Source organism: Chelon labrosus (assembly GCF_963514085.1).
Source record: "Chelon labrosus genome assembly, chromosome: 17".
Classification (NCBI taxonomy): domain Eukaryota; kingdom Metazoa; phylum Chordata; class Actinopteri; order Mugiliformes; family Mugilidae; genus Chelon; species Chelon labrosus.
This window is the reverse complement of record NC_140350.1, coordinates 24,822,541-24,966,719: the sequence shown is the minus strand read 5'-3', so window position 1 is coordinate 24,966,719 and position 144,179 is coordinate 24,822,541. Positions and strand designations below refer to the sequence as shown.

Below are 144,179 nucleotides of genomic sequence, written 5' to 3'. Positions count from 1 at the left end.
ATCCCAAACTGATCAAGTATCTGTGGGATGATCAGAGGCCCCTCCCCTCAAAGGGTTAGGCAAGGGAGGGTAGAGTTTATATAACAGAGCCATTTAAGGGATTAAGGAACAGGTGTACACGGATGCGGACAGAACAAGCACTTTCTGTCTTTCTTGCTCTAAAATCTCTGCAAGGATTCTTCTTCTACTTCTATTCTGGATTTCACTGCAAAACATCACGAATGATTTCATGTTTACACTTCATTTCAAGTAATCTGCCGTGTTAGCTTGATGTCACTGAACTGGCTAATGTTAGTCCGTGCATTAAACAGTAATCTAGTTCTTTCTTTGGTCTGATGTAGCCAAGCATGTTCCCGGACTGTGAGAGGCAACACCCTGGGCTCCTTATTAGGAATGCCAAGCCATAAGCAGCAAGTGGGGCGTCCCATCAGTCCCATAACTGAGTGGAGTCTCCCTGTATTTAAACTGCACTGGAATCTATTTGCTGTCCAGGCTGCTGCTGCCCCTGCCCCTGTATACAGTCCACAGATAGGCTACTGAAAGATGCAAGGATGTCTGTGTGGAGATTAAAAGCCAACAATCTGCAGACTGTGAGGTCAAAGTGAGCTAACAGCCCGATATCAGGAATATGATGTGTCAGGCCCCGAGGGCCCGGTGTTGGCGTTCAGGTCAGTCCGGGGCAGGCTCAGGTCTCATCAGTGAGACACATTTTATTCTGTAGAGGTCAAGACTAAAAAAAGGTGAGTGACCCTAATTGGTGGAGAAGCTGCAGAACAAAGTGCTACAGCTTCTAATCAAACATGCCACATCCAATCACCTCAGGCTCACGGCAGCAGCGGGACGATTTGTTTTACTTGACTGGCTCTGATTGATGCCCTACCACGCACACGCACACTCCCGCTACCCTTCGTGCTTGAATACGCATTCATCCAATGAACACACTGAGACGTTGAGTCAGTCACCACCTGCAGTAAAAGCGTACCGTTAAAAGTTTAAGAAAGAAAAAAGAAATCAAACTAACTTCTCTCAGTCATTTTTATTGTAAAACTCAGTGTTCTGGATAATTTAACAGTATTATAGCCTGTGCACATAACTTATTCCACCTTGGTTTCCAATACATTTCTAAGACTCTACAACACCCATGAGCTCTGAGCTGCTGGTGATTTAATCATCATAGCTGCTGGCGTTATCTGAGATTATCCCAGCATGTGAACTGATGTGAACTGCTGAAATGTTTTATCAGGTTTCTACAAACTGTATTCTTTATGTTTTTCCTGCTGTTACTGGCACATTAAACCGGATCTGAGCTCAGTGAGTGCATGCATCAACTTAGCTCTTTAATGTAATAGTAATATTTCAAATATCTTCACATTCTCGCTGCCTGTTAGATGAGAAATTGGATACTACTCCCATGTCTTAAAGGTAAATATGATGTTGGGGACACTCAAACAATTCTTCTAAGGTGTGTTTAAGACTGTATTTTACATTCCTTGCCTCTATTTAGTAACTTATAAGATGGGATTTAAGTTAGCTTGATTAAGATAAGGCAAAAATTCAGTAACAAAGTCTGTACCTATATATGTTTATTTTCTTCTACTGTGATTATAAGATGCTTTGCTGCTCTATTTCTGGCACATTGTCTTTCCCATGTTGTCAAAATCACTTCTAAATATCAAAATTACTACTCTCTTCAAATGATATATTGGAGTCTCTGCGTCAAATAATCCATAGTCCCTGTTCCTTAAACTGTAAATAGTAAATAAGCCCGTCTGTTTCTAGGCCGCCTGTAGTGCAACTAAGGTCTCGATCAGCCTCCTACTCCACCACCTGCACCCTCTCGTCTCCGTCTCTTCATAATGGGACCACAGTGCATGATGCTGCATAGTCCATACAAGTCTTTGTGAAAAATAAATAAAACGAAACTAAAGAAAAGAATTTAAAAAAAAAAAAGAAAAAAGAAAAAAGGAATTTCAGAATTCCCAATTTGTACCAAGTTTCAGTTTGTAAAAATAAAGCATTGCAGGATTTAGTGCGTCATTTCGGTTATGAAACACGAGTTCTGGTTAGAGTCCCATTCAAAGCCTTGTAAAAGCAGGGTAAAAAAGAGATTGGTAAACTGTGATGGCATGGTTAATGAGCTGTCTGTAGTGTCCCAGTAATAGGAAGGAGCTGCCTGTAGCTGCAGTGGAAAGTCATCAGGTACAACAGCTGCTCCAGGCTCCTGATCAAATTACAAATGATCTGACCTGGCGGCTGCTGCTTTGACTTTTTGGCGGCGCTCGAGGAAACAACCTTAAATTCATGGAAAATGATTTGTGCACAGAAAATCATTATCAGGGAGGGAAATCACAACCAAGCAGACAGCAGCAATTATTAGATGCTGGCTGCTAATGTTAGCTTGCGTCGCTAACATTTTCTAAATTATAGTTCCGTCTCTTCTGCTGACCGTCTGCGAGGCCAGTACGTTCCAAATAATTAGTCTAATAATAAAAGGCTTTCATTTTTCCTTTCATTGCTCAGTCTGCTCCTGTGCTGATTTTGTTTTCCCTCTTTTGAGCGGTTGCCACGCATTCAATTTTAACCCTGCCGATATCAACCAAAAGGCGTTTCAAGGTGTTTACAGAAACCACAGAGCTGGAAACAGCCAGAGCCGAGACGTGAGGTGTCAGTTGCAAAGAAAAACACATTTTATATGTCTTTTCATTTCACGTAAAACATTTGTGAAGCAAACTGCCACGAACTTATACAGAAAGGTGTACTGCCCTTATGCATGCCCACATGGCACTCTTCACTCTTTTATCGCATCTCATTTCAGGACAACTTCTGGGCTAACAACCAATTGCCACATTTATATGAACACTAGTATTCCACTAATGATGTCAGAACAGACTGGCAGAAGGAATCTGTCATGGATTTTTCAGCACTTCCAAACACTGGACACTATACGATGAAGCAAGAGTAGGCAGAAACTGAATTTAATCGAACAAAAGGAAACACAAAGTGCAGCTGAGACGGCAGGAAAACCAAAACTTTCAAAAAGACAAAAACGTAACATGACAAAGCTAGCGATTGAAAACACAGGGAACACAGAGAAACAGTAGAAAACAGTACAACATGACAGAGGACAAAGGGAGAGGCAGGACTATATATACACAGACAAGGGCAGAGGAGACACAGGTGAAAACAATCAGGGCGGGGCAGACACTTACACAGGTGGGAAAAATCACAGGACAGGAAGGTGACGAGAAACAGGTGAAACTAATAAAGATGGGGAAGACAATCACAAAGGCGGGAAGAGACAGGAAGGGACACAAGACAGGAAACCAAGAACTTAACAAAATAAAACAGGAAACTGAAAAAAATTAAACATGAACGAAACTCAAAACATGAACACAGGAATCAAAACACAGAATCAGACTGATGGGGGTGATGAAGACCTTTGATAAACTGTGAAGGAGGAGAGTATCAGCTCCTAATAACCATGGCAACACTTGATCTGATTGAATAAATCCATTCTTTCTGAAGACAAACGACCAGCTGTTCAAATGTGATGAGCAAAGCTGGGATCAACGTGGACGGTAAGCGTCCTCGTCTTCTATTGAATCAAATCAGTGTTGGGGGAAAAATTATATTTTTCTGTCATATTTCCATCAGATCTGATGCTTCACTGCATGCAAAACCACTTTGTTAATAAAGTTCTGTAGTGATTAAGACCACCTGATCAGGTAGCGTCCATGAAAAATGATCAAGTTGCAGCAACATGTCATGCTGGAGTCAGGAATCACGGCTACTTCGATTCAGATTTGTTGATCTGATTGATAATAGAATAAAAAGCTCCTTATTCTGTCTTTCCCTACTAACCATTATATAACCATTGCAGGTTAAAGAAAAACGTATGATTGATCGTTACACCTTGTAGTTTGAAAACTACTTTCAGGTTCAGTGATCAGACAGATGTCGCATGCCCAAATGTTTCCCTCCCTTCCAGCAGCGACGCTGATTCCGCTCTGAGGTGAGCCGTGAGTCTAGCTGCCGATACAACTCATTTAATAGCACACTCTTTGCTTTCACGGCCCCCATTTAGATGATTGATTCTGGGCATCTCAACCAGCTCAGCTATGCATTAGTGATGAATGCCACCGTGATTTAATGTTCTCTTGTGGAGGCACTTGGCAATCAGCGACTTCTGTAAACAGCACAACACCTGTATTCTAGTCCCGTGTCTGTCAAGGGAGCGGGACGCTAAACGTCAGAATAAACTCAGTTCTGCAGATGAATTTGACTATTGTCTGCTCGTGAATACTCCAAATTTTTGTTGTTGGCTCCAGTCTGGCCTTGTTCAGGAGAATGTTATGTAATGTACAAATGTATCTTCCTTGTCATACTTGGAGATTTGCACCATGGCTCGCTGCCACAAGAACTATCAGTAATAAAGTGTCTCTTCATGTCGGGTATTTGTGGGTTAAATGGTTGTTTGCTTGAAGGCGATTCCTCTAATCTCCCTTTTTTGATACAAATGTGAAGCGGGATGAACGAGAACTCCCTGAGGGTACAATGACATAAATCCTCCGCCGCCTCAGCCCCACTCCACGGCTGTGTGATCGCAGTTAAACCATCACGGAGGTCATTGTGTTGCGTTGACTGACAACATTATTATTTTAAATCAAAACACGTCATTCCTAAGCGTAAAGGACAAAAGAATTGTTTCCTCAGCCTCCCGCGTAGGCAGATAGATGCATGAAAAGCCTCGGAGCGGAAACTGGAGTCTGGCACCGGCGTCGAGAGCTTAACGCGGCCTTTGAAACGAACCGCTGTGCCAAGATCTCCCACTTTGAAGTGAATGCAGCGAGCCTGGCAGGTAATCGAGAAAAAATATTAAATAAATAAAAAACAGAACCATTTGCTCTCACATATTTCTTAATAGCATTTAACGACACGCTGAGTGCTCCTTCACTACAGACTAGAAATGTTGGTCAGTATTTAGTGGCACAGTCAGACAATTAATGTGCACTAATGATTATTAGAACCAAATGTGCCGTAGCCCTGTGATAGACTGGAGACCTGTCATGTCCTGTTTTGTGATTAGTTTTCCTGGGTTTCTGTTTCTTGTATTTTAAGTTCTTGTTTTTTTACAGTCATGGTTTGGTGTTAAGATTTTCTGTTCCTTGTCTTTTTCCCTTTTTGATTAGGTCATTGGTTTCTCCTTGTGCTCTGTCTTGATTAGTGTCACCTGTGTCTCATCATCCCTCTCTCCTCTCTGTATATATAACCCTGCCTTCCCCTTTGTTCACTCTTAGGTCGTACTTGTCTCTAGTCTTGTTTTCATGCCATGATTCTTGTTACTCGTTTTTCATGTCTCATTGTAGTTTTTGTCTTATCATGTGTAGCTCACTTTTTCAATGGATTATGTTTCACTGAAGTTTTTGTTTCTTCACATTTTGAACACCTGCCGTCTCAGGAGCGTTTTCTGTTTTGGTCTTGTTTTGTTTAATTAAATACCTTTTCGCTAACTCCTGCCTCAGCCTTCTCAGTCCTGCATTTGGGTCCTAACTCCTTTACCTCGCAACCCGTCCTGACCGTCTCCAGTCCTCTAACAGAACTAACCGAACTTTGTCTTGTAAAAACTAGATTTTTATTTATTTTTTTCTTAGAGACGCAGAACTTTATTTAATACATCTTATTTATGCTTTTCTCAAGTGAATGCAACACACTTCTGTAAATGTAAAATGAGACTTTACACTCCTCCAAGGTTAAAACAATTGATAATTAAGGCAGACATAGAAATAGAACTATTGATTCTGATTCAGCATTTCTTTTTAAACTCGATTCCTGGCAACGTTGACGGCGTCTGTGCTGTCACCTTAAAATTTAGACCAACACATTCTGTCTCAACTCCGTAAACGATTGATGAAACCAGTGGCTTGGACTGATCCAGCATAGTTTACTTCAACATTATCATTTACACACCAGAATGTCAACAAGTTTATTTACTTCACATTTTTATGGTGAACCTTTCCATTTTGTAAAGTTTAGCTGATTGCCTCATTCAACAGTTGCTGTGTTGTCCTGTCTGCACCACGTTGCCTAATCATAAACTTCTACATGTTTTTCTCTGTAACCTCAGGCTGTCACCTCTGATTGAATGAATCACATACTCTCAACCATATCACTCGGCATTAATGGAACAATTTGCATTATGCTGATCCTGTAATACCTGAGCTGATACAGACTCAGAAAACATACTGAGATTACTGATCCTTGAAAGACAAAGACAGGGAGCAAGGTCATTATCAAAGTAATGCGCTGGATTTATTGCAGGTAATTAATGTGACTTTTGAAGCAATCTTTGGCAAGAGCACACAAGGCTCAGTCTATTATCCCGGGGCATTCTGGGAATATATCAGCATATTAAGTGGGTGACATTACAATTTATTATCAGCACTGATTAGTGGCTTGCATCTCCTGATATATGTGAAAGTCGAGAGAGAGTCATTTAACTACAATTTGAATAGAAAGAAAGCATTCAATAATAACATCTCCCTCTCCGAGCAAATTACCTCTTACCTTTGTTTTTTCTTTTCCTGAAAGCCTCGTTAGTAACACTTGAAGTTCTAACGAAGGCTTTTAGCTCCCTGTGTAGATTTAGATATGACCCTCGTGCTTCTGCGATACCTGCAGGCCCAGCTCCATTTACCTGGGAGAGTACTGTAGGTTATAACAAAGCTATGTTTCTGAATAATTAGTTTGATGCTTCTGAGGAAAATGTATAAACTGATGATAAAGACCATAGAGTGCAAATAAATATGGAGGCGGAACAGCTCCTCAAAAGTGAAGCCAAATCAAGTAGAGCTCCCCCTGGTGTCTGGCTGCAGTATAGGTCATAAGCTCCACCCCCTCCATGTTAGTGGGCGGGACTTGGGCCAAACTAAAACACTAAAATATACGTCCATTTTTTTTTTTTAAATGATGGTTTTTGTCATTTTAAGTTGTTAAAATTATACTGATCCATACTCGAGTCAATTTTTCTGTTAAGTTTTGTTTTAGTTCATTATTTGACGCTTTAGAAACAGGATGTAACATCATAGTGACCACAGGTTTCCATCCTCAACGCCTCATTGCCAATTTTACACCCAAATCTATATATTGTATATAATGTTCAGTTATTTGCACTACTCATCACCAGGTTTGTGTTTTCATTTATAGTGTATAATCCAACATCTCTTTGTAATTGGTGGGAAAATGGCATCAGTTTGGCTATTTCAAGGAATTGGGAACGCATTGTCCATATTTATATACAGTCTATGGTGAAGACCAGTTTGATATTGTAAAACATCTTGGACAACAGTAAGAACATTAAAGATAAAATTAGCGGTATGCTTAAAGCTGAAATATGTCATGTTTTTTACACAAACTATAACTTAACTATATCCAGAAGTGGTTTGGTAGTTACCTGTTGAGTAGTGTGCAGGTTAGAGGGAAGATAATAAAACATCAGACTGCAGTTTTCCTCAGTGTGACATTGCATTTGAGTCACACCGTGTGGCAAATTTACTGTTGCTCATTATTCTGGACCCAACATGTGTACAATTTCCAGGTGAGACATGGACTTGGAGCGGGTGTGAAAATAAATTTTCACGTGGGACAGAAAATAACCTCAAACTCTTAAGTCATTTTAGTAAATCTCCTCAATAACGAAGTGACAACATATTTATTTGTAGCCAAGGATCAAGATGTTAGTGACTGGTGTCGATGGGTCAATTAGATGGAAGCCCAGTGTTAACCACAACCAGGATTTCTCTATGAAGAATTATTAATTGTGACTATGATAATGAGGGCTCCCTAACCTTATGGTTTTCACTAAAAAACAAGCTGAAATCGGGGCAACAGGACTTGCAGGGTTTCTTGAAGGTTCAAGTAGCTTCTTCAGTTCTAAAAGACCAGTGGGGAGTCGGGAGACAATGGTTGAAGGTTTGAAAGAGAAGTTAAAGAAGCCTTCTCTGGAAAACCTTTTCCTGAACAGGGGAGGAGGACTCTCTTTCACCCTCGTTCACATCTTGAGACTCAACATTCACTGGGGAAGGATCTGGTGAATATCTAGTGGTTAACAGGTCCTAGTCGTGAGATTTTCTGAAGGACAACACCCACTGATGTTCCTATTAAGGCAGCACCTACCTGCCAGTTACTTAGAATGGAAGAATCTTGTCATGGTATGGACCTTTGAATGTTTGAATGTTTTTATTTTGTAAGCTTCTAACCTGTTGTTTCTTGTCCTGCTTTACTTCCTAGTCACTAGTCCATCTCACGGGCTGCAGTCTACAGTTATAATATATTTGATAAATGAAACACTGACCTCAATTTCTGTTTTGGAAATAAACACATTTCATAGTCAGCTGTTTTCACTGGAGCACAGAGTGGAGCATAGATCATTGAGGGTAAGTAGTAAAGATGTGCTCACTAGACTCTTAACAAGAGTGTGGACACTTTGGGATAAACAACGTCAGAAAAATCCCTCTAACATGTTTTTTATGTGACAGAAGCGTTACAGATGATATAGCTACTGACAAGAAGGCAGAATTTTGTTCTGTCAGAGCCTTGAAGAGCATCGATGTGCAGCAAATGGGCTTATAGCACTATAACAAGAAGGAGAAGTAAACACATGAAAGCTACAAGAGATATAATGAGGGGAAGAAGGAGCATTAGAGCGAGCATAGTACACACTGGGAATGTCATTATGGTGAAGAAGAAGAAAGAAGTTTGCTTTGTCGCATCCTGAAAATAAATGGACCTTTGAATGTCGGCACGGCCGAGGACACTGTTTACACAATTTGCTTATGTGAGGCTAACGCGATAAAGCTCAGCAGATATGGAGCCGGAATGAACTCGATCATTTCTCACACATGGAGAATTTTCTGAGATTAGGGTCCCTTTCCAGTAACAAAAGGCTTTAAATTGTACCGAATCAATAAGTCGCGAGACGTGCGCTGATTTAGTTGCCTTTTTCATCTAAATTATCAGCTGAGTTCGCCATCTGTGTTTCATTAGGCTTTATGAAACCACTTTGATTGCAATATGCAAAAGATGAAAGAAAGTTAAATCAACACGTGGTCATGTGATGTGTAAAATGGGAAGCAGATATTTTCGCTGTGTTCGCGGGGGCGTGGAAATTGATTTGATCTGCCTTGCAGCGTGTTGCAGAAACAAAGCTGCCAGTTGCTCAGGGACATACTGTTTGTTCTAACATCAATCAGAGCCATGCACGCAGATGTGCTTTGATCTGGTGGACTCCAGCAAAGACAACGTATAGCTCCTCACAAAGAGGTGAATGTAATGAATATGTGCAGCCGGAAGGAGTCCTCACATGACCTGCACCCTACATTAAGTATAATCAAAGCACAGTTTGGAAGCTTGGTTTTGCTGGAGATTGATGGTATGGAGAGTGTTACCACCTGGCTCTAAGGTGGCAACAAGGAGGGAGGCGACACACAGATAAAGCACGAAAAGTAGTTTTATTTTTAACATAGCCGAATCAACTTATTTACAAATGAATGTGGTATGTAGGTAAGAAAGGAGTCAGTCATGTCAGCAGTGTGTGGATGTGTGGACAATATGGTGAGAGGTGTGTTGTATAGTGCGACAAACCAAACAAAAGAAGAAACAAATGGTGGGTCTGGAGCCTGCTGAGAGAGAGTGAGGCTATGCAGAAGGCTGTCTTTTATGCCCTCTGGAAAGGCCAGCCCACATGGGCAGGTATAATCACGACCCTCCCACTCTACCCCTTAACCACTCCCCGTACCTGCAACAAAAAGCGGAGGTGAACAGATAGGTAGAGGGGAGGGGTCGTCACAAGAGACATACAGATCAGTGGGTTATCAATCCCTCATGTAACATGCATCAGCTACGGGTTCTGCTCAAGGTTTCTTCCTGTTAAAAGGGAGTTTTTCTAGTCAAACAGCTCAGCTACAGCAGCCCTTCACATCTACTTTCATGACATGGAGCAAAAAACCTCGGAGTCTGTGCCCCTGCTTTATGAGCCCCTCAACTCTATGAGCCATCTCTGTTCAATGCACTTTAGCATGCAGAATAAATGGTAATGAAGTTACGCTTTTGAAAGCATCTTCACTTGTGCTGCAGAGACTTCCCTTAGTATTCTGGGACGTCTGTGCTGGAAGGATTCTCTCCCATTCGACAACAAGAGCACAGAGAGGCCAGACTCGCAGCATGGGATCCCAGTTCATCCTAAAAAATGACTGATGAGGTCGAGGTACAGCACTGAACGGGCCAGTCCATTTCGTCCACATCAAATTGTCACAGCTTGTGACAGAAGTGGTGAAACGAGGACCCAAGTGCAAACCGACCAGACGGACAGTTTTTGGTGGTTTATTATAAAGTGAAGGCTTAGATGCTGTTTGGCAGGTTGATGATGGACAGCAGGAAGGAAGGTGTGTTAGAAAAACTGACAAAGACAGTTCAGATTCAAAGTCAGACGATAAACTTGTTACTTACTGCAAAAGTTAGTTCAAACATATCAGATCGTAAGTCACCCTCCAGTAAGTGCATCATTAACCGTCTCTTCTGATTTATTTTGACTCTACTGCTACAAATGAACATGAAATGAGAAGGAGAGGGTTAATTAATAATAATAATAATAAAACATTAGAGAGCGGCATTCACAGACGGCTGGCTATATTAAAAGGCTTAATGGTGTTGGTAAATGTCGTCTGCAACCGCATTTATAAACGCTGGTTGGATTAAAATGTCAAGAAAAAAAAATAGTGATCACAGTGAATTAAATTCCAGATGAAAGGTAGAGTCATTAACATGGCACCAGGCTAACTTTCAAAGTGACGCCTGCAACATCCCCCTTTAGAAAAATCTTAGTTCACCTGCTGTAAAAAATAAAAACACTTTGAAAGTCATTTTTAACAGCTTCTCTCACTCAGTCAAAGTCACAGCTCACATCTCTGCTCACTCAGTTTTTCACTACTACTTTCTTCCCCCTTCTGTCTCCCACATGAACTGTCTGTCTGTCTGTCTGTCTGTCTGTCGACCTGAAAGCAGCAGCAGCATCGCGAGCTCCGGCTCCATCCAAACCCATTGTGAAGGAGCGCTTCATCATCCCACGAGCGCTAATGGAGGGAAAGAGGACGAGCCAGACGGGGACCAATTAGCATCTCTGAGCCAGACTAAAACCCCAGAGATTCTCGGGTTGTCTCAGGTTTGTCATTATGCAGAAGATCTTGCTCTTTTCACAAAACTTGCTTGAATGAAATAACTTCAAAACTTTGTCAAAGGAAAAAAAAATCTAAATCTATTAATACAACTTTTCTTTTCCAGGAGATTGACAGGCTAGAAAAAACCTAAGCTGTCAGTCACTAATAAGTGCCTGTACAGCAATAGCACAAGTTTCATATTTGTAATTATTGGCAGCATGGACGCATACGGTTTAATCAGGGTTCATGCCGTCATGTCTGGAGATGTGGTCACTTTCAAACATACACACAAACATTATAGCAACCTCCTGAGAGCAATAAGAGCTCCTTTGATTATAAAGACTGAACAACATCAAAAGAAAAAGAAAAGAGTGTGTGCAACCTTTAAAAACAGAAAAATAATAAGAGGACAAATGAACTGGATCACAGTCTGCACATTAAGTCTTATTTTTCTGCCCTAATTCTTTGTTGGTATGTTTTTAATTTTTGGAGCTGCACAGGGACAAAGGATCCGTGTGAATGTTCATGAGCTTTAATGTCACACACGCTCACATGGACCTTTGTCGACACCCAGACCAATAATTGGCCTTTAATTGTGCCGCCTTACGTCAACACTATTACCAAACCAAAGTAGCCGTGGGCTTTTTATGTGACATTCAAATGCAAAATTCATTTACTATCCAATCTTCTATGAACTCTGAATCAATTCTGTTCCTCTCAGCTTAACAGTGTCCATAAATTTATTTATTTAGTTTTTGACAATGGACGTTGTAAAGAAGAGCAGTTGGGTAAAAACAAATTCAGTAAGTCTAGTAACAGAGGGAGCAGCTGTGTAGTAGATTAATAAAGGTAAAGACACCAATGATTACTGAAGACATACGTAACTTAACCCCACGCTGCTTCAGGCAGAATCACGCAAAGTATATTTATATAGAATATTTTAAAAGGCTCTCATTAATTATGAAAGTTCAACGGTTTTCAGGCGATTAATTTATACCAGTGGTTGTGTTTTGTTTTTTTTGTTTGTTTTTTTTTTTTCTGAATGAATGAGTTAAACTCCTCTTCCACAGATCAGCCCTGTTGAGTAGGTGGTCTTTAATGTGACCCAGGACTCACTGTATGTCCACACCATAAACTGTATAAAGACAGAGCTCCCCCCGGTGTCTGGCTGCAGTATAGGTCATAAGCTCCACCCCCTCCATGTTAGTGGGCGGGACTTGGGCCAAACTAAAACACTAAAATACACGTCAAAATTTTTTTGCAATGTTAGGTCCTATTTTTTTTTGGATAAGTTTCGTTTTAGTTATTTTTTTTGACGCTATAGAAACAGGATGTGACATAATGGCGACCACCAGTTGTCATGCCAACTGCTCCATAAAATGTCCCGTTGGACAGTGAGAGTTGTCCAGTGTATAATCCAACATTTCCTTGTAACTGGTGGAGGTAGAGCAGAGCGTAGTATTAATTAAACTAAAACTAGAGTGAGTCTGGAGGAAGTGTGGGCGGGGCATCAGTATCACGGCTCCACGTGGCTCCACCCTTGGAGGGTATTCATCAGACTCACAAAATGGTGCAGCCCATATCCCCGGGAAAATAGCATCAGTTTGGCCAATGAGAGGAAGTGGAGGCGTGTCTATGTTCATACTACTAAAGGAACGAGGTCAAAAGTTACTGCTCCACCACTGTCACATCAATAGGAAATTAGATTTTTCAAAATTGTTCAAGAAAATTGCAGCATTGTGGAAAACATACTCTAAAAAGTAATGGAATGTAATCAGCCCCTGTCTGTACACAGATTATTGTTAATGTTGTTCAGTACATCATCAATTAACTCCTGCTCTCCATCGAGGTTGCTCTATACGTGGGAGATGTGAGATTTTAAAGACTTTAAAGCAAGATCCAAATACTAATTATGCTTTTAAACGATGTCCCTGTTTGCACGCTCGTCTTCAAGGTTCAAATTTCTGCTAATTATCCAGTGAAATTGATTTGTAAGAGACAAACGGCTGCCTGGAACATTTTCTGTGAAAACAAAAGTGTAAAAACTGACAAAAACTCAATGGCAGCCTCAGAAATTTAAATGGATTTCTGCTTCGAAAGCAAAAGGATTATTCAGCCACTGACAAAAACTGAAAAGTTAATTGTTAATGAAAACACGAGCTCCACTGTGAAAACATGTGCCGTCCTGACACCTACGCATGTCTGGAGATAGTTTTCGTATGATGGCAGAGAATAATGTCATAATGTAAAAAATAGAATGCACTGCAGATAAACCAGCTGAGCCACAGCTGCCGATGCTGTTCAGACAGAATCGTTGAAAAGGTTAGATGGTTGTTTATCACACACCCACAGGGACTGGAAAAAAATAACCCTCAGTCTGTCTCTTGGTGGTGGAAGAAAACAAATGATCATGTACGGAAATAAATCGGTTGCCACACAGCTAAACTTTTTAGTAGTTTGGTAAGTCAACCTGGTTCATTAAGAAAGTCCTTCTAAAGAACCATACTGTGGAATATATTTCCAACTCTTTGTTGTACTCTGTGGGAACAGTGATGCTTTGGACTGAAGGAGGGTTGGCAGGGCAGGAGGAAGTCTGGTGATAGCTGTTGGTCATTCTGGTTCTCAGTCTGCTTGTCTGTAATCCCCATGTAAGTAATCGTTTGATCTCTCATCACATGCAGTCGATGAGTCTTCAGTTCAGACATGCTAACGTTGTTGAATGTCTGTCTTTTGTTTCCAGGAACATTAATCCTGGGACTCTTTTATGAAGTCACCATCTGAGAAAGGCTTTACTGTGTCTGGTAATGACTCGAGGACCTCAGATCTGGCTAATGTGACAGCTCTGATGTTTGGTTTTATTGTGTCGTCGTATATTCTTCTCTTCCATTACAGCAGCTCTTTCATTTCATATCAAACAGACTCACTTCCTCGTTTTCTGTGAACAAATATTCATTTTACCAACAAATCACTCGGCATGTTTGGTCGCTTGTGGCTAAAGTTTTCATTGATTAATCTTGTACGGTGGAGAAGCCGCAGCGTTCAAGATGTCAGCGCCACCTACTGTTAAATTAAATAGTACAATACAGTCAGGTTTGTGTCTATTCACGGGGAACAAATATTTTTTGCCATTTAAACCATCCCTGCTGCAGTTTTGTGACTTGAAATAATTGATGATTGCATGCCATTTCCTTGAGGAGGGATCAAGTGGGTGAAGAAAATTGTGGAGATGGAGATGCAGCCGGAAATACTAAAGCAGAAACATGCTACTACCAAGTGGACCAATCACAGCTCTTGGGGTCTGTGTCACTGTTAGAGTGACAGTGTCATAGAATTGAATCTCAGACGATGAATGAACACAAGGACAGGACCCTCTGGAGTCTAGACGGTGGCGTTGGTAGAGGAGACCTCTGATGCGGACTTTTTGGGAAGACTGTAGAGAGGTGGAGATGGAGAGGACAGAATGACGGGGACGGTGACAGCACAGGGAAGAAGGAATGATTGGCTGAGAGGTGGAAAGTAGTGACGCAGAACTTGAGGACAAACTGATTTCGACAGCGACACTTCACTGTAGGGGAAGAGATCATAAGAAGACAGATCCTCGTTATTGAATTCACGCCATCAAGCAATGACAAAGACCATATTATGTTCAATTAGACTGAACACATTCAGCACGTTGCTTCAGTGTTCATTTGAACCTGAATGCTGAGTGTGAAAGGCAGGACTGAGTGTGTATGCAGAGAAGAAGCAGAAATTCCAACAGGTTTGATTCATGCTCAGTCTTCTGCCTGCAAACAACTGACAGACGGCGTCGGTAACGAGATCCAACATCCGTCAGAAAAGTAACACCACAGCGGCTGTAAACAAGGCCCCGAAAATATGTCATTACCCTCTGATTTTGTTTCTAGTTGTGAAAAGACATGAGAAGGCATCGAAAAAACCCCATAAACTGCATCCTGAGAGCTAAAAATGGAGCGTGATTGACAGACAAGAGCATACAGTAAGTCACGATTCACAATGAAGTCAGTCTGAATGATCAAAATGTTCTCAGCAGCTGAGCAGCTCCGTCTTTACTTTTAGAAAGCTTCCCTTCCTCTTGGTGTTCTGTCCCATCTGTCCTCTTCTTCTATCCCACCCGTTTCCTTCTTCTTTCATCACTTTCCATTCCTTTTTCTCTCCATCCTCCTCTTCACGCTCATAATCACTCCATTTGATTTTTGTGAGAAATATTGCTTTCGAATTTTTGTATGCATGCAAATTTTACCCTTGTATCCTTTGTGATTTTGGTTCTTTGCCTCGAATGACCAGCTGATGCCGTCAGACCCAGGGAGAAAATGAAAATTATGATGCTCTGCAGCTACTGTTTTTTCCTTCAGAAGAGAATGGAATCTTTTTTTGGACATATTGGTAGAAACAGTCTTCAGGCCTCTGGGTGGACAGTTCTCACGCTGGTTGACTGACATTTGAAAGGTGGTGTTGCTAGGAAACCGCGGCTAACTTCGGCGGTGCCTTTCATACTGTCATCGATTTGGTTCTTTGCTCCTCCATCACTGTGTGGTTCGGATCTGCGACCACACGGGAAAAAGAACACGCTTTGACAGGATGTTTAGTATGTCTAAAGGAGTCCAACACCTCCAGGGTCAGGAAGCTAGCAGGTAGAGTCATCACTGTAGCCCGTCTCCGGAGGGAACCTCAGATCTCTGAGAGCCAGAACCACAGGACATAGAAACGGTGCCATGCTACAGGCTGCTTCCATTATGAAATGTTAAAAGAATCTTGAACCTGAGTGGAAGACACAGTTTGTTGCTTCATATTTGTCAGCAGGCCCAGACTGAGACGAGCCTGGTGGAGTCCTGCAGCCAATCAGAGCCAGTTTGTTGTAAACACATTCAACTCTGTATAAACTCCATTGAAACGATTTTTCATTTGCTTGGCCTATCTTTGCTGGAGCACAATCAGTTCCCAACAGAGAGACTCCAGACCAACGTGGGGCTGGTTTCGTTTACAAAGCTCAACATCTGCGCGCTCTTTCACCTTTTGACTATGCTGGTTGTATTGCAAAGTTTCTACTTCCTAACTAGGCTCTATTTAGTAAGAATCATAAACCTGTTTGATATGTTTTATGTAAAAGAAGTCTAGAAATTCACAGTACTGCAAATATGAGTAGAAATTAAGTCTAATTAACTTTTTCGTTTTAGACTACAGAGCAAAACAAAGGTGTCTTTTTTGTTTTTAAAAATAACAGCTTTTCAGGTTTTTGTTTCTGGTTTTAAAAGCACCCTTGAAATACTAATAAATGTGCGGCCCATGCATAAGATGCTGCAGCATATTGATTTAAAACTGACCAGCCCACCTATACCGATGTCTTTTACTTGTCAGCTTGAAATTATTGCAAACATTATTATTGGGTTACTGGTTATAATCCTGCAAAGATCTTCCAGGCCAATCAAAACAGAAGGACAGCATTTATGTGGTAATGGACAGAAGAGCAACCGCAACGTAGCCATACATGTCATCTGAGCGCCGTGGAGTTTAATTTGTTTACAACAAATGGCTCTGATTGGTTGGAGGACTATCTAGCTGCATGCAGAGTTCTTTTTTGAACAATGAAGTTCAAATGTTGTTACAGGACTCATATTCTGAATAGACTTATGTTTGACTACAGCAGATGAGGTATAAGCTGCAGGATATTCAAGATTTCTTAGTTTTATTATTTTTAATCATATAAAATGACTTTTGTGTTTCTAAAACCTTGGTTTTAAAATGTAATTCAGTATTACTGTTACTAATATTCCCATTTTAAGGACGTTGCACATTAAGTGTTGTGTTTGTACAACGTTGATGGAGTCTCTGTTTTCCATGGGTTCCTGTTGCAGTGACGCCAAATGACCTGACTGCAATTTTTTAAATTTAATTTCAGTTTGAGAACAATTTGTGTCTTGAATCAGCCGAAACAAAAGCAACAGCTCCATCTCTTCCATGCACAATACCGTCCTGAGATCAGAGTATAATTTATCATGTCACTGAAATATTTATGAGTCGAGGGTGAACCATCCATTTTGCGCTTTTGGACTATTTTTGTGGCTGCATTTCTTCTCCAGCGCCAGATTTTCTTCTCTTATAGCTTTTCTCAGACTTTGGTTTTAGAAGAGAAGCGTTTAAGTTTGCTGCAAGAAGAAAACAATCAGCCACGACAACTGAGGCCAGACACTGCGTAAATTGCGCAGTGTCCACACCTTCCAGCTGCTCCCAGACGTTTGGTTTTAAATCTGTTGTCAGGACTGAAAACTTCCTCCTGATAACTCGGTTGGAACCACCTTCATGCATGGTGATGAGGATTTCAAGAAGGATTTTGCTCGTTGGGATTCTCCATCTCGCTGAAGCCTATTCTCTTGAGAACAGCTCTGTTATTTTTATATGCATGAAGACTCAAAGGTGGCCGTGAAGGTCACTCTGTATTTCCACGGTAGACGACTTCTTTTTCTCACTTCTCCTTCAAACCTCATGCTATCTCTAAAAAAAGATGCAGAGCCAGGAAGACGAGGGGCCACGTAAAGGATGTCCTATAAGCCGACTCTTTCACCTGTTGACTGTGGTGATTTGTATTTTCCTCAAAGTGAACGTACTTTGTGAACACAGACCCCTCCCCCCTCCTCCTCCTTCCTCTCCGTGAGTGTGATGCATGCTGGATATGCTCCAGTGCCCTCTATTTCACTTCTTTCCACCCCCGATCCTCCTCTTTCACTCTCCCTCTCCCTGCCCCCACACCCCCCCTCTCCATCTGTTAGTCCGATGAAAAATTGGAGAAACATTGTTCTCACCATTTCCATAACCCAAAATAGACCTGGCCTACTAAAACGGCCCCACCTTCTCATCGGAAGCATGCCAAGAATATCTCCTTGGGAAGAAAGAGAAACTGATTCTCTCCGGTTTATGACTTTTACTTACTGGAAAAAAAAAAAAAATGTCAAACTGTTTTTTAACTGTTAAACTCTCAGTAAAAAAACCCTGTAATAACCCTTCATTCGTCAGCCTTCTGGATGGATAGTCACTCCATCCAGCACGTCAATAATCAGAATGGAAATCCAATGTCCCTGCGCTCAAATTGAATTCCCATATTATTATGAAACAGCACATTTTCTATGGAGGCCTAACCTGTTATTTAGTCTGCTCTTTGCTGTATGATTAGGTTTTTCCACTGGATACAATCCTTTTTTTTTTTTTTTTTTTTTAACAATACAATTTCTATCCATCTCCTTGCACCGAGGAGGATACTCACCCTATTTAACAGAAAGACATGCACCTATCAGCCACAACATTAAGACCACTGACAGGAGAAGTGAATAACATTGACCATCTTGTGACAGATCAATGTTCTGCTGGGAAACTTCTGGACCTGGCATTCATTGGTGTGGATGTTACTTAGACATGTAGCACCCACCTAGACCAGACCAGGCCCCCCCACCCCATAGCAATGACACTCCTTGATGGCAGCAGCCATCCCCAGCAGGATGCAGCCTGACACAGACACACACAAAAACACTTTAGGAACAACTAAAAAAAAAAAACATGAAGAACAGCACAAGGTGTTGACCTGGCCTCCAAATTCACTAGATCCCAAACGTATCACCTCAAGCCCCCCCAACTAACAACACTGTGTCGCCAGACACCACAGGACACCCTCAGAAGGCCCATGTCCATTCTCTGATGAGTCACGACTGGTTTGGGTGCATGAGGGAGACCCAACATATTCTTGTTGAGCGGATGAATTAAATTTTGCCTGGTTTGAGATAAATTAGGCATTTTTTCTAATAACATTTTAATGCTGATTTAAAGAACTAATGAATCAGATGTGCGTGGATGAGCATCTAGAAGCTGAGTAGTTGTGGTGGTTTGCTGCTGCAGTTCGTTGCTGGATGATTTCTAAGCTTCGACTGCATTGTTTTTTATGACAGGCTACACTAGTGCAAGCAGTCCAGGTGGTTATAGTACTAAACAAATATCAGTCGAATATCTTAGGTGGTTTTCTGTGTGTTCTGGTGTTTTTTGAAAAAGGTTTTGGGCTGGAAAACATCAGCTGTGACTGGCGACACTGATAAAGTCAACTTACTCCAAATGAAACCAGGATGAAAAACAACTCAAGAAGAAAACCAAACCATTTGAGTTTGAGATCGATTATACTGATAACAGTGCGTGAACATCAGACTTATGTAGTTCATTGTTCAGACTTGACAAGTTAAACTCCCTCTGTATAGACGGGAGCATCCAGCAGGACAACATTTTGGGACACCTTTCCCCCCCAAGTCCACACGAGTCACCCCCTGATGCATCCACAATAAAGTGGCCACGGCAAGAACACGTCCAGTCATTTGGTTTGTACTTGGTCATATGTTTGATGGACGCGAGTGACGATGCCCAGGTTCTCAATAAACCTCGATCATGATATTTATCCAACTTATATGAGGCACCTATTGTACCGTTGTTCGTTCAGAAATTCTCAAAAGCCAACAAAGAGAAAGGAACAACACGAGAAAAATAATGTTAACACCACAAGACCTACAGCTAACAACATGTCAGCTACATGCTGGCTGAAGATAAAATGATTTTGCAAAAGTTCAACCCATGTGCCATTTAACTTTTCAATAAATACTCAGGATGCAAAAAGGAAGCCCTGTTATTAAAACTAAATCCCCCCTCACTGACACACATACATGCTCACTCTGGCATACACTCATACATATTCACCACCTGCAGCCTTTGTATAGATGCAACAGACCTAATCTCTGCCGCACACTGTTGCGCGTTACACGGCATGAAAGATGCATGCACGACATTTAGGAGCGAGGTTACGCCCCACACGGAAAAGACTCCTGTTCTGTTTTGTTCAGACTGATCATCGTTCTTCTGTTTTTTGTTTTTTTTTAAGCCTCTCTGCAGGGCTGTAGAGTTTTAATGTGAAGTGAAGGTCATCCCGTTGGTCCAGAACTGAGCCTTGTAGCCTTTTTAAAAGAACTGAGTTCTATCGGTGGAGCTCAGATGGGTTTTACTGTAGAGGGCAGGTTTGCTGAGTAATGAAGGTCATTCCGTATCTTCTCAGAGAAAAGGCACAGGGTTTTATCTCGGAATTGCAAATGTGAAAGACTGTGGAATTAAGGTCAGCCTGTGGGGCCGCAATAATGTGCGAGTGAATTTAGTGTTTTTCCAAGGAGCAGGACCTGTTTGGGAGTTAAATCGAATCCACTGATGTGATTAGTTCGAACAGAAGTGGTTTCTATATATTTTGTGGTACATATATACTGAATATATTAATCTTCTAATGTCAGCAGCTGGCAGAAAGTAAATATGAGACCAAGCAGATTCTGGCTTTGGGATTTTTCACTAGGTTTTAGATTAGTAGGTATCTAGACCATAAAAAACCTATCATGGGAATTACATATTTATTTTATCTTTACTTCAGTGATTAAGTTGTCATATTAAACGTATTAATCTGGACAAGTTACAACAGGAAGCCTTGGGATTTTTAAAAGTCTCATCAGAAATTGTGATTTTTAATCTCTCACAGTTCTACTGATGCGTATTAAATAATAACTTGAGTCATTTTTTTAAAGTGTTTACAACAACATATCTGTTTTAACTGCTATAAATAAAAATTATTTTTATTTTTATTATTTTTTATTTTTTGTTAATAAAGATTTAAAGATAACAACAGTCAGTTGTCAATTTTCAAATTTTGTGAACATTTAGTAAAAAACAGACCATTGTTATTAAAATGCAATAAGGTCTGTGCCAAGAGGGCGTCAGGGTTGATGGATGGGTCAGTAAAACATTGTTGTGTTTTTTTTTCCTCTACAGTCAGTGTAATTTTGTTGTATTCGCCATGGTAACAATGGCTATTGTCATAATCAAACATTTTATCCATTCTTACTGTTCAACCCGATTCAAGAAACCTAATTACGACATAGAGGCAGATAAACAAATGTTTCTAGTTGCCTTTTGAGAGCTTATATACGTTGCAGACAAATGACGAATCCAGCCACTGAATTAGCGCTGTGATTGGTCGACAATCCGTCCAAGATGTATGCTGCCTCTCATTCCACGCTTGGATGAGCTCCAATCCCCATGTGGCCCCTCTAAAGCGAATAAATGGATGGATTTGCAAGACTTAATCATTCAGAAGGCTAACAAACTGAAATCCAATGTACACACTGCGAAAAAATTTAATTAAAATACAGTTGTGGAACAAAAATCTACCAATCAGAGGTGAAAGCGTAGCAGGAAATGAGGAAACTGAACACTCAGCGGAACATTGCTTTTGTGTCCATCAGTTTAATGAACCTTTTTACATGGCAGCTAACATCAGACAGAAAATAGCAGCCACTTAAACAATGCAATCTGAGGACTCTAAAAAGATATGTCCATTCCATTACAGCAATGACCAGTGTGCGTACACGCCCACTCATACATCTCTCTATGATGGCCCAATTAAAGTAATGCTTTCTGGCGGGATGTGCTGCCCTCGCTATATTGCAAAATGAAACAATAAAACTAAAATAATGTTTTCTGTGTCTGACAAACAAATCTTTTGCTTGGCTTTGAACCTCCACGGCTCAGCCAAGTACTTGTTGACTGCCAGCGAATCAGTGGCTTGGAGGCCAATACAAACATAAAACTTGAAAAACCGAACCCACCGGCTTGTAACACTTATGAGCAAGTATTTTGGCTCCAAAGTAAAATTAATGAATAATAAATGATTGCACAGATGTAGTGTTTGCTTGCCAAAGTCACATACTTTTGCTGCAAGTCTGCAGAACTACTGCTACATTCAAGATTAGCAAACTCTTAAGCCTGGGATCTTAGGAGAAGGATGAGGAAATGTAAATGTCATAGAGGAGATGAGCTAACAGACAGAGCTCAAAATTCAAGAACAAATTACAAATAATGGCAGCATGTCTGTGACACACAACCAAGAATGAATAACTTCAATGCCAGTGAGTTTCCAAGAGCACAATTATGTCCAGGATCAGAAAACAGAATAAAAAACGGAGCCCATTCAGAGGTTTACCGTCGTAGATAAATCATTACAGTTTTCTCTTTTCATATCGGCATCAAAATAAAGAAGAATCACGTCAAGTAAACCAATAAATCTGTCCCCTGCACCTCTTGACTCAATGTGTCACACGTATGGAAGCTTTTCATGTGCACCACAAAGGCGTGCATGGGCTTGAGAACAAGTATCCATAGCAACTGTCATCATATCCCCCATCAGGAGGGCACTAATGACCTGCCTATACCAGTCTATATCTGTTGGGAAAATGCTGGGTGAAAGCTCAAAAGAGGAAAAGCCTGTGATATGAATGTCACAGAACGTGGTTCAGAAAACTAAAGCGCATATGTTTAAATGTGCAACCTGTGGAATTTGGAATCTGATGACGTTGACGGCGCATGAGCGCGTCCTCTTGTCATGTCAGGAAGGAATAATCAAATCATGGGAGATCTCTTAGGACGTTCAGGACCATCACAGGATTTTAATGGCTACTGGAAAAAATCTGAACACACAAACATTTTGACAAATCAGGAAATTACTGTTAAAAACACACAAACCACACGCATTAAGTGAAAATCATTAAATAGAAACCATTACTCTCATGGCTGACACTGAAAGCTCATTGTGCTTGTAAAAACATGCTGCTCATTGTCGTCAATGCCGCATGTCGCTGCAAATATGTTACAGCAGTTATGTTGCAGGGAGCTCCAAACCTCGTTGGTGAGCAAGGATTAGAAAAGCACGACCAGTGTCCCTTCTTCTAACGGCATCTTAGTTACTTTCCAGCAAATCGTTCGCTGTATGCAAAGGAAATAGAGTCTTAGAACCTTCAAATAAGAGCCAAGTCTTATTTAAAGTCATCTTTAGTTCAATTCAATTCAGTTTTTTTTTTTAATATAGCATCAACAACAATACAAATTGTCTCAAGACGCTTTTATAAAACCCGGCCTGAAACTCCCAGAGCAAGCATGGAGGCGACAGTGGCAGGAAAAACTCCCTTTTAACAGGAAGAAACCTTGTTTCTTGGGGAATTGTTCATTCAGGTAGGAGTGGTGAACTGCAGGAAGACATGAAGACTGGGCAGGTTGATGAGAACACGACAACAGATGTAGTAGTATGAGCTCCACAGGAAACACACAACTCCAGGCCAGAGATACTCACAAGAAGATGGAGAAGAAGGGTGTGGGGGTTAACATGCAATACAGTAGTAGCACATAAGAAATTAGAGGACATGTGCTCAGTGCATCGTCCCCCAGCAGCCTAGGCCTATAGTACCATAAAAGAGATGGTTCAGTCCAGCTCTAACTATCAGCCTGATCAAAAAGAAAAAGTCTTAGTCCTGACCTTAAAAGTAGAGAGGGTGTCTGCCTCCTGAACCCAAACTGGGAGCTGGTTCCACAGGAGAGGAGCCTGATAGCTGAACTCAACTCACTTCAGTGTCTGGCTCTCAGGTCTTATTTTCAGTCCCTCACATCTTTACACTGATTTCTCTCACATCTTTCATTTCCACCGCCTCTGAAATCGACTTTATGTTTACTAGGATACAGCTTCCCTCTGGAAGGTTCGTAGTCTCCGTATTCTTTCGTATGGATGCCTGCGTGACTGAAACATGAAAAGAAGCATGGCCTCGGTTTGATCACAGACCTCCATGATGGCTTTATGCATACAGGATGTTCATCTACATGTCAAGCCACTGAATAAAATATATGGTTAATAATGAACATGCTGGACTGGCTAATTAGAAGACACTGGTTAATATTACCGCCACCACTACAGCTACTTCCAGAGGATGACTGCAGCATTTCATGAGATAGTAAATTGCAGTGGGATGTCTAAAAACACAAGTTGAGGACATATTCAGAGTTGGAAACTGTGGAGACCATTTTACATCTTTCCAGATGCTTAACCCTGCCGTTTAAATAGCTTCAGACTCTGTTTGCTCAGAGGGGTCATTCATGGTGCATTCAGAGACCTGTTTTTTTTTTTTTTTTTTATGTCAAAGCATATGCTATCAAAATTAATTCAAGGATATTGTGTTGAATCTTCTGCATGTTGCATCCTTAAATGTATCATATGAACATTTGCATAAACCCATGACTCTGGAGAGAAGCTTCTTATTTACAGCCTCCACATCAACGCATAATTACATAGTCACAATGCAGTTTTGCTGATGCAACGTCAACCCAATCTCTGTCTGTCCATTACCTCCACACGTTTATTTCTCTCTTTAGTGGTTGTAGGCAGCGATTCCTTCTCTTCTCTCACAGCCCTCTGGCTTCAGTCATTTATTCTCTAATCTTTCTGTCCAGGAGCAGCCTTGGTCTGGCTCCATATGGCAGAGAGCTGAGGTGGCAGCTGGCCTTTTATCACAGCACAGAAGCAGGGCCAGGCTACACAGTAACACGCATTAGGAAGCGCACACAAAGATACTGTACGGACAGCGGCAGCAGCAGCACCTGCACTGCTGCAGGCCCTGGCCAGATCACAACCCACTTGACAAACACATGCAGTATGAAATGTACAGTGCACGGGAGCTAGCATGCAGCGGTACAAAAACACAGGTTCAGAGCAAAGACAAACATTTTTGTGCACACTTGCGTTGTCAGAAATCTGGCACAAACACCAGAGGGAGAAGGTAGGAACGGGTACACAACACAGACAACAAGGAATTAGAAACAGCATACACGCTGAGTTTGGTGACAGATTTGGCAAAATGCATTAGTCAAAACAAAAGAGATCCGACTGTGATCAGCATTCAAGTCGATGTGAGAGAACATACATCGACAGACTCTGTATGTTCTGAGGATTAAAGCCAGATTTTATGCACAGTTCTAAAATTGCCTTTGTGTTATCCTGCAGTTCTGTCACTCTCCTCCTCCATTAAAGGTTTCTTTTAGGACTTTAGTGAAGAGGCTACAGCTGTGGAAGTAAAGTGCTTTCCAAGGTTGCCCCATCTGTCATTTTGAGTAGTTCCGCATTGTTCATTCAAAGTGATGCAGCTCTCTTTGTGTCTCAATTTGAGGTTGCTTCCTTTGTTCCCTCGCCGGCTGTTGGAAATCCTACACAAGGGAAGACAGATAAAAATTACAGCTGTCCCATGGTCATAGGACGGTTCTCTCCCCGCGTCTTCCATTTGAAGCTAACTAAATCCACTTCGGAACGTTTCTAAAGGTCGCCTGGCAGCCATCTGAGACTTCAGGAAGTTACTGATTATGTTAAGCTTGGGAAGAGAGCTGCGCCAAGCTAGCTGCTTCCTGGAGCCTGATATTCAAATGAAGACATGTTTATTTATTAAAATAGATTTACATTTAAAAAAGATGACAATTGACTTGGTTGATTTTTGTATTCTCTTGAAATATTTCACCTCTGTTAGTGTAATTTTATTAGCCTGGAAGCTGGTTGGAGTTCCCCCAGCCACAAAACTGCTCTGGAGTTGCTCCGTTATGCAAAGAACTGTTGGGCCGATCAAAAAGTTTGGGCTTGTTTATGTGGTGATGGAGAGATGTGTAACAGCAAAGTAGGGATACATAGCATCTGAGTGCAGTAGAGTTGAATTTGTTCATTATTAAAAAGCTTTGAGTGGTTATAGGACTATCCAGTTGTGTACAGATGTGTTTTTTTTAACTGTTACCACCATTTTCTTCTTTATTTTCGGTAGTTTTATAAGCTACTCTTGAATTTGCGTAGCCTTGAAAACGGCCTGAATTTCCTCTATCCACAACATCTTTGTGGGTTGAAGTTGCTCTGGAGTCTCTCCGTTGGGAACTCATTATGCTCCGACAAAGATCAGCCCGTGCCAATCAAACCGTTTGGGTCGTACCTGAGCACCATGGAGCTGCATGTGTTTTAAACAAAATGATTCTGATTGGTTGTAAGAATATCTAATTGCATGCAGAGGCATATTTTTCTAACATGCCCCTTACTGAAATCTAAGTAGTGTTACCAGACCAGATAGAGTCTGGCTGTAAACATTGGATTTAATTTTTTGTTTTGTTTTTATTGTATTCATATTATTTTGTGATTCTATCTGGAGTAGCAGAATAATAACACGCACATGTGTCGCAGGGCAGAAAAGTGTTTTAGCATGATTGTATTTTTTTTTACTTGGTTTTATGTTATTGAGATTTTACTTCTGCATGCTTTTACTTGTGTTGTGTTTTTAATTTTTTTATTATGAACGAGCCGAGGCAGCGGGTGTGCCAGCCGCAAAGAAGAGACCACGGAGCGTTACGATACGAAGTTCTCTCAGTGGCAGAGCATAGCGCTCTGCCTGGCGGGTAAGTTTCTCGCTATGGGCCGTAAGTAACGCTCTGGTGTGTGGTTGTGCGGCGGCACAGTAACTCGTGCGTTGTGTGGACACCCGTACTGGCCTTGTGTTTTTATTTTGCAGGTGACATCCAGGAAGCCCACTGCAAGGGGCAGAAGAGGCGCCTGCGGCACCTGGAGCGGTGGCAGGCCTCTGTCAACTTCCCTCTGAGCTGCCTCATCCCCGGTCTGGCGACCATGACAGACTTTTATTTTCTTTTAGTAATAGACTGTGTTCTTAACGTTTGTTTGCATTTTTAACTTTTGGTTTTAAAACCTTTTTAAGGTTTTAACGCTCTTGGGTTTTTTATTGTTTAAGTTCCGGACAATAAAACCATTGTTTTTAGTACGCCGGCATCGATTGGTTTTCCGCCTCTCTTTCCTCTGGTCGCTGTCAGCGTGCTCTCCCCCGATATTTCACTAGTACCTGTGCTCCCCCCCGTAATAACAATAACTTTTTCTTCATTCATCATTTTATTTCCACTTCTCATTTCCCCCCTCATTACACATGCTATGAGATTTTATCTTTATTCTTCATCCTTGAGTCTCCCAGCTCACACTTTGAACTGTCTCCTCATCCACATCCTTCCCTGTAAAACGTGTTCTACCGAGGCATTGGCACGTGTCTGCGATCAATCCACTGGTGAATCCAGCCCGGTCCAGTCCTGACACATTGGCTGCTCTGCATAATGGATGAGGCCAAAACTGAATCATCCAGCAGTCTAATTTATTATCAATTACTTGATTCCTGCCTGCTCGTGGTCAGATGCATTGATACAGTGTGGGCTGACAGTGAAAGCTCCATTGTCCAGGCTGTCAATACGGCTCAGATCGAGGCTAAACTGCCATGAGTCGGGACAGAGGACACACTGTGCAAGGGTAGCTCATTAATCAGGTCCAATAATCTACTGTATTATCAATAAGTTGATTGTGGGCTGGCCTGAGACAAATCTTTCCTTAGCGTAATGGACGGAGAGAGAGAGAGAGAGAGAGGGAAGAACAAGAATCCATAAGGGCTTCATTTGGCCTATAATACTGTTCTGGATTCAAGCTTAAAGGCAATAATATCATTTTCTACTTAACAGAAAAGAGTTTAAGCTCATTTAGAGCTGCATTATGGTTCCTTGGCCACTTAGGGGGCAAGCTGTAAGAGCAACATCAGGCAGAAGAGGAATCCCAGTACAGATAAAACCAAGAAGACCATGTAACCATCAATAGGGAGTGTATAGAGGTGGTTCAGACCTATAAGTCCCTGGGTCTACAGCTGGATCACGAACTGGACTGGTCGGCAAACACAGACTCGGTGTACAAAAAGGGTCACCACCCTCTACAGGACACAATAGTCAGACAGAGGAGCTGGTTCAGTGACAGGCTGCTGTCTTTCAGGACATAAGACTCTACAATGCCTCCTTGTAAGGAACCCACTGGACTTTGATCATTGCTGATACTACTGTATATCTACTTGATGAATCTTTGGGAGAGAAACTGTCAGATATGCCTCCACTCTTATGCCTCCAAAGAGCGTCTCGTCTTATTTTTCTTTTTTAACCTTCTCAGCATATTCAGCAGATCAGGGGTGTCCAAACTACGGCCCGCCAGCCAACTGTGACCAGGTGTAGTGGAGCACTGCTGGTTAGTACGGTAGTTAACCAGAGAGTTTGGAGTCTTGAAATTAATTTTGATAATGTGTAGGCATGTTTCTCTGAAACCACGATTCCCTGAAAACTCTTGGAAACTCTTGGATCTCTGCAGTGTTGACATATCTTGATGGGGAAAAGGGTCAGTGTCCCACATTAGCGAGTGGTGGTTTAAGAAGCAGCTTTTGAATGAGACTGTCCACAAGAAGGATCAAAGGAGGAAATGAAATAAAGAAAAAAAGAAACGATATCCCACCTATAATCATTGCATTAATCCCAGAGTCCAGTCATGAGCAATTAAACCAACTAACTGATGGAAGAACGATTTTCCTTTTCTCTTCCCTTAAATGTCACTGAACAGACGCAGCACTGAAGCAAGAAGCTCACTTTAATGTGAACACACTAATCTACATATCTAAATAGATGGACGTATATATAGATATTGCCAAAGCACAAACATGTGTACTCACGTATAAACATCGAAGGCATTGTGAAAAAGCTTCCAAGCGTGGTGTTTCCTGATGCTGCAGGGATCCGTGTGTCTGCTGCATGGATTGCATGAAGCCATTTCAGCCCGCTTCCGCATGCACACGAAAGCCGCTGGAATAAGTAGTTAAGGCAACGATCTGCAAATCGTTCTTTGTCAATCAATATGGAAACGATCGCTTCGCTCATCTTTCATGGAGGAAAAAGGCCCGAGGGAAATAAAGGCAAGAAAGATGAGAGAAGAAGGGGCGATGGGAGGATTCTGTTATTCATGAAATCATTATGACCACATCTCCCAGCGCCCGACTGCTTCATATGTCTGCTTGATGTGGCTTCACGCAGACGAGGATCTGAAGCTGTTAAATGCAAAAAGAAGCTGCGCAATGACGGATTCATTGTGTTTCAATCATGCATCAGAAAATCGATTTAATAAATAATGATTTTAAACTGATAGAAATTCAGTATGCCGTTTTAAATGCAGCAGTGGGAAAGGGTCGCCTTCAGTCAGACTGCTTATCTGAAGCATCAAGTTAATCACAGCTGAGTTTCTTATGTAGCCTACTTTCCAAACATGTCAGTTAACCTGAACTTGATCTGCCCAGGGAGGGGTCACATCACATACACACCCACCTGTCACTTTAAGGCTCTGCTGCCCTATGCCCCGGCTGGTTTCCAAAAAAAAATATTGACAGTCTGAGAGCAAACCACCTGCACTGCAAATTTAAAATCATTTTGGGATTTAAAGTGATGTTGGAAACTTGTGACTCTTATTAAAAACTTTTTAAATAGCAGAGACATGTGGGGTACAGGTCTATTACATACAACCCACAGTGATTTGACCAGGTTTCCTCACCTGCTCTGCACCTTCATGATCTGCTACTGGAGAAACTAACTAAAGGACGCTGTTGTTTTATTAATTGATTAACACTGAATTGAACTCATTTTCCTTATTTGACTGTGAACAACTGCACCCGCTCCTCCAGCTGATTAAAGGTCTTAAGGCTGTAACATACGCTACAAGAAGAGAGAAGTTTGTTCTCGCGGACCTCCTTTGGGAGTTCTCACAGCTTCTTCTCGACACATCAACCAGGAGTGCATGGGTGCATGTGGGTGCATGATGAATGAACGCTGTCATGCAACGGACACGGTCGTCAAAAATAAGAAATTTCCCACAATGCTTAGCGCTTGTGACATATGCTGCAGTGGGAGGGGCCTATGAGGACTTCCCCTGAGTTCGGCATTTGAGTTTCTCGTCAAGTATAAAACGACCTGACCAGAACAAACTTTGTTCTTGTTCTTGCAGCCCAAGGAGCAAGAACAAACTGAGGAAAAAATGCTGCAGATGGACTCTTCTCCACTATCTCAAATGAGCTAATGCCAGCCTGATCATCCTGGCAAGTGTTTTACAGTTTTACCAACCAGATCAAAGCTTGTAAAAAAAGCAGTAACTACAGATCAGATAACTTTTCGTTTTCTTTTTTTTTTTGCAGTAATACATTTGCAGCTTTTCTAACGCCAGATTTGAATTTGCCTTACAGATGGCTAGAAATATTTGACTCTGCAGACACTGCGTTGAGCGTTGGCCGAGGTCCTGCATTGTTTGACTTTAATGAATAATAGATGGAAGCTCGGGCTGAAAACACTCCATTCTGTCTGGCTTGAATATCTTGTATGTCTATTCAATTACAAAGACGAGGCACTTGTTGGAGGACTGGGCCCGAGAAGGCACTGAAGTGTGGCTGCATGATCTTACTCCTCATCCCTTTTTATTCCTCCAGTCTGCTCTGTCTGTCACAGTTAGACTTTATACGACTCTCACCACCCCCCACCCTCTTCCCCGCTCTCTTGACTGGTATTTGCATATTATAATGGAGGGAATACATTAATGTGTCTCAGGTTCCAAGTGAAACTCACTCCCTCGTCATGAGAAAACCCTTTGGACAGAATTAAAAATGACGCTAATCTTTGCAAACTAAACAGTAAGAAACAAAATAAATATTAAATTACCAACTCCTCACCAGTTTGGAGGATGAGCTTGTCTTTTTTCTCACAACCAAAGAGCAAATGTGTTATGTATGTAATGGATTCAACATCGTGCACATTTACTCTAATGAAAGCCCAAGGAGTTTCATCACTAACTGCGTCTTGTGAGGTTCATTTTACCAAACAAAAGAAATAATGATCAGCACATCTGCTGTATTGCACTTCCCCATTTGACAATCAAGGTTTAATCTTTAAAAAAGAAAAAACTGGACACTGTGAGTATAGAAGAGCTTAGCTTTGTGAAAAGACACATCATCTGCAAACATATGCTAGATTCTGGAGCAGGTTCTGCTCCAAGAAACCCGTTATCTGTGGCATTCATTGTCTTTGAAGGTCACCTCGTATAACTGCCTCCATCTCTCCATCTTAGGGAAATTCAGTCCTCAAGTAGATAAATTGGCAGCACCATCTGCCGCACTCATTAAGGCAGCTGTTTGTTTAGAAGCTGATGAAGGCATTAAGGCGGCAGTGGGGAAAAATAAGTTAGAAAATGAGAGGAAGTGGACGGTCTCGCTTTGTGTGCCGAAGGAGAAGCAGGCTTTGGCTGGCTGGATGTGATCAACGCTCAGTGGTTGATGAAGCATCGGGAAGAGACGCGCAGAGGTGGACAAACAGCGGCAGAGAGAGACACCGGCAAACAGAGGAAGATCAAAGTATTAGAGTAGCAGGGATGGAAATTCTGAGTGTTTTTGCAATTGTGAAAATGAGGATGAGAGGCTGGAGTCGGATTTCCATTTGAAGAATAAACAGCTGAGAGGAAGGAGAGCTGCGATGAAGAACCACGCTGCTGGATGCAGACTCTCACATTTTGTTCCTAATGGAGGAAGATAAAGTCACTCTTTTCAAACCCGAGGTCCACTGCTGTCAAAGGTGACACTTAGAAACCCGTGAGGCAGATTTACGGCCACAGCGGTGGCCGAGTTAAAAGCAGGAAAAGCTCTCAGTGTTGGAAAATGCAATTTCAAGGCTCTTTCAGTGAAGGCGGCATTGTTTGATGGTTGCAATGAAGCACTTATCTCCATTCCTATGCCTTACTCTGAACTTTGTCTGATCTGTTCTGTACCTCAAACACTGCCGGTGACTATGGCTTCTGATAAGCCTGTAGCTATGGAGGTTTTCAGGACCTTTATCTTCAGATAAATATTGCTGCTTAGGTTATTAAGTTCATCAGTCCCAAATCCTGAAACAATATCATTTCTTTGTGATAAATATTTTATCATTTTAAGGTGATGTAAGTTTTTACTATGGCAGACTCTTGACAGGTTTGGGAGAAAGAGGCAGCATCCCACAAGAGAACAGAAGAATCTCACTGAAACACAGACTCTGTGAACATGAACATGACTTCTTACCTGAGAAATGAAATGATTAAAGGTAGAAACCCTAAGGACCCGTAGAAATATAGCTGGCCACTAGTGGACGCTCTAACATCTGTTTTGCCCAGATGTTTCCTATCTCAAAGCTTTCGGTGCATGCCTCTGTGAGACATAGATGGCATAACCATCAGTCTGTAACAACACCACCCAAACACTAGTCAGCGCTGTGTCTTTTTTGTCATTCGGCTTAATTTTTGTTTCTACTTCCTGCTATGCTTTCAACAATGGAGACCCAAACTTTCGCCAAAATATCGCTGAAGACGAGTCGTACAAATGTTTGTATCTCTAAACCTCCTCAGTTAACCTTTCCTCCACGTGCTCCATCTTTATTGATCCAACGCAATCAATTCAGATATTGCAGAGATGGAGAAACAGCTGGAAACAAGCGGACCAATCACAGCTCTTGCGGTCGTAGTTACATTTCTGGGGAGGTGCACGCCAGGCTACGGCGTTAGGGTCTGTGTAGGGTCTGGGCCACGGCAGCAAGTTGATGCAAAAGTATAAACCGTGCATTGCATGAGCGATCAGGTTTTTACTTCTGTGCAGGAGTAGCCACTCCAAACACCAGGAAACAGGTTGGTTATGAGCTCATACACCCACCAGCTAAACACGCACTGCCATCCCTGAACAGGTGCACTCAGACGACCAAGAGACGCACCTCAGCCCGGAGGAGGGTTGTTTAATTAGTTGCCGCTGCCTTGTTTGAGGTTGTTTTCACTTTTCATTTCTGTCATCCTCTCATCACTTTTCCCACCACTCCCATTAAATCCCAGGAGGGGCTGTGAAAACACGGATGGGAGAACTGAAGGTGTACTTCTGAGAGACGCGGGAAGCCAAACAACACCGATGATTTCCGTACATGCATGCTGAGAGGAAAATAAGAAAGCTACCGTTTGTTCTGTTTCTCAACTTTAGCGCCGTCGTAATGTCGCAAATGCACGCCTGCCGTTGCCAGACTGAATTCTTGTCTGAATACAAGGGTGGATTTCATTGCGTTTTTCATCTCTATGTGCAACTGGATGCTTCTCCAAGCAATCAGAGCCATTTGACTGGCAACATATTCAAATCCATGGTGCTCAGATGTCACGTAGGACCGTGTTGCTGTTACTATCTATCACCACATAACATCCACCCAGATGATATAACAGGCCCAGCAGATCTTTTCAGGAGCATAATTTGTGCTGGCTTCCGGCCTGCACAAATGCAGGAGCAGTGTATAAAAGCTACGGTGACTTTTACGAGTAAATAAAGGAGAAAACATGTCAGTGAGAGAAAATAATGTCATGGTTTAGGATTATTTTTATGTTGTTTTGGTCAAAGATATGCAACAGAAAGACATGGTGAGCATTTGGTGCTCAGAAACCCTTGGCTTCTGTAACACACCAGCCAGAAATCAAACCACAAGGTTAGTAATCATGCATCACTGCAGAGAGAGAAGAACATTAAGTATGACCTGGGGGGTAATAGTGTCACAGCAGAGAGCAACAAAAAGCAAAAGAGGCGACAGAAGTATGAGAAGAGATGGAGCGTACATTGGGACGATGAGGCCAGTCTTTTGTCTCACAGCTGGAATTTTGTCCTTGAAAAGCCACTTGGCAACAGCTGAAGTTATTTCGGTGAAGGATGTGTATATGACCACCTGGCTGCACCTGTGATATTTTCTAAGGGAGGCACATATCTGCAGGCAGCGCTCTGCTTTCAGGCCAAATAAACAAAATACAGAAGAGAGTTAATGTTATGTGAGGGACGCGAGAACCGTGAGACCAGAGAAGACAGATTTACAGAGGGCACTCGTCCAGGGACGGCTCTGGGAACCTAACAACCTAATCTGCCGGTTACACCACAAGTCTGAGGGAACACTCGTGGTGCATAACTATTTTATACACACAGACAGCAGCATCCATTATTTTCAACACAGAAGGATCACTGCATGGGAAATGTTTGACTTGGCTTGCACACCCCACCAAACAGAGAGATACTGTTTTCATAAGAAAGTCCAGCTGGGAAACTTTTAGTGCAATAAATAAATGAATTAATGAGGGTTTCTTTTATTTATTTGTGGCATTATGTAATGTTGAAAGAGGCTTCATTATACTTTCCCTTAGCCTGTTTTGTCTAGTGATTTCCCGAATTTTCCCACACTGGCTCCTGACAGTTCTCAGAAATCCAAAGACATCATGTATTTTATATTCTATTCTATATATATCTGGTTTCAGTTTGAGAACATGTGGATTAGCCTTCTCCCTTATCACCTATAGCTCAGATACACACTGTACTTTCACACTAAACGGTGCATTTGAAGCACATCGAGGTTTTATGGCTTCCTCCGTGGGACGAATTTCCTCCCAAAACTCTCCCAAGCTCATGATAGATTGCTGCGCTGCACGGATTTAGCCAGAAAAGCGGAGCAATTATATAGAAAGCATCAGATGAGAATAGTCGAGTGGAACCATAAAACAATTCTGCTTCAGTTCCACTCTTGCACTCAGCACACCGGTCATGCCTGATATTATTTCGCTCAGTCTTGCCATGTGCACTGGTAATTTCTCTTGTGAATTACCACTTCTTGACCTTTCGTGGCATTAAGAAAGGGCACTTTCACACATAAATTGTGGATGCAGTGTTCCTCCGGTGTCTTTATCACTAGTAGAAAGAAAGCAAAGTCACAGAGGGAGTTTGATTATGGGTGGATCTTTCTAGCCGTGTAGGCAATATTAGTGTTTTTTTCTTTTTTCCACCAACGGTACAACATTTGGAAGAGTAGAGTATATGCTGCAGGACATACACAAATCTTTTTAAATATTAATCTGCAGCATGTCCAGCTGTACTTATGATTTATTAAAAACAAAAACACACTATGATTGCAAATTGTATTAAACATAGTGTCTGTAAATGGTGTTTGCCCGTTCTGCTTAAGTTTTGCTTCTGTTGTGTTTGTGTCGTCGAGGTCTGTGTCTTTCTGGTGGAGAGGACACTGTGTGGCTCGGGCGCTACATTTTTCTCATCACAGCCCAGAACATTTGGTAAAAACAGACCCAAATATGAGGAAGCTCAAGGTTTACTTCAGATCTTGCATTAACATCTGACCCGGGCGAGTGACCTGCTTTAGGTGTGATCAAACCTGACATTAAAATTAGTCTCCACATGCGCTGACAGCCAGCACTTGAGATCTGATCTCAATGACGTGTTCTGAATGCCAGTGTGTCACAACTAGGGGTTGAGTGGTGAAAGTCGAGTTGACGTCAACTGCTTTACAGCAATGAAATGTTCTTGATGGCTTTTCTGCAAGGTAATTGAAGCTTGAACACAGGCTACTGTCGCCTGTAGCCCACGTCAACGCTTTAAACACTGTCAGTCTGACACTTCTAATATGCGTCTCTCGCTCTGCAAACTCTCAGCTCGACCATAACTGCCTGTCTCTTGTGGTGCATTCACTGACATCAAGGACAAAAAACACACTTTACAACCACAGCAACAATATCACTTAATAGAACTCAACAGAACTGAACATAAACGCATGAGCTTATCAATACTGCTGATATGTTTAGCTTCTTTAAATCTGTACTGTCAGTAGCGTTTAATAGTGACATAATAAAATGTAGCTGTGATAAAAAAAAGAAAAATTACTATCTCCAATGTCTTCTCCGTGTCCTGCAGCTAAAGGTCTAATAACTTTATCAAATAGTTGATGTGCAGCCTCCTTCTCTCTGTTACCACAGGACGTTTGGTGAAGTTGTTAACTGACTGCTGTCCAGAGGATTTGGACCGTTCCTCTGCTAGCGTTAGCGTTAGCCTTTTCAGATGCATTGCAGTAGTGCTTTAGTTGTATTTCAGGACTGACATGTCACAGTAGTATGGGCTTCATCTTTAGTGAAGTATTTCCACACACTTGATGAACCAACGACCCTCTGGACTTCCTGCTTAAAGCGTCATGGTACAGCAGTGAAGTCGACTAGTCGGTACATCCCCTAATGAGCCATGAACAGCTGTTTGTTGTGTGAGCGTCATGACTTGGGGAGCTGATATTTCCCCAAGACATATTATTTTGGAACAAGCTGTGAAGTCTCTCTATTTATTTAATTATGTGCCCTGAGATGAAACCTAACTCCTTAAACATCAGCATGATCCCATCAATAATTAATCACATGCCAATAGGTTTTGTAGTGACAGAATCACACACAGTGTACTCATATTCAATAATTTAATTTGGTCATAACTGTTTAGATTTATTATTTAGATAGAATACCTTTTTTTTTTTTTTAAGGCTAAATGAACAGACATCATTTATGGTGCTTTTGTTTCCTTTTCAGGTGATCCGTTTTGTGGTTATTTATTTATTACTTTTTATTTGTTTTTGTGAATAAATGAGGCAAAACTCCACCTAGTTGATAGTCTTTAATGTGCCCCAGGACTCATTGTGCGTTCACAAAAGTCAAAGTTGACAAAAAAGTCAAACAAAACAAAGAACTAGAGTATGCACAACGTGGAACTGGTAAGAAGGGGATGCAAATGCACGACTCAGAACGCAGATGGGGGATAGAAGGTCTTTACTTCCAAAAGAAGGCGAAGACAAAGTCCAAAAATAACGAGGGCAAAAAGTTAGAAAGAAAAAGACTAGAACAATACTGACAAAGAGTACAAAGCACACTAGGAAACGACTAGAAAGACACTGACATGGGGCACAGAGATGAACTGACTAAATACAAAGGGAATAATGAGGCACAGGTGAGACACGTCAGGGCGGGGCTAACAATCAGGGACAGCAACCACACCGGGGAAGTGAAGACATCTGAAATGACAGAGAGTTAGGCTGCGTTCAGACTGCCAGCCAAAATCCAATTTTTAGCCCATTCAGATTTGAATCGGATCTCGATTTTGAAGTCTGAACAGTGACAGATCACATGAAATCCGATTTTTGCCAAACGGTTGCAAACCACATCCAGAGGTAGTTTCATATCGCATTCGTATCGGATATGGACAGATGCGTCTCAGTCTGAACAGCTCCCAACACTCAGATGGGTTTTGACTGTCCGTGACGTCACTTACGCGACGCCAGGCCAGAACCAATGCGCCAGACCGCGTGCCTATTTCCGTTGTGGAGGAGCCACGTTACGGCCACGGACAGTGATATTACAGCTATCACAATGGAGGAGGACTTTGAAAACAATTCGCCTTGGACAGAGGAAGAAACTGCATGCCTTATAAATCTTTACACTGACGTGACGTACATCCATCGTGTTGTTTGTTGTTGTTTTGCTTGTCGCTGTCGCAATTATATGACGTCTGACAAATACACGTGCTGAATGACGCTTCCGCTCGTTGCTACAGCAACCTATCAGACCGGTGAAGAATGTGGCCCAGTCTGAACAGAACCATATCCGATTTGGACACTTGCTAAAGGCAGTGTGAACAGTCAGCCCTAAAAATATATATAAAGATATGAGAAGGAATCAGATTTGAATCAGATCCGTCTGCAGTCTGAACGCAGCCTTAGAGACTTACAAAACAGAAACCCAGAAACAGTTAAACATGGTTCAGCAGGTTCCACAGAGCTGGACGTACGACTTAGCTTCACTGTTAAAGGCAAAGTGCTCTGAGACACTTTGACAGATTGTGGTGAACCACTTCTACGGTATAATCAGTGGAAACTAATACGGGGATTTGAAGCAGCTGAGTAGGAAGGAAGGCAGAGAACGGAAGAGAGAGTTCACCAGACAATGACCAGCTTTCATGTCCACCTAGATCCTTATCCTTTATATATGATGTCATTGTCTGCTGCCATTGTTCATTTCCTTAATGCACCGTTGTGTTCCTGCGCTTCCTCTGTGTTCTGTGGCGTACATAGAAAAACTACCTGTCGAGGAAGAAGAACGCCTCCTGAGGATGGATGACTTTATATGTTTTTTGTTTGTTTGTTTTTTCTTGCTTCATAGATGTTGTACAGCTTGTAAAGCGCCTTTGATGAAATCATTATCACATTAATTAGAATCTGGAAGACCGCCTACAGACATATGTAAACTGTGACAACAGGTGATGAGCAGGTGTTGCTATCTTATTATTATTTTTTTGTAAAGGTCAGGAAGTCTTACATAATTCATCAATCTATTTACCGCACTAAAAAAAAAAAAAAATCCTACTTGCTGCTCTGTTGCAAACAGCCGATAATGGCGTTTACAGGCCGGACAGCGAGATAGGAAAGCAGATGACTCATCACCTGAAGCAGCAGTTTTGGAGTCGCTGGTATCGATTAAGGCCCTTATCAAACCCTCACAGATAGCACACACACACACACACACGCCGCGGTCATTTTACTGTACGGTCCAGAGGGAGAGCATGAATCTTCCTTAATTCTTCCCTTGGTGGAAGAATTTCAGTTTCTCACTTACAGGAAGGTGAGATTGTAGTTTAGCTGAAGCTGCTGGAGCAGAAATAATTGCCCACATTTGTCTGTTTTTGTCTCCTGGAGAACGGCGCCGGCAGTGACACTCGGCTCAGAGCAAAAACAGCACTGTCACACTAAAAGAGGCAATATATGTACTTCCTACTCAATCACCTAACACATACTTTACATCCGTGCTATAAATAAACACTGATTAATGTCTAATTCACAAGGATAGTTTCTCTAATGGGTGGTACGGATTAAAGAAATATAAAATAAAAGATGAAAGGTGCAAGGTAAAGGAGCAGGAAACACGTTGTGACAGGTACTACGCACTTTAAACTAAACACCAGACATGGCTGTACTTCCTTAATATAAAAGAATGTGTTTCTTGTTACCTCATCCATTGTTGCAGTCAGTAAACAACATTAGACCACTACAGCATGGCCCATTTATTTAAATGGATTAAAAACCAGTCTGGTTCCGCCACTACTCAAAAGATGGGATTCATTTCTTTAGGGGAATTTAATATTAGCTGCACTTCTCTGTGATTTAAATCCAGTTCAGACCTCATGTGAGTTTTCCTATTAACTGTGATTTAAGGCTCACCCAGAGAAAAGTTCATGTGGTTTAAAGACATTTCTCCCCTCCTTTTGCTTTCTAACAGCTCTCATCTGGCTTTAGTGTGAAAAATGGAAGAAGTCGGAGACGTTGTTGCCGGTCTGATAGACAGAAACATGCTTAAATCAATATGTAGGCCATAAGCAATACGACAACTAGAGGACATTAAAGAGACAAGGCATCATTTAAGACATTTCATCTTTTCTCCAGTGCCTTGTTGTCTTCCTCTTCCTGGGGGATGAATCACGACTGAATCAAACCAGAACCGACGAGCGTGAGAAGTTAAACAATTTCCCTGCAGTAAGACTGTCACAGATCATGTTCTGTAATTTAGTGAAGTTTAAAATCAATGAGTTGAATCACCCGGGACTGCAGGGCGGATTTTATCCCCTGCTCTTCCCTTAACTTGTTCCAAAATGCGGCTTAATACTAAGATGTTGCCCGGCAGCAGTGCAAATGTGCTCTTTCAAGCAGGAACGACGGCCTGAATCTAGACAACCTTTTTATTCAGTCTGATTAGAGATTCCAACTTATCAGATGGTCTTATGGAAGAAGCAAATGCAAACCACAAGAGGAATGAAGCAGAATGTAATAAAATAAACAAATCTAAGTTTAGAAGTAGAACAGATGGTCCCAAAACTGAGAATGTCAAAGTTTGAACCTGGTTCTTAGTTTTTTCTTACCTTCACAAGTTAGATTCTGAAGTGAAGACTCTGGAACTGGAACAGCTGTGTAATAGATGATGTCTGTAAAATGCCTTTTTTTGGGATACCTGGTCGTACTAAAAATGATCTCCCAATGCATTTCATGCAAGAACACAAGTACAGACAGGAACACGTATTGATAAAAGCCCTAGAAATCAGGCAGGCATCCAAGAAAACAGGGAAGGAAGGGAACACAGCAGGCAGCAAGCAGCATGACATAATGGATGACTAGACTGGGGACAAGGGAAAAGACAGGACTGTACTGTAGATACAATAGGGGTGATGGGTTAGCAAGAAACAGGTGAGGACAGTAGCGCAGAAAAAAAGGTGAGACGAGACAGCAATCACAAAAGAGGAGAAAAGACAAAGACAGGAACAATGTCATAGTTCTGTGTTTTAATTCCTGTGTTCATGTTTTGAGTTTCGTTCATGTTTTTCCTGTTTTATTTTGTTAAGTTCTTGGTTTCCTGTCTTGTGTCCCTTCCTGTATCTTCCCGCCTTTGTGATTGTCTTCCCTGTCTTGATTGGTCTCTCCTGTTTCTCGTCACCTACCTGTCCTGTGATTTCCCGCCTGTGCAAGTGTCTGCCCCGCCCTGATTGTTTTCACCTGTCTCTTCTGCCCTTGTGTGCATATATAGTCCTGCCTCTCCCTTTTTCCTCTCGCCCCACCCAATTGATTGAGTGTGCATCTGGAAGTAACTTGTGTTGACTTGGCCAGGTCATCATAACGCACACCGCTGTTCCAGTTGCAGGATGAGCCTCCTGAACCTCAGAACCAAGCCTGTAATGTTGGAAATACCAAGAGTTTGTGTATTGGTAATGATAAATAGCCAAAAATTAAATATTTAAACGGGCACCACAGTGGTGTGGTGGTTAGCACTGATGCCTCACAGAGCAAGAAGGTTCTGAAGATGACTGATATTAACAGTGGGGACACGGATGTATTCACATGTGATGTCTCAGTCGAGTGAATGGTGGACACACAGTGTTTGACGTCCAGGTTAAACGCTCAAGTTTTGCTTTTCATGATGTTCAAGTTCCTAAATGTAATATTCACTCAGTCAGCTGCTTAGTCTGACTGTCACATAGAGTGACCTTCAACCCAAAACTACCCCATGATTCCTTATCCTGTCAAGTGGCAGCGGTTCCCCTCGTCACTTTAACCTCTGACACACACCATGAACAAGTGAAGCGTCTCTCTAAGCTCCTCTAACCCTCCCAAACTTGACAGGCATGTGCACACAGAGCAGAGCGAGGGTGAGGGTTAACTGGAGATTAGCCACGTTGTTTAACAGCGTGGACTCGAAACCAGGATGCGCTGGAGTCGCTCCCTCTGCTAATCTGGAGGCTCCGACAAGGAGGACAGCTCATTCCTCTCTCGTCCTCTCCATCTGCACCAGCCGGAGTTGTGACAATTCAATCTGTTCTGCGTCTTCCTGCATGAATTATGGATGAACCCTGCAACCTCTGAACGTGGTGGGGATTTAGGCTTTATAACCTCGCCTGCTCATGTCACGGTATCAATGTGGATTTGAAAGAGGATTGGGAAGAAAAAAGAAAAAATCAAGGTAATTCAGAGAGCATCAAAGCAGAGGAAATGCCTGTATTATTATCCTCTGATGGCAGACCACTGATTGACTCTTGCTTGCTGAAAGCCATTAGCAGAGCTCATTCAGGAAGGGCTGGGCCATGACTTCCCTGATAAGCAATTACTGAAGAGCCATTCGGTCCCAATGAACTGAGCTGTGAAATCTGCTCCTACGGGTCAAATAAACAGAGAGATTTCATCAAGAGCCTTTCCAAAGGAGCGACACAAACACAGACACATTTTGTAAGGCAAATTAGAATGTGTGGACGGAGGAAAAGGGTCCTTTTCTAAGCGTGCTCTGAACGCTATTTTCAGCGACTTTCAAAAAGCTCATTTGGAAATATTACTTTTATCTACAATGAGGAAGAAAGGAAACTGCACATGACTATTTTTTCTGCACAGTCGCCTGCAGGGCTGTTATCGCTCAGTGTTTGGACCATTTGTTTCCTACACCCGTGTAATGTATAGCTGCTGTTCCCTTCTGCAGCCAACATCTGCAATGACTCGCCAACGTCGTAGGGAACACCAGTGCAGAAATATGTCGGTCCTCAACTAAAACACCAACAGTTAGAACATTTATTAATCAGAGAAGCAGATGCTTGCCGTTGTTAACCGTTGTTAATAGTTTAATCCTGCAGAGGACAGTATTACGACTAGTAAATCAAAAGAAGAAGAAGACTAAGAAGAAGACGACTAAGAAGAAGAAAAAGAAGACGACAAAGAAGACTAAGAAGAAGAAGACGACTAAAAAGTTAGAGTTCTTGTTCCCTTTAAAGCCGTTGGTACCACAATGGCACAAACGAGACCTTCAGCTGCCGTTCAGCTGCACATCTAATTCAGATTATACACTGAATTATGAGAACAGGCTTTGTCAAGCTGAGCCACTGGGTTATCTCACCAACCTGTGTTTTTATAAACTGCATCAAGCTTGACTGAGAGGATCAGAAAACCGCAGGAAGATAGCTGGCACGGCCTTTCAAAACAAAATCAATCAATCCTGTAATGAGGACGTGTCCTTCTGTAAACGGAGTCAATGGAGCGACACTGGAGGAGTGAAGCGCTGAATCAAAAATCAGAGTGTAACAGCTGAATCCCTTGATGCCGACCCCTTTATGAAAATGTAATATTTAAAAACTTAAATAAGCAGAAATAAACAGGAAGACATTCAGTTGCACAGCGGCTCTAATAATGCAGAGGTGGAATGACTGGGAGCTTTGAAGAACAGTTGGTGCTTTCCAAATTGTAAGGTAGAGTTTTTCTTTGTGACTCCCTGCTGCGTAATACCACACTGTGCACAGAGAGCATGTTCACTCTGTATAATTTAATAAAATTACTCTGACCATTTAGGAATAATTGTGGAACAGCTTTAGGTTTAATAGGTACAGTTTAAAGCAGCTCTTTGTTGAGTCTTTTTGATTGTGCTGTTTCCGTGACGTCTACATGAATTCAGTTTCTTTTTTGTGCTAATAATTTGCATGAACTCTTTTAACACTCGACTGAGAATATAGTGTATATGACTACGGCTGCAGTGCCGCCTAATGGCTTTTGTGCCCTTTATAAAAATGATGTCCTTAAGGTGAACAAAGAGAACCCAAGCAACCAATGAAACTGAAATATTATACTTGTGCAATACGGAAGAAAGTAAAAAGTAAAAATAATCATTTGAACATATCATGTCCTCCTTGTCTCCAGTATCTGCTGTGACCTCCTTGTCACTAAATGTTTCTGGTAACTGCTGATCAGTGGTCTACAGCAGCTTGGAGGAATTTTAGCCCTTTCCTCAGAACAGAACCACTTCAGTTCTGAGATGTTGGTGGGTTTCCTCACATCAACTGCTTACTTCAGGTCCTTCCACAACATTTCTATTGGATTAAGGTCAGGACTTTGACTTGGCCGTTCCTAAACATTCATCTTGTTCTTCTTTAACCGTTCTTTTGTAGAACCACTTGTGTTCTTGGTTCTCGTTGTCTTGCTGCATGACCCAGTTTCTCTTCACATTCAGCTCATGGACAGATGTCCTGACATTTTCTTTTAGAGTTCACTGGTAGAATTCAGAATTCATTGGTCCATCAATGAGGACAAGCCGTCCTGGTCCAGACTGGATGAAGTTCTGATGCTGGGATGTAGTGTATGTTGACATCTCTCTCTCAAACAACACAACCCTTTAAAATGTATGGGATTGTCAGTTTTCCAGCTTTTAGTCTCTGCATATCTCATGATATAAATCTATATGATGGTGCATTGTTTCTTATTGTGAATTAACTTTGTGCGAAGAAATGTTTGTGCACGTTAAACACAGCCTATCTTAAACTTTGAGAGGGAAATCTAGACAGTAAACGGGATCACTTCTTTGATATTGATTGTTAATTATTAATGAATGAATCCTAATTTATTAATCCAAATTTTGCTGCTATTTTGCAAAGAACATGGTTTGTATTTGACTTCTTTCAGCTGTGGTTGAGGAAAGTCAAGACCCCTTCAGTGGCTTGTGCTTTTATTCTGAAAGTCACAGCCGGATGTTGCGTCAGTCGCGTGGCTGTGCGGAGCTTGAAAAGAGCCCGTGCCTCCCCACAGTCAGAGTGAAAGTTGTCTCCGCTCGTTAAAGCGGTGAGTCGGGACTCGCTCGTTTTCCAGCCGCCGCTGCTTTTCATCCGCTTCCTCCCGGAGAGATGAGGCGGAAAGAGAAGAGGCTGCTGCAGTTCGCTGGGCTGCTCATAGCGGCTCTTCTTTTCCTCCCCAACGTCGGACTGTGGTCTTTGTACCGGGACCGAGTGTTCGACAACTCGCCCGACGCTCTGGACGGTCCGGGCGGCATCCCTCCGGTACAGGTAAGTGGAGCTCGCTCATAATTCTCCTTTTTGTTGCTCTTTTTTCAAACTGAGCACCAGTGTTTCCCTGGTTCCCCCCTTCCTCCCTCCCTCCATGTCCCTGGCTGAGGTGCTTGCTCAAGGCACCTCAAGGAGCAAGTTGGGGGTTTGTCAGCCCCCTGCTCCGAGTGTACACACTACTGTATCAGACACAGAAAAATTATTTCCCCATGTGGGATCAATAAGGGAACAATATATTATTATTACTTAGTGTCCAGAAGGAGCCATCTCCCACAAGTTGTACAATCAGAACCACGGACAGCGACTCAGCTGCACAGGTTCAGAACCATGGACAGCGAATAGACTTCAGATCCCCCAGTGTCAGCAGAGATTAAAACTATTAACAGAGATTAAAACTATTAACAGCGATTAAAACTATTAACAGAGATTAAACTGCAGTGAAGAAACGTGATCATACAAAGCTGATTAATAATGTTTTGGTTTATTTATGGTAACTTTTTTTTCTTGATGTTCTGCATTTAAGTGTTTGTACATCAGATTTATGTAGCGTAAACAACTACAGACAGATTTATTTAATAAACACTTTGGTTTTAAATAACGTGGTCTGGGATCCTGAGCATCACTGATGTCAGGATTAACTGATCTGTTAGGACATGACACGTGAAGAACATCCAGTACAGGCTGCCGTGATCAGAAAATGAAGTCTTTAAACTACTTTTTGCTCCTTGCTGCCAGTCCTTTGGTAATAAAATGTATTTAGTTTTGAGTCTTGGTATGAAACCAGACAGAAACTATAGCAGGACACTTCTGTGTTATTTAGCAGATTTATAAAATGGTAAAGTTGAAAATATTAGAGCTACTCCTGTTGTGAATTAGTCAGTTGTGCTACATGTACAGGACACACAGAGGGTTGTGTTTCTAGCAGAGCAGAGTGGGAACCACAGATGTGTTTATATTCATATAAAAACTACAGAAAAAAGTGTGGACAAATAACACACAGGTCAGTTAGCAAAGTAGTGGTTTAATCCCAGTTGACAGTAATGTGTCATTCAGGAAAATAGATGCTCAGTGTTTGCACATTGAATAAAAAGGGGGGAGTTGTGGTTAGAGATGCAGCTTGAGACCAGAGGGTCCCAGGTTTATCTCCCCCCGTGATGTGCACATTAAGCAAACACCGTAAACACGGTGTGAACGACTGGATGGGTCAAATACAGAAAGGTATTTTTCCCTTGTGGGATCAGTACAGTACCAATTAATAATACTATTATTATTATTATTATTATTATGCAGATGTATTGTCAGTGAATGTGTATCTTATATAGCCACCTAATAACACAGACCCTCTGCTCAAAATAATAAAATACAAACAAACGTCACTTGAGTTTCTCTCCAAGGACTAAACAGGCTGAAGTAAAACTACCACCGCAACATCGTTTATGTGCAAATTCCCACATTACCAGCCTCCATTAATGCTCTACACGGTGCCTGTATGTTCAGTTAGGGATCTATCGGCGTCAGGGTCCTCATCATGACTTTCCTCTTATTGACGCCTGCATCGATTTCCCAGTTCCATTCCCACTGTTTCGACAGAGCAGACGAGAGAAGATGAGAGCGAGTGATTAGAATTGATCGCCTGCCGACTACCTGACTTACTGGCTGGTTTTGATTGTTTTTACGCAGCAGATGAGCGAAGATCTTCTCTTCTCTGTGCACCATTTGTTCTTTCTCTTCTATTGAAACGCAGTTGGAATTTGGAAATTTGGTTTATTTACAAGTTTGTGTTTCTTTTTATCCTTTATTTTAAAGAAATGCACGTAGCATATATTTTTTTTTCTTTTGCAGAGGATGTTTCAAGCTGCAAATTAGTAATATTATCAATACATTTTATTGTATTTGTATTCTGTGAGCTGCAGGGATCCCTTTTGTGATATGAATCAAATTCCACTTCATCCTGATAGAATGTTTTACAGTTGAACACTAAATGTGCTGCTGCTGCTGCTGCTGCTGCTGCTGCTGCTGCGTTCCCATCAGGAGGGACTAACGGTAGAAAACCTTGCAAAACGTAAACAATTTTTCAACCTTCGGAGGCTGAAAGATCGTAGGGGTGGTTGTGTGAATGCTAATAAACACTATGCATGGTCAGCGCAGTACAATATGATTCATTTAGCATTTAATTACCTTGTTTGTCAAATATTGTTTTCTTGCCTAGTGTAGCGGAACAGTCGGACTCACAGGACTGGAGTTAACTCCCACTTGACATTAAAGCACCGTTATTTTCTGGGTGACCATATGAACCGAGGGACAATTGAGGAAACACGCTGGTCGACAGTCTGTCGGCCTTTAACAACACAAAACCTCTCATTCACTGCTGGAGACTCGCTGTAAGCATTCTCTGCTTCTGTTAATTCCTTTTAAACTTTTAATGGGAAAAGACAAATGGAACAAAGGACAAATGAGGGAAGAGAAAGGAACGATAAGTGTGTTTGTGTTTGAGTGCTCCCCGTGGGCTGTTATGGCTTCACTGAAGTAGATAAAAAATCAATACCCTAATCCCATTCAAGCTTTTTCCACCACATAAGACTTGTTAGAGACATTTGTAGCTGATATTTTCTTCCCCTTGTTGGTTTCTGTCTGCTTCGCTCGTAGACGACACAGAGCTTAAACCATCAGAGGGAGATCAGAGCAGATTAAATACGAACAGGATGAGCCTCAGCCTCGTTCACACACAGTGGCTCCCGCTGAGGTATTAGATGAAACAGAATGTAAATGAACAACAGTTATATTGTTTTTTAAAGATTTATTTACCCTGACAGGAGGACGAGGAGGTTTGTTCTTTCAGCAGCAGCCTCGTTAGCGTTCATAGAGTCGGACTTATTCAACACCAGATCCTCACGCTTTCAGCCCTGGAGCATTTCACCTTAGGAAGGAATTTGTACTTTGAATACTTTCTCACTCAAAGAACGTCAGTCCGAGTCATGGCAACAGAAAGTAGAATCTTCTCAAAAGGCTCCAAACACTTCATCTCCACTATTTATCTTTCTGCTCTTTCTCCTGTCCCTGACTCTTCACCACACCGTGGACTGGGACGCCATTCAGTCTTTTATTGGGATGGAAAGAGCTGCATTCCTTCTCAGAGGACAACATTTCAAACCCTTCATAAACACGCTGGCGGCTTAAAACCAGCTGGGGTTGAATGTTTAGAACTGAAATGATCCATTTGTGGTGCGGTGTAGTGACTCGGGGAGAGAGCGTACACTATTCAAGGTAAACTGCAAACACCTACAGCCTGCACAATATTCCTCTGAAGGTATTAGGAGGAGATTTTGGCAACTGGACCAAAGTGTCTTGGCTGGAGTAGATATGCTGATACAGCTGACAGGGATCTAGTCAGCATGATGTGTTACACCTCAGCTGACTGGAGGTGGATTGAAGTGACTGTTGGGAGGGAACAGTCGGCTTGTTGGAGACTCAGTCACTCCCACAGTCAGGACAGTGGTTTTATGGTGGGAGGTTGTTCTGGAGTCTCTCCACTGGGAACTGATTCTGCCCCAGCAAAGATCTGCCGGACCAATCAAGTCATTTGGGCGGGGCTTCATGTGATGATGGACAGAAGAGTAGCAATGATGTAGTCATGTACTTCATCTGAGCTCTGTGGAGCTGACTTTAACACGCTGGCTCTGCGGCTACAGAAGAGGAAACTCTTTGTAGGACAAAACACAACACGGCTAGTTCCATCACCTCTGCACATACCTGCACCTTCTTTGTCCTTCTGTTTAGATACTTACTATATTTAAGTACCTCTGCAGCTCCAAATGTCGAGCTGAGTCTAATCCAATCTAATCTAAACACCAGGCCTGACGTACTCAGGACAGTAAAACTGCTGCTATACTTTTTCTCTAGGTGACAGTACCAGGTCCTAATGTGGCTCCCTGCCGCCCTCATTCCCGTCTCATCTCCAGTTTAACTGCTTCAAACGGGGATGCAGTGGAGAGATATGAGGCAGAGATTAGTTTGAATGTCCAATGAATGCTGCTCCGGGTCTGATTAGAAACCTAGTCACCGTTTTGGAGGAGTCAGCAGTAGTTTTACTGTCCCATCAGACCAAGCCAACCAGTAAACAGACTCAGAGGAGGTGTAGCCATCTGATAAAAGAGGCTCTTCTCTGCTGAGGATGTTATCTTCTTTGAGTTTCTGTTTTATCACTAGAATGAAAATGTTTGATTTTAAAAAGGGACGAGAAAAGGCCTCTTTTTTTTTCTCTGCACCTTATTTAAAAATAAAAATGGCCTCAGCGTGACACTCAGTGGTGTGGCTAAATGCCTTTCAGCAGCACATTGACGGCTCTGTTCTGTTAAACCGATTGATTTTGTCCTCCTAACCATACCGAGCATCGATCGCTGGAGTAGAGGTGAAGAGCGGCCGGTCTTCAACAAAAACGCAGCACGACTCAGACTCAGCGGGGCAGAGGGGAGTCTGCTTTAGATGGTGTAGATGAACAGGATGGACGCAGGCTGGGAGACTTGGACTTTAATCATCAGCAAGGGAAATTGCTTGGTCACAGTTGCTCAGTTGCACATAAAAAAACACTTGAGAACCACAAGTAAAAAGAAAGATAAAATAATAATAAAATAAAATAGTATAAGCAGAAAAATAATTAATAAGGTGCTATAATGAGCTTTAACTCGAATAATATGGTGTTATCTTGTTGTTGAACAGCTGGATAGAGTAGGGGATAAATGACGTCCTTTCACTGTCAGCACCGTTAGTGATGGGCAGTATGGCTCTTTTCTGAGACTCGACTCTTTTGCTGCGGGTCCCAAAGAAGAGCCAGCTCTCTGCTCCCGAATGGCTCTTTATTTAGCATCGTTCATAGCCTGATATTTCAATTCAGTGATTTCAAGGAAATTGTAGTGTTACAGCAGCAGTACTTCACATCATCATCACACGACACAATACCACATATCATACATAAGAATAAGTAGAAATAAATAAACATAAATACATTAGGGATAAAAGCTACTGAGCCCAACACAACCATACATATGGTTTGTTTGTGTGTTGATAAGCCCTTTTTTCATTTAATATTTTCATGAGAAGCCTAATAACTGTCTCATTCTGTTACACAAGCATTCTGACTTTTGTTTAATATTTCAATAAAACTTTAATTATGAAGATAAATGAACAAAACACTGCAATCAAATCCACACAAGCAGAAACACAACCAAGCTCAGTAAACAAACGGTAAATGTCCTTGTGCAGGTTTGTGGTGGAACCTGCTACAGTATTAACATTATCTTGATTTTGCAGTGAAGACACTCTGCTCCATCTTTACATTTCAGCCAGATGCTGCTTCATTTACGGGCGTCACTCACAACTACGTGCAGCCGTACATCTTCATTGCTGTCTGCTGTAACTCAGTCAGCCACAGCGTCTGTCCCCCTCTCTCGTGATTGGCCACATGGCGTGCCCATCAAAACGAAGTTCTACCCCGTCCTGACATGAGCAGAGATGAAAGAGCAAAAGGAAAAAAAATAATTGGGGGAGCTGGCTGTCACTGGATGGGAATCGACTCTTCTGATTCACTAAAAGAATCGGCTCTTAGAATCGGCTCTTTTGCACATAACACATGACTAGTCAGCGTTCACTGTGGGAGTGGAGCTGGATCAGTCTGTTGGAGATTGATATCCACTGTCCCTCTATAGTCTGGTGTAGTGGGTGTGACTGATTGTCTATGATGGAGAGCAGTTTGTCCAGTGTCCTCCTGTCCCTCACTGAGACAAACGTCTCCAACTCACTGCCAATGACATGTCCAGCCTTTCGGATCAATTTGTCGATCCTACTGATGTCCTTTTTGTCGTTGCTGCTCCCCCAACAAACCACAGCGAAACACAGGGCGCTCGCAACGACTAGAGTCTGGAGGATGAGGGGAGGATTATATGAGCCTAGGTGAGACACACGGGTCCTTTTAGCTAGTGGAGACATGTTGACAAAGGTAGACTCAAAAGCAGCAAGCAGAGAGAGAAGTCACGCATCTGTAGTCTGAGATCTGCTGACAGAGGGACGTTCACGCTGAGGGAGAGAGAAGACTGCAGGATGCTGCTGCTGCTGCTGCTGCTGCTGCTGCTGGGACAAAGAGATCTGAGAGTTTGACCTTTGTCACTGCAACTGTGCTTTTTACTCAAACAGCATTTAAGATTCTACGGTGTGTCCATGCGTCTAATTAAATTTAGATTTTGTGTAAAGGCGCTGCAACACTAGCCTGGCGTACCCAGCCTTAATTCTAATGAGAATATGAATCTCCATTTGGATTTCATTATGAGGCGTGTAATGAACCCACACGGAAAAGAAAAAAAAAAAAAACTAAGCAGGCTAAGTGGATGGTTCTACATCCAGAGCCATTTTGGTGAAAACTAATCACTGTTAGTCTTCTGTCCATCACTATAAACCAACTTCCAAGCCCACAAATCTGCAACAGAGAGATTTGGTCTGGAACCCGTCCGCTGGGAACTGATTCTGCCAATCAAATCTAACCACAGAAACACGGGCCTACGCGTCATGTGAGCGCTGTGGAGTTGAATTTGTTTACAACGTGCTGCTATTCTCTTCCCTTCCCTTCCCTTCTCTTCCCTTCCCTTCCCTTCCCTTCCCTGCCTGTCCCTCAGACATGATAATAAGGAGCTTATTTCAACAGCTCATGTGGGTTTGGATTGAAGCCAGTGAAGGCTGTGATCCCAGCAGTGCCAACACAGCTGTAAATTACCAGTAAACTCCCCAGAAACTCCATCACACCACGCTCAGATGTCAGAGTGTGGGTTTTGTTTTGCGTGATTTGCTTTGGCAGATTTTGGCTTCATGTGTGGAGGTTTACAGATATCCACCTCGCCAGTACGAAGGAGATAAAGCGAGTGTAGCGTGTCCCTGAAAATGTGAGCATTCATTTTTTGCTTCTTCTTCTTTTTATTATTACTGCCAAGGTTGTCTGAACACTGGGCGTGTGCACTTGCAAATCTGTGCAGATACGAATGCTGCGGGCTGAAAAGAGAGGTGGAGGTCTGCGGGGAGAGAGCGAAACATTTCTGTTGTTGTTGAACATCTAATTCTGAAGTCGAGGAATCATAAAAAGCCTCCACACTTCTGGTTCCAGGCCGTCCGCAGGATTTTAGAACCTGGCTGCGGGGATTTGTGTCCATCCAGCCAAAAAAAGTCAGTGAAGTTGGCGAACGATGACGGTTGATGAAAAAAAAGAGTCTGAACTTTATGGAAAGTCAAAAGTGTGGCAGAGTACAGAGTGAAGCAACTTTCTAAAAGAGCAGCTACTTCAGCGTCCACTAAATGTTTGCGATCATGAAGTCAGACAATATTCCCACCGAGCGGTCTGCATGCATCTCTATTTACATCCAGCTAAATGTTCCACCAGCAGTGTTCAAATGTGCAAACACATCCCTTCTTCTTTCATTCACAAGCTTCTGGGAAACACCAGCGTTGAGATACATGCTCAAAAACTTATCTAAGTATTCCCTTTATTTAAAAGTAGCTGTGTTTCTCCTTCTGACCAGGACTGTGTATCACTAACCATTGGATAGTTTGTGTTCAGACATGAAGAGGTGACCGGAAACTATCAGTGGCTGAGTGTCACTCTGCAGTGAATGTCTCACCTGGTATATCTTCCCCATGTGCTATATACTTGTCCAAATGATGCTCCTAAAATCAAATAATGCCGCATCCAAAGAATCCCTGATTCAGAGCATCCAGACACAATGTGTTGTTTACAAGACTCGTGGAATATCTGTGTGCATTTATAAAAGAACGACGACTAAATCTGCATGTGGACACACCTGTCAGCAGAATCCGTGCCTCGGTGTCTTCAACCTGGATCTTTACTCAGCAGTTAAAAATCAAAAAGGACCAAGAGGAGCATGAGCCTTTATCTAGATTTATATTCTTTGGTTGTCTCATGGAAACAGCAGGCAGTCCAAACATTTTGTAAGACCAGCGATGGTATCATAATCTGCCAATATCTGAGCAGACAGTCTGAGTCCGCAGGAGGCCGAGGGCTCCTCCATGAGTCGTGGCCTCTCTCTGGTCCTCTGCCTGCTCTCTCAGCAGGACTCTGGATAATGACTCCTTTTGGGAGATAATGGACTGTACAGTGGCCCCGCTGAGCTCGTCTATGAGGGGTGTTTGGAGTGCCTCTCTGCAGGGGCCTCTGCCTGGAGGTCCCCTGCCTCAAGCTCGTGTCTAGCTCCGACAAGACAGCGAGCAGATGCCAGGAGGGATTTGCATGTGTGTCGCAACAGGGTTGCTCAGCTTGCGGTAGAGTTTGTTAGGCTCTGTTTTGCAGCATCCCTGAAATAGTGGGAAGTTGAAACAGACCTTTTTTCTGAGCAGGAATAGGTCTTTCAGGACACGCAGAAGTTTTGTGTTCTCAGAAGAGGGTACAGGGGATTCTCAGCCTCCAGCACAGATTGACTTGTCTGTGAAGTGGCTAAAAAAAATCGAGGAGGAGGAGGAGGAGCAGAAGGTGAGGTGAAACAGGAAAGGCAGGTAATTGTGTCTCCGGGGGTCTGTGATCTGACAAAACAGGAAAGAAAAGAACAGAAAAGATTCCTATTCTCACTGCAGGATTCTGTCGGCTCTCTGCAGGAGGAGAGGAAACAGACAAGGGTGGTATTGACCCAACGCGGTCGGACTCGTCCTCCTGAGAGAATGAATGGCTGGCTCTGTTCTTATCAGACGTACAGCTCTGCTGGTAGTACTGGTTTTCCCTCCCTACTCAACAAAGAGTCAAATAGCGCTCATCCATCTTTCGTTGCTCACTCCTCCTTCCTCCTCTTTGTTTGCATCTGAAAACAGCAACGTCAGACAGTGAGACAGCTGTGCTACTGTTAAAGCTATTTTACTACTGTCACAAATATACAGGTGGATTCACGCTGTTTCTAAAATCAAAGGTTTAACCTCAGCTGGGAGCTGGTTCCACAGGAGAGGAGCCTGATAGCGGAAGGCTCTACCTCCCGTTCTACTTTTTAACTCTCTAGGAACCACAAGTAGGAAGTGATCTGTTGGGATGATCTGGTACAATGAGGACTTTAAGATATGATGGAGCTAGGCCTTTAAGGGCCTTGTATGTAAGGAGGAGGATTTTAAATTCTATTCTAGATTTTAAAGGGAGCCAGTGAAGAGAAGCTTCATAAACTGGAGTGATATGATCTCTCTTGTTAATTCCAGTCAATGCTCAAGCCAATCACAGCCATTTTATTGGCCCGGCAGATCTTAGTTTGAGCATAATCAGTCTCCAGACCAACTTTCCACTGCAAACATTTTGTGGGCGGGGCTATAAATGCACAGCAGATACGTACAGATTCCATGCTTCGCTGCGGGCATTAACTGTACTTCCTGTTTGTTGGTAAAGCTGCTCAGGTGGAAGCTTTTTCTCCACAGTTCTCTAGAGACAAAGCCGACGGTAGCTTTAGCTGTAAACAACAGCAGATGTGTCTGAGCTCTTTCACAAATGGAAACGCACGCTTTGTACACTGTTCCAATCCAGGTTTCGTTTTTGCCAAGACACACTCTCGTCATTAAGCTTAAATATTTGTTGTGAATTGTTGACAGCTTGGTTTTACACTTCCTCACTGCAGCGCAGCAGAAAACAACAACAACAACCTGGAATACGTAGTGATACTGTAATCGACATACTGAGAGCAATACAAACAAGACTTTAGTGGGATTTATTCAGAAAAAAATACTACCAGGCTGCTTTCAGAGAAGGTGCAGAGGATTTGGAGGCTGGAGCCATCACAGCGGATAAAAACCCTGACATCCTAACCTTCGCTGTGTCGCCTTTTATTTCTGGCGTTTTTCACAGTACTGTAGTAGAAAGTTTCAAAAGGGACGAGAGGGGAGTCGCTGGCATTTTCTCCTGACTTTGCCGTCACTTATTTCTTGGGAGAAAGGTTTCTCCCTCGTGCCATAATACTTCAATGGGAGAATAAAAAGGCGCCGCTACAAAGCATGAGGAGGAGAGAGGGGACAGCTCAGAGGTTAGCTTGGCATTTTCATTCATTGTGAGGTTGTTATTTTGGGGAGGGTTAAAGACGTCTTCAAATTCCAGTCATGTGCAGATAGTGGACACACTGAGAATAAGATCAACACAGTATGTGACATAGAAGGACGGACAGTTACCAGTAAGGTTGTGGTTAAGGTAAAGGTTATGTCACTGGGAACATCCTTTACGACGTGATAGCTGAGTCTAAAAACCCTCAGACGGCATCCAGTTTGTTGTAAACTCATTCGACGTCACTGTGCGCGGCTGGCGTTGGATGCAGTGGTGTAAAGCAGCCACCACTGGACTCTAGAGCAGTGGAGACGTGTTCTCTGGAGTGATGAATCACGCTTCTCCATCTGGTAATCTGATGGAGGAATCTGGGTTTGGTGGTTGCCAGGACAACGGTACTTGTCTGACTGCATTGAGCCAAGTGTGAAGTTTGGTGGAGGGGGGGGGGTTATGGTGTAGGGGTGTTCTTCAGGAGCTGGGCTTGGCCCCTTAGTTCCAGTGAAAGGAACTCTGAATGCTTCAGCAGACCAAGAGATTCTGGACAATTCCATGCTCCCAACTTTGTGGGAACAGTTTGCAAGGTCCATAAAGACATGGATGAGAGAGTTTGGTGTGGAAGATCTTGACTGGCCTGCACAGAGTCCTGACCTCAACCTGATAGAACACCTTTAGGATTAATTTGAGTGAAGACTGAGAGCCAGGCCTTCTAGTCCAACATCAGCGTCTGACTTCACAAATGCTCCCTCCTTTCTGGTCAAAACTCCCATCCTAAACCTTGTGGAAAGCCTTCCCAGAAGAGTTGAAGCTGTTCGAGCTGCAAAGGGTGGGCCCACGTCATGTTAAACCCTATGGATTAAGAATGGGACGTCACTTAAGTTCATATACGTGTATCACTCTTCAGCTGGCCAGACACTGGAAAGCCTTGCTATCAGACTGATCTCCACATGAAGTGAAGGAAGAACTTGAGTCAGTTCATGACTGCCAGTGTCTGTGTCTCACCCCGCTCCACATACAAAGGGAAGGGAAATTAAATGTTGTCGTACTACACCATCAAACTCCGTCTCCCTCCAATCAGTTGTGTTTTTGCAACATGACATTCCACACACAGAGAGAGTTCATAGTGGAGCAGTGTTTATCGTCACCCAGGCACAGATACATTGTAAGCAGCAAACATTAGATGAATAGACGTATTAGACCGTTAAAAGGCTCCGTGAGAGTTAATTAGTGATCACTCAGGTGAAACTGGCCTCTTCCATCTCTCCCTCTTCCGGACCCACGCTCCGTTGTAAGTCGAACACTTCACAGGATAAAACCTGAATTTCTACGGCGGCCCGTCACTTATCAGACACGGTGCTGTGTAATTAGTGATGGAGCGGTTGATAGATATAATACATGGGTTGCGGTGTAACTCCAGTGATTCCCTGCTTTATGCTGCACCTTGAATAATGATGTGCTGAGGAGATTTATCCTCGGCCTAGCCTCGTTTCTCTGAGGACCGCCATTAGAAGCGGCTGTAGCAGCAGCACACAGCGGGGAGCCAGAGAAAACACAAGGACCAGAATAAAGACGAATGACTTTATTTATTCATTTATTTATTTACAATGCTACTTATAGCGGCTTTTATCCTGTTAAACTCTCTTCCCTCTTCTTTTATGCTCGAGATTCACCTCTACTGTCAAACAAATACAATCACATCACATTAAAGTATTTAACTGCTGATCTTACATGTTGCTCCTGACCCAAATAGGATCACTATAGGATTACAATTTTAATTTTCAATCAAATTTTCAAATTCCATCTGCAATTCTGAGTAAAACTCTCCCTACCTCTGTCAAAGTACTGTCACTTTTAAATAAAAACACATGAATTGAGTCCCAGTGTCCACCACAGGGGACATCCACAAAAAGTAGAATGCAGAGCTCATTTTGCACATGTAACACAACAACCCTAGCATATATAGTTTTTTATATATCCACTAGAGACTCATGTCCTCTATAGAGGACAAAAATGAACTACCGGGTCCAAGGAAGATATAGTTTTTTCTGCCATTATAAATTATGCACGGTATCCTTAGAGCCTGTACATTGCTGCTGCAACTTTAACATTTCCGAGTTTGGGATAAATAAAGAATCTTTCTATCCGTTTAAAGGGAAATCATTTTATTCTAACATAATATGTTGTTTTTCAGCTGCTCGACCAGCTAAAAGCTGAAGTGGGGTTTTTCTGAGAAATGAAGCGCTAACACAAAAGTGCTAAAAACTGCAGTTCTACAAATATCCATTAGCAATGCCTCCAAAAGCAACGCCAACTTTCCAGCAGATATTTCCTCCATTCATAACAAGTGAACTGGGGACATTTTTGTAGAACTCACCTGTTTAAATTATACTGAGGCTTAAAGTTATGCACAATTAAGGGTGTGGCTGCTTTGAGTGACAGGTGGGTGTCCTAACAGGTCGCCGGCTCAGCTCCATTCATGCTCCACCTCTATGAGCCTTTGAGAGTTAGATGGGAGCTAGGTGGAGTCAGGCCCTGTGGCTCGAGAGACGACACCGAGCTTCAAAACCACACTTCACCAAACCACCTGGTCCACCCTTCACTGTCCAGATGTAGACAGATTTGTAACCTTCCTACAAAAAATAGTTCCTAAAAGAGCTCGTTAGAGTTAGAGAGAGTTTGTTTGTTGTGTCAGTGTCTTTAAACTGTAACCGTAGCATTTCCACTTATAAGACGGGCCACTCAAAATCTGCATGTTAAAGTAAATATAGAAAATAAAATAAAATCTGTAAATGATTTAGACTGACTGAAAAGGGGAGGCTGATCTCTGGTGCATCACGCCGCTGACGTGATGTGGAATGACAGTGAAGTCAAGCCGAGCCCGACCGAATTCAATAGAACTGGAATGAATTGAAGGAAAATGAGCGCGCCTCTGTGGTGGGAAGGAAATTGATGTTTCACTAGAACGCCGGGTTAATGTGGTGTCCAGTTCCATTTCCTGCATATTAGTGTTGAGTGATCACGACAGCTTTTCTGGGAGTTAAATTCCCTCGGCTGTTTGTTCCCTGCAAGGTCCTCCACTACATCTGCTGTGTGTGTGTGTGTGTGTGTGTGTGAGCTAGAGCCAGAAGAAAATTATTATTATTCTCTCATCTTCCCCATCCCCGTCCTTTTCTCTTGTGCTGCAGACTCACACATAAGAACATGCAACTTCTACTAAAGTAAAGTCACATCATAATATTCACTCAAACTGTAAAAGTTTCTCATTCTCCTTGTCTTGTTTTTCAAGGTCTTGTTAGAGCAGAAAGCCTCGGCGGAATATCGCCACGATATGCGCTGAAATTTTAATCAGAAGGAAATGGGCCAGCGCAGGCCTGCTTCCTTTTAGTTGGACACGCACAGACGGACTCCATGCATGATGTATTTCATCTTCTCGTCCCCAAGAGGAGGAATGTGTATATCTTTTATGTACATGAGGTTTCTGATCCAGAGTTATGCTTAAGTGAAATTATCCACTGTGATTATACTTGTTGCTCTCACTTGTCAGCGGCCTGACATGTGACAGCGCACGTGTAATATAATTACATGCAAGCGTTAAATTGTTAGGTATGGAACGCTGACACTGTGATTTATTGTCGTCTGCCATCCCGGCTGATCGGCTTGGCTGTCTCTGTAAAGCAGCAAAACTAAACAGAGAACAGCTGCTGTCTGCAGTTTACACATGAACACACACATGCTCCCAGTGCTCGTCACAGCGGCGTGTTCGACGGCGCTGCGGTATCAGCTAACAGCCTGGTTAATAGTACTGCATGCAGCCAGACGTGTCGCTCGTATTAACAACATTTGGCTAATTGCATCCTCCCACGGAGCTAATTAATTTACCATTGTGCTGTGATCCCGTAATATCTTGACTCACTGAAAGTCATTTCTAAAGCGGAGAGAATTTCATAAACGGCTGCTTTTGCATTTTAATGCTGAGTCGAGAATAATAGCTTATGGAGATGAGGCCGCGGCTGAATGTCATTTTCTTCATGTGGCACAAATAAATAAATAATAATAATAATAAAACAGTTTGGCTTTTTCTTTCCTTAGTGTAAACCCCCAGCTGTCAGCAACACACTTTAGGAGGAAAAAATAAAAATCATGCAGGCTGGCTGACAGCCAGGAGGCAGATTGAAGTGGAAATAAAATCTGTTTTCTTCTTCTAATGCATGTGTTTGTTGGAAAATTAGCTGCACCTTGCATTCAAGTGCTTTACTGGACCATATTCTTACAGTTTAATATAAAATATCTCCAGAAACTATACTGATTTAATCATCACGGAGGATAAAACTTATATCATAATTTGAGCCAGTTCTGTGGAGAGTGATTTGATCTTTGCAGCAGCTTGTGTGTGATCTTTTTTATAAACCTACGTTCAGACCAGTTTAAAAGATATATTTGTTTGTGTCCTGTTCCTCTGCAGGGCCTCAACCAGCTGCGTGAGGTCGCTCAGGTGGGACTGGACGGCGTGCGGCGGACGGACTGGCACGACTACGAGGCGATCAGGAGAGATGCCGCTCGCGTCGGTAGGTCCACGCTCTGTGCCGAGGCTGCTGATGAGTTTGGTTCGCAGGAAGAAAAACAGGGAAGGGAACATGTGCTCTGTCATTTTTCTTCTTCTCTTAATTCCCTCAAAGTGGATTTCTCTCTCAGAACCAGTGTGAATCAATGCTGTAAACTGTGTTCTGAGTTCATAATTAAACACAGTTAATCTTCTACAGAGGGCATTGATTCTGCCTCAGGCCCTGAGCGGGAAGCATAGATTTGTCTTATTGTTACAAATGCAGAACATTTACTCTGCCTTCACTCTACTGTATATGGAGGAAAATGAAAAGGGTCCATAAGAGGGGACAAAGTGGTTTAGACTCAGAAAGATTATAAAGTCATTGTGGACAAATCAGTAGTTTCAGGCTGTTTCAGGTAGCTCCTAGCCTGGAGGCCAGCACGACCTCCCTAGCCTTCCCTGGAGTCACTCCTTCTGGGAACTGGTCTGTCATAAATCTGAGCATTATGGTTATACTATTTGATTTGATTTATTACATTATTAGTAGTAGTAGTACTTTAACTATTTTACGCGTATTTTTTTACTAGTGGTTTTCAAGAGCGTTTTTTCTTTTTATATCTAAATCTAAAAAGGTAAAAACACCAGGCGACGAGAGCTTTTCTTGCAGAAGCTTCACCCTTCAACTCAGTGGCTTATTCAACAAACAGAATTTACTGGTTGTCGTTCCAGAAGTAAATTTAGACAGCAGGTCAGGTCAGATCAGATCAGATGGGAACCTACAAGCCTGTGTGCATAAGAGAGTTAGTCTGAAAGTCAGACTTTAGTGAAGTGAAGCTGTTCTGGAGTCTCTCCGTTGGGTCTGATTATGCTCTGCATAGGTCTGCAGGGGCCAATCAAATCATTTGGACGAGGCTTCATGTGGTGGTGGACAAAAGAGTAACAGTGACGTAGTCATAACCGTTGGGTTGAAGAAAATTCGCTCTGATTGGTTGTAGGACCGTCCAGTTGCTGGCAGAGGTGTTTTATTTTTCTCTGTATAGGCTGAAACTCGCCTGATAATAAAACCCAGATGACATGTTATCAGACTCGTATTGTGATGAGAATTCAGTTTGGTTCACCTTTTATTCTAGGTCAGGGGGGTCAAACTCATTTTAGTTCAGGGGACCACATACAGCCCAGTTTGATCTCAAGGGGGCCGGACCAGTAACACAGTAGCGTATTAACTTATAAATAATGACAACTCTAAATGATTCCCTTCGTTTTAGTGCAAAGAACTACAAGTACATTAATGATTTAATGATCAACTGTACATTTTCTTTATAGTTGTAGGTTTCAGTTTTGTGTTCTGTCCACAACTCTTACTAAAACTGTGTGAACCATAGGTATAGCAGCTACCTTTATTGGAAAAATTGCAGTTAACGTCTTCAGTGTAATTTGTGAACTTTGCAAATTCATCCTGCGGCCCACATTGGACACTTTGGTGGGCTGGTTTTGGCCCCTGCGCCGTATGTTTTACACCTGTATTCTAGGTGAACAAACACCAGCCACAGAGTTTAAATCCTTTGCTGGTAATGACGAGCAAAACCTGAGAGAAGTTCTAACACACGCTGAAGCTTGAATGTGGGAAATCCTTGCACATTTTGATCCCAGGTACGTTCTGATGTTTAATCTGTGCATGAAAAGCAAAACATGTGGGAGTGAGATCAGCGACTTGTTCTGAAAAGCACAGCATGGCATTACAAAGTGTGGGCGGTGTCACTGAGCCGGCTACCTTCACGGCTGCACAGAAAAATCTCTGCCAACATACTTCTACTGATTTATCAGAAAGAAAAGACCAGAGCTGCCTCACACTGAAGGAACGATGTGTCATTGCCACTGGGATTATTGTCATATTATGCAGTCACAAAGTCTAAAAGAGGACTTTGAAAATGTTCCTCACGGCGTTCAGATTTGCATTCATAATTTCTGTGACCTATGTAACAAGTCGGGAGTGCAGGGAAAAGTCAAGAGTTTATCTCTGAAATGAGCCATTAAAGTGAAGAGTTATTTTCTGCAGTTATTACCTTCAGGAATATAGACAGATCATTTCTGCCTAATGGGACAAGGCAGCTCAGTTTAATTTGATGCTCTCCTCTGACTATAGCGCCTCCATGCATGCATGTGTGTTTGTGTGGAGTGCACTGACGAGTGGCTAATGAAACATGCAGCACGGTGTAATTTGATGCTCTCCTGAAATGAGCTCAGGATGCACAGAGACGAGTTTACGTAGAGATAAGAGCTGTTAGAAAGCTTGTGTCCTTTATATGATGAGCTTGTGTCCCTTATGGCTTAGGGCTGATCTGGTGTGACACACTGACAGGAACTAGAGAAGAAGGGGGGTGGGGTGGGGGTCAAAGTCAGAGTGAAGTTGCCTCGCAGACGTGAACTGATGCTGAATAAATGTCTGCGATGTGCTCGGTCATTCAGTTCCGCTTGCAGGATGGTAGCGATAGTTCAGTAACCTCCACACACAGATCATCCATAAATGGCCGAGCCACGAACACCGTCAATCAGGATAATTAGCCGCCAATTATTTCAAAAAGAGGGGGCTAATTAAATTCAAACAACTCTGGACTATCAGCTTTGTGCATCAAATGTCGGTTCAGATCGTCTGTCTAACCACTGTCATCGCTAGGAGGACTCTACATGTGACTACATTTTCCCTCACGCTTGCCCCTCGTATGGGAGTTGACCTCATTTGGTCACAAAATGTGGTTTATGCAGAAGCCTGACGTCTAACTCATCTGTGTCCAGCTTTAATTGCACACTGTGTACACGTCACAGATGTATAATATAACAAAGAACATTATATTTTATAGAATGACCTTATAAAACATGCGTTAGGATACTTTATTAATCCCAAACTGGTCAATTTCACCGTTGCAGCAGCAATGCACAGGCACATAGCATACTATACATAATAGAGAACAAAAATAAATAAAATAAAAAAATTTGCAAGAATAATAAAATAATTGAATATTAGAAATGAAATTGCAATGAAAAATTAAATTAATTTCACAACCAACTGCCAAACAACCATGTGCATGATGATGTTTAACTTCTCAGAGTTAAAGGAGATGATTTAAGTCCTGGTCCTAAGATACATGAAAGATTTAAAGATGTTCTACTGTAGACCACAGAGCATCACTGAGGTTTTGTGTCTCAGTGTGAGATGTTTAATCAAGCTTTTTGTATAATCCCATTTTGAATATTGGAATTATCTCCACACTTGTTTTAGCAAATTAGCCCTGGATTAATTCCATACGGTCCAGAATGTGGCTGCACCTCAAAACACTTTACTTCCTGTGAAGAGCCAACGAGCTGGAGGATAACACTGACGCGAACGTCTGTAGCAACGTGTGTGTATGGGCTGTAGATTAACCTCAGCAGAAAATGTGGATGCTACCCTTTGCTTTTTACTGACCTGTGTTTGTTGTGTGTGTGTGTTTGCTAGGTAACGGTGAACAGGGGAAGCCGTTCCCTCTGACAGAAACCGACCGGGTCGACCAGGCCTACAGAGAAAACGGCTTCAACATTTACGTCAGCGACCGGATCTCGCTCAACCGCTCCCTCCCTGACATCCGCCATGAGAAGTGAGTCTGGTGTGTCTGTGTTTGTGCCTCCAGCTAAATGGATTCCACCCAGAGCCACAAACCTGCGCTCAGTTAACATGCAATGCTTGTGTAATTCTTTTCCCTCCACATTCAAATTACTTACGTCGTGTTGTATTCATCTTATTTTAAAACACAAATTAGGTTAAAAAAAAAAAAAAAAAAAAGAAGCAGCAACATTTTGTTCAACAGATTAAGATCAGAGTGTCCACAGGAATGAATGTGCAGTGAAGCTTAAAATACAACAAGGACCAGGAACAGCTTTAAAAATAACAGTGACAGTATCAGTGGTTGTCCTCATTCTTTCAGATGCCTTCAAGTCTAAAAAGGGCTTTGCAATTAATTATGTAATAATCACGTTCATGGCTGGGATTAGACATGACAGGTGTGATTTCAGAGCACAGCTTGCTCGAGCTGCTGCCTCACCAGAAGTCAGCACTGTGGCTTCATGTAAGGGTCACTAGAATATCAGGTCAGGAGGATTACTGAGATTTTCTCTTTATGAAACCAGAACTTGCCCAGACTCGTGTAAACTGTCCCTTCGGCCTTGGAGTGGCGTTGTGAAAGGCTTTTAAATCACAGCTTTTCTTTTGACAAGAACTTTCCTCTGACACTCGACCTTCCCTCCTCGTCCATGTGGAAAGCAGCTTCTTTTGTGCCAGTGCCCCAAAGAGCACGAGTCTTTTTTTTATCTGCGTTTATAAAAGCTTTCTTTCCTTGACCTAACGCATCTCTTGTTCTGACCCGTCTGCACAGACAGGTTAGCAGAATGAGTACAACTTCTGTAAATACTCAACTGGCAGACTCTTATTCTTATACAGGTCTGCGTTTTAGCTCTAAAGGACGTTTCTCTGGGTGGGCGGCGAGATGTGTACCCTGGTTTTGGGACAAACCTGTAGTGTCAAGGCTTTTCTGTAGCAATGCGTGGTGTGCATGCCGCGGTCTTATTTCTTTTTTACCCCCCAGGATTTATCCTGTTCAGACTCAGGGGAATGATTTAGAGTGCAGCCCAGACAGATGGCTAGTCTGCAGACACACTGACATCTATTCACACTTACGTCTTCCTACCTGACAGCGCTATGTTCCCGGTGTGCTCAGGTTGAGGACAACAAAAAGAAGCAGCATGTAAACATCAGGTGTTTACATGACAGCTGCTGTAATCAGAATCTGGCTTTAACGTGGCTGTAATTGAATTATTAGCATGTAAATGTTTTAAATGAAGGGATGCTGTTGAGGAACCATGTCGCCCTCCCCGGCTTCCATCACTCATCACTCTCCTGTGACCAATCACACGGACACACCTGCTCCCACCTCCCACCTCAACTCCCCCCCAGTCTGCCCTGCAGGCAGCATCTGCCTCTCAGTGATTGGCATGTTGTCGGTGCCTCCGCGGCAGCCAGTCCCAGACCCGCGGCTGACACATTCGATTTCTGCACGCTGATGAGATTTAATTGAAGCGCACTCTCTCTCACACACACACACCTTCATCCCCAGTGGAATTGGACAGGGTTTGTTAAGATTCAGCGGCCGGCCGCCTGTCCATCACCCAGCCCGCCTGTCTCCCAGTGTTCATATTTGAATGAATAACACGCAGGCTGATGTTCAACACAGACATTGATCGACTGACACAGTTCAGGACACACTTTCTCTCCCACCTCCGTCAGCGCAGGCACATAACTCTCCTCCCATGATTAGCGCCTCTGGGGGGGTCCAACCATTTGCGGCGATGATAAGTTTGGAGGTGATGGCTGCAGCTCGTCATCGGAGCACATGTTGGCAGCTGATAACTGCTGTATGCTGCAAAAAAGGAAATTAAGGCTGCTTCTGGAGCAGGGGGAACGTGTCAGCGGCATCGTTGGCATGAGTAATGAACTCTTGGTTGAACAGCATGTCTGAAGGTCTTTACCTTGTGAAAGGTCAGACTGTTGTTACCTTACACTTCATTTAATGGTTCTGTAATATTCATTCACACCTAAAAAAAAAAAAAAAAAAAAAGTGTGAAGAAAAAGAGTGTAATTTATTGGTCCAAGGACATGCTGGTTAGGTTCATTGGTGATTCTAAATTGGCCGTAGGTGTGAGTGTCTCTCTGTGTTAGCCCTGTGATAGACTGGAGACCTGTCCAGGGTGGACCCCCCCTCTAGACCAATGACAGCTGGGATAGGCTCCATTTTTTTAATTTTTTCTCTGTATCAGCTAAAACCCTGAAATAAAATCCCAAAGGAGTGTTACCAGACTCACATACTGCTGAGAATTTAGTCTGGCTACTCCAGGCTAGTATATGTATAATCAAGCATATGATTATCATCATTTATTATTATTATACTGAACGACATACAAGGGCACAGTCTGCACTAAAAATGTGAACGTGTGAAATGGAAACGAGTCCTTGAAATCCATTTTATTATTTCCCCCCTTTCACGAGAGCAAACATGCCAAATGAATGAAATGAAAATGAATTTAATGTTGGTTTCAGAGCAGATTGCACCTGGATTTCAGTGGACTGAATGTCCTGAACACATCCATTACAGCAGTGAATCTGTATCTCACTTTAATGACCTGAGATCTGTTGAAGAAGCGAGCGTGCAACAACAGAACATGAGGACAGAATTGTTAAAAAGGGAAAAAGAGAAAAAGAACACGTGCATCACATGCTGTTTCTGTCTTTACGTCATGTGTGTGTAGCTGTAAACAGAAGCTGTACTCAGAGAAGCTGCCCAACACCAGCATCATCATCCCGTTCCATAACGAGGGCTGGTCGTCGCTGCTGAGGACCGTTCACAGCGTCCTCAACCGCTCTCCTCCACAGCTCATTGCCGAGGTCATCCTGGTCGACGACTTCAGCGACAAAGGTAGGGTGAGACGTAAATGAAGAAAAGATTCATAAAGAACCCAGGTGACTGAATGAGCTTTTCTGCAAACTCAGTGTGTGGACACCTTCCCATTCTGTTGTTTATTGATTTCCTACACTGTAGATTAATGCTGAAGACATTAAATCATTGAAGGGACACATGGAATGATATAAGATACTCCTTTCATTTATCCCACAGTGGGGAACAGAAATACCAGAATATGTTTGAGACTTTAGCTTCTTCAAAGTAGCCACATTTTGCTTTGATGGCAGCTCTGCACACTCTTGGCATTCATGAGGTAGTCACCTGGAATGGTTTTCAATTTACAGGTACGTCTTGCTAGAGTGAATTTGTGGCTTCTCAATGTGTGTTTGACACCGTCGGTTGTGATGCGCAGAGGTGCTACTGCTGTTCTGATCCATATGTGTCGACTAAGTGAAGAGAAGTCCAGGGTTACTTTGAGAAATAAAAGTTGGTCTGGAAAATATCCAGAACCTTCAGGGTGTCCTCAAGTGCAGCAGCAAAAACCATCCAAAGCTGTGCTGAAACTCACCAGGAAAGGAAGCCCAAGAGTTCATTAGGGTTACCAGCCTCATTCACAGTTTATACCTATATGACACTGTAGCTGCAGCATTAGCCCAGACCCTACGCAAACCGTAGCCTGACGTGCACCTCCCCAGAAATGTAACTACGCATCACGGCGACACAGAAACCAAATAATTCTGTTTACTGCCATTACTTTTTTTCTACATATGCTATTAACATATTGCAGGTTCTGTTGTTATAACCTGGGTACAGATTAGTTTGGGGCAGCAGGAAGCACTGTGGAAAGCAAGCAGAATCTGAAGTGAGGGAGCACTAATGTGCCATGCAGAGACCTTATAATACAGTCTATGGCAGAACTAAAAGAGCTAAAGTCAGCAAGTCCAGATGGGTCTCTTGACAAGAGAGACCCAAGGCAGATCAAGGCAACATCCTCTGGTCGAATGTGGTCTGCAAGGTCCACCTCTGCATGAACACTGAGCATAACTGCTTTATCAGGTTCCATGAAGAAGAAGTGTCCTAATGTTGTCTAATGCTGACAAGTCCCTGAATCAGCACTGATGTTCTAATGGTCTAAATACATGTTTACATTTGTTTACCACTTAAGGCCAAGGAACCATGTATGGTAAATTCATTAATCTTGATTTTCTACATGGAAAATAAATTTTGAAAACATTTTTTAAATCCTTCAATAACACTCTAGGGTTGAAATTTCCCAGTATTTCAATGAGTGCCCTATGGATTAACTTTGGAAATAACACGATTAATCACAATTAAACATTGACTTCAATCTACTGACATCCCATAATTATCAAACAGTATGTTGGAGACTGGACAACAGAATGGGAAAAATAAAAGTCTTATTTCTATAACTTATAAAAGGCAACCAAACCACCAGTACGCTTCACCATAAAAAATAAAGAAGCTCTTCACTTCTCACCTTCTCAAGTGCGGCTGATTAAGGCAATCAAGTCCGTGCACGCCCACTGCAAGGTCAGTTTACAATTACAAGTTTTAATATCAGAGTATAATAATCCAATCTAAAGTTCCTGCACAGCGTACCAGTCTGCTCCACTCCGTCCAGCTCATTAGGGTTTTCTCGTTTCCTCAGCAGCAAACATGCTCGTTGCACGGCTTGGTGTGTACACACACATGTCTGGGTGATATTTTCTCTCCCCCCCCTCCCTTCATCAGACCTCTTAAAGTGTTTAACTCCTTGTTAATTAGTGCTTTCTGTCATGGTCCCTCGTCGAAGGATGTGTTTCTGCCTCTCGTCTCCACGGTAATGAGATGTTCCACGGCTTCGGGCTCGTTTAGAGGTTGCCACCCATCAGGGCTCCGGGGAGCGGAAACGGCCAGAATTAGAGCCATAGTCAACAGAAATTTAAAAGTAATTTACACTTAATTAAAAGTTTTGTGTGTTTGTTTAGAATATTTGTTCGGGTGATATACATGTTGAGTAGTTTGTAAAGCGTTTGAGGGAACATGGGATGAAACACAATCATTATAATTTGAAATTACTGTTATTCTTCATTTTAATCAGCATGAATAAAGTTGTTCTTTTATTCGCAGACTACATAAAAATGCCCCAACCCTTTATTACATGAATTATATTGTAAATAATAAAATAAATAATATGGGGCCATATACATAACAATGCATAGTCATGAAAAGTGACATAAAATCTCGTTTTCTTTCATTGTCTAAAAACATGTGCTTATTGAAAACAAGACTAAATCAAATCTATTCTTTTTATCATTTTAACTGTAGTTTATTATGCATGTCCATGATAACGTTTTAATAACTGTATATGGACCACAGATTACAGAGCTTTTGCCTCCTGTAAAATATCTACAACATGTTATCTTCTAGGTAGAATAAATAAATTCTTTTTAATTGTAATAAATACATGTAACCATGCAATCTCAGTTATAGTCCATTAGGTTGAATGCACATATTTCCCTTCACAAATAGAATCACACGTCACATGTTCATGGAAAAGAAGGACATCAGTACCTCACATTATCACTTACAAACTTCCAAATGCTTGGAAACAAACACCAGGAAACTTTCTGTCCTATCTCGTCCAGTCGTCAACCTCACACATCCCTACGGGAGGGAAGTAAAGAACAACTCAGTAATGTGAGAACAGCCTTGTTCCAGGGATGGGTCCAGGCCCCCGTCATCAGGATTGATGGGAAAACATTACACGGCCCCGGGGAAGGGGTTTAACCTCTGCAGACCGCCTGCTCCTCTCACGTCCCCTCTCACCACCACCACCACCACCGTCATCTGATAAGAAATTAATCTGGTTGTAATTAAGGCTTAAGAGACGCTGGGACAAAGTGAACTTCAGTCAGTCCTGGTCTCTGGTTCAGAAGCTGCTCTTACGACGTTGGAGAGAAAGTAATCCCGGACAGTTTCTGTGCAGAATACCACAAATCGATGCTCAGCTTTGAAAGCCTGCATAATAAATCAGGGAGTGGGTGCATTATGGAGGCGGAGAGAAAAAGTGATTTAGTGTGAAGTGCGGTTCAGACCTACGGGGTAGTGCTTAATTTCTGGTTCACACATTCATTTACCAAGCTGAGAAGTAATTTTCTGGAATAATATGGAAAAGAGGAGGCGGATGAATTGATGATAGAGTGTAGCGTGAGTTATTGTGCTTTCAAGTCAAAAAGTCTTGAAACAAGTGAGCAGAAACCTGTCCCGACAGAGCAGTACAGCCTTATTTAGGATAATTAGGTTTGTACACAGATTGTTTGACAGATTCATTGGCCCTGTTTGAGGAACGAATTACTCTTACAGTTAGCTCATAGCATCTGTTAACTACAGAGTTTTGCTTTGCTTTTAAATGACATGTAACTATGAGCACAAACTACTAATAATAATAATAATCAATTTTATTTGTATTGCACTTTTCATTTAAAGCAATCTCAAAGTGCTACAGGGCAAACAGTTTAAAAAATAATGTAAGTTAAAACAACCAGGGTCAAAAAAATTAAAATTAAGGTTAAAAAAAAAAAAATCATTTATTCCTTTTAGCTTATTAAATAGTATCTACGTGTAAAATGCTAAAATGATGTTTGAGGAGTTGTTATAATTAATAGGTGGATGAACACATGAAGGAGGAGTCAGTTCACCCATTAACTCTTTCTGCAGTATTTGCATTTCTGGGTCAGAGGTCAGTGCTCGATAATAAAATTACAAACTGAGCCTTAACGCTCTGGCGATTTATTGAGTGGGAACAAAGGATGCTGACCTGGTTCTCCAACTCCAAGGAGTAAAACGGTTCAACTCGGTCGAGTCGTCCAGAAAGTGCAAATGTTAAAAATGGAAACAGTGATAAATTAATTAACTGAAAATCCATTAAAGAAAAACAAAAATAAAACTGTTGCAGCTTTTTTCATTCTTATTCATCCAGCACAGTAAAACTAATCTGATCTAAAAGTTAAACGTAAACCATGACTATGCACACACACTTAAAGCTCCTGAAAGACCCTTATAATGTTACAGGAGAGCAGAAATGAAAGCTCTCACTCGAGCAGCTGGGATCTAATTCTCATTCACAACGCAGAATCAACCTGCAAGAGTCATTAACAGCCCAACGCACCGTGACAAAGGGCGTAACACCCACGCACACACTCACACACACACTCACACACACAGTGAGAGAGCCTGCCAGTCAGTTCTGCTGATGCTGAGTCGTTACGTCTCCACTTAACTTCGGCTGCAGAGTCTACAGTCGCCTGCAGCAGTTAGAAGACTCAGAGAGGCTTGTAACTGTGACTCTTGAGGTAAATTAAATTTCAGGGAGAATGCATCGTGAAGAGTACATGCTCAGATCAGCCATAACATTATGACCACCGAGAGGTGAAGTGAATAATGCCTGCTATCATGGCATACTATCACGTGTCCTCACAGCTGATACACAGCTAACACAGCTGTGTTAGAAGCAGGATAAATGGGCAAGTGGAAGTGGATTTAACGAGTGGAAAAATTGAAGAAGGTGACCTGGTCTTTGGGAGCACCTTGCACCAGGATGCACTACAGCAGGGATTCCCAAAATACCCCCGGGGGTGCGTGAGCTGCCTCTAGGGGGCCTCAATGGCGGAGAAGACGTTATCTTCTTCTATGCACTGTATGCGCACGTAGCTGAGCCACCTACGCTGCACCTGCAAATCCTCAGATGGATCTTCTTGTTTTTATCTGTTCCTGAGCATATGCTCTTTGTTATTTATGTTGTGGGTCGTGCGTCAAGCCAGTAGGGACATAGAAGGGTGTGCGCAGCCAAAAAAGTTTGGGAACCGCTGCATTGAATGTGCAAGCTGGTGGAGGCAGTGTGATGCTTTGGGCAGTGTGTTCTGTTGTTAGACCTTGGGCCCTGCCATTGTTGTTGTTGTTGCAGACCATGAACAACCCTATTCTCTGACGGCTGTAGCCTCTTTCAAGCATCACAATGCGTCTTGCCACAAAGCAGCAATGGTTCATGAATGGTCTAAGAAACACAACAACTAGTTCAAGATGTTTACTTGGCCTCCAAAGTCCCCACATCTCAGTCGGACTGAGCACCTGTGGCTTGGTTAAATAAGTCCGGTCCATAGAGGTCTCACCTTGCAACTATTTTTGAAAATGAATAAAGTAAATAAAAGATCTACTGTTGTTAGAATTAGTCTGTCAGAGTCGTCCAATTAACAGATTTAAAGAGGATAAAGTCAGACCTTCAGCTTCAGCTCCCATTTGTTCCACAGCAACCTGCAGATGACAAATACTCTTTGACGCTGATGTTAGAGAGGTACCATAGCAACAAAACCTGCTCTTTTATTCATCAAACCACTCATGTGTCTATTTACACCTGTGACACACACCTTCTTTTTTTATTTGTTTTGATGAACAGTGGAACAGTTGTCACATTCTAGTGCTTATTTTATTTCCTCATATGAAACACTGGCTTGAAAATGTGTAAATTAATGACCCAACCACATGGTTTGAGCAGTCTGGACAGAAGAGTAACAGTGATACGCTGTGGAGTTGAGTTTGTTTATAACAATGCCTCTGATTGGCTGGAGGACTAAATGGATACAGAGTTTGATTTTCTATTTATCTGATTAGAATTTTTTTTTATTTGGTGCAATCAAAACTGGAATGATGGACGACTGCTTTTTCAAAATGCTAAAATAACCCCGGTGCTGTCAGACCTCACAGACGACATTAAGAGCTGACACAGTCATTCTCTTAATATTCAAACTGTGGCAGCTTGTTTTTCCTTCAACATACATCCTCTAACTTCTCTCTGCTCTGACCCTTGTTATACAGTCCAGTTTTTGGTTTCTTCTCCTCAGTTTTCATTATTTTTTTCAGTTGTCAGTCGAGGCCAGCTCAGCATGTTGGTGAGATCCCTCAGCCTGTGCCTCTCGGTTTATCTCTCGTCCTGCTTTCTCTGACCAGCACTCAGCTCACTTTTACAGCCAGCAGCTCAACCGTGACACCGAGCTACAGACAGCGAGCATGTTTTGCGATCAGAGCCGACACAGGCGCTTTTATAGCGCCTCGTTTTGACACTAGCTTTCATCTCATCCCCCCCACTACCGCATACTGCATGGTGTTAAGCTTCACAAAAGTTATACATTTAAAGCCACAGAATTTCCATTGTGCTGCCAAATCAGACATAGCAGATGTCCTGTTCAGTTTGAACTGATTTGCAAAGCTCGTTAAACATATAATTAAATGTTGAATGCCCTCTTCAGACCTCAGAGAAGGCGCTTTCTCTTTTGAACATTTAGTTTTGTATGTACTGACCAGGGGCTACTATTTTTGGAGGTTAAATAGGCACATTTTATACCAGAATATGAGCATGCAACTTGGGTGGCCCTCCAACCAATCAGAGACATTTTGTTGTAAACAAATTCAACTCCACGGCGCTTAGATGGTGTATATAATTACGTCACTGTTACTCTTCTGTTCATCAGCACATAAATCCAACCCCAACCATTTGATTGGCCCAGATCTTTGCCGGAGCATAATCAGTCCCCAACGGAGCGACTCCAGACCAACTTTCCCCCCATAAACATTTTGTGTGCAAGCTAGGGTCATGCAGTCAGCAACTCTAACCCAGTCTAATCCTATTATCAACAGAGATACTTACTGATTGTCAGTGCAAGTGGTTATAGTAACCAAGAGATTCCCATAGTTTCCCTTCTGCCGTCTCAAGATGGTCACACTGAGTGAATGGTTGAATATTTCTCTTAGCTCAGCTTTCACAATGAGCATGAGCGCTGAATGCTGCTGCTGCAGAGCCCAAGTCATTTCATGGATTTATGGCCAGACAGGGCAGAGAAAGTTGTTGTAACAGAAAATAACAGAAAAGCTGCCTCCGTCTTCCCCACATCAGGGGAACATGGAAAAATCTGGGGGAGGCGAAGAGAGGGAATGCTGCATGTATGCTAAGCTGCATGCCAGTGTTAGAGTGTGAGCCCGTTGGAGTGTCATATGTTCCACCATGTCAGCCTTTACCGGGATCAGATCGACAAAGCTCCTAAGTCTGACTCTCACAGATCCGCCAGCATCACCTGTAGTCGCCACCGGAGCTCAGCGCTCACAATGTCAAACCTCACCTCTGCTTCTAATCCCCACTGCTGCTGACGTGCTGGTCACACGTAAAGGAATCTTACTTTTCAAAAGAATGTCTTAAGAATGTGGTTATATATACACACACGGGACAGGAGGGTGACGAGAAACGGGTGAAATCAATCAAGACGGGGAAGACAATCACAAAGGGGGAAGATACAGGAAAAGACACAAGACAGGAAACCAAGAACTTAACAAAATAAAACAGGAAACTGAAAAACATGAAACATGAACGAAACTCAAAACATGAACACAGGAATCAAAACACAGAACCACGACAGAAACTTGTTTTATGTCATAGTGACAAGCTGTATACAGTGTGTTATCGTAGTTTATAGTTAAACTGAGTCACCGTTGGAATCTACCGACATAATTTTCTTTATTCATCATCTTAATAAGGATTGATTTCTGATATCTCTCTGCAACAGGCTTTTAAATGAGCTCATAGAACTCAAACAGCATCTTAAAAAAAATAAAATAAAAATACGCACAGATGCAAAACCACGAGGATGAAGTGTACATTCAAAGCTCGCTGACCCGTGGAGCTGACATACAAAGATAATTAGGCACATCTGAACTAAATTAACTAACCTAGTAATTACAGAAGACAATGTATTTAATTTCACGCATCGATTCCTTCAGCGCTAAAGAGAAAACAAGAAAGGGCACGAGCACTAGTTTACCCTCAGCTGAACTGACCAATTAGTCTTAATGGAGTGCAGCCGGTGATAGCACAGTTCAATTCAATGATACTGGAGCTGGCCTTTTTAAGTCAGCCGGAGGAGGATTAATGGTTTTGGGTGAAGAGCAGGGGAATGTTGTTTTTCTGGCTAAATATTGTCAACATGACTCGAACCACAAGAATATAAAAAATATTCTAACCCTAATGCATCATTAGTGACATTTGGGCAATGTTTTCCTCTTCATCTTGGCTGTGTTACTGCACAAGTCTCTCTCTACACAAAATTTGAATTTCAAACTAAAAGATTTGAATAGTTCAACAGAACACTGAAAAAATATCCACTTCCAAAAAACTGCTTTAAAAACTGATTAATATTTTTTCTGATATTTTCTTTCTGCATAAATCTGCTAAACCATTTCAGCACTTTACAAAGCTACCAAAAATTCAATCATTTTGAGGATCTGAACCCTTTACATTCCAGTTTTATTATTTAAAGTCAAAATTTTCTTATGAAAAAAAAAATGTAATTTTCCATAAAACTAATGTTGGGGGGTTGGGGCATCAAATCAGTCTTGAATATGACCAACAATATCTAAAATATTGACTTGAAAGCATTATTAGTTTTTGTGCAGCATCCAATTTAAAATTTACTACAGTCTTTAGTCATTAGTGGACAAAAATGTCCCATTGACTCCCACTATTACCACATTTTTGAATCTCACAGTCATGACACAACATAATCATTCATTCTGCAATATTAGGATTTCATTTTTGAGAAAAATTGTCATTTTTAGTGTTCAGCACTAAAGTCAGCCATTTCCACTAAACATAAAATGTTTGTTATTTCATTAGTCTTTGTGCACGTGTTATTGAGCTTAGCAGGATATTTTAAGGTATGTGTGTTTGCGTACACAGCCATATAGGCTTCTAAGAAAATAACTGATTAAAATAAACAACATCCTTAGAAGGAGAATCTGTTATGGTCATCAGCCATAACATTATGACCATTGTGCAGGTGTCCTCTGTTTTTTATTGCCATACCACCCCTGACCCGTTGAGGTACCAACCCCACTAGACCTCTAAAGCTGTGCTGACCAGGCAGGCTACCTTCTTCCTTTTTGTCAAATGGTCCATATCTGCTGCTCACGTGCCCATTGCAGTAGAGAGTGGGGTTAGCATGGGCTAACCCTGGTCTGGGACTATGCAGCAAATTTGGATGCACTACTATGTGTTTCAATCGCCTTTCAATCAGAACCAGCATTAACTTTATCAGGAGCTACAGTAGCTCATCTGCCCGTGACCTTGTCGCCTTTTTATCACTTTTAATTCCTCTGATCACTGCAGATCAGGAACACCCTCTTAAAAGAAGAGTCGCAATATTGGAGTGTCAGATGACATGAGAAGTTTTTCCTGCTTGTAAGATCAACATTGAGGACAAAATGTTCACTTTCTGTATAATATATTCCAACAGCCGACAGGTGCTATGGTAACCAGATAATCAGTGTTATTCACTTCACCTGTAATTGTAATGTAATTGTTGTAATGTTATGGCTAATTGGTGTATTTTGTTGGCAGTTCAATGAGCTTTGTCACACATTAAAAATGCTCTTGGTGATTTTTAAGCTCATTAATAAAAACAAGCTGACAGAAAGCATTATTCACAGCCACAGCTGCAGGAGAGAACATATTCACACATTCACACCTGGCAGCAGGCCAGCCGGTCCACCAGCACATAAAGAGCAAGATGAGGCTGGAAACTTTGTTCAGGACTCTGACAAGATTTAATGATGCAGAGAAAAGGTATTATTCATTCATCTCCCTTGGCCATGTCACTGGAAGAGTTGAAAGGGGCGAGCTGAGTTGCAGAGTAGTTTCTTTGAAAACTATGGAGATGCAGTATGGAATATTCAGCATGAGCATCTCTGTGTTGAGTCCCTCACAGAATAACATCCTCACAGTATTGATAACAAACAGAGAACTGACCGGTCAGAATAATAATCTTTCATGTAAACACCCATTTTAAACTATGAATATTCTGTTCCTGTGCTGCGTGCATGCTCACCCACTGGAGCAAACATAACACGCTTCACCGTCAAGTAAATTCTCTCCACCAGCGCTTTGTCAGTCGTTTGCCCTCATACTTCTTGAGTGAAAACAAACTGGCAACTGCTTTGAGTAAACATTTTTAATGAATCTTATGCCGCCTTCAATACTGGGGTCGTGTTTACCAAGTTAATTTTAAAAACTCGATATGAACTCTTGTGGTCTTCACAACCTTGGAACTGGAGATTCTCTTTAAGGTCTGAGTTCACGAGTTGCAATATCATTATGACCACCTTCCTAATATTGTGGTGACTCATCAGAGAATGGACATGGGCCTTCTGAGGGTGTCCTGTGGTGTCTGATCAGTGTTGTTAGTGGGGGGGCCTTTGAGGGGAGGAGCCTCTGTGGATCATCCCACAGATACTTGATCAGTTTGGGATCTAGTGAATTTGGAGGCCAGGGGGGTATTCCAGAAAGCAGGTTTAACAAACACTGAGATAAAACTTAACCTCTGGGTTGTCTGAACCTGAGGCGACTAAACCCGAGCTGTCGGTTCCAAAACACCGGTTAGCAATCAGTTCAATCAACCCCGGATTGTTTAACCTAGAGTTGTGCGCGATCACGGCGAAGTTATAAAGGCATCATCTATTGAGAGTCGAAACCATGAGTAAAAATGGCAAAGCGCAGAGCAGCCTATTTTTCTGAAGCGGAGCAGCAAGTTCTGCTCGAGGCGTACGAGGAGGAAAGAGCGATAATCACGAAAAAAGCAATACTTGCGCGTCTGCCAAGGAACGAGATTTTGCTTGGCAGAGAATTGCCGACCGCGCAAATGCGTAAGTTTAGTAGGCTATAGCACACTAATGTGTCAGAAGCACAATAATTCAGTAGATATTAGGCTACATATTAACTGCTTTGTATGAGACTTTCTTATACTATAGAATACCTTGTCATATATTGTATTATTTTTAATTAGATGTAACCCGACCGCCCTCAAGAGAACGTGGCCGCAGGTCAAAACAAAATATAAAAACTTTGTCCAAGTTGGTAAGATATATCTGGGTGCATCATCTTAGACATCACTTATCCAGTATTATATTCTTGAATTGCCATATTGCAACAAGTTACGTTCATTTCAAAGCCAATAGGAAGAAAGCAGAGGAGAGGAAGACCGGTTCTGGGCCAGAGGTGCCCCCCCCCCTGTGGAGGAGTTGGCGATCAGTATCAATCGAGGGCGTCCGATGATGGAGGGGATTTCTGGGGGCACGTCATCGGAGCCCTCAACCTCCCAGGAGGAGCAACATGAACTAGTGCAATGTATTTACCCTAATAGGCCTACGCCTAAATCACTTATGTCTAATTTGTGTAGCCTTGCATGTTCGAAAATCACCAATTTATAGCCAATATTACCGTTCATATAAATAACAGGAGGATGAAGAGACATTATCAGCAGTCACGGAGGAATCAAATTAAAGATCGAGGTAAAGAAATGGGCTGTGCAGATACTAGAGCATAGTTGCTTCATGTTTTCTGTCAGTGCATGAGAACACTGGATCAGAACATTTGCTCTATAATGAAGTGTTTTCTCTTTTCAGGCCATGAAACACGCAATGGGCAAATAAATGTGTGAAACAGTCTTACGTGCATTTATTTTACTTTTTTTGGTTGAAGTGATTGTGACAGATTTCATCACGCATTCTTTGACCATCTCTGATGTCAAGTTGCTGAATGTGTTCCTATCTGCTCCTCAATAGCAGGAACTAATTCATTGCGCAACGTTGCAATGTTGTGCAATAGGTTATCGCACGCGCAACAATTACGATGAGCGAATCCACGATGCGTAACGTTCGAAATGTGGGGATGGAGAATGTTGTTTAAATAAATTAAAGATTCCGCAGAAAAACAGTAGCGCTCTGGCAAAAACTCATCAGGAAAAGAAAGGATATTAAGTCGTGGTCTTATCACCCTCTCACGGTGAATAGCCCGAATGATTTGTGCTTCAATGTCAATTGGATCTTCCTCAAAAGGAAACGTCATTGTGTGACAAGTGTGGAAACAGCGGTCTGGCTGAACGTGCACTTAAATACCCGAACATAACCTGAACAAAACCTACCCCTACCAGGTTAAGTTCAGAGCCTATGTTACCATAGTTACTTACATAGCCTGATCATTTTTGAGCGTTCTGGAACCGAAATCCCAGGTTTACCGCTAACTCTGGGTTTACATACCCAGAGTTAGCGGTAAACCTGCTTTCTGGAATACCCCCCAGGTCAACACCTTGTGCTGTTCTTCATGTTTTGTTTTTTTGTTGTTCCTAAAGTGTTTTTGTGTGTGTGTCTGTGTCAGGCTGCATCCTGCTGGGGATGGCTGCTGCTATCAAGGAGTGTCATTGCTATGGGGTGGGGGGGCCTGGTCTGGTCTAGGTGGGTGCTACATGTCTAAGTAACATCCACACCAATGAATGCCAGGTCCAAAAGTTTCCCAGTAGAACACTGACCTGTCACAAGATGGTCAATGTTATTTACTTCTCCTGTCAGTGGTCATAATGTTGTGGCTGACTGGTGTGTTTGCAGACACTTTCAGAAGTGTTGTAGGTGGATGCTAAGTTCACAGTTTAGTTTATCTTGTTCCTAATTATATCATCTTTTCGTTATGTCGGCTCCTAGAAACAAACCGTTGCGTAGCAGCAATGCTCTCACAACTTACAGCTGTACGACAACAGGGCTATAAATGTCTGTAACCAAGCGATTTAGGTTTTATTGCAGTGAAACACTATTCTGATTCACTAGTTATGAGTGCAACTTTTCACTTTTAGCATTTTGTTTACCCGATTTCCCGTTTTGTAACCACAAGCTCACAGCCTCCCACTGAAAGCAGCACTAGCGTGCTTTATTACTGCGGGGGTGATAAACTCTGATCAGAGCTCCTTCAATAGAAAACGCCGCAGAAAACCATTAACTGTGCCAAGTGTCCAATTCTAATTCATTGACGATGGTGGATTGTGTTTGGGTGGAACTGCTCGTTTGTGTTTGTCCGCTGCACAGCCTGGGACTAGGACTGCTTGTCCTGTCATTTTGTTCAGCTCTGTAAATACTTTTGCTGCGTTTGTCAATAACATTGATTTTTTATTCGGAATGAAGAAAAGACTTGTGTCCTGTAATCACAGCCAGAAACAAAGCCTGTATTTACTCAGTGGGACCGCACTGGCACACTGCACTATCAGCTACTCTGTGATGGAAGTCTGCCATCAGCAGATTGATCGTCCCATTACTTCCCCACTTTCTGCTCCCCGATGGGATCAGCTGAGCAAATGGCCGCAATACTTCATTTCAAAAAAGGAGCTGCATGTACGCTGCTCTTAAGCAGAGTGACTTCTGATGTATCTTCAGTCAGATGTCGAGGCGGTCTGCCAGTCGCACAGCAGGGCTCCCAGCAGGCGTTGGCACAGACTCTAACCTGGGGCCACCGGTGCAAGAGATTTACCTTGTACACTGCTCAAAAATATTAAAGGAACACTTTTAAATCAGAGTATAGCATCAAGTCAGTTGAACTTCTGGGATATTGATGTGGTCAGTAAAGTAGCAGTGGGGGGTGTTAATGAGTTTCAGCTGCTTTAGTGTCAATGAAATTAACAACAGTTGCATTAGTGGGGCAACAATTAGACGGCCCCCAAAACTGGAATGAGGTTTCACTAATTTTGCATTTGGCTAGGGTCAGTGTCACTACTGGTAGCATGAGGGGATACCTGGACCCTGCAGAGGTTGGACAGGCAGTCCCACTTCTCCAGGATGGCACATCAATACGTGTCGCTGTCAGAAGGTTTGCTGTGCACAGAGGAAATTCCAGGAGACAGGCAGTTACTCTAGGAGAGCTGGACAAGGAACAAAGAGGAACATGGTGAGCACTGCCAGAGCCCTAGAAAATGACCTTCAGCAGGCCACTGGTGTGAATGTCTCTGACCAAACAATCAGGAACAGATTTCATGAGAATGAACTGAAGGCCAGACGTCCTCGAGTGGGTCCTGTGCTCACTGCCTGGCACCATGTAGCTTGATTGTCATTTGTAATACAACACCAGAATTGGCAGGTCCACCACTGGCGCCCTGTGCTTTTCAGAGATGAGATCAGGTTCACCCTGAGCACATGTGACAGAAGTGAAAGTGTCAATGGAGAACGTTATGCTGCCCGTAACTTCGTTCATCATGACCGGTTTGGTAGTGTGTCAGTGATGGTCTGAGGAGGTATATCCATGGAGGGACGGCACAGATCTCTACTGGCTAGACAGCAGCATCCTGACTGCCATTAAATCCTTGGACCCATGGGTGCAGTGAGTCCTGGGCTCCTCTTGGTGCACGGCAATGCCCGGCCTCATGTGGCGAGAGTGTGTACGCTGGCCCCCAGGTTTGCCTGTCCTAAATCCAACAGAACACCCCTGGGATGTTATGTTTCCGTCCATCCGAAGCTGCCAGTTTGCACCTCAGACTGTCCAGGAGATGTCCTAGTCCAGATCTGGGAGGAGATGTCCTAGTCCAGATCTGGGAGGAGATACCCCCAGGACACCATTCGGCTTATCATTTGGAGGAAGCACGTGGAGGCCATACAAACTACTGAGGACCACTTTGAGTTGCTGCAATTAAATTTTTATGCAAATTTATTATTGAACATGTTCATTTCCGTCAACCAAAGTGGCATCCTCTCTTTCCTCACACATCATCCAGTCTACATCTGTATATTCAGCATCTCTTTTGCTATTGAGATCTGAAGTGTTTTCAAAGTGCTCCTTTCGTTTCTCTGAGCAGTGTTCTTTCATTGTATCCGGTGTGCATGGTCTGAATGAAACTACAAACATTTATCTGTCTGCTGGAATGGCCACATCACGAAGACTAGCTTTTTAAAGTGTTTACTTGTTTGTTTTCTTTCATCACACTATGAACCCAGCATGAGAGAAACAGAATGACACTAATGGAGTCTGAGTGCGGAGGTGTGCTCGTCAGATTCCTACCACTCCCCAGACAGTTCTTATTGTGAGAGCATCTATTTGTTTTTGGATTTCAGACGCTTCAAAATGTGTTTCTTGTGCTGCGACCGTGTGGACGTGGTTCAAAACTATAGGTCCTCTGTGAGCTCATTCTAGTCTAGTAGTGGTTTCATTCATGTTTTTGTCTGTTTGGATCTGAGTGTATTTGGAGGTCAATGTCTCTAACTAGACAGAATTCCACTACAAAAAATATTTTAGGTGGGCGGCACAGTGGTGCGGTGGTTAGCACTGATGCTTTACAGCCACCAGAAGGTTCTAGGTTCTAATCCAGGCCGCCTGGTTCCTTTCTGTGTGTTTGCATGTTCTCCCTGTGTCTGCGTGGGTTCTCTCCAGGTTCTCCAGCTTCCTCCCACCGTCCAAAGACATGCTGGTTAGGTTCATTGGTGATTCTAAATTGGCCGTAGGTGTGAGTGTCTCTCTGTGTTAGTCCTGTGATAGACTGGAGACCTGTCCAGGGTGGACCCCCCCTCTAGACCAATGACAGCTGGGCAAGTGGTTACAAAAGATGAATGAATTCAAAAAATACTTTAGGTATTACTTGACCCTTAGTTTGGCCAAAAAGGTTCATCCTCTGTACAGCAACATTGTGTTTAAACTGCCTTTGCCTTTTGGGTCAATGAGATATGTGAAAAGTTGGCAGCTTGACTGATCTTACTTATTTCAGTGTTTGCAGTGGAAAGTTGGTCTGTGTTGGTCTGATTATGCCCCAGCCAAAATGCCGCTGGGTCAGTCAAATCATCTGGGCGAGACAAGATGTAGAACTAGCTGATTGAGTTTTTTTCCCCCTTTGTGTCAAGATTGTGAAGACCCGAAAGTAGAGAGATGCCCTGGAGATCATGAATATCTACAGAAGCTTTTCCATCATACGTTGTTTAAGACAAAAATGATTAGAACATATTTTTGACCTGGTGGGACATGAATAGTCAGGGTGTTGTGCTCCTTCACAGTCTATTTCATAGTAATCTCACCACTAGCTGCTAGACCTGTTACTGTGGAGCGAGGTGTTTGTTGGCCTACTGACCCAACAATATCACTATATTCTGGCTACACCTGCAAGCAGGCAACATCTGGGGCATCAGAGAGAAGCCTGAGCAGAAATAAATATACAGAGCAGTGACTACACAAAGAGGCAACATTTTGGGGCGGTTTTACTGATGATTTAGTCGTTGCCTGAGAAAGCGGCTGTCAGCAGTGCGGAGTTACTTTTGAACGGTCTTATCTACGGCAGCGGCCTCGCCATCTGCGTGATGGAGCGGTGGGGAGAGGAGGCAGCGGTGATTAGCAGATAGGAGATGATTTGTGAGACAGGCGGCGATGGAGGCAAATACGAAGAGCGAGAGAATGAGAGAAAGAGAGAGAGAGAGAGGCAGCAATGCAGAAAGACCGAACAAAGTTCTGCATGTTTATTCATTCAAGTCAGTGTGTGTGTGTGTGTGTGTGTGTTCCTGATTGTGTATGTGACTGAGGGTGTGGGGAGATAATGAGGTAATGGCGCTCAGTGAAGTGTGACGGAGAGACGAGGGAGAGAGCGATGTGAAGAGGGAGGTTGAGAGGGAGACAGACGACAGAGGACAAAAGCGGCTAATTGAGTATTGCCATTTAGAGACGTTGAGCCTTCAGTGGGAGCTGATCGATGCAAATCGTCTTTCTGACGAGGAGGGGACCAGATGAGTCACGTTTACTTGTTTGAGGACAAATTAAATGGCTTCCAAGGTAGCGATGGTGATGTTTCTATTGCAATAAGGCCTCTGCATTAAGTTATGACCTAGAAAATGTTTGACATGAGCTTCATTTAAAAACCACTTAGCATTTCTGCTTCCATCCGAGCTGCCCTTCAGTGTTTTATCATGTGCTGTTACTTTGTAAAGACAAAATAAATCAAGTGAGCAACACATTTTCTGTATTTGGAAATTTTGTCTCCCACATCTGGCAGTGAGAAAAAAATGACACTTTCAGTTAGAAAAAGCTGCAGCAGAAGTCATCTGGGTTTGTCCTCGCTGACGACGGCTTTCTTTTTTAGACTGTAATCCTTCCTCTGAACGCAGGGTTCTGTTTTATTTTATCTGGAGCATCTGGAAGTTTCCCTGGATGTTTCTGTTTCATTCTTCCTGAGCATTGGTTAAATTCATAGCTCACATTTTACACTAAAGTCTCTTCCATACTCCTAGCCACTTTAGGCTACTCCATCACTACTGCTGCTGCTTTTGTCCTCTGCTCTGGAGAACAGTTATTGCTGCTTGAGGTGAAACACGTAGGATTGTATCCAACTAATTTAAGATTGGGTGTAATTTTTGCCTGCTGCTGATTAGCCCAGTCACTCATTTGGCAGGGCCTTGAACTCCACAGACTTAAATATAACATGAAAGTCCCACAGTATTTTAAATAAAGGCTAATTTCATTATTTTTCAAATATACGAGACACTATGATACGGCAGCCAAGAGAGCTCAACGCACTAAAGAAGTATGAAGACTCAGTCTGGCCACTTTTTAAACTTAATTCAGTAATACAAAAACATTGGCAGGACTGGATGTGAGGTAATGGGGTTAAGAGGCAGATGCAGGACTGAGAAGGCTGAGGCAGGAGTTGGCGAAAACGTTTTTAATTAACAAAAAACAAAAAAAAGACTTAAAGCAGTGCAGACATGTCAGGAAATTCCAGATGTGAGGAAACAAAAACTTCATTGAAACATAATCTATGAAAAAGTGAGCTACATGCGACAAGACAAAAACTAAGACAAGACATGAATGACGAGAAACAAGAATCATGGCATGAAAGCAGGGCTTGAAGCAAGTACGACACGACAAGGAACAAAGATGAAGGCAGGGTTATATATACACAGGACAGAGGGATGATGAGACACAGGTGACACTAATCAAGACAGAGCACAAGGAGAAACCAATGACCTAATCAGAGAGAGGGAAACACAGGGAGTAACACAAAGCAGGAAATCAAGAACTTAACAAAATGAAACAGAAACCCAGGACAACTAATCACAACATCATTACAAACATTTTGTCCTGTCATTAAAGTTATTAAGAATTCACAGAACAAGCGCTTTACTAAAACTACTTTTGTTAATTTATCTAAGGGAAGTCAGGTCCAGTCGGTTTCCGTTTCTAACTCTGAAATAATGTTTGAGTGTGTATTTACATTCAGATTGAATATAGTGATAGTGAGTGACATTTGATTTTTGAAAAAATAGTTATATATCATTAGCCTGGAAGCCAGCCCAAACTTTCTCTGCCCACAAAAGCTTTTTGGAGGAAAGTTGGTCTGGAGTCTCTCTGTTGGGAGTTAATTATGTCCTGGCAACAATCTGCCAGCCCGCTCAAATCAGATCAGATCAAATTAGGTGGGGATTTATGCAGTGATGGACAACAGCAACACGGTCGCACACGTCATCTGAGCTGGTTTGGAATGGGTTTCGATGGGCTGCAGGAGCATCCGATTGTCTGCTGAGGTATTTCTTTTCTCTTTATCATTTGAAACAGGCCACATAACAAAATCCAATAATGTATTGCATATATTACAACACATTTTAATAAAGTTTATATTTACAAAATCAGCACAAAACCGGGCTTTAATTAACTCTTCTGTTTGGAAGTTTGGAGAACGTATCCGAAATCTCACAGTTTCCACCGAAGGTTCACTGATTGGGAAATGGGACACAGGTGAAACTAATGAGACAAGAGCAAACACATCAGGGCCGGAAGTGAAATGAAGAGACACATGATGAGGGAGTGTTGAAATAAAACTGAATTACCATAAATCCATAATACACCATAAAATAAAGAAAAGAACAGATCCTGCAGCTGCAGTTGAAAAAAAAAAAAAAAAAAAGAGAGAATTCCTAGATTTCAGGGCAGTAACTTGTGGATTTCTAGGTCCAGGTCTGATCTCTGACGTTGCATGTAGGTGGTGAAATACTTAATAAGTTCAGGTGATGTTAGAAAATCTCGATGGAAACATCTTTTTTTTTAGGTGGAGAACAAAATCTGACTCCCTGCCCCAGGTATAGCTTCAGGCTATCAGGGCCTGAAGCTTAACCCGGCTAAACACATGCAACCTTATACTTTTTCTCCCCTCTGGTTCTGTAGCAGATAATCGTTCTGTATGATTTATTTTCTTTCACTTTGCCTCCCTCTTGAATCATCCTCGGAGAGAGAGAGCGCTTTTCTTTTTTACTACGATATCTTTTTCTGATATTATGACACTTAGGAATTAGGAAAGCCTCTACCGTCACTGTATGCACCATACAACAAAAGTGCTTTTAAGAAGAATAAACTAGAAGCATACATATAAAAAAAAATACTACATGCACTCAGACAGTCTGAGACAGAGTAAGAGCATAATAAATATAAAATATATTGCACGAGAATGTAAAACATTCAGCTGGCTTTGGGGAAAAAGCTGTTCATCAGTCTGGTGCTGTGAGGTTTTATGGACCTGTATCACATCCCAGGGAGCAGGAGGTCAAACATGGGGGAGAAGTCTTTCAGTGTTTTTTGCCCTTGAGAGGTAGCGGGCGTTCTGCAATGTCGTGGACTGAGGTTAGAGGGCAGCTGATTTTTTCTCCTCTGTGCTGCTGTAGAGTTTTCCGATCAGCTGCTGAGCACCCTGCGTACCACGCTCTTCATAGCAGAGTGGTAGAAGGCCACCAGCAGCTCACTGCACAAATGGTTTTTCCTTTAGGACTCTCAGGAAGTGCAGCGCTGTTAGCTGACTGGGAGAGATTTTCAGAGAAACTTAAAGAACGCGGGAGTCTCCGCTAACGAGGATGGGCGAGAGGTCGGCCCTGCACTCCCTGATGTCTTTGGTTTTGTTGAGGTTGAGGTTATTTTCTGGACGTCGCCTCAGGAGGCAGACTCAGAATCCCAGTCAGATTATATGATGGAGTTGGCGGTATGGACGGCCCATTGAGGAAAATACCATAATATCAATGAATATGTCTGAGGTTGTGTTTTTGAAATTGTCTTTTTGCCCTCTTTCCTAGAAGGTTACCACGGCAACCAGAGCCTGGAACGTCCACTTAACTGTTTTCTCTGCTTTGATTTTGATCTTCTTAAATTCCCAAAGTAATACACACACCACTTTTTATTTTAAATAGTACTACAATGCACTTACTGCTCATCTGTTCTAATGTAGATGACAGTACCCACTGCAGATAACTTCCTGAGATCTTGAAGGACGATATATTCCACATTTCTTCGTATGAAATGAGGCTGAAGCTCCCTTGTGACTCCTTGCAGCTGTGGCATCTAAAAATGTGAATTCCTGTGGTTAATGAAATCTTCTCAGCAGATATTGTTACTCACTCAGAGATCCACATTCATATTGGCTTGAGTTTGATGACTAGTGGCTGTGACCTGTACACAGATGCATCATCTGCCTCCAGATTTTACTGTCCTGATTCACGACAGTGATGTTATTCACCGTCAATCTGCCACGAATGTTATAGTCTATCTATTGTATCTAATTGGCATCTATTGTATTGGAGATATTATATTTGAGAGGATAACAGAGCAAAAAAATCAGGGGTGGGGACGCTGGTCTGGTTTCCAGGCTAGACAGAAGGAGGCTGTTTATTTCCATTTCCTTAAGAGTGTACTTTCTGATTTTACACTCTTACAACATGGTTGACATCAGGGTCAAAGCTGCTGCAGCAGAGCGAGAGAAGCCTAAACTGCACCTACATCAACCACCATGTGTTGTCTCTCAAACACAACAACCAATTAAACAGTGTTTCATGATATTCTGAAGCTTGACCTCCTTTGTTTCCCGTGTACCAACCCGACCTCCCCCCAAACCCCCTCCCCCAAACACCGACCTGCATTATGCTCAGTCACTCCCTCGGAAAGCATTTATTTAACGATAGCAGCAGAAATCCACGCAGGAAGAAAATTGACAGAGTGAGATGGAGTTCACGAGGGCACTAGAATATTCTGCCGAGGGAATAAACAAGCAGCTCTGGTTCTTTGTTGGTGTGCCAGAGGGTGTGGCGTTTAATCCGCCACCCTGGAAACAGCTCAGTGTGCCACGTTGGATCCAGTGTGTTTAAAAAAAAATCCATCAATCAGGGAGGATGCTGCTGGTGTAAACATGCATGTGCTTATCTCATGCAGGAAGTTCACCTCACACATTACTGACACTATAATGCATTTAAAAAAGGCCTGATCTGTACATTTTGGATGTGTATTTTATATGTACATGCATATATCAAATATATTCAGATTGTATTAGCATATATAGCTTTAGGAGCTTTAGGTAGAAAAGCAAAGCATAAATATAAGACCTTTACCATTACCAGTTAGTAAGTGTGTTTTGCTATTTGTTAACAGATCCGAATAGAGTTGTTTGTTATGTTTCATACATTAATTATTTAACAAAATGTCTCATACGTCTAAAATTTTCTGGGTGTGAATGGTTCAAACATTTATCAAGTGGCCTGATTCCGTTCCAGCTGTACAAAAGCATTTAGGGTCAGCGAGGATAGACGGTGTAGAAAGTGTCTTACAAAGAACAAAGATTTTCATGCTGTGTTCAAACAGTTGGTGAAACAGTGAATGTTTCGTAATTTAACTTAAGGATTGTCCACGCAGGGGGCGGCGAGATAGCAAAGAATGTTGATTAAATTCGAGTTGAATTTGAAACCTTTAGCAGCACTAACCTCAACTTTGAGCCAATCTAACTGAGCCGATTGTCATGTGATGCAAACCCCAAACACGTTGGCTTTCTCTTTTACTTTCCTTTTATTTAAAATGCCCTTTACAGTGTGTTTCTTGATGAAGGCCACAGCTGAAATTCATCAGTTTGATAACGTTGTGCTTCTTGAGTCTTTCCCTCTTGGTTTTCTCTTGAAGAGCTAGCTACGTCCAAACACTCCACACTACAACATTTGTTTTATGTTCTGCTTGTTTCACTCAAACATTTGTGTTGGTAAATGTACAAGAAGGTTACCTGGGTAACCAGAGCCTGGAACGTCCATTAGAGACCAACTGCCCATAACAAAATCCTGACGGATGAGCAGTTTGCTTTATGTGTGGACGGGGCTCAGCTCAATGCTTAATCAGAATTTATGAGTAATTTCTGGAACTCACAATGTGAACTTGTAATAAGAATCCTAAATAAGGTATTTAATGGTGATTTATTGGCTGATATTTTATTTAATGGATGGGAATTGAGGTGCATTTGATGCAGTAAAAGATCTGATTTCACCAGCAGCACTTTGAAACTCCTGTGAGTCTGTGTGGTTTTATTTCACGACGCACTGACGTACATTTTAAACACTGTCACTGTGAGGAGGAGGAGGTGCCTGAGGCCGAGCGTCTTTCCAACTGCTGACCACAAACTCGTGCTTTCCCACGTGAGCAGATGAAAGGCGGCCGGCCAGATCCAGGCTCGCCCACACGAGTGATGTAGTGATGGAGTCTGGGGAGGCAGGCTAACAGAAAAAGGAAGTTTAGTTGGAGTCTAATCTGAGCCCATTTCTATCCCCCACCTGGTGCGTGATGAGCGATTCCTCCCAGTGCTTCACGCTGGGAAACGACCCCAACATCCACCACGCCTCCGCCCTCCACTCTCTTCCATTTCACAATCTAATAAAGACTAATGTGTTTGCTGACATCAGCTCGCTCTCATTAGAGTGATTAATTGCCTCCTTGCTTCTGGTAAACAGTATGAGCTGTATTCCAATTTATTCAGGGAAATTTAACCAATCATAATTAAATGCTCTGATCTCTCTCCCTCACCTCTCCCTGTACAAGCTCTCTCTCCACACAAGGGGCGAATGTTCTTTGATTAATTTTGCCCCGCTTCCTGTCATTAGCAGGATGATGTAAGTGTCACTCGGTGCGGGGCGAGCGTTCACAAAGAGCCGGTGTCGGCCTTGTAATGGTCAGTTTTTAATGGGTTGACTGATTGCAGGAGCACACAGAGAGGACCAGATGCCTTTTCTTCACAGTTTGACGACGACCTTGCGGAGCCCTTGTCACTGTGTCACATTTTACAGAGTGCAGGTCACCTGGTGGGCAAAGCTATAAGCACAGCAGAAAATAAAGATGGCTGACCTTCACTGGAGTCCAGTGGGAACCAGGAAGGACAAAGCTATCATCTTGAAGAACATCGAGGAAGGATGGACGAAGGATTAGGTTTTGACTGAATTTTTAATTAAAATTTTTTTGTTGTTATATTTTAATTAAGATCAGAGTGACTTGAATCTGTGGGCTGACTGGTTCCTTTCTGTGTGTAGTCTGCATGTTCTCCCTGTGTCTGCGTGGGTTCTCTCCAGGTTCTCCAGCTTCCTCCCACCGTCCAAAGACATGCTGGTTAGGTTCATTGGTGATTCTAAATTGGCCGTAGGTGTGAGTGTCTCTCTGTGTTAGCCCTGTGATAGACTGGAGACCTGTCCAGGGTGGACCCCCCCTCTAGACCAATGACAGCTGTGATAGGCTCCAGCTCCTCCAGATGAATGAATGAATATTTGAATTAAGATCAGAGTGGTTTGAATCCATCAGCTGGCTGGGGCTTTTCTGTGTGGAGTTTGCATTTTGTCCCTGTGTCTGCGTGGGTTCTCTCTGGTGACCTGGCGACCTGTCCAGGGTGAACTCTGCCTCTCGCTCAAATGACCCGGTTACAGAAAATGAAAATCGGCTTCTCGTTGCCTATTCATGTGGACATGAATTCCATCTCTGGTTACAAGGCAAGGAAGAAGCCTGTGTGTGGGACAAAAAAAATAAAAAATACTGTGTCATTCAAAGCTAACAAATACAGTGTGTATTATGGCTAAATTCCACTTCTTGCTTTTCGTGCTTTTGTGGATGCTCCCCGTCATGTCTTTCTGGGACCCTTAATGGACCTGAGCCATCATTAATCCCACCTGTGTTTACCTGCTTCATGTCATGAAGTCTGCTTTGAAAACAGTCCACAATCACCTCAAAATGTAAAAAAAGAAAAAAAAAAAAAAAAAGGCAACACATTCTTCACCAATGGTTGAATTGAATCCTGACATATAATTGCCTTTAAGCAGCAGCGATAACAGAGAGAAGTACTGGGGTCGGAGTGATTACCTTCACATCCTACGCTTGCAAATGTGATTCTTATTTTTTTCCCCAACGAACGCTTTAGTGATAAAAACATAAGATTTACACTCCTGCAGACACAGAGGAGACGACTGTACAAGGACGGCTGTTCAGATGTGAACAATACATATTTATTCAGTTCCCCCTTTTCATCATTTTGTCTTCTCTGGAATTTTTTCCATTTTGCAGACGTACTTTCTGCCATTTCTAAAAAAATATACATATAAATAAATAAAAGACAATACTTTTTTTCCCTCTTGAATTTGGCAAAGCTGCATCCTTTGGAAAGGCCTTTTGGAGCAATAGCTACTTCTCTTGCTTTCTGTCAATGTCATCTCGCTTGGATCTGCAGTTGGCATGTAAGTAAATAAACTTTCTAACGGATGAAGATAAAAGGTCAACATTTCAGCATCTCTTAGTCTGGCTCTCCTCTCCTGCAGATGGGCGGTATTGTGGCTCTTTGCAAAGAAGCTGTCAAAGTCATGTGTCATGTTTTGAGTGCTTCAGGAATGATTTTCCTATTCAAACCACGGAGAGCATTCAAGGCTTGTGCTCTTACCCTCGAGAATGAGAGTGTATGTATATATATATATATAAATAAAATAAATAAATCTACTTTTCATACTTCAGTCAAAAGAGACATGAAGACAGGCTGCGACAACCTCCTCAGGTGAGAAGACACAGGTTTTCAGGTTGTTCAGAAAATTGGATATCCAGCTGTGCTGTTGCACCTCTTGCCTTACGTGAAAACAGTGGATGCCGTCCAGACAGTGTTGCTACAAAGCGAAGGTTAATGATCGAGGATTCACATTCTCCTTTTGAAGATAACATTCACCTAAACATTTGACAGTGTGGCTGCAGCCTCCATGGGTTAACATGGCCACTAATACATAACAAAACCAGACCTTTTTATTATATTTTAGGCCTTAAATCATCATTTGTAAAGGATATTTAACAGGAAAAGTCACTCTCATCTACAACATCATAAATAAAGCCTCTCTCTTCAGGGTAACCATCAAAGCAACTTGTTTCCGACTAATGGTTTTTAAATTGTGCACGACTCAACTGCAATGCTGTGTAAATTGTTGTCTGACCACCTGAAAGTGCTTAGGACGGCTCAGGAAGATGATGGTTTGCATCATGTGTTGGGATAGGGTCAGTCCTGTAACGCTGCAAAGTAAAAGCCTGTCCTGATACGAGATAATGTACAACCAGCTCAAGCTTGTTTGACTCTGATTCACACTTCTCCTGGCAGCAAAATGTGCACGTTGTCTTCTCTTGTTCACTGAATCGTTACTGATGAAAGATTACGTTCATTCGTATTTACTGATGTTGGTCCTGTGAATCCCTGCCGGTTTGTCTGATTCGCTGCTCCTGTGGCATCGCGTTCTGTCTGAAATGTCGGCATTGAAAATGTGAAAGTCCCTCAGGCGGAAAACTGCACCAGAGAACAGAAAGCTTTTCTTTCTCCTTTGTCCTTTAAAGGAATGTTTATGATGCACAGGTACAGGCAGTTGGAGGAACTGTACGACTTTAGTTGTTGAAAAACTTCCTCGTCCTAAAACTGTCCCTGACTGCTTCTGCAGCAACTGTACTTTTTCTTTAGTGCTTATCTTGTGTGGGGTTGCAGCAGCTGCAGTGCACTCACACCTGGACAATTATGCACATATCTGGGTTCTTAAGCTCAAATACTCTGTGGTGACCGGCGTCAGACATCAGCTTGTTGTTCATGTCACCAGTATAAAATGAAAATGTGTTGAAGCATCTTAGTCACGCTGCTCGAGCTTCATATTTGCCTCAGATGAACCATATTATAACATGTTATCACACGGAGCCAGGATCTGTGATTTCATCCTTCATTACTTGTTTTGACACCGATTATCAAACAGATCTCTTCAGGGCCAACATGAAAAGGAGACTGCTTAGAAATGCACCACATACGAGAGGAAAACAAATTTTCAAAATCACCTAAGAAATGACTCCATTTGATACGTCAGGGTGAGAGAAAATGAAAGTAGTGAAGAGGAAATTACAGCAGCAGACAGAATAATTAGGGACAGAGCTCAACACGGGGCGGATGATCTTATTCTGTTCCCCGTCCTTCTGTGCAGAGCACTTAAAGGTGGCGCTGGAGGACTACATGATGCGGATGCCGAAGGTTCGCATCCTGAGGACCAAGAAGAGGGAGGGCCTGATCAGGACCCGTCTGCTGGGCGCCACCGCTGCCAAGGGAGAAGTTATCACCTTCCTGGACTCTCACTGTGAGGCAAATGTCAACTGGCTGCCTCCTCTGCTGGGTGAGAAACACACACACCTATATGGGGGGTGTTGCCTTCTCAGATTTGTAGCTCTGTTGGGAAGCCTCTAGTTTTTCGTCTAGAGTCAGTGTAACCTGACGCCTCAGACATACAGAGTGAGGAAAGGAGGAGTGACGGAGAGTGTTGTAAAACATCCTGTGAACCATATCTTTATTTTTTTGTGTCAAACCAGCAGAACAGTGCAGTGCATCTAGTTCACTGCTTAAACATAACTTGAAACTGGGTCAACACATTTGGAATTAAAGTCATTACCCCTGTAGATAAGATAAGAGATAATATAAGACAGGACTTTATCTCTGTGGAGAAATGATGGTGTTACAGCAGCAGAGAACAACAGAGCATGATACAAAAAATAGAATAAAGGTTGATAAGAGAAACGATATACAAGTAAATACGTTATGGTACAAAAAATACTTACATATTGCATCAGTTTTCTAGTAGCTAACCAGAATGAATATCATGAATAAAACAACCTCCAATAAGAGTTGCACCAAGTATTGCACGAAAAAGACATGAGGTAATGACAGGGATGAGTTGGTGTATACTGTGCTCTTGTACGTCCAAGAAAAGAAGCTCAGCAGCAGCAGAGCTAAGACATGCTGATGTCAAAGAGTCTGACTGCTGAGGGGACGAAAGACCTCCAGAATCATTCCTTCTTGCTCTGTGGGTGCAGGAGTCTTTGACTGAAGGAGCTTCCTAAAGTCCCAACTGTCTCATATAGGGGGTGAGAGGGGTTGTTCCTGATGTTCCTGACGGTTAAGCCAACATCCTCCTCTCCTCCACTGAGTCCAGAGGACAGCCCAGGATGGAGCTGGCCCTCTTGATCAGTTTGCCCTGTCTCTTCTTGTCCCTCTCCGTGACTCCACCACACCAGCAGACCACAGCGTAGAAGGTTGCCAATGCAACCACAGTGTCATAAAAAGGTCCAGAGTAGTGTCCTACACACCTCAAAGGACCTCCGTCTCCTCAGCAGGTGGAGGCGACTTTGTCCCTTCCTGTAGAGGACATTCGTGTTGTCCAACTAGTCCAGTTTATTGTTCAGGTCCATGATGTCCATGTCCAATCCCTGGATGTTCACCGGTGTGGTTTGTGTTTCCTTCCTTTGGAAGTCAGTCACCATCTCTTTTGTCTTGGTGGCACTGATGTGAAGGTGACTGCGTTCACACCAGTCGACAAAATCCTCGACCACCTTCCTGTATTCCAGGTCATTCCTGTCCGTTACCCGTCCAACGATGGCTGTACCGTCCGTGAACTTCTTGATGTGACAGCTGTCTGTGTTATACCGGAAGTCCAGAGTGTAGACGGAGAAGAGGAATGAGAGAGTACAGTCGACTTTGGAGCTCCTGTGCTGCAAAGCACCTGATCAGACACACAGCCATGAAGCCTCGAAGCCTCACAGCTGTAGGCAGATGTTCTCAGCAATGTCGGATTCATGCAGCAAGCACCGACACACTCTGAGGCAGACATGCTACCCAGTAGGCTAGCTCCTTTTGGATTGGCTAACGAATCCCTTCTGGATCCAATTTACATAAACTGCCTCCCCCCCCCCCCAAAAAAAAAGAAAGAAAAGAAAAAGGCAAATTTCTTAAAGTTTCACAAATGCTTAAAAACTTTTTCGCTTTCAAACTACTTTCAGAATGTCCTCACTCTCATGGTCACAGCTCACAGATGCTCGCCGACTTGATGCCGCTGCCGAATTGCTCTCCCCAACATCGAATCATGCACACAAACACACACACACACCACCCCTACTGTGAGACTGAGTGCCTCCTCTTCTGGCTGATGGACTTGCTCACTAACACGCTCTCACTTTCTCAATTACCCTTTTTTTTTCCTTCCCCCATTAAGGACCCGTGTTCAGCTCTGTCTCCCAGCACGGCGCCGCCCCACTTGGAACCATTTCGCAGCAAACCTTATGACCCGTGTTACCGCTCTGTCAAGCTGTTTACACATCATTTGGGAATAGAACGTGTGTGTCTGCCGGTGCGTAACATAAACACACAGCCGTGTTCATGACAACCCGCTGTGACGCTTGGAATAATATTAATGGAGAGGAAGTATGGAGTCTGTGACGAAGCAACGATCACGATTACACCTCCAAGTGTTCAACGACAATGAAATAATCCACGACAGCCTGTTATTTCCTATTTAAAAGAAGGCAAAGGACACTTGTATAAACTTTCAAAATGTCCAAAAAGCTACACGTCCTCTGTTATTTTACCCAAACCATGAATGCTGTTTCAGTCCTTCCTCATTGCTTGACAGCGTGCAACAAACACTTGGCGTCTTCAGGCCTTGAATGACATCTGACCTGGGCAATCAGATCGCGGCTGCATTAAAATGAATGTGTCCCTCGCCAGCACTTAAGATCAGTTCTCAGTTTTGTGATCTGTATGCAAATAAACACCAACATTTAGCCTGCAGATATCTACTGCTGTTTCAGAACCACAAACATCTGTTTATTGCATGTGTGTGCGCGCCATGACTTGGGGAGATGCTATATATTTTGGAACAAGCTGTGAAGTCCAGGTGTTATTGTAGAGACGTGCACAAGGCAAAACTGTAACTAAAACCTGGAAGCTTCTACACGCAGCGTACTCTCACTGTTCATGCTGTTGGTTGAATCTGTGACAGGAGGTAAATAAAGACACTGGTGATTTTTGAAGAAATACTTAACTCCAAGTGGCTTCTTATTTAGCAACACGATCGCATCAGTAATTAACCACATGCCGACACGTTCTAAATCATATACAGTGTACTCGCTTAAAAATAATAATTCTTGTTTACTTGTTGTCCAAGGACAGAACATTTTAAAAAGGCTCTCAACAGACATCACTTATGGTAACTGTTCTTTTCAGGTGATCATTCACCTTCATTCATTTTTTTTTATAGCTGTGTGTGTTCACACCTGTACTTTAGAGCCGGACGCTTGTGATCAGATACCTCCGATGACCGGGTCTGAGCAGGACCGTTGTTGTGGTGATTGTATGGTATTGAGGCAGATGATGGTCCAAATGTTTTCCAAAGCTGCACCGAGAGCCTGCAGTGCAAAATTTCTCCACTACAAGCTGTGAGGATGACAGCAGGAGCTGCTACTGTACGTCAGTCGGTCATCCTTCGTCAACCAAGACGTTGGCAACCCTCTTTTGTTGGTAGCTTGTGCAAAACACACAATTTTATTTTCCCTCTTCATGAACTCCAAGTGATTTCCATCCCACACAAGACACCAACACAATCTCTATAACAGTAACATCATCAGGATTCTCCGAGAAGCTTTGCACTATGTATGTGACGAATGAACTTTGAATCTGAACATTTATTTCTTTATTGAAAATCTGTGGAATGTATTTAACAGACATCAACCATCTGTGTCTCTCAGACCGAATCGCCCAGAACAGGAAGACCATCGTGTGTCCGATGATCGACGTCATCGACCACGACAACTTCGGCTACGAGACGCAGGCGGGCGACGCCATGCGAGGGGCGTTCGACTGGGAAATGTACTACAAACGGATCCCCATACCTCCGGAAATGGAGAGGGACAACCCCAGCGAGCCCTTTGAGTGAGTATCACAGAGAGCAGAGCTGAGCGACAAAGCAAAGTTTAACGTACACGCAGATTCTGAAGGTTTACTTGTTAGGTTTTTCAAGGTTTCCTCAAAACTGAACTGACCAAAACACAGACACAAAGCCAGGGAATTATACAGTTTAAGAAAAGGGGGAAGCAGACAAGAACTAGAAAAATCTATCAAATCTGAAACATAGCACTGAGGAAGACAGAACAAACTGGTGAGGCCTGGCTGCGGGAGCGGGTCTTTTATGGAGGCTTGATGAGCAGATGGGTTGCAGGTGAGTTCAGTCAGCCAGAGGAGAGGGGCGGAGAGAGAGAGGGAGTCGTCAAGGGATCAGCTGCCAGAGAAAACGCAAGGAGAGGGAGCAGAATACGTAACGCCGACATGGCTTTCAACTGACATATAATTAGAGCATTTGCTGTTTGTTTTTTGGCAAAGGAAAATCAAAGACCTTGAATCCATTTGAGTTTAATGATGGGTTTAATGATGGCATTTTTGTTTTTCTCCAGCGGGTTGTCATTGAGTGTCATCTCCCCTTTAGCCCAGCTGATCTGTTAAAAGCTTCTATCCAACAAGGGCACTCATTAAACTTTATCTTGGTGTTTCAATTGTTTGCGTTCCTGCCAAAATATGGCTTTACTCAAAATGATGTTGAGTTCCTTGTCAGGCCTGGACGAGATTTTTGGTGGAGATGACGCTAGGTTGGGAGGCTAATTATTGAGTGCAGCATGCACATTGCATCCTCGGAAGAAATGTGTCCATTGGTGCCCGGAGCACTTATTGGATGTGTTTTGCAGTGCCAGGTTTGGACAGAGACATGGATATTCAAAACAAATTTCACAAAAGCACGAACTGCCAATGTAGTGAAAAAAAAAATAAATGTAGTTTGAATATTTAATGCAAAAATACACAAGTAGTGTGGAGAATTCTCTCCACACTACTTGGCTGGAGCCTACCCAGCTATCATTGGTCTAGAGGTGGGGTCCACCCTGGACAGGTCTCCAGTCTATCACAGGGCTAACACAGAGAGACACTCACATCTACGGCCAATTTAGAATCACCAATGAACATAACCAGGATGTCTTTGGACGGTGGGAGGAAGCTGGAGAACCTGGAGAGAACCCACGCAGACACAGGGAGAACATGCAGACTACACACAGAAAGGAACCAGTCGGCCTGGATGGATTAGAACCCAGAACCTTCTGGCTCTGAGGCATCAGTGCTAACCACCTAGGTATTTCATGATTTTAAAGAAGCGGGTGAGGTGCATGCATCTGTCGGGGGAGGTGCATCCCCTCGTACTTCAGGCAGGAGTGGAAGTCAAATCCTCCAGTGCACCACTTCACTGGTGCACTGCACAACTGTAGACCAGACATTACATGAACTGAGGGGTCCAAGGGCGGTCGCAGTGTTACATAACAGCACTTCACCTGCAGAACACCTACAACCAGGTGCCAGATTCCCTGTGTGCTGGATTTGCAGGTTTGGGCCACTTCAGCAGCAACAAAAGAGCATTGTTAAAGAAAGAAAAGCAAATAAACACTTGTCACCCTGTCTCTATGAACGCATCAGAATGGAGGTAGGAGGGATTTTAAATCTCATGCTTTCTCTGGACAACAAAGTGTCACGAGTTGAAAAGTGAATCTGATTTTGGAGATATTTCAGTTTCAAACCAATTTCACTTAAATCTAAAACTAATTGATTCCAGAGATTTGTGGTATTTCCACAGTATTTTCCCTCTAGATCCACATCTTGCATGATACGTTTTAAATCCAATCAGCTTTTGGGCCTGAGATGTAGCTTCTGTCATGTTTTGGATGTCCCTGACACGTGAACTAATCTTGTTGGGGCAGCGATATTTCAACAAGAGCATGTAGGTGATATCGAGTATTTAAGAAGCTGATCCAAGGATATAATGAATCGGTGTCTTCCAAATGAAGATCGATTGGATTCAGAAATCCAAACCTCGTGATTAGGACTGACAAAGCAGGTTTTGTTAATTAATATAACCCAGAAGATGACATTTTTAAAACTGGTACCTCCATGTCTCCGTCTCTTTGCTTCACTTTGTGTCAACAGTGATTAAGTCATCTGTCCTGTGTCTTTATTTAAGGCAAAGTGTTTTAGTCTGTCCATCTGATCAAACAGACCTCGTTCAGTTCTAGTCGATTCAGCCGTCTGTAGCAGCCCAATAACGCTCCATGTTTCAGTTACATTACTGTGATGAAAAGCATATTTGAGTTCATCGTGTACTTTTAAAGATGAAGATAACACTAATTATATATTAGGCTGAAAACCTGTAGGTATTATGTAGAGTAACCAGACAAACCATGAGCCAGCGCTCTAAAGCTCCCCTGTAAACAGAAGAAACCTGAAACAGAACCAAACTCGGCGTGGACGGCTGTCTGCCTTGACCTGTTGAGGTGAAAAGAGCGCAGAAAGAAAAAAAAAGATGAGTCGTTAAAAAAGCAGAGACCTAAGACAGTAGCATGGACAATATGGACAGTCATAGTGAGAATTTACTGTGTTGTCTCTGTCTTGTGCGTTTCAACACGTCCAATGCTTTTGGATGCAAATACTGTTGCAAAAATAGTTTAGTTTGGAACCACTTCACAGAACCCTAAACCACCCTGTTTCAGCACCTTTGGGATTAACTGGAACTCATGCTGTCATGTCGCCAAACGTCTGCGGTCGACCTCGCTAATGCTCGCTGGGTGGAGCAACTCCCTGCGGCCTCTTTCAGAATCCATTTGACAGCCTGAAAACCACAGGTCTGTAAGCCGCTAATGCCGATGGATTTGTGTTAAACAAGTGTGTCACGTTCAGGTGCACATGTTGTTTTGGCCATCTTAGTGTTGGCTTTTCCATCACCACCAGATATGGAACCTAGAACAGCACTATCATTGGCAAAGCAAAGTGAAAATTATGCTGATTTTATTACACTGCAAACATTCAAAAAGCCATTCATCTATCGTGTGTGCACGTTGTGCTGCTGTGAGTGGTAATTTACAGCATTTTTAATGAAGAAATAAAAGCAAATAAGCACATGTGTGTAGTGTGAAAGCATTAAAAGGAAGGAAGAACTTTAAATCTCACGCTTTCCCTGCACAACAAAGTGTTACGAGTTGAAAGTAAATCTGATTTATTCCATCCAGTAGACACAAAAACTATTTCCAAGGGGTAATTAGGGCTGCACAAAGCGCTGTATTTTTATGAGGTTTTCTTAATTAACTAAACACAAAAGAAGACATTTTGTGAGGCTGGTACCTGCATGAGTGGTGATTACGTGCTTTGTCCTGCAGTGTTTCAAACAGATCCTAGTTGTTACAAAAGGAGAGACCATGTGGTTAGTTATATTCATACTTTATGAAGTCTTATCCATAACTGAGTCTGAACACGTTAAATGCTTTTGCACACAAATACTGTTGCAAAACTCGGTTCCCGGTTTTGTGTGGAAGGACTTGACAGAGCCCTGAAGTCACCCTGATTCAGCACCTTTACTGGAACCACGTTGCCAAATGTCATCGGTCAACATTGCTAATGCTCGCTGGGTGGAGCAACTCCCTGTGGCCGCTTTCAAAATCAGTTTGAAAACCTGAAAACCAGAAGACTGCATGGATTTGTGTCAAATAAATGTGTCACGTTCATGGGTCCATGTTGTTTTAGCCATGTTCATGTGCATTTTTCAATTACCGCCAGATATGGAACATAGAACATTATTATCACTGGAAAAAGCAAAGTGGAAATTATGTTAATTTTATTACACTGCAAGCAGCCAAGAAGCTAATCATTTATCATGTGTGCATACTGTGCTGCTGTGAGTGGTAATTTAGAGCTCCATCAGATGACGTGCCCCACAGAGCGAGCAGCGAACACTCATGTTTTCATCTCTCCACATTGTTTTTATTTTAATGATAAAAAATGAAGCGCTGTAAAAAAAAAAAAAAAAAAAAAAAAAAAAAAGCAGGATGAGGCATGGCGTGCCCAGAGTAATCAGGATGTGTTGAGAGATACTGAACCAAAAAAAAAACGCGCTGGAGAGAAGTGCAGCGGGTTCCGTAATCTCTGCTAGAGTCATTTAATTGTTTGCGGCCTTGGAGGCGGAAAGCTGCAGAAACGTGGCTGTTATCACCGCGGGACTGAGGTCTGTGCTCAGTGCTCACGAGGCGTGGGGAGCCCCGGGGTGAGTCTCACTGCTGACAGTACAGTAGCTGCCCTGTTTGCCTTTAATTGATCCTCCTCGAGGACGGCTTTGGTGAGAGCAGACTACCTGCTGGTTCCCTGCCTCCGATCTCTACCTGATGAAAAGCTTGTAACTATGACAACCATGACTGTGTGTGTGTGACGACCACATCTCGTTTAGGGACGGGGCCATAAAGAAGAGACAACTCTTCGTCAGTGTTGCTTGATTGTTAAGATTAGTGCAACATTGATGGGTTCAGAGTGCTGTGGTGAAGAGAGTTGTGGTCTTGCTCTGACATAAACTCTGATTTTTCTGCGTGTGCACCTGCTGGCCCAATTTGTCTGCCTCAGGTGTGCAGCACAGGCAGCAACAATCAAGTAGAGCAGCCACACAACAGCCTAACAAGGGCTGCACTCAGCAGCACAGAGCTTCAGAGCTGCAGACAGAAGCCAGGGTACTCTGCTGTGGGTTAATTGGTTCACTATGCAGAGCATTTTCATTATCTGGTGAGAAATAGTGCCACCATAAATACATGCACTCTGACTTACTGTCTGCACTCCAAATGCACTCTCATTTTTTTTCTTTTTTCTGTATATAAATAAATATGCCAATGACAAATACATAATACTCACTTTTTGGAGGGTTTTAAATGTGGTTTTGAAAAGTTATCAGTCATCACAGCAGCTGTAGTCAGAGGTCACAGAAAAGAACCAAGAGCGGTCCCAAAAACTCAAAGCTCAGAAGCTCTATTCACACAGGACTAATCTTAGTGAGTACCTCTCGTAATTTGGAATAATTGTATCTGTGATCTCAAACCTGTGCAAAACAGCCATGACTATAATTTGTAAAATGAAGATTACCCGGCAAATTACCCTCGATATGTCTTCTTGAGAGATGATGAGCTGCATGACATGCACAGCAGCACGCTTAGATGCATTTGATTTTATTTATCGACGAATGAGACGGAGCTGATTTAAATACCACCAGGCAGCTCATGAATTTCCCCCCTGGATCATTTCAGTGTGCAACACCCAACACAGGCGTGCGGGGATCATTCTTAAATCACCTGATGTCCCCAGTTAATACTTATCCAGTGCAGATAACACTATAAAGTTATTCACCTTGCAATGAAAGCTTTTCTAAACGTTGTAGTTCTCTTATAATACCTATTGTGCCATCCTTGAATTTGCAGAACTGCTTGACAATGCCTAAACCTTGAATCTGCTAAAATGTCTATAATAACTGCAGTGAAATGTTCCATTCTTCAGCCAACAGAGCTTTCAGTTCACTCCAGTGCATAGGTGTCAAACATACGGGACGTGGGCCAAAACTGGCCCGCCAGAGGTTCCAGCCTGTCCCGCAGGGTGAATTTGCAAAGTGGAAAAAATTACGCTGACGACATTAACTGTTACTTTTCAATAAAAGCAACTGCTTTTCCTAATTTGTCCACTAGGGGTTGCACGCTTGTAGTAAAAGTTGCGAACGTAACACAACACCGAGACCCAGAGCAAACAGCAGATGGAAGCAATCTGCTGAAACTGCACTTTCTCTTAAGATATTTCAGTTCGTTCACAAAATGTTTTGTAAAAGCAAACTGGTCAGTGACTCCAGATCCAAAGATGTATATGAGCTGAGATATGATAACACAGTCTTAGCATCTGTCTCCAAAAAGTTTCACCCTCCTTCACATCTTGAGAATAGAGTCTGGAGTCTGGAGTCTGGCCAGTGTCTGGTACAGGACTTAGTCATGTGAGTTTCAGGTGGGCAACACCCACACAATATACTCCTGTTAAAACTCCAACTGCCTCACCAGTCTTTTAGAACGGTAGAAGATGAAGATGAAATATCTTCAGTTATTTAATTTGTTTCTGACTGACATGTCGCTGTATCTGTTCCTTGAATCAGTCAATAATAGCATGGATACTTGACATATTTCTTGTTTAAGTATGAAAGAGATCCGACCACATCATTCAGTTGGAAACGTATCCCAGCTAAAAATGCTGTAACTGTGCTGTGATTCAGTAGAAATATAATACAACTGTTCACTTTTGATTTATTCCAAACCTGGAACGACACACTCATCGTACTTAACCTCATGAGACCCTCCGTCTCCTGTAGAAATACAGTACATACAGAAAAAAGTTTTAAGGTTTAAAAAGTAATCTAATGTTAAGTGCTTTAGTCTGTTCGGCTTTTGACAATTAACAAATAGTTCTGGACATTTTGACATGTGAGTTGTTGGAGGTGAAGGCTTCTGCTTCTTTCTCCAGAGTGTTTCTTGCTCATCTCTCGCCATCTTTTCTTTTTCCTTTAATGAATAGTTTTTTTTATCTTTTTGGATGTTTCACTTAACGGTGAGAAAGAGAAAGTGAGAACTGCTGCCTTGGATGGGAAGATACAAATATGTAAAGGTCTGGACTAAAGCCGTAACACACAATGCACTGAAAGTAACGAGTGTGTGAGGTGAAGGTCCTCTTCATCACTTGTCACTCATCACTGATTACCAAATATCACCCTGATAATTGGTTTTTAAGGTCGAAAGGTAAAAAAAATTGAAGTATAAATGTATAACTGAGAAAAATAAAATAAAAATAACTTAAAATAACTAAGAAACTGTAAACTTAAAATGAGTAACTCTTATATACATACATTTACAATATTTTAAAGCAGCTGTGTAATTAAAGTGCAGTGGTACTTAAGTCTAGTTAAGGCAGGAGTTGAGCAGATGGATGGGGATAGAAACTCTCCTTCAGCCTCTCAGTCTTTGTTCTCAGACAGAGGAAACGTCGGCCTGATGGCGGTAGGGGGAAGAGAGAGTGTCCAGGGTGACTGGACTGTTTCTGGATCTTTTGTGTAAATGTCCTGCAGGTTGGGGAAGGGACTATCAGAACAAAAGACCACCCTTTTGAGGGGCTGGTGCAGTTTCCCATCCGGATGGTGATGCTCTCACACAAGATGCTCTCTGTGGTGCAGGTGTAAAAGTTCCTGAGCACCTTGAGAGGAAGTTTAAAGTCTCTGAGGCGTCTGAGGAGGTAGAGGCGCTGTCTGGCCTTCTTCACGATGGTGTTCAGGTGATGAGACCATGACAGGTCCTGTGAGATGGTCACTCTTTCCACCTCAGAGTCACTGATAATAAGTGGATGTAAGTCCCTCTGCTGTTTCCCACTGAAGTTCACTATCAGTTCCTTTGTTTTGCTGACGTTCAGCAGGAGCTGGTTCTCCCGGCACCAGTCCTCCAGGACCAGACCCTCCTGTAGGTAGTTTTGTCATTCTGGAGTAATGATATTGTGATTATGATATTTGTTTGGTCTGCACCTCATCTGAGCCTCAAGCCTCCTGTTTCAATCCAACCACTACCAGGACATTCTAACAGTGAGCCCTGCTTTGTGTCATCCAGGTCACCGGTGATGGCAGGTGGACTGTTTGCCGTGGACAGGAAGTGGTTCTGGGAGCTGGGAGGATACGACACGGGTCTGGAGATCTGGGGAGGAGAACAGTACGAGATCTCCTTCAAGGTAAAACACAGAATGATTTTATTTTTGATCACACTGTAACTCTAGTCTGTTACAAGACAGGCCCCCCAAAAAACAAGAATACTATAGAGCACATGACATATGCTGATCAGCCATAACATTATGACTATGTGTAGTATAGTTAATAAATCAAACTTTTCCCAAAGCCAGTTGGAAGGAGAGCTACGACATCCTTGCCATTTATAAAATTGACAAGACAAGCCTCTTGTTCTGGTTTTAATTCCGTGATGCTCTCGAGAGTTGAGACAACTTTGCGGATGGCTTCTAGCGTCTCTTCCTCTGTCGCCATTGTTCCTATGCTGTTGAACTACAAGCTTCGCTGGACTACAAGCAACTCGGCAGGCGAGTTCCGCGTCATCACTCAACTGTTCGCTGATTGGCGCGGTTACACGCGAACCACGGAAGTGCAATTGGGCCAGACTACGTGCCAGACCGAAATCAAATTTCGGGCGGAAACGTAGGATGGTGACGACCAGGCTAAACACCTTGTGCTGTTCTTCATGTTTTTTTTTTTTTAGTTGTTCCTAAAGTGTTTTTGTGTGTGTCTGTGTCAGGCTGCATCCTGCTGGGGATGGCTGCTGCCATCAAGGAGTGTCATTGCTATGGGGTGGGGGTGCCTGGTCTGGTCTAGGTGGGTGCTACATGTCTAAGTAACATCCACACCAATGAATGCCAGGTCCAGAAGTTTCCCAGCAGAACACTGAACTGTCACAAGATGGTCGATGTTATTCACTTCTCCTGTCAGTGGTCATAATGTTGTGGCTGATCGGTGTATACCTCAGCATCTAAACGATGAGTGTTGATTGTTTGAAAATACAATTTAAAATATAAGTTAAGCAAATATATAATCATGAAAATGTACTTAGGGTATTTGAATATATTAAATATATTATTAGATTACTATCCCTCATTTATTCTTAAAGGAGGATTTTTTTCATTTGGACCTATTTTATATTCAACTAACAATCATTTTAATTATAAATGAATCCGCTTCTCATTTCCTCCATTACTGCATTGTTTGCTTTGGAAAGATTCAGAGATCAGTGCCGTCACAGAGACACCGACACCTGCAAAGTTCCTGTTTTTATCCAGACCTCAGAATGATTAAAAGGTCTGTTTGTCAGGAGCAGCAAACATTCTCATTTGTTTAGCTGGAACCGTAAGCAGTTTATACGTGAAGCCCAGGGTGAGGAGAGCATTAACGGCTCGCTAAGACTTCAAACTCAAACATTAGGATTCCTAGTGGAAAATTCCACCTTATGCAATACTACAGACATCGCTGCACACTCTTTAACTGCTGAGCTAAAGGTGAGGATTTCATTTACAGCTGTGAGTGTGAAACCAATGATAGCCTCAACTAATGCCATCAGTGACCCGCTGCCGAGCCTGCTGAGGAAAGCTCTTATGTTTTAATACTGTTTTGGAGCTTTTCATCTTATTTAAGTAATTACTGAGATAATATCCCACACCAAGGTTATTATTTTGGCCAAGATTATCACACTCTGAAATTCTGCCATCAGCACATGCGTAGCTGTAGCCTCTTAAGTCTGCTTTATACCCTCCGATTTTCAATTTGGTTTCCTTTTTATTAAGATTCCCATTAGCTGATACAGCGCAGACAGCCAGTCTCCTGAGGTGAGAAGATTAACAGGCTCTCATACTAATCCTTACAACCAAACTGCTGCTCCCACAGACAGCCAGGCTCTGCTTGCATGCGAAACACAATCACCTCATTCAGTGTTCACTGTTAATCTAAAGCTCCATCCCGGTTGACGCTGGTGTGGGAACACCAGGCGTTTCCAGCTCACACAGTGAGATAGTGTCACAACATCCAGGCTCGGAGCTCCGAGGCAGCATGACCTCACATGCAGGGAGAGAGGACGGCAAAAGGCATAAAACTTCTTTACAGCTCTCCGGCGGAGTTTCAGTTATGCAAACATTTTTGCAGAGCTGCTCTGCGGGCAGAAATAATTAAACCTCAGTGGATGGAGCCAAAAAACAGTATTTATTCAGAGTAAAAGTTGGCAAACTGGCAGATAGTTGGAAGAAGGAAACTCTTCTAAAGGCATACGTAAAAAAAAAAAAAACTATTCATGGCTGTGGCATGGTTGACACTATGGCTCATATCATAGTAGTGATGGTGTTATTTTATCACAGCACGGGTGTCAAGCTCATTTTAGTTCAGGGTCCATATACAGCCCAGTTTGATCTCAAGGGGACCGGACCAGTAACATATCCCTCTACTGCACACATATTAATGCTGAAAATGATTCAGCGTCATTTACTGATTCATTTTGGACCATTTTATTGTCAAAACATTCTTTTATATATATTTCAGACCCTTCCACTTCAAGATATTTTTCCGTTGCCAAGGGGCAACGTTGTGCAACAATGGTACAAAACAACAGAGGGAATGATTAATTCATACATCATAAGGCAACTTTTAGAGAGCAATGAAAACATCAGAAAATCTTCCATATCTGAATGAATCCAGGCTTAGCTTCATATAGTCCATCGTCATGTTTATTCTCATATTGGACATTACTGTCGCTCAGTGTGAAACTTCAGAAAGCAGTTATTCTGTCCTGTGAAACAGAGGTGCACATTACGCTTTTTACACATCACTCTTGGTGCTCCTGTGCACCCAGGAACCGTGCATCCTCCTTTGTTGTCACACATTGTTTTTCAGTGTGATGTGTTGTCCAAGTGGACGTCCTGATTTGGAATAGAAGCCGTGGGTCCTCCATTTTTCTCTCAAAATTCGATATAAATACAAATATTATTGCATTTACAACTAGTTTTGTGCAAAAATGCATGAAAAAATATACGATTACATTCAAAAACACCGTTAGCAAAGTCTCCCTCAAGGCGTAGCCGTTATCGCACAACGTTGCCCCGAGGCAACGGAAAGAAAAACTGAATTTCTGAACATGCAAAATAAAAAATACTTCATAAAACCTGACAAAAACCCTCTCTACAACTTCATACACACTCATGTATTTTTTATGTACAGTTTAAGTTGTTTTTCCATAAAAATAGGACTTTGTTTCCACGGCAACACCGTCAAACAGTATACGCTGGACAGGTCTATTTAATTTCATGATTTTCTGACCAACCAGGCGTCAAACAGGTGCAACCATGATGATATGACGGTGCACTCGTGTATATTGGGTTCAGGCTGGTGTGAGAGTTAATCTTGAAGCATTAGCAGCTCGTTTTATCCTGTGAGGCGTTTGTAAGATCGTTATTATTCATGCAGCGGCAGCAAAACACACGACCAGGCAACTGAAACCCAGTAAACTACAGGCATTCATGTTTTATTTAGTCTTGGACACCAAAAGAGGGAACTCAAGTTTGTGTTGCACTTCAGGTCAACGCAGGTTTTTGTGACATGTTTTATTAACAAAGCTAGAGTGAATTATGTGACTGTGATCAGGGCCGCTCTGCATGAGCATCCTCATTGGAATTGATGTTGTACGTGCCTGAACACAGAAGTGATAAGTGACGCATGTATATTTTACGTTCTGTTATTCCTGCCTCTAACCTCCAAACAGCACACGCTACACTGCAGGAATAGAAGCCCCACACCTCTCTCTTGGTTTGTTTTCATGTTTTAATCCATCTTTTCAGTTCCACACTTCTCATTTTGCCATTGTTTATAAAAACAAAAGCCCCTCTCCGTCGCGCCTGCTGTCTCTAAGTCGTCCTTTCTTCCTCATCCTCTTCGTGTCCTCTCAGCTTATTTTCAGCATTGTGAGCCAAGTAAGAGAATCATTACAGTTGTTCTTATTGTAGTTGGAGGATTAGAATGAAGAGCCACTGTCGGATGTCGCTGTTCTGTGGGATAGATGCGTAAGAGGAAAAGGAGGGTCTGTTTTTGCTTTTAGATGAACACATTAGAGGTCTTAAAATATATTTAAACCTCAGTGAATAATTGTTCAGGTGTGCCGTACTTTACTGATAAACTTCTTCAAGTTTAAACACCGTCACAGCAGTAACACCTACTTTACCAAGTAGTTGAGTCTTTATCTTCTGTTTCACTTTGAGGCTAGGTCGTCATCTTCATAATTTGGTTTTGTTGTTTCCTCTTCTCGCTCCAAGCTGCCATCTCAACTTCACTGCCTCCTTTCTTAGCCTCTCAGGATTCATAAGCCTGTTCCTCGCTGCACCTCTTGTCTCTTAGTCTCCTGCTGAACTCCTTGATCATCTCCTCCCTTCATCCTCCTTTACCTTTTCAACTCTTTGAATTTTTAAAATCGACATAGCTTCTAAATACAATAGAGGATCCTCTGATGAAGGTGCCCTCTCCTCTCCCTCCGTGTTTCTCTTAAGGTGTGGATGTGTGGTGGTCGCATGGAGGACATCCCTTGCTCCAGGGTAGGACACATCTATAGGAAGTACGTCCCCTACAAGGTCCCTGGAGGGATCAGCTTGGCAAAGGTAATTCTTCACACTGCAGGCCTCCACGGATCATGACAAAATGCAATGCAGCAGATTAGTCACAGATTTTCATTGTGTTGTGAGAGTATAAAGTATAATGCAGAAGTTCAGTGTCAGTACAACACTGCTGTACGACTTCGGCTTCGTCTGAGTCCCGACACAACAACCGATTGTGTTTTACTGTCAGTAGAAGTAAGAATAGGACCTATTCAAATGCACTGTTTAACGTTAACAAAAGCGACAAACCACTGAGTTAAGAAAAAATATTTTTTTTCACTCTAATTCATCCCAAAGCTGTTCTATCAGGTTGAAGTCTGGACTCTGTGCAGGCCAGTCAAGTTCTTCCTCACCAAACTCTCTCATCCATGTCTTTATGGACCTTGCTTTGTGCACTGGTGCTCAGTCATGTTGGAACAGGAAGGGGTCATCCCCAAACTGCTCCCACAAGTTTAGAGTCCACTTTTGAGTCTGCTATAAAAGACATTGACGAGGACAGCAGAAATCACTTGATGTCATACAACGTATGTTGTTGCTCTGATTGGTTGTACCACTATCCATTTATATAGTGCTTTTTTTTTCTCTGTATCAGTTGAAACATGCCCTGTAATAAAATCCAAATAATTCTCAGCTTCATATCATCGTCTATAGTCATCAATAGTGTTCTGAAGGAGGACTCTTGGTTTGGAAATAAACCATGTTTGTCTTTGTGCTGTGCTGAAATATGGGGCAGGAAATATTTAGCTGTTAGAGAGCAGGGGGAGATGGAAAAAAAGTCATCTCATTCTTGCAAATACATGTGCACACACACACACACACAGAGACACATGCGCACAAAGATGAGGACACAACAGCAGGAGTTGTGAGACCGAAAAAGGAAAATCAAAAGAGCTTCATGAGCAAAAAAATGCAGCTACAAGTTTGCTAAAACAAGGCAAGCAAACAGAGCGCGGGGAGCTGCTGAAGATCCCATACATGGGTTGAGGCGAGGACGGAACAGGAAGTGAACGCTGGAAAGCTGAGCCACTGGATGTGGAGGTGTGGAGAGCTGGAGGTGTTTAGGCTGCAGGCTTGACAACAGGTCAATGAAAGAATACAGAAAAACAACCAGACTGAATGAATGAGTGATTAAAAACCTCAACACTGTGACACACACGGTGCACAGGCAATATTAAGGGAACATCTGTGTCCTTGAACTGACTAATCATGCTCAAGCACACAAGTAAACAACTGTAAATAGACAAAGAAATGTACAGGAACACACATGCAAACATAAACCCTGCACTCGTACACACACCACATCGTAGTGCAGGATAACGAATGGCAGCGTTTTAGTTTTCTGCATCCTCTACTAAGTACACTACTCTCTTCTCTAAATGTACAGGAGTACTTTACACTCAGCTGAGCGTTCACGAACAAAAGACCACCAGGCTAGAGGCGGCGGTATGCAATGCATCCCCTATCTACGACTTATAGCTTTGCAGGTGTTACTGTGAAGAATGAGCTTAAGTGCTTAGTTCCTCGTTTTCTTCAAAGTACCAACACGGAATGGGGAAATTTCTTAAAGAGCTAAATCATCTGAGGTGCAGCTGAGCAGCATTCATTATATATGCCTCTACTACGGCCTGGAACCAGGCTCAGTTTGACTCAGCATACCAGTGAAAGTTACTGCTGGCTTTTGTTTGGCTTATTTTAAACTGGGCCTCGGTGGAATGATCATGGCCCTGAGTTGTTCTAACCCTGAAGGTGACAATGAACCTGGTGTAGTCTCTGCACAAAATCAAAGTGCTGTTTCAGTATCAGGGGAAAATATCGTTCTGTAACAGGTTATTTCTTTCTATTAAAGTAAAATTGAATATTTATCACGACGAGAGTTAAGAAGAATAATCTGTCTGATCTGTGATCTTCTCCGTCTTTGATATAATTTCAGAATCTAAAACGAGTGGCGGAGGTTTGGATGGATGAGTATGCCGAATACGTCTACCAGCGCCGTCCCGAGTACCGCCACCTGTCCACGGGAGACATGACGGCGCAGAAGGAGCTGAGGAACCGACTCAACTGCAAGAACTTCAAGTGGTTCATGAGCGAGGTGGCCTGGGACCTGCCCAAACACTACCCGCCGGTGGAGCCTCCTGCTGCTGCATGGGGAGAGGTGAGCGCTGGATTAGTTGATTAGTTATCAGCTGTCAGCGCTGACACAAGGGGAGGTTTGGTCATGACCAAGTGGAGGAAACATTAAGCCATCGTGAGAGCGCCAAAAACTGCAGATTGTTGAATGTCCTCTAGAAGCAACACTACTTATATCCAAATAAAAGCTGAAAACAAAGCAACTGGACTACTGTAAAACTTAAAAACTAAAAGTAAGAGGAATAACATTTATCAAAGGAAGTTATACTTGACTAAAAAGTATCTCTCTCAGCTAAAAGTAAAGTTAAAACCATGTATTTTCAGCTTTTGTTAGAAAATGTCAGCAGTTTTTAATTCGCTCTTTTTTTTTTTTGTTTAATTGCCTAAAGGCTTCTTTCACAAACGCTGGCTCCAGTACAACAGGTTGAAATTTGCATATCCACCATGGCCAAACTTTCTCAGCTCATAATTAATGTAACCAAACAAAAGTCACAGAAGTAGGGCTGCTGCAAATCTCCCTTTAGTTAACACCTTCATTGCTTCCATGTTAGACGCCTTAAACAATTTAATTGTTCTACTTATTTTTCACATGAGCTGGTTTAAAATGCATCATTAATAAGTGTAGCTGCACAGTGAAACTAAGAACACGTGCTAGGTGAAATAGCTGGAGGCTGGTTCATGGTGTGATCTGTACGTGAGATGAGCACTTCTTGTTACTACAAACTGCACTAAATACCAAAGTGAGAACTGCAAGAAACACATCCATGAATAAATCAACAAAGACTGATTCTTTTACTACAGTGAAACGCTGATAAAGTTCCTGATGATGACGATAGAAAAGAAACGGTGATGAAAGATGTTTGCAATCACCCAGATCTTTACCCTCTCCCCCGGCACGCTGCAGATCCCCATCAGGGCAACCTGAATACACACCTGGGGGCCAAACACGCCTCTGGCCCCCTGACATGTGAGGTGAACAAAAAGAATGAAGTGCTGTGAACAAGCTGCCGAGGACAGAATCCCTGTGACTGTGATCAGTATATTGATTAACCTGTGTCCTATAAAGAGTCCCTGTCTCATTGACGCCGTGTCCTCTGGTTTGTGTCTGTGTGTGCGTGTATTTGTGTATTTGTGTATCTGTCCAGATACGGAACGTGGGCAGCGGCATGTGTATGGAGATCAAACACTTTGTGTCCGGGAGCCCCATCCGACTGGAGAGCTGTGTGAAGGGGAGGGGTGAAGTGGGCTGGAGTCATGGACAGGTGAGGGTCACTCATTACAGCTTCTCTTGTAAACTTGCTCCTGATGGCTTTTGCTCTACATTTATTCCGTTGCTGCTCCACGTCTGCAGCCAGGACCCACTCTGCAAAGATCTGCTGGGTCAGTCAGATCATCTGGGCTGGTGGTATTTAATCATGATGGACAGAAGAGTAACAGCAACATAGTTGTTACTACTCAGCTCTGTTAGGGGGTCAGGGAAACAACATTAAACCAGACTGAATAGGTTTTAGTTAAGGTTTATTGTTTTAAGTTTAACAGAAAGCAACAGAGAAATTAGTCAAACAAAACTAAACATATAGTCCTTTCTGACAATGATAAGCACAAGTCGTATATGCACTGTTTGGTACGCCAGTGTCAGGCAAACGGTTGGAGTTCACTTCCCTTGTCCAGAATCGTTCTGGCCTCCTAAACCAGAGAACAATCTCTGATAATAATATAAGGCACGGTGCATGGTAGTGTTTATAAGCTAAATATTTGTTATCCCACAGCCAGGGATGATCAAATGCAGCTATTTACATTATTTTCCATCCTGCCAACAGTGACAGGAAAACAGTCATTTCCTGTCACTACAGCAGATTACAGCAGAGATCTTTCTTTTTGCAGGTGTTAACATTCGGTTGGAGGGAGGACATCCGGGTGGGTGACCCCATGCATACCAGGAAGGTGTGCTTTGATGCGGTCTCCCACAGCAGCCCTGTCACCCTGTACGACTGTCACGGCATGAAGGGGAACCAGCTGTGGCGCTACAGAAAGGTACGGTGGAGGGTTGATGCTTCTTAAAAAATACAGGGGTGTTCATTAAAGCGTTCTTCCAGCTGGTTTTCCTCTTTGTGGTCAGTTAAGTGTGCTTATGATTAAGGAACTGTTTCAACTGGTGAAATAAAGTCTAGTCCGGTCACATCTGCAGGACACAGTTGTTACTCTGCAAAAACTATGCTGAAGGTTTTGTTTTTTTCAACTTCTGGTTATCTATTTAAACCTGATGCAATATGTAAATATTTATTGTACCATAATCTATTTACTTTTTATATAGCTTCTCTTGTCTACCTTTATTCTATCTTTTTGTATTGTATCTCTTGCATTGTTGTTCCCTGCCGCTGTAACATCCTAATTTTCCCTCAGGGATAAATGAAGTCCTATCTTATCCTATCTTATCTTATCTTAAAAAAAGCCTTAAAATGAGGACTATAATACTTAAACTAAGCAAAATGATCTGCCAATAGAACAGGAAAATACAACTTACCAAGATTTTTTAAAGCCTCAAAGGACCCACAGATATTAGCCTGGTGTTTTAGACTAAAAACAAGTAGATTTGTGTTGATACAAGAAAAATATGAACAGAACCATTTACTCAGTGGCTATAACTGTGACTGCTCTGTACTGTATCAGAATCAGAATACTTTATAATCTCTCAAGGAAATTGTTTTGTTGCTGTTGCTCCCATAAAGTGACAGTTGCAAGATGACAGAGTCAAATGCAAATAGAATAAAAAGTAATATAAAAATATAAATATAAAAATATGCAGAAGTAAGTGGTTACAAATAAATGAAAAGAGTCTGAAGTGTTAAGAGTGTTAACAGTCACCAAATGTCAGTGGGAGGAGTTATAAGGTTTAATGTCACATTCTGTGGAGCATTTGGGTTGAATGAGTCTGTTACTGAAGGTTCTCCTCAGACTGGCCAGTGGCATACAGAAGACCAACAATAAAACAATAATTTCCATTTGGTCATTATCTGTTTTTAACATGTTTAGAGATTAAATAAGATGAGCTTGACATAAGAAATTGTGATTGTGACTTCTGTAGTTGTTGCACTTGTCTGTGTTCATGTAAGAACCTTCTAACAGGATTGTGGTTAAGCATGAACTTAACTAAGAACCAGTAAGAAAATCTCAATAAGATGTAGATTATTACGACAATTTAGGAACAAAATGCTTAAAGTGAGTCAAGTGCTCTAACACTAAAACTGCCCAGTAAGAGGAATTATCTTAGCAGAAAAAGAATGAGCATATTTACCTTGATTTAAGATGCTTCATCTTTTGTGGTGCACAGTAGCTCTCCAACTGTGGAGGCTAAATGTTTGAAAATACTCAATAGCTTTGAAAGTGCTCAAGTTCTTTTTTTTATTTTATTTATCTGCACGGTTTGACTATGAACTATTATAAATGATGTAGAAATAATCAAGAATAAGATTGAAAAACATAATCCCTGCGGATAGATACACTCCATTTATAGTACTGAGGTATGACAGGGTCCAAACATGCCAGCGTAATAAGTGAAGGCCATACATTATGGTTCTTTAACCCTCTATGTCGGTTCCAACACTATTTCAAGACGTCCATAAACGTCCCATGTGTATTTCTCTGCAGGATAAGAGTCTGTTTCACCCCGTCAGTAACAGCTGTATCGACAGCAGTCCCAGCGAGCGGCGGGTCTTCATGAACACGTGTGACCCGGCTTCCCTCAGCCAGCAGTGGCTGTTCGAGAGGACCAACGCCACCGTGCTGGAGCACTTCAACCGGGGCACCAACTGAGGTCACTGAACATTGAGATGAGGCGTCTTCCAAAGAAAACGATCACGAAACAGTGATCACTGTGTTGCAGTGAGTAAAACGTTTATAGTTGTGAGCAAAAAATAAATAAAAATGCACAAATTTGTTGTGAAATGGATAGTTTCCCATTTCTGGTTGTGCTTCAGTTTATCATGTTAGTGTAGATTCCATGAACAAACGACTAAAACCAGTTTTAGAATTCTACAGTTTGAACATACAGCTTGCTCTGAGTCATTACTGCAAGGACAAAGGATCCAGTCTCACAAAGGAAAGGTGGATGTGCCGTTAAAGGATTACTCTAGCATTATTTTACATATTTCTTAGTGTGAACAAATCCCATCAAATGGTCAAATTTGATGGATGAATACCTTCTTAACTTGACTAGCTGCGTGAAACACTGTTTCAGAGTTCCAGCACGTTTTACCTCTGTCTTTTTTCTGTCATCCAGATAAGAATGGAAGCTACATGTGAAAGCACGCAGCTTCACAAACATTCCCCGTGGTTCGGCAGTCATCCGGTGCGCTGGCTGAGAGCTGAGGAGCTGGTGGGACTGCACGCAACAACGCCAACGTCCAGAGTCCAATCATACAGCGCAGGGCTGTACGGTAACAGGAGGTAAAAGAAAGACACTGAACACCAGTGAACCTTCCAGTCAGTCAATCTAGCGTCTGCTTCACTATCTGATAAAAACTGATAAAAACTGATATTTGATTCACTGACTGTATTCTGTCCTTCTGACCTCCAGGGTGAGAGAACTGCAGTGAGACCAGATTCTTCAAACCCAGGGAATGTGGTTTTAAACAACGACGTTTGGATCTGAAGGATTGACAAGAGCCAAACTCTTGCAGAGATACTGTACAACTTTTTTTTTCCACTCCTGGATCTTTCAGCTTGGAGTCTTATTTTCCTGTTGTTGCCACGTTTTCGATTGGCGGTGCAAAATTTGGGAATGAGGAGGGGGAGAAATGCTGGACAATTATTCCTGCACAGTGTGCAGATGCACTGCAAGAATGCATCATTTTTAAAGGTATCATGCATACATGTATTATACGACATATTAAAGCAGTGAAATGACAGTTTTGTCTGCTTCTTTTACACATTTACTGTATCTTGTGGTCGCCAACTGTTTGCAGATATCATAAAACTTTTAAGGCTTTAGGTTAATATCGATTTAAGACCATTTCTATAGAGACTGAACACTTGATCTAAAGGTTAATATGTCTGTGAACGTTCTCAGTCATCCAGGTCATGGTATGTCCTCTCGTATCCCCGCACTAGTCAGAGGGTGCTTGACTCTAATTTCCGTATTCCACATGGCTCAGTCACAGGGACATTTAGAGTTGTCGTGACGCCCGTTAACTAGAATACTTGAGAATGAATGGCGCAAACAAATAAACAAAATACATTCACAATAATAGAATAAAACTGAACCCGTGACACCGGATGACGCCAGGATGATATTTGTTCTATTAACAGTGCTCCCTCTCCAGCTGCATGTGTTTAACCGCCTTGACTCAGCACCTGCACTTAAGCACAGATCTTATTGGAAATCTGATGAAGCTGATATCACACATAGTCATCGTCTGGCCTCAGTCTGGGCGATGAAACTTGCACGGCGAGCTAACATTTGCCCATAAAGGACAGCAGCTGCTGAGGCCCAGAGTTCATTCGCCACTTTCACTTTTTTATTGACGGGGTGAGTCATCAACCTGAGTGGAAAATCCAATATCCGAGTATGAGTCTTATTGGCCGTCTGATGCCACCGAGGTCAAACAGGCGTAGTGAGGCTGCTGCAGAAAGCGCTCTAACTTTGGGTATTTTTGCATGGAATTAAAGAAAAATACTGGTCCATTACTTTGGAGGAACTTTTTATTCTAGTGTGAGTTCTCCTGAGACGGAGATAGCTTCAGAAGCCCATACAGAGTACAAATACTAACAAATGTGCTTATTTTATTAGACAGGTATGTCAAAACCCATGACCCATATACTGTACATGCAAGCTGTGGAGAATCTTTTATTTTAAGAGTTTAGTTAGTAGAAGTAAATTAGAGATTGAACCAGACACAAAAAGTGTTGAGAGTTCAGAGAAAATCAAAAGTGAAAAAGCTGTGTCATCGTAGCCTATGGTTACCAGACCCAGTCAGAATTAGTGTTGTTTTTGGCAGCCTGTTTTAATTTTAGTTTTAGTCTAGTCTTTGTCAAGCTGTCATTTTAGTTTTTATTAGTTTTAGTCATGTTCATACTCTTTTTAGTCTAGTCAAGTTTCAGTCAACTAAAAGTCTGAGCATTTTAGTCTTATTTTAGTCAGAATTATCCATGACTATTTTCGTCTAGTTTTAGTCGACGAAAACTGATGACATTTAGTCTAGTTTTAGTCAATGAAAATTGTATTTTAGTCTCTTTTTAGTAATGCAATTCTATTTAACCCAGTCAATATAGTATAAGTACCTTGTAGTATAGAGAAAACCAAATTTTTCTTTTAGCCAAACCTATTTCAAACAAGGTTCTTATTATCTTATCTCCCTATCTTTCACCACAAGACATTCGGTTTTATTTTCCACTTCGATGTATTTAAAGTTTTTCCAAATGTCTTCTCTTCTTCTTCTACCAAAGACCCCCGGCTGGCCGGCCATCGTTCCCTTTCTCTGTCACGCTACTTCTAACTAATGCCGCGAGTGGAGCTTGAGGAAGTGACGTCGCCTGCGAGAGAAACGGGCTCTGGACACAGGAAACAGAAAAACTACAAAATAATAATAATAACGCGACTAAACAAGACAAAATTACGTTGTAACATTTCGTCTCTCGTCTCGTTTTGGTCAACGAAAATGGAGAGACATTTTAGCATAGTTTTTATTTTGTAAACCACATTTAGTCTCGTTTTTATTCGTCAACGATATTGCATTATACATTTAATTATAGTCATCGTCGCATGACCAGCATTTACGTTACGTCTCGTCTCGTTTTAGTCACGTGATAAAGGTTCGTTGACGACAATATTTAGTCATAGTTTTCGTTGACGAAAGCAACACTAGTCAGAATATGAGTCTGGTAAAACTCCAGTGGGATTCCATTATGGGCCGTGTTTCAACCAATACAGATGCCATTGGATAGCCTTACAAACAATCAGAGCGACGGAATACATGAAAATAAGTGTTAGGAGCCAGCTGAGTAGGAATAAAGGGGTGTAAGATAAAAAGTACCAGGTTACTATAGGTTTAAAATGGATGGTGACAGTTCAATGAGAACAGGTTTAAACAACAAGAACCTAAATAAGGAGGAGCAGAAGCACAGCAGACGAATGGATAGAGATGGAAGGTGGATCAGGGGAGGAACCAGGAAGTCAAGAACCAGTCTGGACCCTGAAGATGTCTGGGCCCAATAACTTGAAGCAGATTACACACACACAGAAATGCTCTGGGATATTAAAATCAACAAATTTACAACAGACTCAATAGCGGACTCTAAACAGCTCGCTTCTCTGATGGCAGCCATTCTGTTTCTGTTCAACTCTACAGTGTTCACGTGACGTGTAGGATGATGTCACGCCGCATAAAGCCCACCCCAGATTTGATGCATTCCAGGACGGGAAGCGGGGTACACCCTGGACAGACAGCTATTTACACACACTCCTAAAGCCAGTCTAGAATCAACCCACAGTCCAAGAGCCACACCCACAATGATCACAACTAGCGTGGCACCGCATCACACCAACAAATGTACTGCCTTCGACCACATGATCCACCAAAATTGCCACGGTAACTGCCAATGTTCACACACACGACGCTTTTTTGGAAGTGCTATTACAAAATTAAAGGTTGTCATTTCTAACTAGACCTCAGCTAGCTTTGTTGGCTATCCCGAGCACACAAGAAGCCAGGGTCACCGCCCTGAAATCAATAAATGGTCACACCAACACCCAGAGGTGTATTTATCCATGCAAGTTCTAAAATGGGCAAATCCACCTCATGTGGCAACGTTAGCTTGAACCAAAGACAAGGCCATTGGGGAAGCGGAGGGACATAATAGCCCCCACATTCATAACCTGCAGCTGTAAAACTAGAGTGGACTCCAGACTTAAAGACCGCCTGAATTCATTTTCCTTGCCTTATTTTATAAATCTAAATGTCTGCATGTGTGTCAGCGGTCACAGCAGACAGGCCGACACTCAAATGATTGAATATAATATTTTCTTTCACCGTATTATTTCCATTCTTCTTTGAAAATGTGTGAGACAGAAACTCTGACATCAGGAGCTCGACAGAGACGCAGAGGTGACGAGGAGTGACTGGCAGATCACAATTACTGACTCTGTGTAATTCACCGCGTCAAGTCATTTACACAAAGGGGCATTCCCTGGGTTTCTGTCATTCAGAGTCCACTTCTTACACATGAAGAAATGACTCCATCATATAATAACCTTGCAAATTGCACGTACTCCTTTTGATGATGCGATGTGAATATCACACAGCATGAAATGGAAGGATGTGAGCTGGAGAAGAAAAGGAAAACCTGAAACTAAATACTCCCGAGTCAAACCAGTTTTCTTCCTCTGTGCCAAGTTTTAGCTTTCATATTCAGATAGTATGTTTGCAGAAATAGGTTAGCATGCATTTTAACCAAGCTAACAGAAGCATTAGTTGCATGTTGGCGACTAAGATTCTGAATGAGAAGTAGTGACGCCTGGTTGAGTTTTTCCCTCTGGTTCGTCTAGGGTGACCAGATCCCAATTCGCCAGACGTGGGACAAAGACTACGTTTGTGTGGGACAATGTGGGATAATGTGAGATACCAATGCATCAAGGTAGTCTAAAAGAACTATGAGAAAAAATAAACATTTCTATTCTGCCCCTTTGCTTATGGCATTACTTTGCCATCTGATTGATTCAGTAGCTCATAACAGCCTGCAAATAAAAACTTAACAAATATATTTTACAATATAAATATATATAAAAACTTGCTTAAATGCAAATTTCCCAAGTTCACAAGGTGAGCAACACGTTTTGTCTCGCATTGTCTGTGTCGTTTCACGTCATATTCACCTCCGTGTGAAACGGAAAAATGACTCAAGCAAACTTCACAGCAAACTTTACCAGACTCGCCTTGCATTGGATAGATAGTTTCCGAATCTTTATTATAGCTGCATTTCCTCTTCTCAGTCGTACGGGTTGTGCTCCCCTCCATTGTCTGTCGCTGCATGCCGTTCTGATCTGATTCGCATTGTTTGTTGTTGGTGGGCGCGCCGTTAACCTGCGTCCGCGTCCCAGTTTGATTGACATGATCAAACAGCCCGCCCCGACCCCTGATGACAGCCCTCACTGCTTTCTCCAAACAGCTATTTGATAAATGCCAGATTGTAAAACATGCATTTCAAAACTGGAGTCTGACTGTCAATAACAATGCGGGACAACGTCTCAATTTGCGGGACGTGTGAAAAGTAATGAAAATGCGTGACTGTCCCGCACAAAGCGGGACATCTGGTCACCCTAGGTTCGTCCCAGAGTGACGAACATCCAAACTCTTCTCCGTTGCCTCTGCTGAGCTCAGTCCACGGAGCCACGAGAGGTGTGACACACCTGCTCTGCTCATGGCTGAATAATTACAGCTAACCTGCTCCTCCGTAGGGCTTTGCTGCTATTAATGGCCCCCGCTGTCACACACAAATGGAAAAACGCAAGTGTGGGGTGTCGCGGTGGCAGGTCACCCGGGACCCGGTGGAAGTTTTGAGGTCAAATCCTTTAACACGCCTGGCTGCTTTAGGAGGCTGATTCTGAAAGGATGCTTTTAGGTGTTGTAACACAACCTGTTAAACAAAATCAGATTGCTTTTAAATTTCATATTCAGTCAGTACTAGAGGTTGTTAAGTGGTGAATGTCAAGTTGACTGGTCCCTGATGACGTCACTAATTGAAACACAGCAGAAAGTAATAAATCTATAATCTAGGCCTGAATCTGTCTGCTGAGAACAGACAGCTCATGTGCTACATACTGTGAGCTGCAGATATGTATAGCCTGTATAAAAACAGGCAGCACCTCAGCACCATCAGTTGCATTTAATAGTACTCCACAGCGTTTTGGAAGATGGGATAGTGTAGCCAGGTTGAAAAAAGTGCAATATTTCTTTGAATCCTTCTTCATGTCCTGCAGCTAAAGGTCTAATAACTTTATCAAATAGTATTTCAGAACTGACATGTCACGGTAGTATGGGCTTCATCTTTAGTGAAGTATTTCCATACACATGTGACACGTGTTGCTGTCACGTGATCAGTGACTAGCCGACGTGATGCTTAAAGCATCATGACACAACAGTGAAGTCAACAAACCGACTAGTCGACTTGTCTGCATGGGCATGGTAGTGGGGGGCAAAGGTAGGGAGAGTAGGGAGAGGGCCCTTGAAAATCTTTTTTGCTGCACGCTTTGTGCACTGGCATGGATAGGGGCCCACTGACGTTTAGAGTGTACAGGGCCCAGAATTTGGTGCTACGCCCCTGCTTGTCTGTACAACCCTTTGTGACTACTTCATGAAGATTTTTCCAAGGAACAAAGTTAAACTCAGTATAAACAGGTGACACGGACAGACATCAGAATGAGATACAACTTTAAAATCATACCTCTGACTTTGATATTCAGCTTTCTATGAGTAGATACATCAAGAGGAGCATTTAAGGTGTAACTTCGACATAAGATCCAAGTTAAGTGTGTCATATATACCCCTCATACTTCCAGCATTCCAGCTCACATATTATTTTTATTATCATCCTTCTGGCAAGGAAGTATGTTTTTCTTCCCTCTCCGAGCTCAGTCTGAGGCTCAGTACCTTAGTTAACTACCTGCTGTTATTATTTACGTAGACGTATTCAGCCTGAGTGAGTGAGTCTCAGGCTAGAACTGCAGAATAACAACACCTCTTTGACAGCAACACGCGGCAATTGCACTCCATTGTTCCGCAGTCACTTACTCGCTGCTTGTTGGCGACACACATATGCTGCTGTCACTTCCGTCTTTGAACACATTTAGACAGTATGCTATATATTCTGTTCAGGTTGCCTGCGCCAGGCATGCGGCCAAAAGCAGCTCTCGTACAGGAGCCAAACCTCTCTTCAATGACACTTCAGCTGAGGAAGCCATAAATATGTAGCAGGACTGAGAGCTCACAGTGTACTTAGCATTTAATTCATACTGGTGTTTTTGCACCACCAGTTCATTTAATACAATTCAGCTATTTAATGCAGTAATAAAACCTCTCCACACACCCTCCTATATATATTATGAAAATACATGAAACTGTCTTCATTTCCTATAAATCCTATATATTCCTGTCCAGAAGTCAAATCCAGAGGCAGATTCTGCAGGGTAGTGACATGCTGTAGGCTTAAAGGGACCTGTTAGGGTGAGTCAGGCAGGATCTTAGACTAAAGCCCCGTTCAGACCTTGCAGTAACATCCATCCTCAGCAATCAGATCCCGAGTGGCCAGCTTAAGGCTGTTACATAGTCTGCAAGAAGAGAGAAGTTTGTTCTCGCTGCCCTCATTTGGGAGTTCTGGCAGCTTATTCTCGACACATCAACCAGGCAGAAGTTTTTTCTTGTGTGGTGTCCGGCCCCTATTCTGTGATTGGTCAGAAATTGGAAATGGGTGTGGTTAATGTGAAATGCTAGTGGCCACTCTGTGAGCTCCTCGATGCTAATATTCTCACTGTGACCACTAATCTCTCCAGGGTAGAGATCATACTGTGTGGATGGACACGGTCGTCAAAACGACTGGCCGACATCTGGAAATAATAAGAAAAGTGCCTCTCCTCGTCCGTCTCCCGCATCTCCCACAATTCTTAGCGAGTGTGACATGTGCTGCAGTGGGAGGGGCCTATGAGGACACATAGATGTTAATGGATGCCTCCAGGGGTCAGTTACAATCTGAACTTTGTCCCTAAAATAACATCAGGGCAGAGACTGATAAATAAATAATAACTTAACATAGGAGAGAGAAATTTCATAGCTTGTTCTGAAACATGGATCATCTCCCCAAGTCATGACACACAAGCAACAACCAGCTGTTCATGGTTCTGATCCAGCAGTAGGTAGAGATTCATTAGAGCTTAGATTTCAAGTGCTGGCTGGGGACGCACGTGGAGACGAATGTTAATATTCTTAAGGTCTGATTTTGTCATGATTTGGTGATTAGTTTTTCCTGGGGTTCTGTTTCCTGTTTTATTTTGTTATGTTCTTGGTTTCCTGTTTTGTGTTTCTCCTTGTGTTTCCCCCTTTTGATTAGTTCATTGATTTCTTCTTGTGGTGTTCCCTGATTAGTTTCACCTGTGTCTCATCACCCCTCTGTCCCCATGTATACATATAGCCCTGCCTTCCCCTTTGTTCTCTGTCTTGTCGTCGTTTTGTATTCATCACTTGTCTTTTTACTCGTTGTTCAAGTCTCATAGTTGTCACGTCATGTTCATGGTTTATGTCTCACAGAAGTTTTTGTTTCATCAAGTTTTGATTATCCTGCCATGTCTGCAGCACCTTTAGTTTTGTCTGTTTTTCATTAAATACCTTTTTGCCAACTCCTGCCTCAACTCATTCTGTCCTGTGTTTGGTTCCTAACCCCCATTACCCACTAACCCTCCCTGACACATATCCACTCTCTATCTCTGTGATCACCTTTGCAGCGTTTTATTGCAGCAAAACCGACATCGCCGTTGTTCGTACATTTTTTTAAACCTCTGTTCTGCTGTCAGCATTTTGTTTCTTTTCTCAGAACCACACAGATATGAGGAGGAGAGATCGTCATGACGGTGTCAACTTTTATTTTTGTCAAAATTAAGATATCATTGCACGCTGATGCAGTTGTAAAGCAAAGACTGACTCACCCTGAATCACCTGCTGAGTTTGACAAAGAGAGAAGCTGACATGGTGTTCACTGTGATGGATTACCCATCTCAAAAATGTTTCAAGTCTCAGCAAATTGATTTTATGAGCATGAGAAAATAAAGTATCATCACGAGGCTGCATAAAGTGAAGGAAAACAGCAACTTTAGGTGGTCAGCTGTGATAGCAGTACAGGATTTGCATTAAAAGGGCATCAACGTGCAGCTGAAATAGTCCTCCCAGCGTTGTAATCTTTCTTGAAAGTATGTCGGCATGTTCAGTACAGAAATAGATAGTGCAGATGTTTTCTCCTCTGTGTTCCACCCTGCACTTATGAACCACTTTGGCTTGTGACAGACAGCAACCGCTGCCAAATTAGAGCTTTCCCTTTGATAAGCAGGAGTCTTTGTAGACTCAGAGCTGATTAGTTTCAGGTTTGCGCCATAGCACACAACAAAACACACACTGGGTAAAAAAATCCTTGAAATAGTTGAGATTTGAACCAGAAAACAGAAGGACACAATGAATGGAATCTCATTTAATGAGCACACATTAGAGACGCACACGTTTCTGAAGCTGTGCTGCTGTTTTTCGCTACGTATGTTTTTCTACTGCATCTCTAATTGTCCACAGACAAAGAATGACCAGCATTTAATGAAACTAATCAGGGCAAAGGTCTACGAGAGTAACGTAGGCCTCTTGTGAGTAACGCTGTAAGATGCTGTATATTCAGATCCTATAAATAAATGACTTAATCATGTAACTGAATTGACATTATGCTACTGCATCAAGGTAAAACTGACTGTACTGTATGCATGCAAAGAGTCAAGCACTCCCGTCACCGCTGCCTCAGAGAGAATCAGAGAGCTTGCAGAGGAGATCCAGTGGGAAAGCGTTTGCCAGATAGTGGAGAATCAAAGCCTGTTCCCTTTTTCAGTTACTCTGCAGGGTGGCACGATACCCACAGAGACGACAGAACCAAGTGTGACACGTGTGAACAAAGATCCTTCAGGCTTTGTAACAACGTATTGACAGCAACTTCACAGTCAGAAAAGACAGAAGAGAGACTCTTCATGTGCATACGACTTGACATGAAACCTGCATTCATCAAGTCTTATACCGTTGGAGATGTTACTTTGGCTTTCAGGGTTCACAGAGGATGACGAAGATGACTCATTTCGGTTTTCCTCCAGTGTTACCAAGTGAAAACTTTGACCATTTAATTTTAAACTAAATCTTATCTTTTACCTGACACACTAAAGTTTCCCAATGACCATCGTGTTGGTCCTTGTAGAAATATCTGAAATACTGTAGGCCAAAATTCCATGAAACTTTCTTTGCGTGCCCCCCAGAGAATGAGGCCATAACCTTTTTGGCCATCACAGGAGCTTATTGCTACCATTTGTCTTCGTCACACTCTGCACACACATACTGCATGCGAACATTGTGAGCATGAACCTGCTCGTTGTGAATGAGCAGCTTTTGCCAAAGCACCACCCTGAAGAAAATATAAATGGTGAAATGCAAAGGGCACTGCAGCTTCTGGGTTTAGATCATTTGTCCACATGTTGTGATATTTTAAATGTCTTCTTTACGTAGCAGTTGGGTTCGAATCCATCGGCCGACTTGCATGTTCTCCCTGTGTCTGCGTGGGTTCTCTCCAGGTTCTCCAGCTTCCTCCCACCGTCCAAAGACATGCTGGTTAGGTTCATTGGTGATTCTAAATTGGCCGTAGGTGTGAGTGTCTCTCTGTGTTAGCCCTGTGATAGACTGGAGACCTGTCCAGGGTGGACCCCACCTCTAGACCAATTGCAGCTGGGATAGGCTCCAGACCCCCCCACGACCCTCCAGAGGACAAGCGGTTACAAAAGATGAATGAATGAATGAAGGAGATATTAAACTCTTTAAAAGCATACATTGCATTAATGAAAAAGACACTCAGCTTAACCTTTTATAGGGCATGTTATTGTAGGTCATAAGAAGACTTTATTACTTTTGTGAAATCTTTCAAAATAAAGTTCTGACATTACCAAATATGGTTCCTTGCCCCATAATGGGTTAACTTTTGTCTTGAGGATCCAAATCAGGGGTGCCCACGCTTTTTTGGTTTGCAAACTACTTTTGAACTTATGACCAAGTCAATTCAATACATTTCCTGATGTAGCCAATACAATTCAAACATTTATGGTCGCTTACCTTCCTCTGATGACTTGCACGGCCCTTCTCTAGTCGATATAAACTGGAGGGCTAACTACTTAGCATAGAGGGATCTCAAGATTTGCCGCCAGTCAGTACATCATTGTATTGTATGTCAACTAAGTGTGAATTGCCATAGTGGGGGTAGAAGATAGACTGACAGACATTTATTTGAATGGCACTCGATGTACCTGCATCTACTGGTTGGTGACGTACTGATGTGAAGGCCGGATCCCTAAGATCACACAGAGGTGCCCACTTGAAAGAGCCAACGCTGAAAAGGGAACACTTTTCTTTCCACGCTCCTGGGGTGGCCTATCATTTTAATTCCATTTCATCCCGTTTAAAGTCACATCTCATGGCATGCCGTGTGCTCAGTCCTAAATTTAAGTCATTTGTCTGAATGCTCGGGGGGGTTTCTCTGATAGGAGGATGACAAGCAGAGAAAATTCCTCTATCTCCTCTCTGTGATGTTCAGAGCACTCCAGGAGGTATTATTGTGATCAAGTGGTGTCATTTACTCTCTGTGTACCCATTTACACTCGTACCTGTCTTGTCTACTTCTGCTTAAAATGTTCTACATTCCTCGCATCGTCCTTTAACAATCCTTATATAACTGTGTGCAAAAAATGTAATCTCTCCTTTTTTTAAGTTTGTCATCTCCTTCAAAATGTGACTGACAGCTTTCTTGTTGCTTGCCCCTCTCTCCCTTTAGCCCCCTTTTTTTCTTGAATTCATATTTAAATAACAGATACGGTCGATCGATTTCCAACGTCCCCATGGCAACATGTTCACATTCTGTAACCCAGACATCCACAGGCTGATTGTGATCAAGCCACACATCGATTTTCTCACACTTCAGTCGTCCATAAGCTCCTCTCTGCCTCCTCTCTACAAACAATGACTCTCCTGCATGGCCCACATCCTCATCCATCCAGTGGAGGTAATTACTTCTTTCATACCGGGTCCTCAGAGCACATAGGTGCTTGTTCCTCTAACAATAAAATAAACCACTGATGGGAAGAAAGGGGAGGATATATTAAGTATAGTAAATCTTTCTTTCAAACAAAGACAAGAACGGGGAGTGTAGTGTAACAAATATAGAGCAGAAGAAAAGGAAGGATCCGTTCTCTGATCTGAGTACATGATGAGCTGTGCAGAGCACTGAAAGCCAAATCAGAACCATGTGAAGCTATGAGCCAACCTTGAACCGCAACGTTCAACCACTAAAAACACTGACTGTATATAAAGATGAACTAACCCTTTTACTTTTGCTAATGCTCTTACTTACTTAACGTAATAGTCGTGGCTTGTTCCCTGTTATTGGGTTAACTTTTCACCCTTACTATATGCAATCACAGTAAAGTTGAATCCAATCTAATCTAATCTTTGACATTAACTATTGTTGTCCTATGGAGCAGTTCTGAAGCTCAGTGTGACGCTGCCATGTTGCCAGAGTCCGAAACCTCCTGACTCCCGTCTAATTAAAATGTAAATGACAAAACTAAAGAGGGGTGACTGTCTGTCACCCACGTCTGTTCATTGCTGTGGAAAACAGCAAAACTGCAAAGCTAGACCCACCAGTGCTACAGACAAACTCTATAGAAGCAAAGTAAAAAAAGTAAAAAGGAATAGCTATAAAAGTAAATAACACAAAGTTACAGACTCTCATCCAACATACATCCATACATTCATGTTGGGTTGGAATTGCACATGTCCCATTATTGCACATTGCTATTTACATTGTTCTATGTGGATGTTGCGTATAACAGTGTTTATACTGATCAGTGAGGGTATTGTATGTGGGTAAAAACTGTCCTGGAATCTGTTAGTCCTTATTGCTCCTAATTGTCCTGAATCTTTTTGCCTGATGGCAGCAGTTCAAACAGGGAGTGACCAGGGTGTGAGGGGTCCTTGCAGATATTGTGTGCTCTTTTGAGGCAGCGGGAACTCTGCGAGGTGGACTGCCAAGAAGCGGAAGTCGGCCACCCTCTCCACACATACAGCGTTGATGAGAAGTGGTGGAATGTCTTCTTCCTTCTGAAGTCGATAACCAGCTCCTTGGTCTTTGAAGTGTTGAGGAGCAGGTTCTTCTCCATGCACCACCCTGTCAGCTGTTCCACCTCATCCTGGTAGTCAGACTCATCTCCCCCAGAGATGAGGCCCACCCCGTGGTGTCGTCTGCAAACTTGACAATGGTGGTGGTAGGTCAAGATTCTCTCCATATTTGGTTTTACCTTATGACGTCTTTCATGTAATAGATTCTGTTTTCATATCATAAAAATGAGTCAAGTTTAAGTATTTTTTCCAAATTTAGGCAAAGCACCAGTGGATGTGAAGGCTGCTTTAATCTCCAGACATTACATTGTAAACATGACCTACTTACTGTAGTTCAGTTTCATCCAGCTCATAAAATTCATTAATCCTTCACGGAGCAGTTTTTATAGCAGACATTAAATCAAATACTAAAAACCACACACACACACACACACACACACATAGTAACCTTCAGAAACTCCATGTTCAGCAGCATGAATCTGTCACATAAAGAACCGTGAAAGTGAAAAGCCCCTCTAATATGCCGCCTCGCCTCTGTTCGCTGTCCCAAAAACCATCCGACTTGTCAGAGTAATTTCCTTCACTTGAAATTAGTTGCTTCTAATAAAAATTTAATTCAGTTATTACAAGCACAGTAACGCCTCAAGTGCTGCCCCTAAGCCCCGTCGAGCTTATGGAAATGTATCCGCCAGATGCACTTAAGCCTCATGCAAATGAATTTTAATTTGGTGGAAATTGGTTCTGTTCATTAGCGCGACATTACCCGAGCTGGAAATGGAATCTGACCATTTGTCTCTGCACATTGACATCAGTTCAATTTGGCTGAAGGAGCGCTCTGCGGGACGGCGGGGTCGCTCCAGTTGATAATGCTCATGGGGGTCTGTGATGTCAATAACTTCGTTCACACCAAATGACTTTCTGCAAAAAAAAAAAAATAAAGAAAAAGTTGGTGCAATTTCCTCTGTTCCATCTGTTCCTGTAATGGCCTAAAATCTATTTGAGGAAGGAGGGAAGCTGTGACGGATGAAAGTTAAATTTCCCAGGAGAAACTGATGAAAAGAACTGGTGCATCTAATGTGTCGTAGTAAAGAAAACAGTAGAGTGTTTGGGGCGGTGGGTTATGAAGAATAGATGCCCTAATAGGTGCAAGTGAACGTGTCTCATGATCGTCTGACAGCTTTTAAATAATCTGTCACATCGAGACTTTTCTCTCCATAAACTGTGACTGTTTACGAGTATACAAACAGCTCGCAGCCAGCGCAAGCTGTCTTCTCTTTTTACACCCTGAAATATTAAATATTAGCTGTAGTCCTCATGAATTTAAGATGGAATTCTCACATCTCTGTTGCTTTTCCAGAAGCTGTCAACATATTCGGTGAGGAAGGGACTCGGCGGCCCAGCGAGAGATCATTACTATGACTTGATTCAGCTTATGGGCGTTGTTCTGAGCCGGGCGGGGGCCGTGTTCTCCCTCTCTCCCCCGCCGCTGTGTGGTAGGGCCGGACGGACTGATTGGTTTCCACCTGTGAAGTCTGATGACGCCGCTCATTGGTTGATTCAAAATCTGGTCTGGCCAATCATTTGTACACGGCTCTCACTATCAGGGACCATGCCACAACAATGACAGTTTTTTGTCACAACATTTTCTTGGAAAAGTTGGAGCTGAAATGTTGAATAAAAACACACTTTAAGCACTAAAAAAAAAACCACACGACACGTACGGAGCTACTGGATCAGAGCCCTGCTCGCTCTGGCGCTGGAAACGTTTGCAAAATGTTGGATGCAATTGTATTTAGTGCTTTGGTTTGTTATGTCCATAACCTTCTTTGCAGTGTAATCTGTTTTTAAGGTTTGCACTGCACCACAATGAGAAAGGTAGAGACACCTGATTGCAAGGCCTCTTTTCTCAGTGAATCTTAAAAATTTAGAGGCATATTATTAATATCACAATCTGACATCACTAGAAAAACAAAAAGTTCCATTTCTGGATGAGAGCTGCAGTCACTCCATCAATATTACACACCTGCAGGCTCCTTCCTCCTCCTGTCTGTCATCTATGTCTGTTCTGCCTAGATTTGTAGAAGGGGCAGGCCTCTGCTGGGATTCATTCTGGTTCAAAACAGAATTCTCTAAAAACGACGTGCTGGTCTTAATAGAAGGGCAGACGTTTCAACAGAAGCGTTCGAGTCTCTCATGCAGAGCGGCGCAGACACGAGCCGGGGAATATTCTGAGGATTATTTCTCTCTGAATTCAGTCGCGTCTGCACTTGTCACATGTTGTTTGACACTTGAAATCTGAGTGTTGTTTCAGGCTTAAGAATTCAAATGGGAGAGATTTCGGTCTGCTACTTCTATCCTTCCTTTGCACAAAGTTTCATTTCTTTCACAGTCAATAAAAAATCCAATCTCTCTCTGAAATGACTGACAGAGTCTTGAGTGTATATTTTCTCTCAAAGCAATGTTTCAACAGGATTAAAATCAGTAGAAATCCTGAAGTTCTGGCTCTCTTTCATTCCCGTCCTCATTCTGATAGTGAATTATAGCCTCTTAGTTGTATGAATAACCCATCAATCTGGCACATGTCATTTTTGTGCAAAGACTGACGGACTGCAACCCATGCAGTAAATTATTTAGAATAGGCCTACGACCTTTTCTGGCAGTAGTGGATGCTTTTGTATCATTGCTTTGTTTGTTGGTCCAACACATACCGATCAGGCGTAACATTATGATGTTCATTTAACTCATATCTTTGAGTTCTGAGTTGAAAAAAGCGATGGAGGAGGAGGAGGAAGAAGGGTGATATGATTTAAATACTGGGAAATCTAGAGGCTGACGGGATTTTTGCATTTTTTAATTAGACAGAACTATTACTATAAAATGGAGATACCTTTGAAACAAGAGAGGATTAAACCACGGTATGACAACGACAGCAAAGATATTGGCACTAGGAATGCATTACAAAGTGTCTGTTTTTGGTGGATCATGTTTTAATTTCCTCTTCTCTAAATGGCCTAAATAAAATAAATGTTAACTTGCTGAACAAACAAGATGTTAGTTGAATCCGTCTGAAGTTTAAATAAACTTTAAAACCAGCCGTTAGTCGTCAAGATGAGAACTCTGAGTAGAAAGAAAAACATTAACACTCTCAACTTAAAATAGCAGCTGGTATGGATTTAGTTAAATTGATCTTAACTTAATCTGACAAGATGAAATGAGTATTCAGTGGATAATGTGATGTAATAAGTTGTTTTAACTCATTATCAAGCTGAAACAATAAATGATCGTTAGTTATAACTCAGCCGTTTGAGGTTTTCTTCAGGTTGAGTCTAGTCACATTTTTAAAGCAGCAGGTGAACTTTAGTTTCTAAGTTTTATTGACTTGTTCAGGTGTTTTACAGTGTGGGACACAATGCACCTATAAAAGGACATTACACGGAACAGAGAGCAGTGCAGACTAATAAGCAGACTAACAGACTATGAGTTAGAGACTGAGTGGTTTCACACTGCAAACAAACCGCATCTGCAGTCGGGCTAATAACAGCCTCTCTAAACGGGTTAAGCTCGGTTCATTTGTTCCTGAGCAGAGTGCGACTGCTGTGTTCACACCAGACCAAACAAACCTACCTGATGGACAAACGCTCAATAAATGAAAGCAGGAAGTGCTGTGACATTCGTATACTGTAACGAGAAGGTTAAACAGGTTGCATGCTTCTCTGCTCAGAGCAAAGCTTTTTTTTTTTTTTTTTTTTTGAACATAATGTTTGTGGCTGAATGAGGTCAAATGTGTACAAATGTGGTCTGACATCCAAACCATGGAAGCACGCATTCAGACGCAGATACATTTCAATACGGTAGAAGCCTACTGTACAGTTTGACAGTCTCCACCCACTCCCACTCACTCATGCTCACTCATGCCATCTTGCATGAATAATACACAGAGCTGAGCATAAACACAGCCTGCCAGTTGTACTCGACTTGAAAAGAAGCTACAAGTGAAGAGAGAGTGAATAAATAATAGACGAGGAAAAGCTCCTTGTTTTTCAGCTCCAGTTTTATGGATGCTTCACATTCTGGCGACTCCGGATCCAGAAATATGACATGAGCTGGGAAAGTTATGAAGTGCTGCTGTCTAACACCCCAGAAGGAAATATCATATGTTGAAGGTGTTTTCTTTCCCCGATTTTACCACCAAATACCTTCTCAGGTAAAATCCTGTGACTGATTTAGATTTAAACACAGATGTATCTACATCAGTGACATTTAACAGTCAACGTGATCATATCTAGGACACAGCTGTCAGTCATCTTTGTTATTAAATACCACCTATTCACACTAAGGTCTGAACAGCCAATAAAAATGTGCATTGGTTACCTTGGAAACCTTCGGTTAGACCACAGTAAGACTTCATGGTTGCACAGATCATAGGCGTGGACATGGTACACTTTGTGTTTGTCAGTTGCATTTTTGAAAGTGTACTTTTTCTTTCTCCATTCAGCACATTCAGAACCACTCTGTAATTTTACCTATTCTATAACATGTGTTTTAAGCTTTCAGCCGTACCCCTGTGAACTAACAGGAAGTATGCAGTTACTGCTGAATGTCACTAAAATTCTTAAATTGCCCCCAGAATTTAAGATCAAATCTGTGTGTGTGCCCAAGGAGTCCCATTGTTCAGTGATCAGTCAGATAAACAGGAAGCAGGGCAGCTCATACCAACAATCCCAGTGGCTTAGTGAAGGAAATAATTCATATTCACATTTGCTCGAGACTTGAAAGCTGCTGCTTTGCCTTCCCCAGCAAAGAACCTGGTAGAAAAGAAACGAAGTCCTCTTTATGACAGTAAGAAAGCCTTGCAGCAGCAGCTGTAGATTATGAGTGAATAAAAACCCCAAAGACTCAGCAGCAGAATGTGCCTTCGGGGATAATGATGCAGCCTCATGTCATCTTGCTCCCTGCTCTGCACTGTATGCAGCATGCTGCAGTAAAATGAATGCTGTACTGTATGTGTGTATCCCTGCAGGCCATGTAAACGAGGAGAGGTCAAGAGGTGTGGATGGGATCTAGGTGTGTTTAATTATACAGCACTTTTTAAACAAAATGTACCAACACCTTGCAGCCAAGTAGCCTCGAGAAGTTTTGACGGCCATGAAACAGAAAGCAAAGGGTGAACAGAATGTGAACATACTAACATCTGAAAAGATACCTGCAGTACATTACATGTGTCATTCTAAAATATATTTTATACCAATACATTTCCTTGTCCTGGGTCAGGTCCTGGTGGCTATACAAGTTAGTCCAGACAGCTCCCTTGAAAAGATTGCCGGCTCCTCCAGGGGTATCCAGACTCACTGCCAGGCCAGATGAGCGATATAATTGGTGGGGTTCTTTTACCAGTTGGACGGGTTTGGAAAACCTCCAAGGAAGACACTCAGGAGGTATCTGGATCAGACGTCTAACTGACTCTTTTGGTCCAGAGGAAGCAGACTCATAGACCCTGGTTCAGCTGTCCATGAAGGATGCTCCTGGGGGTTTCTGGGGCTTTGACAAGTGATGTCTGGGCGGGTATTGAAAAAGATCCAACCTGAGATATATATCTTCTCAATGTCTGGCACCTTAGCGTAGGCAAAATGTATATGGAACATTGAATTGTCCAAAATCTCTTGGTATGTTGAAGCATTCACACTTGGCACAATGCAGTCGGATAAATACCATTGTCCTGGCAACCACCAAACCCAGATTCATCCATCAGATTACCAGATGGAGAAGTGTGATTCATCACTCCAGAGAACACGTCTCCACTGCTCTAGAGTCCAGTGGTGGCGTGCTTTACACCACTGCATCCGACGCTTTGCATTGCACTTGGTGATGTATGGCTTGGATGCAGCTGCTCGGCCATGGAAACCCATTCCATGAAGCTCTCTACTGCTCTGGAGCTGATCTGAAGGACACATGAAGTTTGGAGGTCTGTAGAGATTGACTCTGCAGAAAGTTGGCGACCTTTGCTCACTATGAGCCTCAGCATCCACTGACTCCACTCTGTCATTTTATGTGGCCTGACGCTTCGTGGCTAAGTTGCTGTCATTCCCAATCTCTTCCACTTTGTTATAATACCACTGACAGTTGACTGTGGTGTCACAGGGCAGGAAGACAGGTTTTAGAGTGATTGTATTTTTTTACTTGTTTTATATTTTATTGAGGTTTTACCTTTGCATGCTTTTATGTGTTGTGTTTTAATTGTTTTATTTGTGTTTAATGCATGCGCGTGATTTTAATGACTTCCTGAACACACCTTTGTGGAGTAGCTGCACCTGGGAGGTTCCGCCCTCTGTGCTTAATAGACGGCCACCTACCCAATCAGAGTAGCACGGAGGGTTTGCCCCGGATATAAAAGTGGCATCACGGGACTGGTGAGGAGAGCTGATACAGAGCTGATACAGGAAAGGGACACCGTAGGGAGGTCGGGACGCCGGAGGGCCAGAAGGAGGTCGGGACGCCAGAGGGGATACGCCAGAGGGAATACGCCAAGTGAGCTGGAGACGAGGCCAGGCAGCGGGTGCGCCGACCGAAGGAAAGAAGAAACCCCAGAGCGTTACAACACGAACTACTCGCAGCGGCAGAGCATAGTGCTCTGCCAGGCGGGTGAGTACCTCCCTTAGGGACATAGTAACGCTCTGACGTGTGGTTTTGCGGCGGCGCAACTGTGTTGTGTGGACACCCGTACTGGTCTCGTATTTTTACTTTTCAGGCGATTCCCGGGACGGCCGCTGCAATCGGTAACCGAGGCACCGGTAACCCCTGGCTCCAGCGGCAGACCTCCGCCACCCCCTCTGAACTGCCCTTGGACCCGGCTTGGCCACCCCAGCAGACGCCCTTTAGGATTGGACTGTTTTTAACGATCGTAGTTTTATCTTTGTTTTTTTTCTAAAAATCTTAAGGTTTTAGCACCTTGTGGTTTTATTTTGTTAAGTCCATTCCAATAAATCATTGTTCAGTACACCGGCATCGAGTGGTTCTCCGCCTCCCTTTCCCCTGGTCGCTGTCAGCGTGCTCTCCCCCGATAATTCACCAATACCTGCGTTTTCCCCCTTTAATAGCAATAACTTTTTCATTTATCATTATTTCATGTTCCACTTCTCATCATTCCTTCCCCCCTCGGTTACATGTGGAATATTTAGTAGAGAGGAAAGTTCACGACTGGACTTGTTGCACAGGTGTCATCCTATCACAGTACCACGCTGGAATTCACTGAGCTCCTGAGAGCGACCCATTCTTTCACAAATGTTTGTAGAAGCAGTCTGCGTGCCTAGGTGGTAGACAGGTGACAGCTCGTCATCCTCTCGACCGAATACATACTAATGTTAAACAGCGTTTTCATCCAGTTTAATTTAAAGATTGTATTTTGAGCGTATCCTAACAGTGAGGTGCTCTTATTGTTCAATATAAGGAGAGGCTTCTTCCTCTCTGTCTTGACTCTTGAACCTGCCATTGTACTCAACTTGCTCCATCACTCTGCCTCATTTCACAAGCTTTGATTAAATGCATTGGGAACTGAAACAAGTTCCCCTCTCATCATGTGTTTGCTGTAATTCAAAAACTGGGAGATGTTTCCAGCAGGTGCGTAGGGAACTGTTATTAAATGTTGATCAATTAACTTTGAATAATTGAAATTGAAATTAATGGTTGGGAAAATTAAATTGGGTGGGAAACTATCTGCACACAGAGACACACACCCACACACACACACACACACACGCGAGACACAGGTTTGAAATTCTAAACTTGTTTCAAATGTTCTATTCAGCAGTAGCTGCAAAATTAGACTTATCTGTCAGAAAGCGTCTGAAATCTGCATTTAATTAATCAAATTGCCCGTTCACCATTAAGACAGGAGCTCCTCTGCTGATTGATTTAGCCTGTCACTCTCTCTAAAAGCTGATAGGGTTCTCAAAACTGGCACAAAGCTCACACAAAGCCACGGTACCGAATTTTTAATAAAGCTGTTTTCCGCAGTCAGAGATACAGTTCAGTGTGTGACAGTAATGGACGAGGGGGCTACGCTGCAGGTGAGGAGAAGTACGTGATGAAAATATGTCCATGAACCTCTGCAGTCCATCCTAAAGGTTTGGTTTGTTGCTGAGAGACGATCACACGAGGGGAGAGATTATAAAGAGTGCATTATAAAGTGATTTATTTTCTGTTTGTAAAACATAAAATGGGAACCATCTTTCATTCTATAGTAAAAACTAACCCTGAATGTATTTAGATAAAGAAGTATTTGTCACAGCACTGCAGTATGATGCATCATTTTATTTTCGTGCGGACAAATAATAAATATATACGTGAACGTTTAAGTGCAAAATATTTTAACTTGATTCTTCATCAGTGATGAACAGTCTGGTCTTTTAACAGAGCTGATTTCTAACAGCATAAAATGTCTGTGAGTCTATTCAGTGTAGCATTAACCTGGGAGCGATCAAAGCAGCTCCTCAAAGAATGGCCTATCCATCCCATTCAGTCCCATATGGTAGGGTGTGCGACGTCTTTTCCCTTTGTTTTAGTGTAAAGAAGCACACTATGAAAAAGTTTAGATTTAATGTTTAGTTTACGAAAGATTTTATGAACAACCTGAAATTTCTTGAGAACAATAAGTGCAGTTTCGACACATTTCTGCCATCTGCCCTTTAGTTCCAGGTCTCAGTGTTTTGTTATGTCTCCAGCTCTTACTAAAACAGTACGAGCCCCATTGGACAAATTAGGATTAGCAGATAATTCATTCAATGAGTCCGATTGAACCCTCTGGACTACGGGCCATATGTTTGACACCCCTGCCACAGAGAGCGCAGTGTCCACGGGTTGCACTGGAAATAATCACCACACAGGTGATTCCTCTGATTAGTGCTCCATCTGTGATAAAAGGTTCGCTTATCACTGAAATCACCGGGTGAAGACTTCTCTCCTGCCACCTGCTGCTCTGCAGGCTGGCAGCGTTTCTCACAAAAGACACAGCTGCTGGTGCTGATAAAAAAATAAAAATAAAATTAAGACACTGTAAATTGCTCCGCATAGATCAAGAAAACACATCACATCTGATGTTCCTGGATTCTCTTTGTAAAGAAAGAAAACATCAGTCGCTGGCATTAAAGCTTCTCTAACTGGACAGATTAACAGACTCACATGTACTGTCATTATCACGATCCACAGAGGAGTCATTTTCATACAGGCTTTCTGCTTGTGACATTTCGTATGTATAAAGATGAAGTCCAAGATTTCCTGCTTTACAAACACTTTATTATGAACTAGAGTTGTTTTTTTTAATGCACACGTGTTCTGGTGGCTAGCACTGATTCCTCACAGCAACAAGGTTCTGGGTTCAAGCGGTTACAGAAAATGAATGAGTGTTCTGTTATTATGACTTTGGCCCAAACCGCAGAGACCAGGAAGTGATCAGAGTAACTGAGCAGAAGCAACAGATGTAGAAAGAAAGCAGAATCTAAAGTGCAGCCATAGTAAATGATAGTTAGTTAGTGCCCAACCTGCCCAAAATCAGCTTCAAAGCCCGGCAGATGCTTCTCTCAACATGAACTTAATTATCTGCATTTATTGACAAAGTGAGCTGAGCTGTGAACTGGACAGGAAGCTTTCAGAGCAGCTCAGATGTTGATAAGATATACTACTACTTGAAAAATGTCTAATTATAAACAGATATAAAGATGTGATTAATTTGCATCAACACAATTTATTTGCCTCATATGAAAAGATAAAGTAAGATAATCCTTTATTTATCCCACAGTGGGGACATTTGCAGCGTTAGAAGACGCCACGATGCAAAGATGAATCACATTTTGTGTCTAGTCTGTATATTGGGGTTTGTTTTGTACTTTCAGTTGCATGTTATGCTTCTAACAGTGTGCTATTTACACGCTTTAGTCAGCTAAATACTTGAGTGTCAAGATTCTTGGTACAAGAGCAGGCAGAATATTTTGCCATACGACAAATAACAAGGAAGTCTTGGCGCTCTGTTGTGAATGTGTGGAATTTATGTCTGGTATTAACAAATAAATGAGGAGCAGAGGGTATCCATTGTGTTTCACTGTTGGCCTTGAATGTGAATATTCTCCTTAATACGTCTCCAGCCGTCTCGTTCACATTTTCCCTGTTGATGTTGCAGTCATTTGTGGTCTGATACCGAGCGGCAAACTCCAGGACAACCTCAGCTCCACTCACCCTCCACCTTTACCATATTTGAATTAGACATGGGGTTAGAATGAGTCAAGCGGCGCCAAAGACGCCACGCTGAGCTTGAAAACTGCTCTGGCTGCTGATGAATTAGCCGTGATTTAGGCGGAGACACACACTGCCAAGATGGCTGCAGCTGGAGACACCCCACTGAGATTCAAAGTCGCCGTTCAGGAAGGTGACGACACAGAGGGACACCACAGAGGGTCAGTCCAGTCATTCAGTCTCTTGTCCAAGGTCTTTGTCATTTCGACTCCACACAACCATCAAAACGATATCAAACAACCTTGAGATTTTAGGGTGTTGAATAATTTCCCCTCCAACATTCAACAGTTCCAGACTAGAGCCTCATTTGAATCAAAACTCTGAAGCATACTTGAGACATTACTGGTGTGAACTCATGATGTATAATAAGCTGCTTTAACAGCTACATATTTCCTTGAGACGCCAGCTCTGCGGTCTGAGCTCAGACAAGTCAACCAACTCACTAACTGCTACACAGTAAATGCCAGCTCATAATGTTTCTTCTTAGTTGGTTCAGCAAAAATGAATTTCATTAATTCATGTTTAATGGCGTCCGGTGGCATGAAAAACAAACAGAAGGATATTAGCTTTATGTCATCAGCTCTCAACATATTTGTGAAAGAGCAGAGCTTGCAAAACGTCCGCGAGGTTGTTAAAACTTGATCTCTAATGTATTTAATTTCCTCAAGCTGCACCGTGCAATCCATCATGGAAACAATGGGCCCTATAAAAAGTGCATTCGTTCATTGTGCATTGAAGGAATAACATTACAGTGGAAATCTGATTGTCTCATCAGAATTCTCAGTGAATATCCCGTCTGAAAAAGAAGGGCGACATTAATCAAGGAGCAGACCTCAAATGAGATGTACAAAGCCCTGCCCCCCCCCCCACCCCCCACCCTGCCTTCTCTCTCAACATACAGTAAGTCCTCTACATTCAGACTCTCTTTCAGCATGAATCATTTAAGCATGCAGACACTGACAGAAGGTTTTGCCATACAACAAATGACAAGGAAGGAAGTCTTGGTGCTCTGTTGTGCATGTGTGGCATTTACGTCGGGTAATAACAAATAACTGAGGAGCACTGGGTATCCACTGTGTACTGCTGTTGGCCTTGACTGTGAATATCCTCTTTAATACATCTCCAGCCAACTCTTTCACATTTTCCCTGTTGGTGCTGCAGGCATTCATAGTATGACACCGAGCGGCAAACTCCAGGGTGACCTCAGCTCCACTCACGCTCCAGCTTCGAACCATTTTTGAATTAGACATGACTTAGAGAAAGCTTCATACTTCAGGTGGCATTAGAGCGAATGTATCTATGCATGTATCTCAGCTGTGTGACGCGCCAACCTGAAGCTAGACTCTCAGTTTCAACAGTGATGTGGTTTGGTTACATACGGTCACTGGACACCAAATGGCAGCAACTCAGAGCATTTGGGCATCCAGACGTAGTCAAGATGATCTGCTGAAGTTCAAAAAATGAAGTGACTTGGAAGCAGTTGTGAGCAGCCGATCTGTGGGCGAAAGTGCCTTACTGGTGACTCCGAGAAGAATGGTCAGACTGGTTTGAGCCGATAGAAAGACAAAAGGAACTCAAATAAACACTTGTTACCACAGAGCCTCTAAACGCTCCAGACCTTGAAGGACATGTGCTACAGCAGCAGAAGACCAATCAATCAATCAATCAATCTTTATTTATAAAGCACTTTAAAAACAACGAGGTTGGCCAAAGTGCTGTACACAGACATGAGAATATAAAAACACAAAGAAAGATTAAAACAGGATTTAAATCATAAAACCAATCAAACCACGTAAACAATAAGAACCGACATCTCATGCTGAGTTAAAAGCCAAAGAGAAAAAATGTGTTTTAAGGGAGGATTTAAAATGAGGAAGACAGTCGGCCTGTCTAATGTGCAATGGCAAGTTGTTCCACAGTCTGGGGCCAGCAACTGCAAAGGCCCGGTCACCTCTCATTTTCCTCTTTGTCTTTGGGACAACCAACAGTGACTGATCTGCCGACCTAAGAGAGCGTGAGGGAGTGTACGGCTGGAGCAGTTCGGACAGATATTGAGGAGCGAGGCCATGACCACATAAAGTGCCACTCCTGGCAACAAAGAACAGCAAAAAGCTGCTGCAACATTCAGATGGTGGGGTCAGAATTTGGAAGCATGTACCCATCCGGTCTTGTGTCAACAGTTCAGGTTGGTGGCTGTGGAGTAAAGGTGTGGACGATGTGTTCCAATGGGCTCCTTCACACCAGTGGACCGTGACTCACTGTACTCAGACGGCCTCCACAGTCACTAGATGTCAATCCAGTAGAGCGGCTTTGGGATGTGGCAGAAAGGGAGATTTAAATCATGGGTGTGCAGCAGCTGCATGACACTATCATGTCAACATGAACCAAACTATCAAAGGAATCTTTCCAAACGCTTGATCCATGTATGCCACAAAGAACTAAGACCTCTCTGAAGACGAAAGGGGGTCCAACTCTGAATTAGAAAGGCGTGTCTAACAAGGTGGCCAGTGGCCAGTGAGTCAGTTACTCATTTTTTTTTTTCTCTAAATGCAGAAGAGAAGTAGCTCAGATCCTTCTGGCCTGAGTTCACTAAACATTTTTCTCTGTCAAGCAGAAAGACCGCATGAGTCATCTGCAGTCAGCAGCAGGTGATTCATGGCTTCCTCTGTTTCTGAACCAAGACTCGCTGCCTCTCGTTGGGTATTATACTGAAAAGCTGTGCTGAAATTAGCCTTATAAATGGCAAGGAAGCAGGCAGATGGACACACAGCCAAGCAAACAGTTTTCCTCTTGGATTTATTGAGCGTGAACATGGGCCGAGCTGACAGGAAGATTACCATCACACACACTCTCTCACCGTCTCTTACTGTCTGGCTCTGGGTGTATACATCTGTGGGTCCATCTGTCCATCAGCACGGAGGAAAGCTGATATCAAATTATAGATCACATGGCAAAAAATGGAATCAGCGAGAGCATCGGAGGAGGAGTTGTAACTACGCCCAGCGCTCTCCACCATCATTAGCTCTGGCATGGCTAGTAATGAAGTTCTCTGACCAAGAGGAACTGTTCATTTTCCAGGAAATAAAAAGATTCTTAATTCACGTTTGAGTTCAAGCCCAAGATGCTAGAGAAACATGCAGACTTTTTAAATTCTCTGTAATGAGAGTATATCTGGTTAATCTGTGGAGAAATTAAAAGACTGGAAAGTGGCAAGCCCTTACCCCGGATGTAATAAATCGCTGTAGGAACACAATATCATCAAAGCATGACCACAGCCTTATAAATCAGGTGCAAGGTGATTGGTTGGGACATGGCGAAGATTGTTAGGTGCTTAAATTAAAAATAAAACGACGTAACAAGCAAGAAATTTGTTCAAATGCCATAAAATAACCTACAAAGAGCTCTAAAGCAAAGGTAGAGTTATTAATGAACCATATTTTTCCAGCTTGTAAAAGGAGAATTTAGGCAGATAAAAAAAATCTCATATCGACAGCTGAACATTCAGAGAAGCTTGTTGGATCCCTGGGGATTTCTCTCTGTTCACGTCTGCTTTATTGTTAAAAAATAAATATATATTTTTAAGAAACACCAGTGTCTTTCCCTTCCCCACTCTCTTTTCACTCATTTGAAAGTTTAAAAGCAAAACTAAATACTGAGGTAGTTTGATGGAACCAGTCCAATTTTTTGAGCTTGACAGACAGCTTGGCCCACAGCGGGGGGGACATCCGAGCTCCCGTCCAGATTCAAACATCCCCCTCCTAATGTAATTACCCCACCGCAGACTGACGCTCTCCGTCTCATCCTTCAGAATGAGACTTCCACTCAATTAAAATCAGACACGAAAAAACTGAAAACCACGTTCAGGCAGATGGGGATGATGACTTGTGCCTCTTCAGCTCAGTACTGTGGATTTAAATTTAAAACGGCTGCTTTAAACTGCCAGGAGTGATGCTCACGCTGCGTTTTTAAACCATAATTCCAGCTGCTCAGGCTCCTGTCTCTGCTCCGGCATCACGTTTGGTTACAGCCGTGACGCCCGTTCAAACATCAGAGCAACTCTTTCTGCAAGAACACGGCCAGAGGTAAAACCTGATTAACACACCTTTCATTACAACCACCGCTTCCCCTACTATCATGAGACTTAATTACCTTCATAGACAATGTTTCTATTATTGCTGACTTTAAAAATTCTTCATATTTTGCTTAATGAACAGAAATATGTGACCACGAACCTTACCAGCACATCCACGTGCCCTTCATTACCATTTATCATACTGTAGAAATTGCTCAGGCTGTGCACTCTTTAATGAGCTCCAATTGATCACCATGGCAACGCCTGCTCAGACAATAGACAGTTTGAAGCTATTAGTTGTTAGTAAATCATGCATGGGTTTCCCATTATAGTGTGTGCTTGGCAGTCAGTATGTTTCTTTCTCTCTTCACCTTTCTTCTTCTTTTATTTTTTCCAACCCAATCACCATTTTAAGGCTCCAACTTCACAGCAATTCCTCGTCTCCCTCCTCCACCCCATCCCTTCAATTTACACTACACACACGTGTTATTACTGCGTCCTTTCTTTTAGTTCCTCTAAAGTCGTACTTCCCGAGAACGGAACCAAAAGCCATCATCGTAAAACTAGAGGACTATGATTGATTGTCATACATGTACTCTAGCATGTTGATTTGCATGCAAGTGAATGGCTGCCATTATGTTTCACTTTGCTTCACTTCAAGGACATTGAACACACGTCTCTGAGAGTTGGTGCTGGGTGAAACATTAGAGGAAGCATATAGATTCTGTGAGATGCGTTGGTGATGGACATCTAAAACGATCCAGAGAGGCTTTCAAAGGACTTCTGGTGTAGATTGCCCTCAGATGTCATATAATGACAGAGACAGGAAGATGACAGCATAATGACTGCTGCAGTCTGAAAGAGACCTTCTTCAAAGACCTACTTCCAGATGCCGGTCACGCCATTCAATCAGCGTGTGGTGACACAGGGTGTTCATCTCGTACAGGTGAGAGGGTAAGCGGGTCGTTGGCCTTAATTGGAGGTAAACTACAGAGCAGCATCCCGGGACTTGTAATAAAACACGCTGGATTCAATCAGCTTAGCGGCGTCATAGCTAGAAGACACCTTGTTTTGTCTTTGCAGCCATCTATCACGTTATTGATTCCCCTCGCTCCTCCGGCAGCTCCCTGCGCTGCTTATTAACCTCTTGGATTTAACCACACTGAAACAAGTGAAGCTTAGACCTCCAGGGGACAAAACACTTTGCTGCTCTCAGTAAGTAAAAATGGAGCAAGTTGCAGTTTTTTGTAAATTCCCTTTTCTGCAGATAACCATATGTTGTTTCATACCACGTTTGAGATCATGGAATACACAAATCCACTTAAAGGCGCCGTAATTAAGAGCAAAAAAGGATGTTTGCACTCTTCATGTACAGTACCTTACTATCTTTGAAATGTACTGTGCAGTAAAAGTATATTTTGTCTAAAAAAACTAAAAGTCCTCTTTGATGCCACCTCTGGCTCCCCAGAGACCACTGTAATTGGGAGAGTTTTATTTTCGTATTTATTTATTTTTATTTATATTTTTATTTTTTTCATTTTTCATTTTATTTTCTTATTTTTTTATTTTCTTTATCTTATTTTAATTATTATTTTTTTTCATTTTATTTTATTTTACTTATTTTTTTCCATTTATTTTTTTATTTTTTAAGTGCCTTCACCAATTTCTCTTTTTACTTGAGGTTCTCAAGAGTGTTTTTTATGTGCATCTGAGCTACTGTGATCAAGAAATTTCCCTTGTGGATGAATAAAGTCGAAGCCACTGGCTCCTCATTAAGTTGGAGATTGCCAAAAGAGAATAGCATGATAAACAAACTATCTATGAATGTGTCCTCCTTCCCTAAGCTAGGTGCAAAGCTCCTCCCTGCATCGCACTGCTGTGACCAGCGTTCTCGTTATTTTTCCGGCAGTAAAGGGATATGTGACTGTAACGTCTTCCTGTTTTATTTTTCACCTTGTGAATCATCTTGTTGTTGCATCTCAGCACCGCTACGTGTGTGTCTGTGCTTCACCTATGGTAACTTTCAACAGCAGCCGTGTTTAAACAGATTTTATAAGTATAACTCTATGAGTGCTCATAGAAACGTGTATTCAGGACGTCAGCCCTGCTCAGACAGCTCTGGACTGTCAGCGACAATTATTCATCACAAAAGAACCATGCTCGCTGCGGTGATACCGTTTCTTTCAATACGAAATTGCATAGTGGAGCAGAAGCATTCAGTTTACTGACGACTAATTTTAAAGTAAAAATCTGGATAACTTTGCAAACTGGGCTGAAAATTTCATAGAACGTAGTACGAGTGTGGCGTTGCAAACGAAGCAAAATCCTCTACAGATAACGGCACATAGATCTGCATTTAAAGTGGATTCACTATGGATCGTGTCAACATGCACATCAGTGCTACATGTGATCACTGCATGTCTTTGACTTCTGATTCATGTAAACTGGGTAGAAACGCGTTCCTATATGTAATGCATAGTGAAAGAGTGGAAGGATTTTCAAAGGCCCTGAGAGCGTCTCCAGAGGTTCTCCACCTCCAGCTCACTCCCAAACCAACCTGCTCAGCACCAACATCCTGCACACACACACACAGACACACACACACACCACGTATGTATATTAGAGCCCAGTGGAACCTGTGCTGAGGAATATAATTTGATATTCCATTTATAGGACAGGGCTGCTGTACAACAGGGAAATTCATCATCTATTGCAGCTGCAGAATCCGGTTGATCAAATTAAAGTCCTCCCAAATTGTCTTCTTCTTTGTAGTTTGTAAAAAATGAAATCCCTAGAGATCAGTTTTAACCCCAGAGGTGCTCTGAAAGGAGTTTCACTCACATCCTTCGAGATTATTAACGAGTTCCTTATAACAAATGAACTGTTTTTGAGTTTCTGTGTCCTGGAACAGAGGCACATTGAGATAAAGAGTTGTTTCTCTTTGACAATATGTTTTATTTTTAAAATAAGAACTGATATGGGGACATGTTTCTTCTCCCACTGCATTGCAGTCAGTGATGCATGCTGGGAAAAGCTCAGGGCATCATTTATCTACAATCTGTTTTCAAGTGGAAAACTGGTTACCAGTTGTTTTTTGACCTTCCAGTAAAGTTTAGTTTGATTCCACCACCAGCGTGTCAGAGTCAGGTCAATCATTCTCATAGATCAAAGTAAAATGTCTTGCTGTTACATTCTGTATACACTTTTTCCACTTGAAAAATGAGGAGGATTTGGCGATCAGAAGTCAAAGGTCTTCCTGTCTCTTTGTGGTTGCTGACACTGATTGTTAGCCCCGCCCTGATGTATCTCACCTGTGTCTCATTGTCTCCCTGGTATTTAACCTCTGTGTTCCCTTCCCTTCCTAGTGTACTTGGTGATTTTGATTCATTCATTGTGTTTTTTT

The 144,179-nt window shown here is 42.4% G+C and overlaps 1 protein-coding gene across 4 annotated transcripts; it reads left to right on the top strand.

Annotated features, from left to right (window-relative positions):
* Positions 1-44,056: 44,056 nt before the first annotated feature.
* LOC311503055 (polypeptide N-acetylgalactosaminyltransferase 10-like) lies at positions 44,057-113,613 on the top strand (the record flags this gene model as incomplete). Of its 4 annotated transcripts, none has more annotated exons than XM_084565564.1 (12): positions 44,057-44,209; positions 58,756-58,828; positions 62,300-62,438; positions 65,140-65,306; positions 91,425-91,610; positions 95,011-95,194; positions 102,784-102,901; positions 107,252-107,359; positions 109,287-109,508; positions 110,629-110,745; positions 111,368-111,517; positions 113,132-113,613. In XM_084565564.1, 12 exons carry the CDS (start codon positions 44,057-44,059, stop codon positions 113,294-113,296), a joined length of 1,782 nt encoding a protein of 593 aa, XP_084421690.1. In that variant the 3' UTR covers positions 113,297-113,613. The 4 variants fall into 4 exon arrangements, with proteins under 4 accessions (XP_084421690.1, XP_084421689.1, XP_084421688.1 ...); XM_084565563.1 differs by having other exon boundaries at positions 58,738-58,828; XM_084565562.1 differs by having other exon boundaries at positions 44,057-44,215; positions 58,738-58,828.
* Between the last annotated feature and the right edge of the window lie 30,566 nt (positions 113,614-144,179).